The sequence below is a fragment of the Cervus canadensis genome, chromosome 9 (assembly GCF_019320065.1).
Source record: "Cervus canadensis isolate Bull #8, Minnesota chromosome 9, ASM1932006v1, whole genome shotgun sequence".
NCBI lineage: Eukaryota > Metazoa > Chordata > Mammalia > Artiodactyla > Cervidae > Cervus > Cervus canadensis.
Window position 1 is genome coordinate 54,398,612 of NC_057394.1, and position 144,179 is coordinate 54,542,790.

General features: G+C 36.4%; 1 non-coding gene and 1 pseudogene across 1 annotated transcript; both read left to right on the forward strand.

Moving 5' to 3' along the window:
* Positions 1 to 3,009: 3,009 nt before the first annotated feature.
* On the forward strand, positions 3,010 to 79,114 carry LOC122447275 (annotated as a pseudogene).
* Positions 79,115 to 90,614: 11,500 nt separating this feature from the next.
* Positions 90,615 to 90,778, forward strand: LOC122447698. The gene has a single exon (XR_006271355.1). It is a non-coding gene; the product is annotated as a U1 spliceosomal RNA (small nuclear RNA).
* The last annotated feature ends 53,401 nt before the right edge of the window (positions 90,779 to 144,179 follow it).

Sequence of the window (144,179 nt, forward strand, 5' to 3'; positions counted from 1 at the left end):
TATTGGATAATAACAATATCCTGGGAAGGCAGAGATAGGTGCTAACAGGAGATGAGGGGTAGGAAGGTTCCAAGATAAAGTTAACCTTATTTTCCTTTGCGTGAGCACTGCGCTGGTTCCACCTTCATATATTTTCTATTCCTTGCTCTATCCTGGATAGTATAGATATTGGGAGCAGGCATAACTTGGCTGAAATAGGTGTGAATAGGTGTGCCCAATGTTGTCTTATGGAGACCATAAAGTTCTTGATGCACAAGACTATCTATCTGCTATTCATTATATCATTTTCATCATCCACTGGAATGCCTTTCTCCTAATAGATGGGCAAGAGATATTTGTTGAAACAAGCGGTCTCTTAAAATTAATGGTTCACTTATAAACAAACAAGCTATGCATGAAAAACAAAAATTATGGAAAGGGTATGCTATGGCTACAGTGGTGTAACACAAAGTAGTTAGCTGCTTCATACCACATTGGCATTAAGTGGGCTTCACTGATGGCTCAGTGATTAAGGATCTGTCTGCAACAGGGGATGTGGGTTCAATTCCTGGGAATTCCAAGGAAGATCCCCTGGAGAAGGAAATGGCAACCAACTCAGTTATTCTTGTAGGGATAACTCTATGGGCAGAGGAGTCTGGCAAGCTACAGTCCATAGGGTTGCAAGGAGTCAGACATGACTGAGCAGTTGAACACAGACACACAAAGATATTTATGTGGTAGTTTCTTTGAAAAATAGAACCCTTCCTCTAAGGGATATACTTTTATCAACATTAAAGCAGGTTTTTTTGTTGTTGTTGTTTTTTTGGATCATCCATAGTTAAAAATATTTTGTTTATTTTAACATTAATTAAGTGCCCACATTTTATAACACTTATAGAGCATTAGATTTTGATGTTTTGCATTATTATTTTCTCAATTGGTTCATTGCATTTAAAGAAAATTGTTAGTTTTTGTTAAGACCCTCAATATAAATGTTTGATTTAAATTTTGTGCTCATTTTCTCTTCTAAAAAGTAATGTGACTCCTACTATTCTTTCTGGGTTTGAAGAAGGAAAACCTATTTTGGAAGGAAAACCTTTGTACTTTCAATAACAGCAATATATAATGGACCATGATGTCCTAAGATGTTATGTTGAATAATTCTTTTGAATAAGATAGGTTGAATTGTAACCCTAAATAATCATCACATTAGAAATCAGGTTGGTCTTGGTATAGAAAACATTACAGAGGAATCATCTTCCTAGGTTTATATTTACATATAAAGCATCCTTATTGGAAAGACCCATTTGAAAGGAGGAGAGAATTCAGATGCCAATAGTGTACTCTATTCAAAATCAATGGAAGAGTCAATCAAAATACTGGTAAAGAATATTTGGTCCCTCAGATTGGGCTCTTAGCTCTATTTGTATAGGCTTATATCTCAGTTTTAAACTAAGGAAAACAACAAAATAGCAAGTAGTAAACTAAATTAAATACCACCATCTTGAATGCAATTCAAGAGCCCTGACATTAGTTGGAGAGGTTCTGCAGTGTTATGAGACAGCTTTGTTAACACATCTCATAAATATCTTCATTGTCTGGGTGTCTGCTGGCTCCTGGTGTACGGCTGATATTTTGCAGAGCATATATATAGGATCATCTGCATAAGTTGTGACTTCCAGAACAAATCTGAAGACCAAAAAAAAAAAAAAAATGGAAAAACAAAAAACAAATAAAAACAGAGGAACATGAGGAAACTTTGGGAGACGGTGGCTATGCCTGTTCCCTTGATGTTATCGTGGAAGTCTGAATATAGTAAACTCATGAAATTGTGCACATTAATATGTGCAGTTCTTTGTATGTCAATTATACATATGATCATACTGTATAGTTGTATAAAAGAAGAAAAGAAAGAAGCGAGCGTGTTTTATATTGGGCTATATTAGTTTTATATTACTATGCAACAAATTAACACAAACTGAACAGCTTAAAACTTCACTCTTATTTATTATCTCACAGTTTTAGGTCAGATTTTTTTTTGATAGAAGATTAAGGGGATGCAGCTTAGGTAAGGAAAACATTAGAATACCTTCTTGTTCTAAGATATCTTTTTTCTGATTCGGAAATATTTGACTTTTTAATATTAATTGAAACTATATACTGAACAGTTTATTGTTGTATCTTAATTACCAATCAAAACAGCAGCAATTATGCATATTATAAAATGTACATAAGATTAACTTTTATTAATCTAGTAAGTTTATTTTTTCTCTTTCAGTCTCTACAGTTACTTGATTACATATAAGGGTTCTCTGCTTATGGACTACAATAAATTATGAAAAGTACAGTATTAGATTTAGGCTTGCAACCTGGCCCTCCATGTATTTTTGGCAAGTTTTGAAGTGTTTTTAATCCTTATTTGCTTTGGAAGAAAGGGAAATGATCAATGCACGTCAGGGAGTGACTGTGAACATTTATGAGGTGTTTTTAAGGTATCTGGAATGGGTAGCAATAATTATTTGTTTTTGTCCTCCTTGTGCTCTTCCTCATGAGTCCAAATAACTAGAAAAGCTATGGTTTCTTTGACTATTTAAAATTATGTATAGTGGTAAGGGGAAAAGTTAGGCATTAATCTCAAAATAATATTGAAACATAACATATTAAAAACCTGCTCTGAAAGTTTGACTGAAAAAAATTAACAAAGGAACCTATTCTATATCTCCTCAAAAGGATGTAATATGAAAGAGGATGAGATCCAGATAATAGTGTAGAAAGACATAGAACTCACCTCCCCCAGTGAAAACATCAAAAATACATCTGAGGAACATACATACATATGAGGAACAACTCTCACTGAAAACAAAATGGAATCTGATAGGAAAGTTCCTGTGGAACAAAGGCTAAAGAAAGATCAACAGAGAATCAGGTAGGGAGGGAAGTAAACTGATCAGGTCCCTTGGAAGGAGAGTCAGAAGAAGAGGGCAAATACACCAACAGACATCGTTCCTAGGAGCGAGCAATTCACACTACATGCTTCGTGCCCTGGGATTCAACATTGGGAAGGTGAGTATCCTTGGCTGCTTGGAAGGCTGACGAGACCAACAAGAGGGCTGTGAGAAACCTGGACTCCACTCTTGAAGACTGTGTAAAAGTTTGCTTACTCTCAAAACAGGGAGGACAGAGCGGATTGAAACTGATGGGGATGCTGCTGATGTCCTGCGAAAGCCACAGCATCTGCTCAAGTCTGAACTCGGGGTGCTCCCTAGCCCTGCTTGTTTCACTGTGTGTGATGTTGCTCAGTCGTGTCCAGCTCTTTGGGATCCCATGGACTGTAGCCTACCAGGCTCCTCCATCCATGGAATTTTCCAGGCAAGAGTACTGGAGTGGGGTGCCATTTCCTTACACAGCTCTAAACCGGGGTGACAGCTGTCACAGCCAAAGGGAGATCTCAGCTGGGAAAGACAATGGCATATCAGACCCGCAGCAGCATGTGAGCAGGTCCCGCTTCCCTTTGCAGTGAGAGCACTAGAGCTGAGATGGGAGGGAGTGCGTGAAGTTAAAGGCAATGGAGCTACCACAGAGCCGAAATCAGGGTTACTGCTCCAGCGTTTGAGAACCGACCCCAAACCCAATATGGTGCTGCTGGCCATTGAGTAGAGGGAAAACCCCAGTTTACACCTGGCCTTGACTCTAATCCCAACATCTCCAAACACATTTCTTAACAAGGTGATAGCTGCCAGCACATGCTGGGGAAAGACGTGACTCATGTTTGCATCAAATCCAGCTTACTCAACAAAGCAATAAAAAGAATCATACACCAGGATCAAGTTGGATTTACTGCAAGGATGCAAGGATGGTTCCTATCTACAAATATATTTCACTAACATAAAGAAATGACAAAGTGTTTGCAGCAATACACATATCAGACAAAATAGACTTTAAACCTAAGTTTGTAATACAAGTCAAACAAAGGGATTATATAATGTAAGTGGGATCAAAACAAAAAGAGGATATTTTGCTCATTTAACATATATCAGTTCAGTTTAGCCACTCAGTCATATCCAACTCTTTATGACCCTATGGACTACAGTGTACCATGCCTCCCTGTCTATCACCAACTCCCAGAGCTTGCTCAAATTCATGTCCATTGCTTTTGTGATGCCATTCTACTATCTCATCCTCTGTCATCCTGCTCTACTCCTGCGCTCAATCTTTCCCAGCATCAGGATCTTTTCAAATGAGTTGGTTCTTCGTATCAGGTGGCCAGAGTTTTAGAGCTTCAGCTTCAGCTTCAGTCCTTCCATGAATATTCACGACTGATTTCCTTTAGGATTGACTGGTTTGATCTCCATGCAGACAAGGTCTCTCAAGAGTCTTTTCCAACACCACAGTTCAAAAGCATCAATTCTTTGGTGCTCAGCTTTCTTTATGGCCCAACTCTCACATCCATACATGACTACTGGAAAAACCATAGCTTTGACTAGAGGGACCTTTGTTGGCAAAATAATGTCTCTCCTTTTTAATATGCTGTCTAGGTTGGTCATAGCTTTTCTTCCAAGGAGTAAGAATCTTTTAATTTCATGGCTGCAGCCACCATCTGTAGTGATTTTGGAGCCCAAGAAAATAAAGTCTCTCAATCTTTCCATTGTTTCCTCATCTATTTGCCACGAAGTGAGGGGACCAGATGCCATGATACTAGTTTTTTAAATGTTGAGCTTCAAGCCAGCTTTAATAAACATACACCTCAATAAAAAAGCAAATACTAATAGATATAAGGGGACAATTGACAATAATAGCTGTTGTTTAATCACTAAGTTGTGTCCAACTCTTTTGCAACTGCATGGACTGTAGTCCACCAGCTCCTCCATCCATGGGATTTCCCAAGCAAGAATACTGGAGTGAGTTGCTATTTACTTTTCCAGGGAATTTTCCTGACACAAGGATTGAACCCACATCTTCTGCATTGGCAGGTGAATTCTATACCACTGAGCCACCATGGAAGCCCACAATAGTAGTAGGGGACTCTAAACCCACTTACCTCAAGGAGAGATTGTCCAATCAGAAAATCAATGACACAAAAGTCTTCATACATGACACAACATATCATTTGGATTTAATAGATATCCACAGGACTTTCCATTCAAAGCAGGATACACATTCTTTATAAGTACACATGGAATAGTTTTCATGATAGTGCACATGATAGGTCACAAAACGAGTCTCAACACCTTGAAAAAGAAATTATATCAAGCATTTTTTTTTTTTTTTCTGACCACAAGGGTATAAAACTAGAAGTTAACTTCATGAAGAAAAAAGGGAAAGCACAAATACATAGAGAGTAAAAAACTTGCTACTAAATGCTACAGTGAATTAAAAAGAAATCAAAGGGATTATACCTCAAGTACCTGGAGGAGAGCATGGCAACCCACTCCAGTATTTTTGCCTGGAGAATCACCATGGACAGTGGAGCATGGCAGGCTACAGTTCATGGGGTCACAAAGAGTCAGACATGACTGAGTGACTCAACACAGCACAGCACCTCAAGTGAAAGAAAAATTGAAACACAACTTCTCAAAGTCTACGGGAAACAGAAAAAGCAATTCTAACAGGGAAGTTGATAACAATACAGGTCTATCTCAAGAAACAAACAAACCAAATCTCAGATAAATAACTTAACCTATCAGCTAAGGGAATTAAAAAAGGAATAGCAAACAAGCACATAGTCACCTGAAGGAAGGACACAATAAAGACCAGAGAAGAAGTAAATATAATAGAGACCAAAAACAACAGAAAAGATCAATTAAGAGTTTCTTAGAGAATAAAATATTTTATAAACATTTAGCAATGCTCATCTAGAAAAATAACTGATATCACTGAGGTACAAAAAATTGCAAGAGAATACTACAGTTTTATGCCAGCCAGCAAATGTGACAACTGAGAAGAAATGGACACAGAAGCACACAACCTTCTAAGACTGTATCAGGGAGAAATAGACACTCAGAACAGACTAATCACTAGTAGTAAAATTGAATTTGTGAATAAAAAAAAAAGAAAAGAAACTCTCAGCAAATGAAAGTCTAGGACTGGACAGCTTCAAAGGAGAATTCTACCAAACATAAAGAAAAGATAATACATATTCGTCTCAAACTAACTCCAAAAAAAAAAAAAAAAAATTAAGAAAAGGGAAAACTTCCAAATTTGTTCAAAAAACCCCAAATTGTCAAAATAATCTTAAGTAAAAAGGAGAAAGCTGGGAGTACCATACTCTCTTCAGACTATAATACAAAGCTATACCAGCCAAACCAACATGGCACCAGCAAAAACCAGAGACATAACCAATAGAGCAGAAAGAAGAGCCAATAAATTAACCCATGTACTTATGATCAATTAATCTACAACCCAGAAAGAAAGAACAATACAACATAGAAAATGCAGTCTCTTCAAAAAGTGATGCTATGAAATATGGACAGTTAGTGCAAAAGAATGAAATTAGAACATTCTCTAACACCATATACACAAATAAGCTCAATATGGGTTAAAGCCCTAAATATAAGACCTAAACCCATTAAACGCCAAGAAGAGAATACAGGCAGAACATTCTTTGACATAAATCAAAGTGACTTTCATTGTCACTTTCATGCACATTATTTTAATTGGGTAATTATTAATTAATTAAGATATAAGAGTGAAGATATGTATATTAACTTCCATCCTTCTTGTCCCACTTTTCACCTCCTTCCCACTACTGAGTGAAAAAGAAAAAAATCTCTTTAATATTAGTGACATTCCCAATTAGGTCCTAAGATGTATTTGAAAGAACAATCTTAATTTTCACTTTCTTTGTGGTAGCAAAGATATCTATTAACCATTTTGTAGCTTTTGTCTCCACAGTTATGCATGACTGATCATTTGTGATTTTAAAGTATTACACATTATTTCTATATATACAAATCTTAAAGATATTTCTATAATAGTAATTCTTGCAAACATTTTATAATTAAAAACTTTATTTAGCATATTTAAAGCATTTTTTGAATATTTTAAGAACATACAGGCAGTTTATTTCATCTCTCAGTTTGACTGAAGAAAATGATTGGATTTATAATAGATCCAGGATACAGACGAGCTTCTCTGAGGGTTCAGATAATAAAGAATCAGCCTGCAATGCAGGAGACCTGAGTTTAATCTCTGGATCCTGTGTCACGGTCTTTGTAGACCGGGACCTGGGGACTGGAGTCAACGAGAAGAAGGATGCAGGGGACCCAAGTCTCAGGTGAAACAAGGTACTTTATTTGCAGGAACGCATACTTATGTATCTTCAATAAAATGATTACTCAGCCATTAAAAAGAATGAAATTCCACCAGTTGCAACAAAACGGATAGTCCTTTAAGTAACAGGTCACTGAAGAGAGTCGCTGAAGGGGGTCACTGAAGGGAATCCGAGCAGGTGCTCTTTCCCACGGTCTCAGTCCTGAGAACTGCGTGCAGCTCTGCTCCTTCCTGTTTTCCAGGAACTGATAAGGAACAGAGAGTCCTTGAGAAACGGCACACAGAGGAAGAAAACAACACATTGGACCCCTTAAAGTTGAACGTCCCCTGACACCCCTGGAGAAGGAAATGGCCACCCACTCCAGTACTCTTGCCTGGTAAATCCACGGACAGTGGAGCCTGGAGGCTACAGTCCACGGGGTTGCAAAGTGTCGGATACAACCGAACGACTTTCACTTTTCAGTGAAAAGTAATGTTATATCAGATCGATCATAAAGGTACTAATACATGAGACAAAATTACTAGGTAATGGATGAACAAACTGAAAGGTGTGTAGGAAGGTTGTTTAATAATGTTCCTGTGGTTAACATGGCAGCACTCTAATGTCTACAAGGCAGTCTCCTTCGCTAAGAGTGTCTACTGACTTAGAATATTTCCCACTATTATATTTTTCCTATTCAGCATTTTAGATGTGTTAAAAGGAGGGAAACCTGTTGGTCTTCTAAGGATACAGCTATCCCTCTCCAAAGTGTTACTTTTCATTGTAAATTTGTACATTTTTAATATTGTGTAAAGAATCAGACTTTGTGTGCTTGGTCAGTGTGAGTCTCCTCACTGTGAGCAGTACAATAATGAATTCAAATATTTGTGCTAGGCATCAAACTCTAAAAGAATTGCAATTTGGAATTATATAGAACATTAATGATGGAAGGAAGGAATAAAAAGTTGAGACATATGGGAAAATTTTTTTTTCCATATTCTAGTGTGATTATTGTGTTGAAAAATGATAATGTATGAAGATTTTCAAAGAGGAGTAAGTTGCTTCATTATACATACTTAAAACATTTTAAAAAAATTCTTTATTGTGTTATAAAGCTTAAGTATTTAAAAGTTTTTGTGAAAGAGATTTAAAGCATCATTAATCATTAAAGTGCTAGCAAAATTATTAGAGCAATGAACTATTTGCCTGTAGGAAGTAACCATTTTTCTTCTATCAATTAGTGACATAAGAAGCACTTTAGACAAAAGCACATGGGAGATATTGGGGAAAACCAGAAAGATTATTAGAAAGGAATAATAATATAAAAAGAGTAATGAATGTTCACATTCTAACGTGGGCATGGGGAACAATATAAATGAACAGGAAGAATAGGATCAAGAATGCAGGTGGGATGAAAAAATACCAGCACACATAGTGAAGAAGCTGAAAGTTTCCTGTCTTATTTACATAGATATATTTCCATAGATAACCCATGAACTATATATTTAACAGAGTTGAAATTGAACATTGAACTTGTCAGGAGATGTGGGTGCTGAATAATATCTATAATGAACTATGCTAATTCATAGTGATACAAAATGAATAAAATATGATCACAGTATTCCAGTGGTTCATAGGGTGATAATATTTATCTGGTTATAAAAATTGCAATATATAATTACATAATTATAAGGTATAACACAATGTGATGATGATGCAAGGTTAGCATCCTAGGAGATCATGAGTTAAGTATTTAGTATCTAACTTTTGGGATAATCAAGTACATATTCACAAAAACATTAAAACCATAGCTGAAATTTTAATGTAACTTGGAGTTCGCAAAACAGATAAGTCAAGAAGGTCAGATTACCTAGGAGAGTAATCCACCTACAACATCTGTTGTGCCATCAGGAGTTGATCCTGGTCCAAATGACCTGGCTAATATTATTTCCCTGTTTGATCTGACCACACTTCATGTGTATTCATCTTGAACTTGACACCTCAGTCAAACAGTGTGACTTTTTTAAATTAAGGCATATCATTCTTTACATTTTCTTAATTTTTTTTAGACTATGTTATCCTAATTTTTGGCTTCATGCCTTAGTAGAATTGTTTAGTTCCTTCACAGTAGATGAATGGGCTTTTTAAAGAAATTATTTATTAAACCATAGAATCACCCCTCCAAGAAGAACTATAAAAAATAAAGTTTACTGTATGAAATGAAAATTGTATTAAATAATTACATAAGAGCAACAATCTCTTCTCTCCCATTCCTATTATTCTTGTTTTGCAAAACCTGCATTGATTTACATCTTATTTAGTTTTCATTACTTGACGACTGTGTAACCACTAAAATTGATATAAAGAAATTCTGCATATGTATGAATTTGAGTAAATAATACCACCTACCATCAAAGGGGAAATAATGGAGTTATGATGAATCTGAGTTATGTTAAAGATACATTATCTCAATTTGCAAAGAGATTGGCAAATTATATACATTTGGTCTACCTTTTATTACAATTTCTTATGTGCCATTTACCTTTTATTTATAACACTGAGATTATATATATTTAGCAGAAATTCTTACAGTAACCTTTCCCTTTCTCCTCCCTGGCCTTTCTTCACATGAGTGTATAGTTTTTCTAGGTAACCTCATGAATACATAGGGATTGAAGTCTCGATTAATAGTTTACAATTGTCATCTGCCATAAATTTTAGGGAGTATAGCTTCTTTTTCCAACTTTGATGGTATCTTCTAGGACAACCAGTACTCTACTGCTCATTTTAGTGGAGTATAAAAGCAAGATGATATCTGAAATGTAATTACTTAACTAAACATTAAAATATTTTTTTCTGAACCAAGAAAAATAGTTATTTTCACATACTATACTTCTTCGGAAAGAAGATAAGATTTAAAAAATGAAAGTGTTATGTGTTGAATATGAGCTGTGCTTAGTTACTCAGTCTTGTCCAACTCTCTACGGCCCCATGGACTGTAGCTCACCAGGCTACTCCTGAAATTTTTCAGGGAAGAATACTGGAGTGGGTTGCCATTTCCTTCTTCAGAAAATCTTCCCAGCTGGGGATCAAACTGCCGTCTCCTGAGTGTCCTGTATTGGCAGCAGATACTATACCACTTGAGCCACCTGGGAAGCCCAATATATGTGTAGAATATATTTCTGAGTAATACCCCCTCAGTGAAATCAAAATAACTGAAAAAGATGGAGAAGTCAGCAGTATCCTCTTGGAAACAAAGAGATTATTACAACTAAGGTTAATATTTACCCAAGGCTCATTTTATGCCAGACAATTTTCTAAGGACTTTATTGTCACACACACGCAGGTGTAAGTGAGCAGCACCAGATTCTCTATTTCATGGAAGAAACGACAGTGGTTTCGTTAATTAATTAGGTTGTTGGTATCACCCAGCTGACAATGAACAGAAGTCCTCTGATCTCATGAAGTCCAGCTCCAGACTCCAAGTTCTTAATCAAATGCTTTCTGATCTTTTAGGTATAATTAGACTTACTTTTATGGAAAAAGTACCTAAATAGTAAATGCTACTCTTTTCTACACCTTCCAGCCTTGAACCAGGATATATCTATGTTCAGAATATAAATGCAACTTTACTGTTAGCAACAGCCCTTAGCAGAAATATCGTCTTCCATCCTAGTAGTTTACCCAAAAGATTTTACCCAAAAGATCCTGAAAAATTTGCAGGATTATTCTGGACCTAAGATTTTTGATATGGAAGAAGACTGTATTATTGACACTGATGAATCTGAAGATAATGATGAACATCTTACAGGTTAGCATAGATGTTAACTTTGATTCTGATTGGTGCTAATTAATTCTGAGATAACACTTTGTAAGTTCCTCTTTCCTGAGTCCTGGGCCCTGTGAAGTCCACACTGCTATTTCCATTGGATTTGCCTGGTGAACTGTGGGTATATATTTATATTGTTTGCATTTATGGTGTTTAAAATAAATAACATTCACAAAAAACAATGATTTCTTTTATACCTTTCCATTTTAATTTTTGTACATATTGATAAATTTTATCTCTTGCTAATTTTGTCTTATTTTCAAGCCTATACTCTCCAAGCATCTGTCTGAATAATTTGCTTATGTTAAGGCAACATTTACCATCTTTGGGAAGAAGCATCATATCTTTTTCATGATAGAATAAGATATTTAATATCTGTCACACATGGGAGGGAGGCTTAAGAAGGAGGGGATATATGTACACTTATGGTTAATTCATGCTGTTGTTGTAGGCAGAAATCAACACAACATTGTAAAGTAATTATCCTCTAATTAAAATATATATTTTTTTAAAAAAATAAATGAAATCTGTCATAGTTTAACCAATCAAAACATCATATAAACATTTTATATTTCTAAGAACAATTCCTTAAACTTCCACCATTTACCAGTCAAGAGTCACAAACAAATAATTTAAGGGCCAAAGGCAAAAATAAAGCTAATATTTATTTACCCTGGCTTATTTCATCTTTACACTGGTAATTGTTAGAATATTAAGTCAAAATCTGTTCTCTGATTTTCAGCTGTGGATTTAATTTCTGATGCCTGAGGTGAAGGAAAACCAAATTGTTTCAAATGATGTCTAACTTGGCATCACTGTTAATATTTCAAATTTAAACTTTAATAACTCTGTATCTAAATTTTATTTTAATAATAATAGTGTTTTATAATATGCAAAAATAATAAAAAATATAATCATGCACTTTGCTCTATAAAAGCAGATTGCAATATTATTATTGATACTCACTGCAAGATGTGTACCATTGATACTAATTTTTAGATCAAGTACCTCATGAATACATAGGTGAGAAAACTGACTGTTGGAGAGTCCTGATGAAATTTTCCCATTTTTTTACTGCAGGATAGTGAGATTGCAGTTTGTGGAAGAAAACATGAACTTGCTAAAAAAGTCACTCTTTTCATTAAAAGGAAAAAAAGTCCTCTCATTTTCTTAGTGAAAAGGCAGAGATCTTAGTAGAAATTGAAATTCTTCTTTTTACACACACACACACACATTACTAAAAGGGAACTACTTGCTTTGTTGTTGTTGAGATCTTGGATGAGCCGGGCCTCTTTTTGTTTTAGGAGTGAAGGATTCAGTGATACAGGCTTAAGAGAATAGCTCACTGGAAAGCTCATATGAGATCAAGTTCATACGGAACCTGGTTGCTCCTGTGAAATCATCAGGGCTCAATGTCTCAGATTCTCAGCTCTTTTCCCAAGTACAGCATCACACAGGGAGAGAATGTTGCTATGGGGTAGTAATGCAGAGACCAATTAATTTAAGGCTTTCACTCTGTCCTCTTAAAATAAACTAAAATAACTAAAAGATGTGCCCTTTATTACAATTCCCAGAGAGCTGCCAAAATTGGGCTGCATGGGACCCTTGGCTGGAGCCTCTTGCCCTAGTTAAGGGTATTGCTGGCTAAGGGGATAAAAATGCTCTCATCCCTTTTGGTGACATCTTCCCAGGTGGTGCTAGTGGTAAAGAACATCCTGCCAATGCAGGAGATGTAAGAGGTGTGGGTTCAATCCCTGGATCAGGAAGATCTCCTGGAGGAGGGCATGGAAACACACTCCTAGATTTGTGCTTAGAAAATGCAATGTACAGAGAAGGCTAGTGGGCTAAAGTTCATAGCATCACAGAGTCAGGACGGGACTGAAGCAACTTAGCACGCTTGTATGCCCGTCCATCCTCAAAGTCAGAGGTGAAGTGAAGTCTGCAAAGCTAGAATGATGTCTACACAACTGGCATGAGAATGAGTTAGAAATGTTGTTTACCAGGGAAAATCACAGTACTTTCATAAGAGTGTGAAGGAATTAAACAAAGGCAAGTAAGAAAAATGTTCACTATAACTCTTTTTATTGAGTCTTTAATAAGGATGTGATGCTTGGAGAAATTATGAAGCTTGTTTAAAGCCCCACCACTTGCCATGGCTAGAATCCTTCTCACCCCACCCCACAATCCAATCTTCTGGTTCTTTAGTACAATATTATATACACAATGTTATACAACGCAGGACTGTGCTACCACTTGTCCTGAAGTTCTCATCTTTCATCAGCTTTTCTCAAATGCTATAAATGGTAGATAAAGACAACGACTAATTAGACATCATCTTAGATGCATGGTTTTGTCTCTAGCAAGACAAAACACTTTCACAGCAACAACTAAGTAAGACAGAAGATTATGTAAAAATTTGTGTTTTTCAAAACACTGTAGATTAAGAAGGCAAGATGAACAAAATAAAAAAGAAAACTTGTTAGTTCTTGTCAGAACGTTTCTGTCCCTAGGATCATTTGAATGAAAAGGGGGGAAACTTTATCTGAGAAAAGTAAGGTAGACTTACTCTAGGTAGATTAATCAGCTGTGGGAAAGAAGACATCAAATCTTGTGATGCCCATGTGGTCTGACATGCTGGGTTGGCAACTCAATTGGATTCAGTTCATTCACTCAGTGGTGTATGACTCTTTGCAACCCCAAGGGGTGCAGCATACCAGGCTTCCCTGTCCTTCACCAACTCCCAGAGTTTGCTCAATCTCATGTCCACTGAGTCGGTGATGCCATCAACCATCTTACCCTCTGTCGTCCCCTTCTCCTCCCACCTTCAATCTTCCCCAGTATCAGGGTTTTTTTTTTCCAATGAGTGAGTTCTCCACATCAGGTGGCCAACTTCTTGGAGCTTCAGCTTCAGCATCGGTCCTTCCAAAGATTATTCAGGACTGATCAAAGGTTGCTGCTGTGAGTCGTATGTTACACCAGGATTCTTGACCTCCAGAGGAGAGGATTTTGATCTGGGGTCAGAGACGAGACTTGACTACTTGGAGCTCTTTTGTGTAGCAAAGTTTTATTAAAGTATAATAAAGCTAGGGAAACTTTTGACATAGACATCAGAAGGGGGCAGAAAGAGTGCCCCCTTGATAGTTTTTAGAGAGGTGTTTTACATGTGTTAGAAAGCTGTTAATCAGATAGAGAGACACCTCAAGGCTTAGGAAGTTTCACCAGGCCCCTCTCCTACAATATGCATTTTTGAGACAGGATGCCATGAGGTGTATCATCCCCCGGCCATAAACTATTTAACAGGAATAGTGGTTTGTTGACCCATTATTGGCCCAAGGTTTGAGAAAAGGAAAAAAAAAAAAAAAAAAAAAAAAGTTAGTCTTAGACAGAACCATTTTGAACAAAGGAAACTTCCGAAGCAAATACATAGTTTCAATAACATAGCTTAAGAAAAACATTTCCATGTGAAAAATGTATTGATTAACTCAAGGCAGAACCAGGTATCATCAACATAGAATTAAAAGAAGCCTCTTTTAATTTTGTGTTAAAGAAGTAAAAAAAGCCTGCCACTTGCAGTTTCTTTCCTTCTGCCCCTTGGGGACCTCTGGCCTTCCTGCCTGTTACCCTCTCATTACCCCCTTTTCATTTAGGAGTATTATGTTGCCTAGGGAAAGGGACGATGCTTCTTTCATTCCATAACTGCTTCCAAGCTGACAAGGGGCGTTGTCCCTAAATTGGTGAGACAACACATTTTCCTAACCCTCATATTGACAGTCTGTGATCCAGAGGCCTCAAGGAGTAGTTGGAGGAAGCTGTGTCACTCGTAGGAGTTTGGACAACCATTTGTAATTTAAAAAACTTCATGTGGCTAGAAACAAATCCAGCTACACAGTTACAGATGCATGGAGCAAAAACAGAACAATCAGGGTTATTACAATTAAGATAGTTTTCCACCATGGGGAAATGTCTCCGAAGGTAAAACAAATGAGGCTTCAGGAGTATTCATAGCCTGAATCAGCATGTTCATGTGTTTAGTAAAGTGAGTAACATTAGTGCTCATATCTTTTATATATGTACAACATTGGGTATGAATAATGGCACAAATTCCTCCTTGCGTGACTGTTAGAATATCTGAGGCCAATCTGTTTTGTAAAACCACATTTATAATTCGTATTTGTTCAGCATTAAGGGCTGAAATAGTTTTTTGAGAATAGTCACAGTATCATCTCATAGCATAACTTCTGTGGTTCCCAGAGAGGGAATGACTATTGCAGTCAAATAATCATACCAGTGAAATACAGACCTCGTCCAATGAGTTCTAAGGTGTGGCAAATTAGCAGGCTTCTCCGGAATCTCTGAAAATATGAAGCCATGAGTAAAAGCTAGACCTAAGGTGAATCTCCCTATCCAGCCAGGGGGACACCACACCCATGGGTCAGAGTCCCATAGTGAGTAGGTCCTGTTTGGAGCAAGCCAGTGTGACTGAGGGATCCAGTCCCAATCAGTGTCTAGCCAGGCAAAAGGAGGGCCTGTACTGGGGTAAGGAAACACAGGAATGATTACATTGCTTATTCCTTGAGGCAAAAACCCAAATTGTTTCCAGTCATTATTATTAAGCTGTCAGCTAATTCTGGGGATGGCTCTATTTGTCACCAGCATATGGGGGCACTAGACATTAGGTGTCCCTTTTCAGGAGTTAGCCATCTGACCTCATTCCATATTTGATAAACATCATGTGAAAAACCATCATATCTAGACCTATTTGTCTTTTTATGTGCAGCACAATAGTCATTAAACCAACATAAAGTATAATCAAAGTTAAAAGTCACATTATATACATAGTTAAGGTAAAAGTGTTACACCAGTCCATTTTAGGATTGTTAGATGTCATCAGATTAAGAAGAGACATCACATATGATTGCTGTTGGTGAAGGTAGTTACAAACTTGGAGAAAGTCCTTTCCCTGAAGTGGAGATGCCCACCATGGGAAGCCTTCTGCCAATGAGGATAGGGGTGCTCCACAGACCCGGCAATTAGACCAACTGTGGAATGCAGCATATGAATGAGCTCAGGCCAGGAAGGCATCTTGAGGGTCAAACAGGCTCAGGATTTTTGGAGTCAGCAGAAGCCGGCCCATATAGATTATCTGGTCCTTCTGAAAAGTGAAAAAGTGAAAGCATAGAGAATAAAGACATAAAATGACATTGCTTACTCTGAGGGTCAGGATGCCACTTTTTAACTGGAACGTGGTACACCCATGAATCAATTCCTGGCACCTTGACAGCTGTGTGAGAAGAAAGAATAACCTGGAAAGGGCCTGCCCAGAGGGGCTCAAGAGATTGGCCCCCTCCCTGCCCCCCAGATCCCAATGTCTTTCTCAGGACCTTGGCTCCTGGCTCAATCAGTGGCTTGTTCGACTCAGAGGCTGGGTCATTGCCCAGAGTTCTCATAATGTCTGTTGAAAAGCTCAAAGTTGAGTTGTATAGCAGTGACTGATATTTAAGAAGCCAATTGTCTGTCATCCAAATATTAACTTTAGAGTTTAAGATTCCGCTCACATCGTGAGAAGTCAGTACAGTAAGATTTCACCCATTAATAAACTCAAGAGCTTCAGGTACCAGTAAAAGCAATAGCAGAAACTACCCTTAGACAATGTGGCCACCCACGTGCCACTACATCTAATATTCTACTCAGGTATTCTATAGGTTGCTGGTGAGGCCCTTGGGGTTGTGTCATAACTCCCATGGCCATACCTTTTCTTTCAGTGACAAACAAATTAAACTCTGACCCTGTGAGCAAGCTCAAAGCAGGAGCTTTCAGGAAAGCAGTTTAAAGAGCCTTAAAAGCCTTTTGAGTATCTGGAGACCAAACCAACTTGTCAGTTTGGGCTTGTTGAGTTTCACTTATAAGTTTATATAAAAGCTGGGCAAGTGCCCCATAATCTGTAATCCAAATGTGGCAGTAGCATGGGATGCCCCCAAATCCTCTCAATTGTCTTAAAGTCATAGGTAGGGGGTGGTTTAGTATAGGCTTAATTCTCTTGGGGACTGTGGCCCTCATTCCTTTGGATATGATTAGGCCCATATATTTAACAGATTGTTGACAAAACTGTGCCTTTTCCCTTGATGCCTTTTAACTGCAGCCAGTCAAAAAGTTTAGGAAGTCTTCTGAGGCTTGCAAGCAAGCTTCTTCTGTCTCAGCACAGAGCAGAATATCATCTACATAGTGTAACACTACTGTCTCAGGGCTATTAAAGTTTTGTAGATCCCCTGACAAACTCTGTTCAATTAAGTGAGAGATGTCACAAAACCCCTGGGGCAAAACTGTCCAGGTTCACTGAGAAGCTGGCTGGGTAGGGTCTTCAAAAGCAAATAAAAAGTGGCTTTCTTCTGCCAATGGTATAGAATAGAAGGCATCTTTTAAATCAATTACTGAAAAATATTTGGCTTGTTCAGGAATTTCAGACAATAGAGTATAAGGATTGGGTACCATGGGAGGGAACGAAACCACAGTCTCATTTACTATTTGTAAATCTTGAACTAGCCCCCATTTATCATTTGACTTTTTCATAACCAAAATAGGAGTGTTGCATGGACTATTACAGGGAATTAATAGCTCCTGCTCCTTCAAATTTTCAATGATAGGTTTTAACCCTTGCTTAATCTTGAGTTTTAGAGGATACTGTTTTTGATGTGGAAATATGTGTGGGTCTCTGAACTTGATAACGACAGGAATAGTATTATGTGCTCAACCCACAGTTTTCCCATCAGTCCACACTCTAGGATTTACAGTTTGTTCAATTAATGGGAAAGAAACAGAGGGCTCCATTTTCATGAACACAGAGGCATGGACCTTGCTCAGTATATTCCTCCCCAAAAGGGGTGAGGGAAATTCTGACACAATCAGAAACTCATGTGAAAACAGCACAGAGTCTCAGTTGCAGCTTAGAGGACAACAGAAATAATAACATATGGCTCGTCCAGACAGTCCCATTGCAGTAGTGGATTGGGGAGAAAGTGGGCCAAGAGCGTCAATAAGCACAGAGTTGTCCTGATGTCCCGAAGGAAATCAAATGATTAGCCCCCCACAGTTATTAATACCCAGGGTTCCTCAGGTGTAATTAAGATGGAATCTTGTGTGGGGACCCCCGGACAGCTTCAGTCCTGATTGTCCTGAGAGTCCAACCTCTGGGGCTTATGCCTCTGAGGGCAGTCTCTCCTCCAGTGTGGTCCTTTATAGACCAGACATGGACCTGGAGGCAGCTTAGAAACTGAGGACAATCCCACTTGAGGTGCCCCTCCTTCCCACAGTAATAATAAATCCATCCCTTTCCACCAGGGACCCTCTGGGCACTTTTGTCTCAGGTTGTCTCAGAATGGTCCTGACCACCATTCTTAGGGCTTCAGTCTGTTCCTTGGTCTTTCTCTTCCTTTCTTTCTCCTCATATTCCCTGATGTAATAGACTGTCCAAGCCAGTTACAGTAAATTATCTGAAGATTGATATTGTCAAGATACCTGTTTTAGTAGCTTACAGTGGATATCTAGAGCTAGCTGAATGAAAAATCTATCATTTAAGATCACTCTTCCCTCTTCACTTTCAGGACCAATCTCAGTGAGTCTGTGAATGGCTTCTTGCAGTCTATCTAAGAATTTACAAGACACATCCTTCTTTTCCTGTTCTATCTTTACCAGTTTGGCATAGTTTAAAGTCTTATCATGAGCTCACATGAGTCCTTCAAGAATACATCTGACAAAATGACTCTGATCCCATCTTCTTTTAGCTGTGTTCTAGTCCCAGTTCAGTTCTGTTCAATCACTCAGTCATGTCTAACTATTTGAGACCCCATGGGCTGCAGCAGGACAGACCTCACTGTCCATCACCAATTCACGGAGCTTACTCAAACTCATGTCCATCAACATGGGGATGCCATTCAACACTCTAATCCTCTTTCATCCCCTTCTCCTGCCTTCAGTCTTTCCAGCATCAGAGTCTTTTCAAATGATTCAGTTATTCGCATCAAGTGGCTGAAGTATTGGAGTTTTAGCATCAGCATCGGTCCTTCCAATGAATATTCAGAACTGATTTCCTTTAGAATAGACTGGTTGGATCTCCTTACAGTCCAAAGGACTTCCAAGAGTCTTCTTCAACACCACAGCTCAAAAGCATCAATTCTTTGATGCTCCGCTTTCTTTACAGTACAACTCTCACATCCATACATGACTACTGGAAAAACCATAGCTTGGACTGGACGGACATTTGTTGGCAAAGTAATGTCTCTAAATTTTAATATGCTATCTAGGTTGGTAATAACTTTTCTTCCAAGGAGCAAGTGTCTTTTAATTTCATGACTGCAGTCACCACCTGCAGTGATTTTGGAGCACCCCAAAATAAAGTCTGTCACTGTTTCCATTTTTCCCTATTTATTTGCCAAAAGTGATGGCACCAAATGCCATGATCTTAGTTTTTTGAATGTTGAGTTTTAAGCCAACTTTTTCACTCTCCTCTCTCACTTTGATCAAGAGGCTCTTTAGTTTAGTTTTTTTTTTTTTTTCCTACCTTTCTGCCATAATGGTGGTATCATCTGCATATCTGAGGTTATTTTATTTCTCCCGAAATCTTGATTCCAGTTTGTGCTTCATCCTGCCTAACATTTCTCATGATGCACTCTGCATATAAGTTAACTAAGCAGGGTGACAATATACAGCCTTGTTATTCCTTTCCTGATTTGGAACCAGTTTGTTGCTCCATGTCCAGTTCTTACTGTTGCTTCCTGACCTGCATACAGATTTCTCAGGAGGTGGGTTGGGTGCCCTGGTATTCCCGTCTCTTGAAGAATTTTCCACAGTTTGTTATGATCCACACAGTTGAAAGCTTTGGCATAGTCAATAAAGCATAAATAGATGTTTTTCTGGAACTCTTCTTGCTTTCTTGATGATTGAACCGATGTTGGCAATTTGATCTGTGGTTCCTCTGACTTTTCTAAATCCAGTTTGAACATCTGGAAATTCATATTTCATGTACTGTTGAAGCCTGGCTTAGGGAATTTTGAGCATTACTTTGCTAGCACGTGAGATGAGTGCAATTGTGTAGTAGTTTGAGCATTCTTTGGCATTGTCTTTCTTTGTGATTGGAATGAAAACTGACCTTTTTCAGTCCTGTGGTCATGGCTGAGTTTTCTAAATTTGCTGGCACATTGAGTGCACCACTTTCACAGCATCATATTTTAGGATTTGAAATAGCTCAACTGGAATTCCATCACCTCCACTAGCTTTGTTCATCGTGTTGCTTCCTAAAGCCAAATACTTCGCATTCCAGGATGTCTGGCTTTAGGTGAATGATCACACCATTGTGATTATCTGGGTAGTGAAGATTTTCTTGTATAGTTCCTCTGTGCATTTTTGCCACCTCTTCATAGTATATTCTGCTTATGTTAGGTCCATACCATTTCTGCCCATCTTTACATGAAATGTTCCCTTGGTATCTCTAATTTTCTTGAAGAGATCTCTAGTCTTTCCCCTTCTTTTGTTTTCCTCTATTTCTTTGCATTGATCACTGAAGAAGGCTTTGTTATTTCTCCTTGCTATTCTTTGAAACTCTGCATTCCGATGAATATTCTTCCTTTTCTCCCTTGCCTTTTGCTTCTTTTCTTTTCACATCTGTTTGTAAGTCCTCCTCAGACAACCATTTTGCCTTTTTGCATTTCTTTTTCTTGGGGATGGTCTTGATCCCTGCCTCCTGTACAAATGTCACAAACCTCCATCTATAGTTCTTCAGGCACTCTGTCTATCAGGTTTAATCACTTGAATCTATTTGTCACTTCCACTGCATAATCATAAGGAATTTTATTTAGGTCATGCCTGAATGGTCTAGTGTTTTTTCCTACTTTGTTCAATTTGAGTCTGGATTTGGCAATAATGTGTTCATGATCTGAGCCACAGTCAGCTCACAGTCTTGTTTTTGCTGACTGTATGGAGCTTCTCCATCTTTACCTGCAAAGAATATAATCAATCTGATTTCAGTGTTGACCATCTGGTGATGTCCATGTGTAGAGTCTTCTTTTGTGTTGTTGGAAGAGGATGTTTGCTATGACCAGTGCACTCTCTTGACAAACTCTATTTGCCTTTGCCCAGCTTCATTGGAGGAGGTCGCCATTAACCCCACTATAGAGCAACCAGAACTTCCACAGGACTGGGAAGCAGACTCTTGGAGGATACATACAGAACCTTGTGCACACCAGGACCCAGGAAAAAGAAGCAGTGACCCCACATGAGACTGACCCAGACTTGGCCATGAGTGTTTTTGAAATTCCAGCAGAAGCGTGTGTTGGCGGTGGCCTGCTGCAGGGTTGGGGGCACTGAGTTTAACAGTGCTTGCTTGGGGCCTTCTGAAGGAGGTCACCATTATCTTCATTACCTCCGCCATAGTTTGGCCCCAGGGAAATAACAGCTAGGGAACACAACCCCATCCATCAACAGAAACTTAGATTAACATTTACTGAGCATGGCCCTGCCCATCAGAACAAGACCCTGTTTCCCCCTCAGTCATTCCCTCCCATCAGGAAACTTCCATAAGCCTCTTATCCTTCTCCATTAGAGGGCAGACAGACTGAAAACAACAATCACAAAAAAACAAACCAATCTAATCACATGGGCCACAGCCTTGTCTAACTCAATGAAACTATGACCCATGCCATGTAGGGCCACCCAAGATGGATGGGTCATGGTGGAGAGTTCTAACAAAATGTGGTCCACTGGAGAAGGGAATGGCAAACCACTTCAGTATTCTTGCCTTGAGAAGCCTCTGAACAGTATGAAAAGGCAAAAAGATAGGACACTGAAATATGAACTCCCCAGGTCGATAGGTGCCCAATTTGCTACTGGAGATGAGTGGAGAAATAACTCCAGAAAGAATGAAGAGATGGAGTCAAAGAAAAAAATAACACCCAGTTGTGGATGGGACTGGTGATGGAAGCAAGGTCTAATGCTGTAAAGAACACTGCACAGGAGCCTGGAATGTTAGGTCCATGAATCAAGGCAAATTGGAAGTGGTCAAACAGGAGATGGCAAGAGTGAACATCAGCATTCTAGGAATCAGCTAACTACAATGGACTGGGATGTGTGAGTTTAACTCAGATGACCATTTTATCTACTACTGTGGGCAAGAGTCCCTTAGAAGAAATGGAGTAGACATCATAGTCAACAAAAGAGTCTGAAATGCAGTACTTGGATGCAATCTTGAAAACAGAGTGATATCTGTTCTTTTCCAAGGCAAACCATTCAATACCACAGTAATCCAAGTCTATGCCCCAACCAGCAATGCTGAAGAAGCTGAAATTGAACAGTTCTATGAAGACCTACAAGACCTTCTAGAACTAACACCCCAAAATGCAGAAGTTGTAGTCCCAGTCTGGTTCTATAGTTTTGACTGCCGGATTCCCAGAAGGGAGTGTGGCCATCTTGTCCTCCCTCTTTCCTGCTGATTCATTACCTAACCCTTCATCTCCATAGGCAATAGCTTTCTCCAAAACTCGAGTTTTTGAGCCAGGAGTTAGCATTTGCCCCAAGGTATATATCACATCCTTCCAAGTAAGATTATAAAGTTGAATAACAATCTTAAAGATTCTAATAGATTTTTCTGGGTCCTCCAAATAGCCTCCCAGATCTCCCTTGATCCTTTGTATTTCTTGATAAGAAAAGGGCTTATTAACTGTCATGAATTGATCCCCCCCACCCGACCCCCTGGTGGGTGCTTCATGGAGAAGCAACAGCTTGTGTGGCTGTTCCTCAGCCTTTCTGGCTGCCCTTCATATATGATCCCAGGGATAGGCTGGAGAAACCCGTTTTTCCTTATTTCTTTGTCTATCGTCCTCCATTTCACCCTGTGTTTCACCCTTAGTTTTAGCTCTCTGAGCTTTCCTTAGTTCGGTTGTCTGATTCTGAATTAAAACCAGAGTAGTGAGTTTCTACCAAGACCAAGAAAACCCTCTCCTGAAGGGGTGCCCTAACTTTCAGTTTGCTCATTTGGAACCCCAAGATATGGGGGCAAAGTAGGAGGACAGAAGGGAACTGGAGGTTTCACACCAAAATCTACATCCTTAGGACATAAGTCTGGCATGTCTCAGGGAGACAGAAAAAAAAAAAAAAAAAAAAGCAATACATATGCTAACTTCTATCCATTTCCATTGTCTTCTACAGAACCAGTTTAATTGTAAGACAGTATTATAATTAAGAGACTCTTCTACCAGCCATTGTTCGCCATCCTCCAATGGATACCATGGCCATACAATATCACGTAGGAAGATCAGGTGTGTCTTCTTTAAGCTCTGGGGATTAAAACTATCTGTTTTTCAGGATACAGTTCAAAGGAATGAGGCTGGAATTGTTAGCTCCTATCTGTAAGAAAGAAAAAAGCAGCAACCAGCACCTTTTCTTTCTACAGGAGACATCCCTCCCTGCTCTAGATGGGGGTGGAAACAGGTCTTCCACCCAAGCTTCCTTCCCTGGCTAGAGTTAACCTGTCTTACTGATGCAGGTATCCCTCTGCTGTTCTTCCCTGTTCTACCACCGAGGCAGAGTGGAGATGCATCAGGGGTAGACCTGATGGTACCCCAGATTGATGTCCAGTTCCTCATGGTTAAACCCTTTGCCTGATTTCTGCTCCTCTTCTGATGCCACCTGGAGTGCAACAGATTAGCCTTCTGGAATGCCTCCCTTCTAAGACTGCCAGGGGAAACATCTGTCTTTTTTGTGCCTGTGCACAATATTCCTGACCACAATAGAACTGAGAAATATAAACGTTCAAACATAAAGCTGAGATGTCCCTTCCGAGTGTCACCACACCAGTGTATGTATAACAAAAGCAGTGGTGAAGGGCTATTCAGCAAGGAAAAAGTGATTTGGTCTTCCAGCTATTATGGCCAAACCTTTCAAAACCACTGGAGGGCCGCCTCTGGTCCTCTAAGAGCTAGCGTTACCAATGGAAGAAGCTCATTGCACTTCCAAACTGACCAGATCATGGGATTCCCAATATGTGTCCTCAAAAACCTCATGGTCACCAGCCTTGCTCTAATCCACAGAGATCTGAGGCACAGCCAAGATAAAGACTCACTTTCAGGTCGCTTGGCCCTGAGGCAGGCAGTCAGGGGAGCATCTTCTAGCCTGAGAGATGTTCTTGGAGTTAGAGCTCCACCTAGCTACTGAACAATGTGCTCTTATCTGTAGTACATGATACGACAACCAATAGCATGGACTGCTATTGAAAGCCTGTGATCTGACAGTTTGGGTTATAGTTCTAATTCCTCAGGCAGTTATGAAATGGTTAAAGAGCCCAGAAAAGGGGACAGAGAAAGGAATGCTCGATCCACACGTTTCACCCATTTCTGGCCATTTCCCTTGCAGGGACATTGGGGGCCTCTTGGCATTGGCAGGTCTGTATAAACTCTCAACAAAGCTCCCCTTGGGGCTGCCTTCAGTCATTACAAGGCACCTCGAAACCCCAAAGCAGGACTCAACGCTTGCTTCGTGACCAGTTCCACAGCTCTTTCTTGCTGTTTTCACACACACACACACACACACACACACACACACACACACACACACACAGAAGCACACTGTAAAATAGAGCAGAAAACATGTTTACTAGGAGAGTAAAGAACTAGAGCTCCAAGTACCCTTACCTTGTCTTGAAAATCCCAGATGAGCCCCCAAGATGAAAGGTTGCTGCTGCAAGCCATGTTATGCTGGGATTTGTGACCTCTGGAGAAGAGGAATTCAATCCAGGGTCAGAGACAAGGCTTACTACTTGGAGATTTTTGTGTAGCAAAGTTTTGTTAAAGTATCTTAGAGCTAGGGAAACTTCTGACATAGACATCAGAAGGGGACAGAAAGAGTGCCCCCTTGATAGTTTTTAGAGCGGTGTTTTATGTCTGTTAGAAAGCTGTTAATCAGATAGAGAGACACCTCCAGCCTGAGGGAGTTTCACCAGGCCCCTCTCCCACAACAGGCACTTTTGAGATAGGATGCCATGAGGTGTGTCATCCCTCGGCCATAAAACATTCAACAAGAATACTGGTTTGCTAAGCCATTATCGGCCTAAGGTTTGAGAAAAGGAAAATAAAGTTAGTTTTAGGCAGAATCACTTTGAAGAAGGCAGATTCCGAAGTAAATGCATAGTTTCAATAACATAGCTTAAGAAAAACAATTCCATATGGAAAACGCATTGGTTAGCTCAAGGCAGAACCAGGTGTCATCAACACAGAATTAAAAGAAGCCTCTTTTAATTTTGTGTAGAGAAGGGGGAAAAAAAAAAAGCCTGCCATGTACAATTTATTTCCTCCTGCCGCGTCGGGACCTCTGGCCTTCTTGCCTGTTACCCTCTCACTGATCTGCTTTAGGATGCACTGGTTTGATCTTCTTGCTGTCCAAGGGACTCTCAAGAGTCTTCTCCAACACCACAGTTCAAAAGCATCAATTCTTCGGCACTCAACTTTCTTTATAGTCCAACTCTCACATCCATACATGACTACTGGAAAAACCATAGCCTTGACGAGACGGACCTTTGCTGACAAAGTAATGCCTCTGCTTTTTAATATGCTGTCTAGGTTGGTCATAGCTTTTCTTCCAAGGAGCAAACATATTTTAATTTCTTGGCTGCAATCACCATCTGCAGTGATTTTGAAGGCCAAGAAAATAGAGTCTCTCACTGTTTCCAATGTTTCCCCATCTATTTGCCATGAAGTCATGGTATCAACTGCTGTGATCTTAGTTTTCTGAATGTTGAGCTTTAAGCCAACTTTTTCACTCTCCTCTTTCACTTTCATCAAGAGGCTCTTCGGTTCTTCTAAAGGGCTGGCAACTAGAGGAGCTCTAAGTTCATGGCTCCTTTCCTCAAAGGACATTTCTAAACGTTGAGATGATGATATGGAAGGCTGTGAAGACAGGGTGGGCTGAACAGCCAAATTGAGACCTGTAACCTTAGTGGCATTTGTGAGGCAAAGTCTCAATAGATGGCCTGTAATAAACACACAATACCTCTTGTCCTTGAGACATTACAAAAGAGAAGTAGGCTAAATCTAACTGAAACTGCAACCCAGTCCTGATCTAGATCAATGACTGATTGAATTAAGGTGACAGCCCTTCTCTGTCTAACAGAGTAAAAGGAAAACCTTCAATTTTAGGGCTAGTCTTTATAGTTTTTTTATATACATATCCAGAATAAAATACTTTATTTTGATATATAGTATCCATGATATCTTTAATTTATATATTATAATTACACATTATATTTGATAGAGTAAACAGCTAAATTATTGCTTACATAATCAAATAATTTAAATATTACATTCCATAGCATTATGTATGATCAATGCTGCTGCTGCTTAGTCACTAAGTCGTGTCCAACTCTTTGCCAACCCTGTAAGATTCCTCAGTCAATAGGATTTTCCAGAAAATATTACTGGAGTGGGTTGCCATTTCCTCCTCCAGTGGATCTTCCCAACCCAGGGGTTAAACTTGTGTCTCCTTTGTCCCCTGCCTTAGCAGGCAGATTCTTTAACACTGAGCCACCTTGAAAGCTCATATATAATCAATAATTTGCATTATATAAATATAGCTAATTCAAAGAAGCATAAATATGTGATTTTCTTCCTTTTTTATTGAGCAACTCATCTAAGTTTTTTCCTCTGATTCTTCCTTATCTTCTCAACCACTAAATATTGGAATGTCCCTAACTCTCAGTCCTATAAACTATGCACTTACTTCCCTGCACTCATTCTTCTTGTGACCTCATCCATTCTCTTGTCATTAAATACCATGTGAACTGGTAACAGTTCACAAAGGGATTCACCTCTCATATGTCTAGACTGACATATGCAGCTGTATACTCAAATTTATCACTTAGATATCTATAGGTAAAGCAGCTTAAAACATCCCTAAGCAGACTTTTGATTTCCATTCATAACTAGTTTTCCCCATATTCTTTATTTTAGAAAATGCAATCCCCTCTTTCCAAGTGGCAAAACCCTTTCTCTGTACCAGATTTCCAATCCAACAGCAAACCCTATTTGGTTCATCTTCAACATATGTTAAAAATACAGTCACATCATTTCTCTCATCCTCAGGCTTCCCTGGTGGCTCAGTGGTAAAGGATTTATTTGCCAATTTAGGAGACGTAGGCTTGATCCCTAGATTGGGAAGGTCCCCTGGAGGAGTAAATGGTAACCCACTCCTGATTTTGCCTGGGAAATCCCATGAACAGAGGAGCCTGGTTGGCTATAATCCATAGGGTCACAAAGAGTCAGAGATGACTGAGCATACATGCTCACTCTTCAAACCATAATTATCTCTCACCTGGAGCCTCACTTTAGCTGCAACTATTTTGCCAGATTACTCATTTGTCCTCCAGCAACCTATTCTCATCATGGGACCCAACAGAGAAACTGTCCACAACACTCTTTAAACCCTTGACCCTGTGATAAATTTCCATCCCACTCAAAGAAGAGCTAAAATCCTCGCAGTGAGCTGGTAGGTCCTATCCAATCTATCTCTCTCCACCTCGCTGTGATCACTCCTTGGCACTCATGCCCTCATGCATTTGCTGCAGCTGAGCCTGTTGGTTATGCCTGAAAAGTCTTACCCCTGCCCACCTGGTGTTGCACTTGCTGCTGTTGGTGCTTGGAATACTCTCCCTACAAAAACCGATTTGGACAACTGTCTCACTTCTTTCATCAAATACCACATCAATGAAAGTTTTTCTTCTAATCATGTTTGAAAATGACACTTTCCCCAGTATATATTCTACCACTCTTTTATGCTCTAGATTTTTTCCACAAACCAATACAATACCACACACACTCACATTTCACTTATGTATTGGATTACTGTTTTTCTACTACTACTAGAATAGGACTGAGATGAGGATAGGCAATTTTTTCCTCTTCTTTGTTTATTGTTATAGTGCAATCACTCACAGACACGGATAGCTACTCTATAAATAACATTTGAATAAACAATTATGAGTAAGGTTAATGTTTCTTTCACAAAGTCTGATATTATGACCTGACATTCTCTTTTTTGGAATGATATATTTATTCAATGGCAATTCAAAGAGTATTGGAGTTATGATAAAATAAAGATATTGTTTTTCTTATACTTTTAAATCTTTTGCATAATGCACCATTGAGAAAAGAACACTCAGTGCTCCTACACACACGTATAAAATATACACAGATTAACTCAGGTAGGTAGTAACAGGAAGCCAGATATGTTTGTAGTCAAAATTACTGATCCTTTTATTGAATCTTGCAAACAGAGTTAGACTAGGAAGAAAATGGAAAGAACATCTGATACCCATTATTAGATACTCATTTAACGATTCTGGGAAATAGCAATTCTCAGTCACATTTTCTGTTAGTATCCTAAAAGTGGGCCTGTCTGACAATTCAGTCATGGGGAGACATGTTTTGATCAAGTCTGTTGCTTTTCCTTTCAAAATGAACTACATAATGCACCTGTGTAACTTCACTTCTTAATCGGATCAGCAGGATTGCATTGAAACTGAGTTTAATGCTGCTATAAATTGAGGATTGCTTGAAAAACTGCCCTAATCCTTTTTTTTTTTTTTGATGTTAAAAGAACACAGAAGATAATACTAATGTTTTACCTTTAAAATTGGGCAAAACATTAAGCAATATAATTTTCTGCCCTTTCATTGGCTTTGGTATACATTTTCACAGGTAAAATCATCTTTCCAAATATACATGCACATTTATGTATTTGTATATATATGTATATGTGTATATTATATATATGTATATATATATATATATATATATATATATATATAACTGTGTATATATGTATATACACAGTGAACTCCAATCTTCAGAATTTCACAGAAATTAATTTTTCTAAATCATATACTTAAACTTTGCTGATGATAATAGCTTGCTATTTCTTTGAAAACAACATATTGATGGAAGGCTAGTCTCTAGCTGAAATGATAAAAGGTGTAAAGTATTCCTTTCTCTTTGCCTATTTTTTTTTGTTTTTGTGCACTCTTCATCTAGGTGTTATGCTTTTGTTTTCCTCCTATTGTTATAATTGGTTGGTTCTAAATCAAGTATTTGAAGTAAATCAATAGTAAACAAATTTGTGATTTTTGCATCAATATCTTGTTCTCTGACTGCACGATATTTTTTCGTTATTGTTGCTGTTGATATTTCATGTTAACTATGGAAGCCATAGCAGAAAAACGCAGAAATACTTGGGATGATGGTAGAATTTTAAATAATTGTTCTAATGCTCCTGATGTAACTCATTTAACAACTTATAAAAAATTCAGGGGAGACAGTTTCAAGAAAAAAAAAATATTATATTCAAAACCACACTTATCTTCATGTAGAGACAAATGGCAACTCACTCCAGTACTCTTGCCTGGAAAATCCCATGGACAGAGGAAACTGGTAGGCTACAGTCCATGGGGTCGCAAAGAGTCAGACATGACTGAGCGATTTCACTTTCACTTTCAGAGACATAAAGTATGCTGCTGCTACTGCTAAGTCACTTCAGTCGTGTCTGACTCTGTGCGACCCCATCCCTGGGATTCTCCAGGCAGGAACACTGGAGTGGGTTGCCGTTTCCTTCTCCAATGCATAAAAGTGAAAAGTGAAAGTGAAGTCGCTCAGTCATGTCTGACTCTTCGCGACCGCATGGACTGCAGTCTACCAGGCTCCTCCGTCCATGGGATTTTCCAGGCAAGAGTCCTGGAATGGGGTGCCATGGCCTTCTCCAGACATTAAGTATACCTTCCTCTAAATTAGGAAGTAATTGTAATTTACAACTTTTCACTTGCCTTGAGCAGATCTTTACATCAGGAAAACCATTACGGATTTTTGAAGGCTTAAGGAAATTTGAATGGAAAAGGAAGAGAAAATACCTAAAAGAGGATCAAGATTGTTATTTTGCATTCGAGGAATGCATCATGATTTCAAATGGAAGAGAAGATTCTTACCACATATGCTAACTTTCTGAGGCTTTAAGTTCCACAGTGTTCATTACTCTCTCATCAGTTTTTCAGCCTCCTTTGAGATGAATGCAATTGACTCCATCCTTCTGCAGGTAACCAACTTAATTAACATGATCGGCTCTCAGTCTTATAAATGTCAATCTATAGCACAAAGTAATTGATGTTCTTAAGTAAAACCGTAGTATGTTTCTAGTTTGTATATCTTAAATGCTACAGATACCATGCTCCTGTATTATTGAACTCACTGAATTTACATGTTTTTCTCAACATATTAATTTTTGAAGGGAAGGGGCAAATATTTTACAATCAAATATTTAGTTTTTTTTTAAGGTGTTTTCTTGTTTTAATATCTCCTTTTTTATTAATTTATTATTACTTGGAATATAATTGCTTTACAATATTGTGTTGGTTTCTGCCATACATCAACATGAATCGGCCATAGGTATGAGAAAGCACTTTCAAAAGAACTGTTACAGAGGCTTCAAATACTATACCATATTTTCAATTACAATGGTAAGATGTCTTGGAATTCAAAGTGCTACTAAAGAAACTGTAAAGATATATTCCTGTGTTTTGTTTTATTTTTTCAAGTGAACTATCCTTCAGGACTTTCATTTCAAAGGAGAAATCATGCCCTCCATTTTAAGATTGGAAAGGAAATTCTCACCATAATGGCAGATAAAATGCTCAGAGAAACTTAAATATTCGACTATACTTTATTAAAGTTGTTGTTTTTGTTTAGTTATAGAGTTTCATAGGATTTACCAGACTGATCCTATCCCTAATTTTCCCATAAATAATATTACTTTTTAATGTGTAATTTTGAGGAATGGACATTTTTCAGGGACACACATATGGTATTTCAGAAGAAGTGCTTGACTATGCATTTCTGCTCTTCTTCCTTTTTATCAGTCAGTTCAGTCTCTCAGTCGTGTCTAACTCTTTGCAACCCCATGGACTATAGCATGCCAGGCTTCCCTGTCCATCACCAACTCCCAAGCCTGCTCAATCTCGTCCATCGAGTCTGTGATACCATCCAACAATCTCATCTTCTGTCGTCCCCTTCTCCTCCTGCCTTCAATCTTTCCCAGCATCAGTATTTTTTCCAATGAATCAGTTCTTCACATCAGGTGACCAAAGTATTGGAGTTTCAGCTTCAGCATCAGTCCTTCCAGTGAATATGCAGGATTGATTTCCTTTAGGACTGACTGGTTTGATCTTCTTGCAGTCCAAGGGACTCTCCAGAGTCTTCTCCAACACCATAGTTCAAAAGCATCAGTTCTTCAGTGCTCAGCTTTCTTTATGGTCCAGCTCTCACACCCATACATGACTACTGGAAAAACCATAACTTGGACTAGATGGGCATTAGTTGGCAAAATAATGTCTTTGTTTTTTTTAATATGCTGACTATGTTGGATATAGTTTTTCTCCCAAGAAACAGTGCCTTTTAATTTCATGGCTGCAGTTGCCATCTGCAGTGATTTGCAGTCCAAGAAAATTAAGTCTTTCAATATTTCCATTGTTTCCCCATCTATTTACCATGAAGTGATGGGACCAGATGTCTTGATCATAATTTTTTGAATGTTGATTTTTAGGCCAACATTTTCTATCTCCTCTTTCAGTTTCATCAAGAGGCTCTTTAGTTCTTCTTCACTTTCTGCCATAAGGATGGTGTCATCTGTGTATCTGAGGCTGTTGATATTTCTCCCAGCAATCTTGATTCCAACTTGTGCTTCATCCATCCTGGCACTCACATGATGTACTCTGCATAAGTTAAATAAATAGGGTGACAATATACAGCCTTCATGTATTCTTTTCCCAATTTGGAACCAGTTCATTGTTCCATGTGTGGTTTTAACTGTTGCTTCTTGACCTGTATACAGATTTCTCAGGAGGCAGGTCAGGTTTCTGGTATTCCCATCTCTTTAAGAATTTTCCACAGTTTGTTGTGATCCACACAGTCAAGGGCTTTGGCATAGTCAGTAAAGCAGAAGCAGATGTTTTTCTGAAATTCTCATGCTTTTTCAATGATCAGATGTTGGAAATTTGTTCTCTGGTTCCTCTTCCTTTTCTAAATCCAGCTTGAACATCTGGAAGTTCTTCATTCACATAGTGTTGAAGCCTGGCTTGGAGAATTTTGATCATTACTTTGCTAGCGTGTGAGATACAGTCCATGGGATCACAAAGAGTTGGGTACAACTGATTGACTTCACTTTCCATTTGTTGTTGCCACCTTGTCTTAATATTTTCTGCTTCTGTTAGGTCCATACCATTTCTGTCCTTTATTGAGCCCATCTTTCCATGAAATGTTCCCTTGGTATCTCTAATTTTCTTGAAGAGATCTCTAGTCTTTCCCTTCTATTGTTTTCCTCTATTTCTTTGCATTGATCACTTTGGATGGCTTTCTTACCTTTCTTGATGTTCTTTGGAACTCTACATTCAGATGGGTATAGCTTTCCTTTTCCCCTTTGCCTTTAGCTTGTCTTCTTTTCTCAGCTATTTGTAAGGCTTCCTCAGACAACTACTTTGCTTTTTTAGTGTTTCTTTTTATTGGCCCAATAAGATGGTAGGTGGAGTGAAATTGAGTTTAGAATCAAACCCCATACTTGCCAGAGGCAGTCGGAGGCCTCAAACAAAATCTGTGCACACAAGGACCCAGAGGTCTCACAGAGACTGAGCCAGATCTACCTTCCTTTTTATATTTGTACACCAACACACTCCAATACACCAATACACCAATACACATGTCTGCAGACACATATACACATTTATACATGCAATAACACTGTTACCCTTAAAAACACTTTTACATATGGATGGCTGAATTCTGTCTGTCTTCTCAATTCATATGTTGAAGTCCTAAGCCAAGTACCTCAAGAATGTTTTCAGAGATAGATTTTTACAGGAGTAATTATGTTAAAATGAGATAATTGAGATGGACCCTATTTCTATATGACTGGTATCTTCATAAGAAGAAGTTTGGACACAGACACATACAGAGGGAAGACAGCCTGGACACAGGAAGAAGATGTATGTCTACAAGCCAAGGAGGGAGAGCTGGAATAGATATTTCCCTCGTAACTCTCAGAATGAGCCAGTCCTGCCTGCACCTTGATCTGAACCTCTGACCTCCAGAACTTTGAAAAATAGATATCTGTTGTTTAAGCTACCCATTCTGTGATACTTTCTTACCACAGGCTTAGCAATCTACCAAATGCAACTCACATGTAGCTCACATAATGTAGGTAATTTGTAAATCAAAGAAAATTGCTTTTTCAACTGACCTTTTTCTTCAATATAGTCTGAACATTACCCCATATCCATTGTATCTCTTTTAATGACTGCATAGTGTTTTATTTGTTGGATAAATTTTTTCACATATTTTATTTTTATAAAGGATGCTACAATAATAAACTTGGCAATACATCTTTGATCTCACCTGTAGTTATTTTCTGATAAATTGTTAGAGTGATAAGTTGCTGGGTTTTATTAACTTTATATGTTAAAATGCTGATAGAAGTTGTTTAATAGCTGTCAGGAGTGTTGTGCCAATTAATATATCTACCTATTCTTGCATGAAGTGTTTAATTTTCTATTTTCTTGAGCTCTGAATAGTTTTATTTTTTAAGTTCATGTAAAGTTAAGCATTTAAAAACAGAATCTCATTGTGCTTTAATTTAAAATTATTTGGTTATTAAGGAAACTGGCCATGCTTTTCCCTTGATGTTTTTGCCATATGTTCTTTTTCTTTTTTATTGTAAATTCTCTATTGTTGTCAATTTTTTCCCCTTGTCCTAAAAAAGAAATGATACTGATACTCAAAGTCTCTCTTACCTCTCAGTTATTCAATTATTGACCATGAAACCTTGAATTGTGTGCATTTTTGGAGATTATAATGACCACACAATGTGTGACTTTACTGTAGTAGCAGGCGTGATCTCGTCTCAAATCAGAAACATTTATTCACAAAATTATCCCTAGATAATTCTCTTATCATCAGATTTTGAATTTCTGTTCCTTCCTTTTACTATGATGACCTATATCTTACAGTAAATAAATGGATTTACCAAGAAAGTAGCAGGAGGAACTGTTTTCAGTGTTTGCCTTTTCCAGCTCTGTGCTAGGACTTCTTGATATTCAAGTCTCGGTAAAGGTGTCTGTGTAGAAGTGAACTTCAATTTGTTCACAATAGCTACTGAGCTTGCTGCCCAGACTCTCAAGCTACCCTGGAGCCCCTTTTTCATTCCCAAAGCTTAACTTCTCCCACTTCTCCACAAAAATATTTGACTCTCTGCATTCTCCCAGTGAATTCTCTTTTTTGCTTAGAATAGTCATATTTGATGTCTATTGCTAACAACTAAGAATACTGACTGAAACAGCTGGCTGCTGAAGTGGAAATTTTTAGGTTGGAAAGCTGTTAAATATGGTCAATCTTAGATGATCGGTTGTGGCTTAAGACTTTAGTCAGCATATGAGTACTTGAGGAAGGGTCATGTGATTTCCAGGAAGTTGCCAGTGAGGCTAAAGGGGAAACGTGTGGGTATCAAGGACAAGCATCATCTGCTTCACAGTTTTGTCTAAGATGACCCTCAATTCATCAGCCAAGCAGAGCTCTTTGAGCAAATTGAGCACGAGGGGAAGAAAAATCTGGGCAGAATCAGAAACAGATGGTGCTTTGACATGATCCCTCAACTGAGGTTATGCACCTGAGTTCAACAGACCACTGGGCAAATATCCAAATGCCAGGCAGATTAGGCTGTCCATGATAATTAAGGCTAATTAAGTTGTTCTTTCATGTAAGTCCAATGTTGGATCATCCAATATATATTAGATAAACCTTATTTAATCTGAAAATATTTATATTATGAATACTTACCAGTCAAAAGTGGGTGAAGATTGCAATGTTCATCATTAACTATTGGTTTATTTATGCTTTTGAATTGAAAAAGAAACTTCTTGACCTCTAAATATTATTAGAGATTTTGAATTCCAACATAGGTATTGACAATAGTAAAAATACTTTCATTATAATTTTTAGTATGCAGCAGTATTTTAAAAGATTTACACAAATTTAGGACTTAGGAAATAAATTATAGAGAACTGAAAATTCTTAACTTGAATGTCACCTCATTTGCCCATAAAAAAGTAAACACTATACTTCTAAAAAAAATTACTCTTCTCTTGTGTTTATTTCTGCCTCTTCTCCATTAGGTTGTTTGAAATCACCATTGAAAGTGTGTGCTCAGAATTATGAGATTTAAGTTTGAACTTTTCCACTCATAGATGTTTGTGCTTCATATCTTTTATTCATAGAATGAATTTCTTGAAATTATTGCTTTGTATTTGAATTAAATGCAGTTAGTATTTGCAACTGGAAACTAATACTTATATACTGTCCTTCATCTTTGTGGGAAATAAAAAAATCCTTTATTAAAATGACTTTATAATCAGATATATTAGAGATGAATTTATTTTAGGAGGAACATGAGTTTCTAGCTCATATATTTACTGCATATAAAAAGTTGACTATAAGAACATATCTGGATAGGCAGCAATCTCACTGTAGGAAAGGGACGATATTCATTTCAAGTATTTATTTTTTGTTTTTTTTTGGTTGAGAAAATAAAAACTGTTTGCATAGCTTATTTAGATCAACTATATTATCCATTGAATATGAATTGATGTTTGTTGGCACATTCAGGGATTGTGCAAGTAATGTTTATATGTTTACTTTTTTTGTTTTTTTAGATGAGACAATCTGCATGAGACAGGCGCTCAGGGCTGGTGCACTGGGAAGACCCAGAGGGATCGGGTGGAGAGGGAGGGGGGATCGGGATGGGGAACACATGTAAATCCATGGCTGATTCATGTCAATGTATGGCAAAAACCACTACAATATTGTAAAGTAATTAGCCTCCAACTAATAAAAATAAATGGAAAAAAATATATATGTATATGTTTACCTTTAAACTCTCCACTTAGCTACCATTTTGCTTCTTATCTCTTCCTTCTTCTGAACTGTTTGACCCAGGAATCTATTATAAGGATTCAAATGGAAATCTTTATACAACTCACTTGTATATATTCACATGTATATAGAACACTTAGACATTCACAAGCTATACAAGCTATAGTTGAACTCACAAACACAAATATTGTTTTAATACAGCAAGTGCATATTTATGGATTTTTGATAAACTGATTTGCTTTCTAAAAGACTAAATTTTATCAATTTTAATACATTTGTTTCATTCTGTTGGTAAAAGGTTCCAGATATATGTGAACTTTCTCTTTGGTCTGTGTTCATCAACTATCACTCAGCAGCTACTTATGCAATATTACACTGAGACAGAATGTCTTCTGGAGTAATGACTAGTTATTGTACTTGGTGTTAGTTCAGCATCATTAATCAGGCAATGACTGGTACCTGTAGGACATAGTATCTGCTGTGGGATATTTTTTAGGGGGTGCTCAGGAAACACAATAAAACATCTAAACTTGTTAATGAATCTAATGTTCATGAAAAAATCCTTTGACAAATAGTTTCTTGTAGTAAAACTTTTGGCAGTAACCACTTTCTGTTAACTATTTCCCAAAGATGACAAACAACATATTTTATCAACATTATGCTTATATACTTATACCATTTTCTTAAGATTATTGGGTGAATGAACTATTTGTTAAGGATTATAATAATTTTATTTATTTTAAGAAGGAAAGTAGCCAATTCAATTATTTTAAAGGCAAGATATTTACTTTAGAAGTTAATGACCTATAATAAAATAATAGTACTAAATGGGTATTGTTAATCTGGTTTTGTTATTTATCACCACACTAATCTTCCTGAAGAGGATGAAGCAATAATAATTGATTAAGAACCTTTTTATTTGAATCTTTTGTAGTAACTAGATATACACACACATGCACAGGTACACACACACAGAATATTGCTCCTAATATTTACATAGATCTTATAGAATGATAATTTAAATCTTCATTAAAAACATCACTTTGTTCATGGGGCATTTCCATTTGAAATTAGAAGAAAGCATAGAAACACTCTGAAATACCCTGTCCATTCTCTCCAAACTGGAGAATTAATAAGAAAGTTTTTAAAAAAGTATGTGTTAGCACATCTTAAATTTGACTTAAGTATTATTGAGACATCACATAACCTTGTTTTCAAGATCTGTTAATAACATATCCAATATTTTTCAAGATCCTGGAACAAGTTGCTTATTATAACATGATTATTTAAGTATGTTCAACTGTTTATTTACAAATGTTTATATCATCTAGTCTATGCATCAAAAAATGTTAAATGCACACATAATTGTTTTTAACAAAACAAATGATTAATTGGGTAAATTGCTTTTCAACGTGATTCTCTTTATACCTGCACATTAACAAGGCTGCATAGAAATCTCCTTTTTTGTTACCTTCTGGAGAATTTTCCTTTTTCCTTGTGAATTCAGATAAAACTTTGGAAATAAATAAGAACCTTTTCTCAAAAGGCAGATTTTGCAAGCACATGTAAAAATGTATGTTTTGTAAACTAAAGGCCTGATTTTGCCTCTTTATATGGAGGAACATTTGCATGTAAGATGTATATTCTTCTTTGTCTTAATTTGTAGCTAGCTGTTACACAGGAAAAAGGATATATACAAATTTGAATAATTCCTCTCTGATTGTGACCAAGTATACAGAAGCATGGGTTTTCTAGATGGCAATGATGGTGCCAATGCAGGAGATGTAAGAGATGTGTTTTCGATCTCTGGGTCGGGAAGATCCCCTGGAGGAGGGCATTCTCCAGTATTCATGCCTAGAGAATCCCATGGACAGAAGAGTCTGGTGAACACAAGGTCCATAGGGTCATAAAGAGCTGGACCTGACTGAAGGTCCTTGGCATGCACGCACACGTGAAAGCATTCTCAAGATTAGCTGGCCATGAAGATGATTCTTTCAAGAGGTATCCCAGTTACATGAAATTTCTTGAAGACTCATTTGGAGTCTGAATTATTTGTAGGATTGCAGTTCTTGCTCTACATCAAAGTAGGCTTTCTTCCATCCCATTTTATGAATGACACTTTCACTGAAACATATTTTCACAATAAATTTTGTGGGAAAATAAGTTTATGAAAATAAGAAATTAATAGTACTCTTAGAAGCCAAGTGACTAGGCCAAATACTTGCCAGCTGTTTAGTAACACTGTGCAAATCCCAGGCTTCTCCTGAGCAGAAGCTTTCACGTTTGGATCATTACTAGAAATTTTTAATCCAGTAATATGGACAAATAGACTAAATGCAAACCATTAAATTCATTCAATTTGAGATCTGAGCCAAATTCAACCCAAACCTCTAAAGGTGAAAGTCAACTATGTTAAATATATATATATCATGAAACCTCATAGAAGATGGTTCTAAGCCATTAAAAATCTGTTAAAAATTGAAATATGAATAATTCACTAAACAAGAAAGTCCATTGCATGTTCAATTTCATATTTCTCTCATCTGTACCCTCCAATACGTTCAATTCATTTTAATCATATAAATTTAGTAAAACTTTGTAGATTGCAAGTGTTTTAGAATATAAGAGTATGCTTAAGTTTTGCCTAGACAAGTGCACTTGGACCACTTAAATAATTCCTTAGTATTGGTAAGTACTCTACTTAAAAGACAAATACCATGGGAGCAAAATTTTCACATTTTAAGAGCTTCTTTCTGACCAAAGGTTTTAAAAATGATTTCTGCCTCATTGGTCTATTTTATTTTCACATATAATACTTGTTACCTCTATTTGAATTGAGATGAATAAATGATGGAAAGCCTCAATTAAGATATGATTATTTCTATAGTTTTAAAATTTTCAAATATGCTGACATCAAGATATTCTAGGATACACAGCAATATGGATCTCAAGAATAATTCCAGTTTTGGTTTAGCTTTAAAACAGATAAGGGTAATATTCTCTCTAGAATAAATCCAAACTTCCATCAAAAAATAACTTTACAAATCAAGATGTACGAATATATATTTTAAGTATTGGCTGAATCCCAATCTAGCTGACTTTAAATCTCTAACATACTTTTGCTAACAAATAAATGCTCAGTTTTCTTTTTTCTTCAAAATGCAAGCATGGAAAATTATTATATCTCATGAATGAAAGATAACTGACAGGTAGGGTGCCCTTGTTAGATTTAAAGTACAATGAATCAGATGTCATCTGTCACATTTATCAAAACATTATGTCACTTTGATGATGTTTGATTTATTTTTCTCTGTAAGGTGAACAGCTAGACATGAATAAACTTTGAATTAATATGTAAAAGAATAAAAAGAGAGCACACCACATAATTTGTTAATGGTATTCATTTTCATTAAGTTTAAACTTGGGTTCTTATTTTCCTTCAACATTGCAATAAAAGCTAATTGGTTTAGTTTCACGATTTAAATTGTCCTGTATGAAAAAATGTTTAATAGAAAATTATGGCAAAATAAATAGTAACTCAACTGCTGTATTGCTCAAGGCTCATAAGTACCAAACTAAATCGGGATTTACTTATAAACATGAACATAATACTTAATATGCATTCTTAACTATTTTGAAGGTACATTAGGATGCATTTTTAGAGTTAAAGGTTGGTAATATTATATATTGAATAGAAACAAAGAATAACAGATTTGAAATTCAGCACCTGAAACCTTTCAAACTCACAGACAATTGCAGAGTCAATCCAATCTTCAATTTTCCAGAATTAATTGAAGTTTAGATATGGTTTTTAGGATGACAACTTTAATTTTCTTTTATTCTTTAGTTTTCACAAGCTGACAATTGCAAATTAAAATTATTATACTAAAATATTGCACATTTAAAGTTTGAAGCTTTTTCTGATTGCTAATATGAGTATAAAAATAAATGGAAAAAACCCAAGGGCACATGAAAACTCTAACTAGGTTTTTGCTGTGCATTTTAACTTTATTTCTGTCTGTATCTTGGATTACACTCATTTTGCATTTACTTTAATTGCTAAATCAAAAATTAGTGTATATATATGTGTGTATATATATATATATATGTATATATATAAACTTGTGTTGTTCCATATTAGAGCAGAAAATTTCAAACTATGTCAGTTTTAAAAGAATATTCACTTAATTTGGATAGGAATGTACTGAACACTAGTAGAATAAATACAATAATAGTTAGAATAGAAAATTCATTTAATAACTCATACTTTATATATATCAGCAGAATCAATCATAAGAATTATAATCCTTTTTGAAAGATTTTATGAAACCTCATTTTGCAGTATTTCCACACAAAAAATAGACACTTGAAACAGAGAAGATATTGGAATTCATCTATTGAATACTTTCCAATAGAAATGTGAGTCACAAAGGTGAGTCAAATATATTATTTAAAATTTTCTATACCTACATTAGAAAAGTAAAGAAAACAAGTGCAATTAATTTTAATAATAGACTTCATTGGACCCAATATACCCAAAATATTTTCATTTTAACATGCAATTAATATCAAATACTGAAAAATTTTGTATTCTTTTATTTCTAAGTCCTTGAAAATCATTACATATTATATTTATGACACATTTCAATTTGGTATAAATATTTCAGGCCTTCATTGCCCAGTGTTTCTAGCACCCACTTTATAGGATAGCCTAGATACATGACACCCTGCTACCCTCATCTTCCCTGATGGCTCAGATGGTAAAGAGTCTGCCTGCAATGCAGGACACCCAAGTTAGATCCCTAGGTCAGGAAAATCCCTGGAGAAGGGAATGGTTACCCACTGCAGTATTCTTGCCCACAGAATTCCATGGACAGAGGAGCCTGGTGGGCTACAGTCCATGAGGTCACGAAAAGTCATATATGACTGAGTGATTAACACTACTACTACCCTGATCTTCAGATTTGTGAATACTTATTTTGAGTGAGTTGATGTGGAAGGCTATAAATGTTATGAATTAGATAGGTACTGACATCCAGAGAGTCAGTAGAGCTAGTAGGTGCAAGCATTAACATTAACACCCCAGCAACTTAGTCCCAAGTCTGCTATTAACAAGTTGTGTGACCTTGGCATGTTATCTTTCCTCCTATTTGCTGTTTCCTTACCAGTAAAGTGGGAATAGGGGGCTTCCCTGGTGGCTCAGATGGCAAAGAATCTGCTTACAATGCAGGAGACCCACATTCAGTTCCTGGGTTCGTGAGATCCCCTGGAGAAGGGAACGGATACCCACTCTAGTATTCTTGCCTGGAGAATTCCATGGACAGAGGAGCCCGGCGGGCTTCAGTCCATGGGGTTGCAAAGAATCAAACATGACTGAGTGACTGACACTCACTTTTCAAGTGGGAATAATGCAAATAATCTCACATACTAGTTATTCAGTGTACATAATTAGGACCATTCCTGATATATTACGAGAATTATTCTAATTATTCCTGTTTTACTCAATTTAGTATCTTTATGCAAATCATAAACCTCTATCATTTACTTTCTATGGTTAAAAATCTGTTTGGAATAACTATTGACTGTAGAATGCATTTGAATATAATGAGTTTGTTGGATCAATAGGTTATTGTTAAAGTAAATGTGTGCATGTATTTTTGAACATATTTGTAAGGCTGAGTGACTGACCTCCTCAAAACTGGCTACAACAATCTAAAGTCACCTGGTTAAATTTTGTATATTCCTCTATTTCTTTTAATACCAGATTAACCAATTATTTTCTTCCATAATATTTAAACCAACTTTCTGGATACTTTTATGTAACTTTTTAGTTATCCCTGGACAAAGCTCTTCATCTTTTTATTTTATTTTTTCAATCTCTACTTATAATGCCATTTGATTCCCTTAGTCATTTTGAGCTTTTTCTCTGAACTCCTTCCAATCTGTCTGTATTTCTCTGTTACTGAGGCAACCAAAACTGAATGGCACTTTGATGCAGTTCATCAGAATTACATAAGGAAGGCTATCACCCATGTGTCCCAGAATGTCATGATTCTTTGCCTGCAGATCAAAGTAACAGTGAACTTTTATGCATTTTATTGAAGCATCAGCCAGATCTTTTCAGTGGATGACTAAGGTGCTCTTAGAAGAGAAGAGTCAAAATTAATAAGACTCAGACAGAAGGTGTGAAAGAAATGGAATCTATTCAACAGCTTCTTCAGATTTTTTTTTTTTTTAGGAGAATTTGAGCTTAGAATTGGACTTTTGCAAAGATCATTTGAGGTAAAACAGATAATTTTGCCACTAGTACTTGGCTTCCCTTAAATATTTTCTCTTTAAAAATGATTTTTTCCTTAATACTTTTTGCTATTTTGATTTGATGAAATAAATTCACTTCTTAAAGAGTATCCATGCAAATTTGTCAAAAGCATATTAGCAAATATATTTATTAATTGACCTTAATAAGTAACCCTACAAAGAAACAGTTTGGAAAATATTTTCTCAAAGTGATATATTCTATTGTATCGATGGCAGTTTTTTAACTACCATTTTAAACAACTACTTGCTTAGAGAACTGTATGATATTTGCAGTTTCATATCAACATCGTATGGGTCTTAGAGTTAGAAATGACAACTATGGATCCAACTCAAAATAAGTTGAATAAAATATAAATTCAACTGAAATGACATTGACAGATATTTAGTACAGATATGGCATTTTTCCCCGTTCAAGATGATTATTGAATGATTCATTTGTTGGCAATAGCCAAGACTCATATCTGAGAATCCAATTATTTGCAAAAAGGGGCTGCCTATGCAACCCCAAAAGTCTTTTCATTTGACATTTACTTGATGTTTTCTTCCACTATCTGTGTGGGATTAACTAAAAAGGCAAAATGCCCACAACCAACTCTTGACTGCATGGTGCCATTGAAACAAAAATCTATGTACTCTTTATTAATATGTTTATCAGATTATACTTGAACTTTATTTCCTGTCTGCAATTTTCCCCTCAGATGTAAGCTCACTGAAGGAAGCAATGATGTTGAATTCATCATTGTACTTTGAATACATTTATGGAGTCTTTCAAATAATATTTTCTTGATAGTTCAAGAGTAAAAAAAAGTAGGAACCCATGAAATTAAAAAATAGAAGCATTATACAAAAATTAGCATGGGTGCTTTTAAAACTGGGCTAACTATTTAAGAGATTAGTCATCGTTTTAGAACAAAGTATAATTGTTTTCTAGTGAAAACCTCTTTAGAAATAAATTGAGTTAATTTATGTAGTTTACTAAATTATATCACTGCTGTTTTATATGAATGTGACAATTTGCAAAGTTTGAAAATTGTACAAAGTCATTATTTATTTCTTCTTGGTAGATGGAAAACGACCACTAGTACTTTTTGCCCAATAGACTCTTGCTTCAGGCAGAAATGAAGTACAATTGTATCTGTCCCCAAGACTAGCTATAACAATTATTTCTTTATTATCCACATAGTTATACAAAGTATAAAAGAATATTTCAATTCAGCTATATTTAGTTTTGTTCAAATTGTGTGGTAATGAAAGAATTTTGTGATTCTCTTTGAAATAGTAACTCAAATCAAACTTCAAAAATATAGCATTTGTAAATTATTAACCAGGGTTATTAAAAGGTTTGTGTAGTCACAGACCTCCCTGCAAATGCACTGCATGACTTTGCCTTTGTAGAGATATCCATAATGTTCCTTCATGAACATACTCACATCCTTTTTCGTGTGCAAGGAAATGAACTTCATTGCTATTGAAAGATTGAATAAGTACTTCATACAAAATGCAGTTTGTGAACAGTCTAGAACTGCTGTTTTCTTTTGAAAATTCAGCATCTCATGTTCTTTGCATGAAGTTAAAATTGGGTTTCTAGCTTCTGAATATGAGGAGGAAATAGAAAAACATGCATTATCAAACAGTAAGCACTGAAACACTATTAACATATACTCTGAATTAAATGGTCTTTGTGGATTTCTCTAGTGGTCCAGTGCTCCCACTGAGGGGGGCACAGGTTCCATCCAGGCCCCTGGGTTGCAGCCAAATAAATAAATAAATGTTCATTTACACGTATATGAACTTCCCTGGTGGCTCAGATGGTAAAGAATCTGCCTGTAATGCAAGAGACTGTGAGTTCGATCCCTGGGTAGGGAAGATCCACTGGAGAAGGGAATGGTTACTCACTCCAGTATTCTTGACTGGAGAATTCCATAGACAGAGGAGCTTGGTGGGCTACAATCCATGGGGTCTTAAACAAAGAGATGGACACAACTGGATGACTCACACACACACACACACACATATAAAAGTGTATTTATACACAGCACTAATACACTTCCACTACAGTGCTGACAACAGATAGTGTTATAGGTTACTCAAACTCTAAGTAAATTATCTGCCACTACATTTAGGTTCTGACACTCTAAAACCCAAAATATAGCTAGCTACCAGTAGTTTTTGAACATATAACCAGTGCATTTACAGCGGCTACATTTAATATACCTTTCTTAGGCAGTTTATGGTTTTCAGTTTTTTACCTTAAATTAGTATAAATATTTCCTATTCATTTAAAAAATGATATGTTGGAATTTATGAGTTTTACATTTTCAGCTTTATTTAATTCTATGTTTCTTAACCATTTGATTATAATATTTACAATGATTTAGGATCTTCACATTATTGCCCTGAGAAATAAAATAGATTTTTCTTCTACATCTTCACCATGTGTCATTTGCAAGTTAATTGTGACTACGGATAAAGCACACTTACTTAAGTTTCAATCCAATCTCACCTGATTGGTGACTGGACTACAACTTCCATGTATTATGCCATTTGTCAAAATTGGGCTTTGAAATCAGAACTAAATTATAACTTCCCTTTATATATATAAATATATATTATAAAATATATGGATTACTTGACAATTATATTTTTGGTGTCCTGCAAAAATTCACTGGACTGAGGAGCCGGGTGCACTGTAATCCCTAGAGTGGCAAAGAGTCAGTCACAACTGCACAAACATACATGGCATATCAGTAAATGGCTGTTATCATTATTATTTTCCTTAGTCAAATCGTGCTTCTTCATACCAGCAAATCAGTGATAAACCTCTCTTTTATTTCAAAATATGTTACATAGATTCAAACTATCTTATTTGAATCATTAAGTGTTGATTCAAAAGTTTTTTAATGTAATCTTTGTGTTTTGTTCTTGTTTGGCTTCAAAACTTTTACTATCCATCGAAGTGAAACTTTAGTAGCAATAATAATTTATCACCAAGTCCACAGGAAACAAAAGTTTTGGATAGATCAGTTTATGTATGCCAATGCATAATTAATATTTTCAAGATAATTAGACTCTATTAAGTGAGAATGTCCTCATAGTCAAACTATATTTTTTATCCAAATTAAAATACTTTATGAATATGTCAGCAATGAATAACCCACTGAACATATGAAGTATATAAACACTAAAGGTAAAAGAATCTGATTTTTTGGCAATCGTCTGTTAATATCTCTAGTAAGTGTGACTTTCAAAGATCTCTCAATTTAATTGGACCCTTTTGGTAAGTTGAGGCATTTGGAGTTGACTTTTTAACTTCTTAATAAGAGATGCTTTTAAAGCAAAATAACATTCTATTATTTTCTTGCTATGACAGAAATCATCTTCATAAAAGAGTGAACACAATTGTGGCTTGATATTTTGTACATCATGGCAAAAGATTTCTGGAATAATTCACAATTATTTAAATTATGTCTATCACTGGACATCAAACTATTTGGTAAATGTAATGTATTCCTAGTATGGTCATTAGTGAAGTGAAGTCGCGCAGTCGTGTCCAACTCTTCGCGACCCCATGGACTCTAGCCTACCAGGCTCCTCTGTCCATGGGATTTTCCAGGTAAGAATACTGGAGTGGGTTGCCACTGCCTTCTCCAGGGGATCTTCCTGACCCAGGGATCGAACCTGGGTCTCCTGCATTACAGGTAGACGCTTTACCATCTGTGCTATCAGGGAAGCCCATATGGTCATTAAGGGATATCAATTTTGTAAGGTAATGCAATTGCATTAGAGGTCTGTTCTGCTATAACTTGTCAATATTAAGTATGCCACATTTGAGAATTTTCTTGGTTCCTAATGGATATAGTATGTATCATGCCTTATAATATTTAAAAGAATCATACTTTTAGCAATATTTGCCAAGGGGAATGTGTGGGTAGGCAGATCCAAATTAAAAATTGAATAGTAAGGCACTTAATACTGTTAAAAATCAGTGGGTAATAAAGTTGTTTTCATTTTATATAGTTTTGTAGCTGATAATGTACTTTCAAAATATTTAGTCTTTTATTCCCCAGCCAACAATTGTGAAGCAACTCTATTTGGTAACCACAGGGTTATTAAAATGAACATTTCAATAAATGTTCTTTATTATAAATTATCTTTTCTCAAGACTGTTAGGGTCTAAGGGAGAATATGGATAAACAGGTAATTTTGAGATATTTCCCAGCACAATGTCTAACACATAAGGAATAACGAATGCTTCTACATGGAAGAATGAGTGACTGATAACCATGGTATGACCAAGTGCTACTGAATAAAGTGCTTTTATTACTACTACTGCTGCTACAAATAACATTTATACTAATAAGGCTGACAGCTGGTGTCATTGAAGGATTAATGTCTATGATACACTATGCTACTTGTTTCATTTAATTTTTATAGCAACCCTGTAAAGTAAGAACAGAACCAGTTATATAATTTGCAAGTCCCAGTTCAAAATCTAAACATGAGACTCTGTCCAAAAACTGTCAGTAATTTTAAGGTTGCAAACCTGCCCAGTCACTCACTCATGTCTAACTCTTTACAGCCCTATGTACTGTAGCCTGCCAGGCTCCTCTGTCCACAGGCAAGAATACTGGAGTGAGTTGCCATTTCCTCCTCCAAGGGGATCTTCCTGACCCAGGAATTGAACCTGCTTCTCCGTCATTGCAGGCGTATGTATTCTTTACCACAGAGCCACTGGGGAAAACTGAACATTAATCTCATATCCTTCCAAGTGTTATAGGGCCCTGAGCTGTTGCTGGCAGCAAATGCACACAAAGCCACAGGAACTGTAATTATCCTTCATTCTTCAGAAAATGAAGTATACATTTAGAGAAGATGCCTGCTCATATATTTTTCTAAATTTTTGGATACTTCTGCCTTACACAAGTACTCTAGTTACAATATATAAAATCATTTAAAATGTATAATATTGAATTCAGAGACCAGTTCAGAGGTTGTTGCATTCATTTGGTTTGAGCATTCTAGTTAATTTGGTCTGTCTGGGGAGAGTTATCATAAAAAGCATTAAAAAATGTGCTCAGTAGTATAGTATTTGAATACTCCTTAAAGATTGAAATCAATCATTATCAGATTTTTGATATTGAGAATGCCTTGAGATGACCTGTGTAAGGCATAGTGAGGCAGAAAAGGAAAGACGACCTCAACAGAAGTAGGTTACCTTTATTCAGGCAAGGAGGGGCAACAGTCGGCCTAACGACCAGGCTGAGCGCCGAAAGGGATCAGGGAGGCTTCATACTTATAGGGAGGTTTGTGGAAGCGATAAGGGAAACGTCAATCAGGCGGGATATTTTGAGTATTCTTTTGTTGAGATGACACTTGTAGTTGATCAGGGGGTGATAAGTCTTCTGGGCGGGTGTAGGGGGTGGTAAGTTTCCGGACAGGGGGTGATAAGTCCCAGATAGATGCAACTGGCCTGGAGCATCAGGATGGAACTAAAGTTATGCTTTGTTTTCTCCGAAGTTAGATGATTCAGCAAGGGGCCTTTGAGACTGTTGTTCTCTTTTCTAGGCCCAAAAGACTCCTTCAACCTGTACCTGTGATACCTAGATTGCATTTCTTTCATTGTTGATGTTTTTCATAATCCTTTATATTTTTTTCCTTGAAAATTTCTTTCATTTAAAATATATAACCTGGACTTTTGGCTAAACATAGATTATCTCAGCTTCCTACTGAAAGGTCGGGGCATGCCCCGGGAAAGTGCCGCAAGGCAAATTCTGGAGGCTGGCTAAACTTCCGGGGACCGACCCCCTGCAGCCTGGTCCAATCAGGTACCGACCCGGAGCCCTCGGACACTGACCGCCGCTGTAGCCCGCGCTTTCTTCCTTATATGAAAAGACCTGGCTTGGACGCCGGCCCTGGCTATAAAACCCCTCCCCACTCCCTCATACCTCGCAGACTCCCTTTGTCTCCTCACTCACCCGCCCCCGGGAGTTCTGCCCGAGAGCGACCACTCAATAAAGGCCTTTACCACCGGTCATTAGAGGCGGCTTTTTTCCTCCCGAGGCATTTTTCTAACACCTACCAGAAAAGAAAAGAAAAAAAAAAAAGCAACATAAATGAAAACATTAAAATGATTAAATCAGATTTTAAAACAGTATAAACCCACAGGGATGAAGAAGAAACAACTGAAGATAAAATTAAAGCATAAAAATCAATAAATTATGAAAAAAAAGAAAACTCAGACATAATTTGTAATTGACATAATCAAACAAATGAAACTGAAACCCAAGCATTGGTCAAGGGAAGCCTATGAGGACCAAGACAGTTTAAACTGCACATGAGCATAGGAAGGAGGCAGTAAGAACTCCAGAGTGTACACGTGAGGGGAGGCCAAAAAGGAAGGATCTGTTGAAAACCCACCCTGCCTGAGTCCACCTTGGAGAAAGCAGATGTTTAAACTCCTGAAACGTTAAGTCTGAAAGACTGTGAACTGGGGCTTCCAGAATGCAGTGAAGCCAGCATGGGGGAGCTCATTTGAGGTGGAGAGATGAAGCCAAATTTTATACATTAAAAGCAGGCTACCACAAAGGCAGCCTGTTGTCATCTCAGCTTCCAGGGCATTAGCCTGTGTAGGCTTATATCCTCAAGGCAAAGAGGAAGCTGCATTCTTTTCTGGTGACAATGACAGATGGAGAGAAATATTTACAAGCATTGATGTTTGGAGGTCCCCATCCAGTCTTTTTACATTAAATGTCTTTCATTTACAATGCCCACCCAGGCTCACAGAGTTTCCAGAGTGCTTATTCACTCCACATAGTGTATTATGAAACACAGCAAATTGTCACACATCTGAGGAAAAGTGCACCAAATAAAAATAACTGCAAAAGGAACAGAGACAGTAAAGGGGACAGAAGGATCTCCTCTAAGTTTTAAAGCTAGAACAATGATGAAGAATCAAGCAAAACACGGGAAGGTGATTTTTTTAGGAGTTAAAATTACATGACTATAAATAGTGTAAGACATTTTGGGGAATCATTGAGAAAGTAGAATAAAATAAATGGTGATGTAAAAATAATAAGAAAGAAGCTATAAGAAAACATGAAGATCAATCCTGGAAACTTGACACTTTTACTAATAAGACTTCTAGGGAAATTGAAAGCAGGGTCAGGAGAAAATTCTGAAATAAATGATTCAAGAAATTGTCACAGAACAGAGGGACATAGAATGACCAATTAGTTTGAGTTCTTGGGCAAATAATCTGAAAATTACCCATACTAAGGTAAAATGGCCATAAAATTTTGAAACACCTGAGAAAAATTAGTGACCTTAAAAGTTTCCAGAGAGCAATAAATGGGCTTTCCTGGTAGCTCAGATGATAAAGAATCCTCCTGCAATGCGGGATATCTGGGTTTGATCCCTAGGTGGGGAAGATCCCCTGGAGGAGGGCATGGCAACTCATTCCAGTATTCTTGCCTGGAGAATCCCCAAGGACAGAGGAGCCTGGAGGGCTGCAGTCCACGGGTCCGCAAAGAGTCAGACACCACTGAATGACTAACCACAGCATAGGGAGAAAAAAAAAGAGTTAGTGTTTTTTTTAATTAAATTTATTTATTTTTAATTGAAGGATAATTGCTTTATAATATTGAGTTGGCTTCTGCCAAACATCAAGAGGGTTAGTTTTATGCTGAGAGAATATATATATATATATATGTATATATATATATGTATATTAAATATGGGTGTTAATATAGCAAACCAATCCTGAAAGTTGGAAGGTGAATAACGCTTTAAAATCTAAAGAACATTTATTTTCCAATATAATAGTTGTTAAGCTTCCCATATTATCTGACACCAACCAGAGCGCTTGGCCTTCTCCAATCAATAGAAATGAATAGAGGCCAGACAAGAGATTCAGGCAAGGCTTTATTGGGACCCTTGCTGAAGCAGGGGGAAATGAGAACAAAAAGTTCCCATTGCTTTCTCACTGGCTGAGCGGGGCACGGTCTTGCTCCTGAGACGGGGAGAGGGTCGGGGTGTGCCCAGGGGTCAGGACTGAAGGCTGGCTTAGGAGCACTGTCCACTGCTCTGGGGTTATTGAGTGCTGGGGACAGGCACAGTGCCCTGCTTTTGCTCTCAACGTTTTGTTTTTGCTCCTGCCTTTTTGGAAGTGGCAGTTGTGTTTTTTCATCTTTTTGGATATGTTGGCCAGATTTGCCCCCAATGAACATAAATGTAGTATTTTTATAGTTTCTTTGTATTTTGCAGCTGGAGCAAAGGTTTGATCGGGTACAAGCATTGCAGCACTGGAGCAAAGGGTCCCAGGTCTCACTCTCCTTCAAGTATGAGGATAGAAGAAAGTATTTCCATGAATGTAAATGCTCAAGAATGTTACTTTTGTATTATTTTTTCTCAAAAAGTTGCTGGAGTTACGTGGCACTAAAAGAAGACAAACATAAATAAACAAAAACCTAATAAAGCAAGAAAAAAGTGTATAATCTTTGTATTCTGAACATGGTAGGATATCTTCAGTCCAGTGGACCTGGACATCGATGAGTATAGATTGGAAGGCAAATGCTGTTATATCATGTGTATGCCTTATATGTCAGCCAAGAGTTTTACAATTGCTTTGAAGACTGTGAAAAAAAACAAAAACAAAAACATAGTAGTTAATATTTAGAAAGTCAAGCAAATATAAAATAAAAACATTCATTCAGAAGAAAAAGGAATAATGAAGATAATGTGAATTTGAGGTTTAGCTACCTCACTGTCTTCGTTGTTACCTTTACCTGACAGTTCCACTTTAGTCAATCCCTGTTCCCTGTCTTATAAATAGTTTCCCTGCTCTCAGTGTTTCTTTTCTCTAATCTATTCTCCAGATTGCAATTAGAAATATCTTAAAAATAAAATTTAAAAATTGGTTACATTATACAGAGGGGGCACATTCTATATAACATATGTTAATTACCCAATATGAATGTTTAAGCTAAACAAAGGGAGCAATTTGGAAAACAAGTTTAGAAATAAGGCAATGGAACACTGAATGATTCTTTCACGAGTTTTTATTTATTCTATGAAAAATGGCAGAATAAATCGGGTGCTGGAACCAGGAAAGGAGACCTTAACAAAATTATTTGCTATGTATCTTTTAGTTAAGGATATGGCTTTGGTGATGCTGAGAAGAGTTAAGAGTGGTAAACACTTTGGTTAACTTGAGACTAGTGAAAATATTAAAATATCAGAAAATGAAACATTTATGAATGAAGGAGAAACTTTTGAATATTGTGATTTAGTGGGTATGTGGTATGATGGAGAAAAGGCATCAGTTATTGTGCTGTATTATTTAAGAAAAAACTTATTACCTCCATTAAAAAAAATCTATTTTTAAAAGAAAAAAAGGCACAAAATTGGACACTTGCAAGTGCCCAATTTATATTTTGTTAGCTTCGGTGTACATGTTGCATCATTGGGTCCTATTGAGTCAACAGGAATAGAGAATGTAAAGATAACACTGGCTGAGAATCTGCCACCTGCTTATTAGTTGCTTCATAGTTAATTGGAACATTGATAAGACAATGAAATGAATAACTGAAAAACAATCAAATGCAATGAGAGTTACATGGTTATGAAAGGAAAAGTCAAACAGTAAAACTCTCAGGTAAATTCTCTTAGTAACAAGTGATAGTTCATAATAAGGGATTGAGGACTCCTTCAACCAAAAACATATAAGGAAATTACTGCTATTTTGGTCCAGATTGTATGTACATTTTGCTTTTTTTTTTTTTTCAGTTTATACTCTAATCTCGGTTCCATATTTTTTGTTACAGAATCTGTACGGGAGTTGTCAATACCTTTTGTTGGGAAACTTACCTACCTACTTCTGGTAAAGATTGATGCTATATGTACAAATTCCTATGAGAGTTTTTCACCGATGTGATATTTCAAATGTCTTTCTATATTATAAAAATTAATGAGTAGAAAACTCAATGAACTATAGTTGAAAGACAGGAAAGGGGACATCTCATGCCTTGTGACAATAGCAAAACCCAACAGGAAGAAGCAAAAGTCTTCTACCCTGGCCAAAAAAAAACCAGATTCAATGAAATGCCACACACTGTTTATTCTAGCCCTCCCACACTCCTCTTCCCCTTTAGAAAAATATCCTCATTCCCTTGCCCTTTGGGACCTGCACATGACTTCTCCTGGTTGTTGGTTTCATTCAATGCTAAATCATGTCTGATTCTTTGCAGCAGGCCAGGCTTCTTTGTCCTTCACTATCTCTTGGAGTTTGCTCAAACTTGTGTCCAATCGAGTCAGTGATGCCATCCAACCATCTCATTCTCTGTTGCTCCCTTTTCATCCTGCCCTCAATCTTTCCCAGCATTAGTCTTTTCCAGTGAGTCAGCTCTTCACATCAGGTGGCCAAAATATCGGAGCTTCAGCACTAGTCCTTCCAATAAATATTCAGGGTACATTTCCATTAGGATTGATCGGTTTGGTCTCCTTGCTGTCCAAGGGACTCTCAAGAATCTTCTATAGGAATACAGTTCAAAAGCAGCATTTCTTTGGTGTTCAGTCTTCTTTATTGTCCAGCTCTCACACCCACATATGACTACTGGAAAATAAGCAAATTAATAAAACTATTGCTTTGACTATCCAGACTTTTGTCAGCAAAGTCATGACACTGCCTTTTAATACACTAGGTTCATCATAGGTTTTCTTCCAAAGAGCAACATCTTTTAATTTCATGGCTTAAGTTACCATCCGCAGTGAGTTTAGAGCCCAAGAAAATAAAATCTGTCACTGTTTCTATTTTTTGCCATCTATTTGCCATGAAGTGGTGGGACTGGATGCATGATCTTTGCATTTGATTGGTGAGTTTTAAGCCAGCATTTTGACTCTCCTCTTTCACCTGCATCAGGAGGCTCTATTGTTCCTCTTCACTTTCTGCCATTATGATGGTGTCAACTGCATATATGAGGTTATTGATATTTCTCCTAGCAATTGATTCCAGAGTGAGATTCATCCAGCCTGGCATTTCACATGATATTTTCTGGATATGAGTCAAATCAGCCAGGTGGCAATATACAACCTTGTCATGCTCCTTTCCTAATTTTGAACCAGTCCATTGTTCTATGTCCGGTTCTAACTGTTGCTTCCTGACCTGCAAACAAGTTTCTCAGGAGGTAGGTAAAGGGGTCTGGTATTCCCATCTCTTGAAGAATTTTCCAGTTTGTTGTGATCCACAGTCAAAGGCTTTCAGTTCAGTTCAGTTCAATTGCTCAGTCGTGTCCGACTCTTTGAGACCCCATGAATTGCAGAACGACAGACCTCCCTGTCCATCACCAACTCCTGAAGTTTGCTCAAACTCATGTCCATTGAGTCAGTGATGCCATCCAGCCATCTCATCCTCTGTCGTTCCCCATCTCCTCCTGCCCCAAATCCCTCAGGCTCTTTTCCAATGAGTCAACTCTTTGCATGAGGTTGCCAAAGTATTGGAGTTTCAGCTTCAGCATCAGTCTTTCCAATGAACACCCAAGACTGATCTCCTTTAGGATGGACTGGTTGGATCTCCTTGCAGTCCAAGGGACTCTCAAGAGTCTTCTCCAACACCACAGTTCAAAAGCATCAATTTTTTGGTGCTCAGCTTTCTTCACAGTCCAACTCTCACATCCATATATGACTATTGGATAAACCACAGCCTTGACTAGACGGACCTTAGTTGGCAAAGTAATGTCTCTGCTTTTTAATATGCTATCTAGGTTGGTCATAACTTTCCTTCCTAGGAATAAGTGTCTTTTAATTTCATAGCTGCATTCACCATCTGCAGTGATTTTGGAGCCCAAAAAATAAAGTTTGACACTGTTTCCACTGTCTCCCCATCTATTTCCCATGAAGTGATGGGACCAGATGATCTTAGTTTTCTGAATGTTAAGCTTTAAGCCAACCTTTTCACTCTCCTCTTTCATTTTCATTAAGAGGCTTTTTAGTTCCTCTTCACTTTCTGCCATAAGGGTGGTGTCATCTGCATATCTGACATTATTGATATTTCTCCCGGCAATCTTGATTCCAGCTTGTGCTTCTTCCAGCCCAGCGTTTCTCATGATGTAATCTACATATAAGTTAAGCAAACAGGGTGACAATATATAACCTTGACATACTCCTTTTCCTATTTGGAACCAGTCTGTTTTTCCATGTCCAGTTCTAACTGTTGCTTCCTGACCTGCATATAGGTTTCTCAAGAGGCAGGTCAGGTGGTCTGGTATTCCCAACTCTTTCAGAATTTTCCACAGTTTATTGTGATCCACACAGTTGAAGGCTTTGGCAGTCAATAAAGCAGAAATAGATGTTCTTCTGGAACTCTCTTGCTTTTTCGATGATCCAGCAGATGTTGGCAATTTGATCTCTGGTTCCTCTGCCTTTTCTAAAACCAGTTTGACCATCTGGAAGTTCATGGTTCATGTATTGCTGAAGTCTGGCTTGGAGAATTTTGAGCATTACCTTACTAGCGTGTGAGATGTGTGCAATTGTGTGGTAATTTGAGCATTCTTTGGCATTGCCGTTCTTTGGAACTGGGATGAAAACTAACCTTTTCCAGTCTTGTGGCCACTTAAAATTCAAGGCTGCAGTCACCATCTACAATTATTTTGGAGCCCAGAAATAAAGTCAGCCACTGTTTCCCCATCTATTTCCCATGAAGTAATGGGACCAGATGCCATGATCTTAGTTTTCTGAATGTTGAGCTTTAAGCCAAATTTTTCACTTTCCTCTTTGGCTTTCATCAAGAGGCTCTTTAGTTCTTCTTTACTTTCTGCCATAAGGCTGGTGTCATCTGCATATCTGAGGTTATTGATATTTCTCCTGGCAATCTTGATTCCAGCTCATGCTACATCCAGTCCAGCATTTCTCATGATGTACTCAGCATATAAGTTAAATAAGCAGGGTGACAATATACAGCCTTGATGTACTCCTTTTCCTGTTCGGAACCTGTGTGTTGTTCCATGTCCAGTTCTAGCATGTCAAATGAGTGCAATTGTGCAGTAGTTTGAGCATTTTTTGGCATTGCCTTTCTTTGGGATTGGAATGAAAACTGACCTTTTCCAGTCCTGTGGCCACTGCTGAGTTTTCCAGATTTGTTGGCATACTGAGTGCAGCACTTTCACAGCATCATCTTTTAGGATTTGAATTAGCTCAACTGGGATTCCATCACCTCCACTAGCTTTGTTCATAGTGATGCTTCCTAAGGCCCACTTGACTTCACATTCCAGGATGTCTGGCTCTAGATGAGCGATCACACCATCGTGATTTTCTGGGTCGTGAGGATCTTTTTTGTACAGTTCTTCTGTGTATTCTTGCTATTTCTTCTTAATATCTTCTGCTTCTGTTAGGTCCATACTATTTCTGTCTTTTATTGAGCCCATTTTTGCATGACATGTTCCCTTGGTATCTCTAATTTTCTTGAAGAGATCTCTAGTCTTTCCCATTCTATTATTTCCCTCTATTTCTTTGGACTGATCACTGAGGAAGGTTTTCTTATCTCTCCTGGCTATTCTTTGGAACTCTGCATTCAAATGGGTGTATCTTTCCTTTTCTCCTTTGCTTTTTGTTTCTCTTCTTTTCACAGCTATTTGTAAGGCCTCCTCAGACAGCCATTTTGCTTTTTTTTTCATTTCTTTTTCTTGGTGATGGTCTTGCTCCCTGTCTCCTGTACAATGCCATGAACCTCCGTTGATAGTTCATCAGGCACTCTATCAAATCTAGTCCCTTGAATCTGTTTCTCACTTCCACTGTATAATCATAAGGGATTTGCTTTAAGTCATATGTGAATGGTCTAGTCGTTTTCCCCACTTTCTTCAGTTTAAGTCTGAATTTGGCCCACCAAAAAAGAAAAAAAAAAGTGCACCACATCCAAGGACAGAGGAGAAGCTATAAGAAGATGTTAGAAGGTGCACAATAATTCTTAAAATCAACCTTATACTCACCAGAGACCCTTGGAGGGCACAAGCAAAACCTTGGGTGCACCAACAAACAGTGAAAGGAGAGACGGAGCCAAACCTTCCTGTGAGTGTTTGAGGGTCTCCTGCGGAGGCGTGGGTCAGCAGGGGTCTGCCACACGGACGGGAGCATGGGCAGCAGCAATCCTGGGAGGCAAGGTGTCTGCCATAACCACTCTTGGAGGAGGTCACCATCATCTCTACCACATAATCGAAGGAGCACAGCCTCAGTTTTCAGCAGAATAGTGGATTAAAAACACTGGTTGAAATCTTCACTATTTACTAGTTATACAAACTAGGGCAATTTCCTCTCTAGTGCAGTATGTACATCAGTATTAAGCGACTTCAGTTGTGTCTGACTCTTAGCAATCATGTGAACTATAACCTATCAGGCTCCTTTGTCCAGGGGATTCTCCACGCGAGTACACTGGAGTGGGTTGTCATGCCCACCTCCAGGGCATCTTCCCTGAAGGAGTCTTTTGGGCCTAGAAAAGAGAACAACAGTCTCAAAGGCCCCTTGCTGAATCATCTAACTTTGGAGGAAACAAAGCATAACTTTAGTTCCATCCTGATGCTCCAGGCCAGCTGCATCTATCTGAAACTTATCACCCCCTGTCCAAAAACCTACCACCCCCTACACCCGCCCAAAAGACTTATCACCCCCTGCCCAACTACAAGTGTCATCTCAACAAAAGAATACTCAAAATATCCCGCCTGATTGACGCTTCCCTTATCGCTTCCACAAACCTCCCTATAAGTATGAAGCCTCCCTGATCCCTTTCGGCGCTCAGCCTGGTCGTTAGGCCGACTGTTGCCCCTCCTTGCCTGAATAAAGGTAACCTACTTCTGTTGAGGTCATCTTTCCTTTTCTGCCTTGCTGGAACTGTACCTTACATTCCCGACTCAGGGGTTGGACCTGCATCTCTTCTGTCTCCTGCATTGGCAGGCAGGTTCTTCACCACTAGTGTCACCCAGGAAGCCCCCTAGTTCAGTACATTCCTCTCTAATATGAAGTTAGATATGTAGAATTCATGGAGACTTAAGAATAAATGTAAGAGGTCTAAAAGGTTCTTTGTTAATAAAGGTCCTATCAATATGTTCATGAACACATCAATATCTTCAATATTCAAAAAAAATTTTTTTCTTTGCTTTGAGATGCATTTTTCCATTTCTTTCTTTTTAATCCCTTAAATATCTTTATCCTGTAGCAGTTGTTTATAAATGTTGTCTAATTGCAACAGTCATACTTCATTTAGAATTTGCTGCTTTCTGCTTTATACTGGCTATACAAATTACCTAAGGTACAGGTATATGTTTTTAAGAAATGGCTGAGAATGTTTTTGTTGAATTGCAATAGGGGTTTTTGCAAAACATATTGTCTTCTATATTATTACAGTAGTTAATGATATGCTATCTAGCTTTTATGTTTTATGCATATTATAAAAACCATACATACTTTCTTCTGCTATCCAATGAGTCTGTCTTTATGCTAATTTTTAGATATTTGCAGAGAAATGATAGAAATTATAGACAAAAACACACAGGAAAGAATCTATTCATGGTGGTGATATTTATGGACTTCTAAATATGTCTATAGCGTGGAATTTCTGAAAGTCAAATTGTAAGGTATCTCCTGTGAGGGGAAGGATGTTGAAATCAGCAATGGATCCAAAATGCCTGAGGCAGGTCACTGAATGTTACAGTGACTTTTGCTGCATGGTTGGCACTGATAGTCTATCTTTTTCTCCTTGTCCTAGCTGTCTTTATAGTCTCAGCTTTGCTGGTCTGTGGGTGGGGTAAAATTTGTGTGATGCTTCCAAAGTCTGGGAAAATTGTCAGACTCTTTTTGTGTGTGAGATGTATCATTTTTAGCAGGGAAGTTCCCTCTTCAAGTCAAATGATTATGCTAGCAAAACAAAACCATTCTCCCTTCTCCAGTGTGTTTATCCTCAAGTTTTTGTTCCATTGTGTTGTTGAAATTTCTTATGGATTCCAAGGTTCTCCTAGAGCTAATTTTGCTTGTGGATCTAATTGTTAACCTAATTTTATTGTTGTCTAATTTTTTGTCTTCTTGTAGGAATGGAGTCTGGTGTCTCTCACTGAGCTACCTTACTGATATCACACTGCAGATCCCAAATGTGTATATTTTTTAAACAACAACAACAAAACAGACAAATATGCTTTTGGTGATCTAAATCATATAGTTGTCATTCTGCCTAAACCTGAATGTAAACCTCCTATCCAATAAGTTCAAACTGTTTTAAAAATATGTGGCCATGTGAATAGCTCTTCTAATTCACCTTGTGAGGGATGTGCCTAAAAATGGAGGACCCCCAAGATAAAACTCTCAGAATTTAATGCACGGAATTTTAAGGCCAAATTTAAAGCCAAAATTTTAAGGCCCCTCGAAGATAATGCTATTTTATAGAAGCTAAAACTTTATCTCTTTCAGTTGTTCCAGATTAGCTACTTCCTCCCATATAGTAAAAGAAAAAAAAAAAAAAATGAGAAAAACATTGTCTGAAATCTAGGGCAACTTTCTTCTATATGCAGTCTTTTTCCACACAGCAATTGCAATATGTTGGGTAAATTAACTAATTCCAATTTGCTAGAGGTCTTGTTTAAGATATGTATTACTATTTGGTGTCTATCTATAACAAACAACTTTTCTTCAAAACTTGAAAATTGTCCTTCCCATGGTTGCAATAATTGGAACAGCTTTTTATCTAAACTAACGATGAATTCATCTATCTTCATAGCTCCTAACTAAACTGACTGACTCAGTTACTCAATAGTTAGCCCTTTGTGACCTTTTCTTTCTCTTTGCTCTATGTAGAACATCCCCCTTCCCACTCAATGAAAACATAATTTATGTATACAGCAGAATCATTTCCTAAAAGCAGTTGTGCCTTTCTTGTTTCTTACGAAGCATTAGCCTGTGTTGAGGTTTGTTTGTCCACCCTTAAATACTTATCAATTACATAACATATTTTTGAAAATTGAACAAAATGGCACATGTGAAAATATTTAGCACATTGCCAGGAATAAGTTATAGTCATGAAATTTGAATGCCTTCACTTATATCCCACTTTTTCACCTCCACGTCATCCACACTTTTTATTTACAAAAGGAGTTTTCTTACTGAAGTTTCTATTTTACATTTTTCTTCATATGTTTACTATTCTTTTTGATTATTTCAGTCAAATTAGGATATTATTGAATTCTGCCAAAAGATAATTCTTTGTGTTCATATAAGATAATTCTATAACACTATTTTTTACCGAAATGGCTATGCTAAATAATGCGTGTTTTCAACCTAGTGTGTTTACTTTCCCTAATTTGTCATTTCAGCCAATTGTTAAGGAAACAAAGGTAATGAACTGAGATACTAGGCTTGTTTGGGATTCCACTGCGAGTTGATGGAAAGATTAAAATTTCAAAGTCTCAGAAATTCAATGTGGAGTTCAGCACATTCTGTTACAATTGCACCAGAAAAGAGAATGGGGAAAATTCTTAAAATAACAAAAAAGGCCTCTGTCCATTATTTACTAAGATTTCAATCATAGCCTTGCAGACTGCAGGTTTAAACCTCCCCACTCTGTCAATCAGAATGATAGAAGCTGATCCTCTCAGAGTGTTTTTTCTGCCTCTTGACTCTTGGGAGAAGCTCTTCCTTATCTCATCAGTAAAACCTACAGATGTTAAGAAAATATATTGTCTGGAGGCATATCCTAACCCAGAGGGGAGATTTACCCTTTCCTACTTCAGCTCAAAGCCTACTCTGAAGCTCCCTTTGGGTGGATTTCTGCCCTGGAGTGTAGGGATTGAAAAAAACAAATAAAAAGGAAAATTTAGTTTCTCAGGAATTTGGCTACCACCCATCAGACTGCATGATTAAGATTAAGAAAACTAAGCAATATGCCAAAGAAAAATTGAGGGAAGGAAAAAAGAAATCAGAAAAAAGTAGCATTCATTTTTCATAGGTTAGACAGAGGCTGCATCTTCAATAATATATCAGCAGAGTAAAAATATCAATAATGTTAGTGGCAACTGCTCTTTGCTAGTCAGAAAATGGGTTGTCTCAAATTGTCATTGAAAGTTAACTATTCCTTTATGAAGTGAAAACTTTACAGTTGAAAAGATAACTCAAGAAAAAATATGAAAACTATCCACCACAACTCTTTAGGTATATTGTAGACTTTTCAAAAACATTAACATACTACAAGTCATAACAAAATAATTCAGAATACAGTTCAATTAACAAAAACAAACAAAGCCTTCTGCTATGAGGATAAACACATGCCAATATAAATATTTGAACTCTTTCCAGCCAGGATGACATTTTCACGTAGTTTCCTAGGAGACAAAAAATGAAAAGAAAGTGAAAATTTTGGTTAATTTTAAGAAAGGCTAAATTGCACAAGGGAAACACCAGAGAGCAATTTAAAAGATATTAATGTGATGAAGTGTATTAAGTGATCAACAGAATCTAATTAGAAGGTGGAAAGAGCTCTCTCAACTAGTATCTGAATAGAGTTCAAAATGACTCATAATACACAGCCTATAAGATCTCAACTAGAATGACAAAGTCCTAATGCATAGCACAGGGAACTATACTCAATATCCTATGACAAGCTATAAAGGAAAAGAATATTTAAAAAAGAATCCTTCCATGTGTATGACTGAATCATTTTGCTGCACAACAGAGGTTGACACAACATTGTAAATCAACTATACTTCAAGAAAAAAGGAAAAAAAAAAAAAAAAAAGAAAGATATTATTTAGAAAGTGATAAACAGTAAAACAAATAGTTTAATAGCATTCTTTATGAACTCCATGCATGTTGAGTAACTTTGGTCATGTCTGACTCTTTGCCACTCTATGGACTGTAGCCTGCCAAGCACCTCTGTCCATGGAATTTTCCAGGCAAGAATACTAGAGTGGGCTGTCATGCTCTGCTCCAGGGGATATCCCTGACCCAGGGATCAAACTCATGTCTCTCACGTCTCCAGCATTGGCAGGTTGGTCCTTTACTGGTAATATCACCCCCAAAGCCCATTCTTTATAAACTACAATGTCGTTATTGGCTTCTTTGTGATGCAGAAATTACTTTTAACTTGGGTCCAAAGAAAATCATTTTAAACACATACTGAAGTACATGAGCAAATAGAAAGAGAAATTAAAGTTCTCAGAGATAATGGAAATAAAAAGCCACTAAGAGAAATGAGTTTTGTAATAATGATTATTGACTTAGAAAACAGACTGCTGAATATTTTCCCAGCAAAGATGGGTTTATTTGGGATTAGCAGAGAATTGCAATTCACATTGTGCAACCATAACAGCCACATGCAAGTTCTGCCAGAGTGAGGGAAAAAGCATGCTACTAAGGAGGGGAAAAACAAAAAAAAGTTTGGGAGGGCTGTGATAAAGAGTCCAAAACCTGTCATTGGTTGAATTTTTGCCAGGAAAGAACAGAAGTCTTTTTCTTCCTACTGGACTACCATTAAAGGGCATGGGAACTCTCTCTTCTTTCCTCCCAACACTATGTAACTGAAATTCCTGTTTTGTTTTGTTTTTTAACATGACCTCCTTCTGATAGAGATATTAATTTGAAAACATGGCTGATCAGCTTTCCATGACTTTCTGTCCCTCAAGGCCAGAAAAGGCCTTCCTTGCATGTAGTGTCTCATGTTAGAGGGCAAGTGCACAGATTGGAAACACATTGGAGTCACAAGAAGAAGTAAGAGGGAAAACTCTCAGCCCTGTTTTATTTGAAGTCCATATATTATCAAAATCAGAGACATTGGAGATTATCTGAACCATTCTGTCATCATGAAAGATAGGTGACACATTTCCAATAGGGCTGGTCTGGATACCTTGGGAAAACTGTCTCATCATATGTCATGTGTTTCAATTTGGGGAAATCTTGCCCTCAGGTTTGATGCTCTCTTTAGAGATGTCACATAAATCTAAGTCTATTCCCTGGAGTTTAGCTGAGCAACAGTTGCTAGCAGTAGAGTTTAGGGCTCTTTCCATAGAGATTGGAAAGGATTTTCCTGGAGGTGTCTTTTCTAATAGCAAAATCTCCAGTTGCAGGGTGAGATGCTGAAAGTTTTAGTCTTGAGAGTGCAAAATAGAAACATTATGGACATTTTTAATGACAGTAGTTAGGCTTTTACAATATTGGAATATCTCTTCTTTTATCTTCTCAAGAAGTAGGAGGCAAACATATTGGATGCCCTGTAACTCTCTTACAGGGTAAGAATTTAGGGGCTCCAGAAGGTGTGGATCTGAGATTTAGAAGAATCAACAGCAAAAGTTTTGTTCAAACTATTTGGAAAGCCTCTATGAATTTTGCTAATACAGCTTTAATAAGGCTGTTAGTTTGACTAACCCAGAAGATCAAGGGTAGTAAGCACAGTGAAGTTGTGGTGAAACAAACCAAACAGCACAAACTTGTTGAAATATTGTTCAGTACAATGGTTTTCTCAATCACTATGAAATTCAAGAGGAGTGCCCTAGGTATGAATAAACTTTTTCAAAAGAACTTTAGCCACAGAAGAGGCAGTAGCCTATCTGCAAAGAAAGACTTCAGTCCAGTGTGAAAACATAGAACGTGACTGAAATATTTACCTCAACTAGACAGAGGAAGCTGTATTAAATCTATTGTCCTATGACCCACCTTCCAGAATATTGGAAATAAAAGCAAAACTAAACAAATGGGACCTAATGAAACTTAAAAGCTTTTGCACTACAAAGGAAACTATAAGTAAGGTGAAAAGACAGCCCTCAGATTGGGAGAAAATAATAGCAAATGAAGAAACAGACAAAGGGTTAATCTCAAAAATATACAAGCAACTCCTGAAGCTCAATTCCAGAAAAATAAATGACCCAATCAAAAAATGGGCCAAAGAACTAAACAGACATTTCTCCAAAGAAGACATACAGATGGCTAACAAACACATGAAAAGATGCTCCACATCACTCATTATCAGAGAAATGCAAATCAAAACCACAATGAGGTACCATTACACGCCAGTCAGGATGGCTGCTTTCCAAAAGTCTACAAGCAATAAATGCTGGAGAGGGTGTGGAGAAAAGGGAACCCTCTTACACTGTTGGTGGGAATGCAAACTAGTACAGCCACTATGGAAAACAGTGTGGAGATTTCTTAAAAAACTGGAAATAGAACTGCCATATGACCCAGCAATCCCACTTCTGGGCATACACACTGAGGAAACCAGATCTGAAAGAGACACGTGCACCCCAATGTTCATCGCAGCACTGTTTATAATAGCCAGGACATGGAAGCAACCTAGATGCCCATCAGCAGATGAATGGATAAGGAAGCTGTGGTACATATACACCATGGAATATTACTCAGCCGTTAAAAAGAATTCATTTGAACCAGTCCTAATGAGATGGATGAAACTGGAGCCCCTTATACAGAGTGAAGTAAGCCAGAAAGATAAAGAACATTACAGCATACTAACACATATATATGGAATTTAGAAAGATGGTAACGATAACCCTATATGCAAAACAGAAAAAGAGACACAGAAATACAGAACAGACTTTTGAACTCTGTGGGAGAATGTGAGGGTGGGATATTTCAAAAGAACAGCATGTATACTATCTATGGTGAAACAGATCACCAGCCCAGGTGGGATGCATGAGACAAGTGCTCGGGCCTGGTGCACTGGGAAGACCCAGAGGAATCGGGTGGAGAGGGGGGTGGGAGGGGGGATCGGGATGGGGAATACGTGTAAATCTATGGCTGATTCATATCAATGTATGACAAAACCCACTGAAATGTTGTGAAGTAATTAGCCTCCAACTAATAAAAAAAATAAATAAATAAAAATAAATCTATTGTCAAGCTTGAAATGGTCCATTAGGCAGTTTAAAACTGTGGGAGGAGTATGAATAAGCTTTCTTAGGTTGTACTTTGGACAAGTGATACAAGAATGGTAGGCAAATTTGAAGTTTTCTTAATGTTTCCCCACCAATATTGATTTTTGTATGTTATCATTTTCTTAGTAGATCAATGGTTTAATGCAGGCATAGTGGTGAGAAGTGGAAATTTTGAGATCTCTGATAGGACTGAGTTGTTATTTGGTACAAACTAGAGCTTTCTCTTTTCATTAAACCAACAATTGCTAAACTTCCAAACTTTTTTTTTTCCCTATTCTAAGGCCTATTGTTGGGTTTTACTGGCAAGTTTTTCTAATTATCACTTGAGGAAATAGCCTTTGTACCATGATTGTGGTTTAGTTGCTGTTGGTTTTCTTAAGTGCACTATTCTTCACAGAAATATTAGCAATATGAGTTCCCTTACCTTCCAGAGAGTCAAGTTTATAATGGCCTAAAATCTTAACAATAGCTAAAGCAGAAGGTATGGTGTTGTATCCAGTAATTCCTGAATATAGGAACTATTTTAATCTTATTTCCATTGGAAGTAAGGAAGTCATGTGTTGCTTACAGAAGATTTCAGAATCATGAGCGACTCAAAATCACGTATAAATATTGCTAGTTTTGCCCTTGGCTGAAGTACAAACCTGTGTACTTCAAACCTACCTGTTGGGCTGAAGTAGCCAAAGCTAAAAATGTAGCCTCAACAGTTTCAAAAAAAGTTGTAATAACATACCCAACATGATACTTGCTATTGCCACTTTTAATTAATAACCGTCAGTGAACTATGAGAAGTAAATTATATCCAATGGAATTTCATGTAGATCATTTAGGAGACAACAGGAGATGAGCTGTCAGCCTTAATCAGACATGAGCAATCAGTCAGTTGACAGAAAGAGTAGTCAGGTTCAAGTTATTACCATATAAGAGAGTTATGTGAGGGGCAGTTAACAAAAGGACTTATAGGAGGTGGGGCAGCTGACTAAGAAAGGTGGAGTTTGATGAGAATTCAGTAGAGCTTCTACTGCATGAAGTTAAAAAAAAAAATTGTTAAAGTGGGTCCCACAGTGATTTTCTCAATGGTCTTAAGCAACAGGGCAATAGCAGTAACAGGTAAAAGGCAGTGATGTTATCTCTACTTCACAGGGTCCAGTTATTGCCTTAATAAATTATGGGGTAATAATGACCTCCATAATTTTGGGGGAGTACCCAAAGGGCATTCCTTTCTTCTTCACAGAAGGAAAGGGAATCTGATAATTGGGCTGCCTAAGGGCAGCTGTGTTCTTAGTCACACGGTTGAGTCAGACTCTTTGTGACCCCAGGGAGTGGAGCCCGCCAGGTTCCTCTGTCCATGGAATTTTCCAGGCAAGAATACTGGAATGGGTTGTCATTCCCTTCTCCAGGAGATCTTCCTGACCCAGGGATAGAACTCAGGTCTCCTGCACTGCATGCAGATTCTTTACCATCTGAGGCTTCAGGGAAGCTCAAGAGCAGCAGGGTTCATCAGACTCTTCTTTAAGGCCTTGAAGACAGTTGTTTTTGTCCAGTTCTTCCCATAAAACTGAGTTATGGTTGTCATTATTGAATGACATTGAATAAAATGTAGAGACAGATTTGGACATAAGACAGGTATTTGGAACACAATTTTGGCAGTAATTCAGAGCCCAAGAAAACCTCACAGTTGGCACTTAGTTTGGGTTTTAGGAAATTTAGTATACTGTGATATCTATCTGAATCTAGGTATAGCCTTTTTTTCTGACATCATATGCCCTAAATATCAAACCTGGGTTTGAAAAACCTGTAATTTTTCTTTGCCAAACTTACATCCCTTTAAGGCTATAAGCATTAGTAAGTTGCTGTTTTCCTGTGAGGAGGAGCGCTAAAAAAGCAAATCATTGATACAATGCAACAGAGCATAGCCTTTAGTAAAGTTTATATCAGTCTTCAGAGTTTGGGAGAAATTAAGAAGGATTCTCAGCAAACTCAGAGGTATTACTCTCATGGTAAACTGTTTTTCCAAGTGAAGGCAGAAAATTGGTTAGCTTTATGCACTAAATATTAAAGAATGGACTGCATAACTCAATGACAGTAAAGAGTTTGCTTCCTGTGAAAGCGGATATTAATAGTGTGTGATGGTTAAGAACAACAAAGTGTCAAGGGAAAACAATGTTTTCTGACTGCTGGTCTTGGTTTAACTCTCACCCTTGGCTTGTAGGTTTTCTCACTGGTAAAATGGGAGTGTTAAATAGGTTATTGTTGTTGTTCAGTCACTAAGTCATGTCCGACTATTTGTGACCCCACGGACTGTAACCTGCCAGGATTCTCTGTCCATGGGATTTCCCAGGCAAGGATACTGGAGTGAGTGGTCATTTCTTCTCCAGGGAATCTTCCCAACTTAGGGATCGAACCTACATCTCTTGTGTCTCCTGTACTGGCAGGCAGATTCTTACCACTGGGCCACTAGGGAAGGTATGTTACATGGGCTAGTGAAAGGAATAGTGAGACTTTGATCATTATAATCTTTTATTGTATCTTTATATCATGAAGGCCTTCTTTACTTATAGAGCACAGGCTCATTTTGAGAAAATATGTTGAGAGATCTCTTTAAATCTTTATGGGATGTGCATTGTGAAGTTATCAATATCTATTGGCAACCCACTCCAGTGTTCTTGCCTGGAGAATCCCAGAGATGGGGGAGCCTGGTGGGCTGCCACCTCTGGGGTCACACAGAGTCAGACACGACTGAAGCGACTTAGCAGCAGCAGCAGCAGCATTGGAAACTTTTCATAGGAAAAGTGAGAGTGGTACTGATTCAGTTGGGAAAATTGATCAGTGTCTCAGGATCAGTTTTGGCACGTTAGGAGACAGAATGAATGAAAGATATCAGGTTATTTAATTCACCTGATGATTTTCTTTGATCACTATTCTCAGTTTCTAAATTATTTTCCTCTTGTGGTACAAAGAGATTCTGGCCTGGGACTGCTGTGTGATTTGTTGTTGTTGTTCAGTCACTAAATTGTGTCTGATTCTTTGCAACTCCAGTGTCACAGTATAATAAATGAATGGAGGTGGAGAAACTGAGGAGAAAAAAGTAGGGATGTCTTGAAGAGCCTTAACAAAATGAAATGGCTTCAGAGAAAGGAGCCTCTTGGGGTTCATTAGAGATCTCTACTATTTGAACTCTTTTAGTGTTCTGAGTCAGGGCCTGCTTAATATCAGTGGGGTTGAACAGCGAGAGTGTGATCTGGTTTCAGTTAAGGCTGGAAGAGACTTGCCCCCAATCTGGAGAAATGTTTCTTCAAGCTGATTAAAAGAAGAATTGAGAAGAGTTTCTGTAGTTTCTTGGAACCCTGCCATTGAGAGTTCAGAAAACCTTGGAAAGGCTGATCAGAAAGTTAAAGTTACCTGGAGCACTTACATGTGTAACTATTTTTTTTTTTTTACCCAATGCCTTTGCAATAATAGCATAAATTAGAAGAGTTTTAATTTTATTTGGGGCCTTCAGTTGGTGGAGTTGAAGACTACAAATTTTGGTGATCCTCCTTACAGATGACTCTTAAGTGTGCAATACTGACTCGATGGCCATGAGTTTGAGCAAGTTCTGGGAGCTGGTGATGGACAGGGGAGCCTGGCGTGCTGCAGCCCATGGGGTCACAAAGAGTTGGACACAACTGAGTGATAGAACTGAACTGTAAGTGTGCTAAGGGGTGATTTTCCAGATTATCTAAATCTAGTATGGTCATAGCTTCCAATTTCATCTTGGTTCTTTTTACTAGAAGGGAAAAGTCCTGATTTAGTCAATTAAAAAGCATAAACTTAAAAAACTATTCAATGGGATAAACATCCGAAGGAAGACCAGAATTTTCTCTAAAAATTTTCTGACATTGAGAGTTCCTTGGTTGCCTAGCGGTTAGATTCTGGGCTTTCATTGCCAGATTCAATTTTTTTGTCAGAGAACTGAGATCCCTCAAGCCTCTTGATGTGATTTAAAAAAAAAAAAAAAGATCCTGAAGTCAATTGCAATAATCATGCACAGGTGAGCCAGATTTTTATGTAAGAGTCTGACATTTGTTCTAAGCAACAGGTTTTGTTAAAGTCCTAGCAATTACTCAGTAAAGTGCCCAGCAATTTCCCAAGCCTCATCATATAATAAGTTAGCAGGCTGGCTGGCCTTCTTGTTGTGATTCTAGTCATTTTTCAAGATTTTCTCAATTAGTATTATTTATCCAACGTTGGCCCAGGCCTTCACTGACAAGCATATGAACTTGCTGACATATGTCAGAGAAACAAGGTAAAATGTTTGAATAACTATTAAATTCTTCTTCACCAAATCTGTGAGGAAACTTGGTTGCTTTGGAAAACAGCTTCACTATGGCTCACAGTTCAGCTTTAGACCAGAGAATATAAGAAATTAAATATTTATACTCTAGATCCTCAATCTTAATTTTAAAAGGACTGGCTATGACAAGTTCAGGGGAAAAGAATGTGTGCCAAGTTTGAGGGAAAACTAGAAATTTAACGAGCAAATTATGAAGGGGGACTAAGTGTAGAGTTGAGGTGCAGGTGGTTCAGAAGGGAATAAGGAAGCTGGAGCTGGAGCCGCAGTCTGGCCATGAGGAGCCAACACAGAGACATGATGGGTTCAGAGGTGGAGCCTGAGGAAGAGAAGGCAAGGAAGAAGAGCTTGAGTTTTTGTGAACAATTTTATCTTTCTACAATTGTTTATTTGGATCAGTTCATCTATTTATTTATTTTTATTTTGCAATGTGGTGATTTTATGCTCTTGATGAAGTTGGGAAGCCTCAAAATGCCAAACAAAATAAGCATTCCACCAAGTTTTGTAAAATTTTGAGCTATTGTATTGCAATTTTGTTTCAAGAAAATTAAGTTTGTGGATATCAAAAGTTCTCCATAACAGCCATTGACATTCCAAAAGATCTGGTATGTCCTTTAAGTTAGAAATCTTTAAACATAAAATCATCCAGAGTCCTTATAGTTATCTAAGAAATATTTAGGTAACTGGGATCCCATTTTTCATGAATTTTCCTCTGGAGCAAAAGAATAATTTGCATGAAGTTCAAACAGCTCAGTTCAACATCTTACGACTCAAACATCCTGCAGCTCAAATAATCTGTGAGCTACTATCAGACAGTTCTAAGGACACAGCTTGGTCCTGGGGCAGCCAGGTAAAAGACTTTTCACCTATTTTCCAGAGAACAGCCCCTGTTGCAAATGAATAGGCCAAGGCTAAACTGACATGGTTTCAATAAAGCAGCTGCTATTTCTAAAGGAATTTGTCAATGGCAGCCCAGCCAGCACTTGTGGAAACAGGTTGATCTCTAATTCAGACCAAAATGGCAAACGACTACTTCCAAACAGAACAAGACCTTAACTATAAAGAATAAAACCTTAAGGGAGATCCCAAATAAAGCCTGAAGAACTTAAAAGGCAAAGAGGTTATGAGTTTGAATCCAGAAGGGAGACATAGCTTCAAACTCTAGGATTGGCAAGAAAAGCAGTGAACACAATGGGTTCAATTGTAGTATTGCCGTTGCCTGCTCACCATTCCAGGAGCCTAATGAGATCATCTCTAGTCCCTGCATAAGCCATCAAATGTTTACATAAACAAAAAGATTGTCAGATACTTCTTTAGCAAAGATGGGTTTATCCAGGATCAGCAGGGAATAGCTATTTGCAATGTGCAATCATGGCAAAACATGAGCAACTTCCCACAGGGCAAAGGGAGAATACTTTTATAGAAAGGAAAGGGCGGTTGGCAGGGCTATAATGAACAGAATGCCATGGCTTTTCACTGGCTGAGCTTATCTCAGAAAAGAGGAGGTGTCTTTATTCCTCATGCTGGCTTTGCTATCATGGCGGTGCTTAAGAGTTCCCTATTTTGATCTATTTATTTGAGTTTTTGGTTTATTGGCTTTTTTCCAGACAAGGGCAAGATAGGCATAGAAGAATATAGATGTCTGTCTCAGAAAGCCAAGACAGAAGATGTCAGCCTTGGGGCTACGGTAATTCCAGCAATTCCACATAAAGTAGAAACTAGAAATTTACATATAAAACAAGTGACAATTATTTTATCCTATGAACACATAATTTAAGCTTTAATGACTCTAGATATAGTTGATTATATCATCCCTTATTGTGGATTTTGTTCTTCTCAACTACATATTTTGCCCTTTCATTTTAAAGAGACAATTTCTGCGATTATTGTTATTTGCAAAAGTACTTAGAATGATTTAATGTGCATTTAATGCAATCGCTATTTTTGTTTTACTTTTTGTTTCTTGCAGCAAGTTTTCTAAGCATTTTAACTGGGAAAATGATGGAATATAATGTAAAACATAGGATGCTAGTAGGTAAAGGAGACAAACAAACAAAACCCATAAATTAAACACACACTTTCCTGGTTAGAGAGAAAAAGGATTGGAAATGTAATTACCTATTGATTTTACTTTTAGCTTTTTTAATGCACAGAATTACCAATGGGTTAAATAAATACTACTTTATTTTCACTATGAACTAGATATAAGTAATTTATATTGGGAATAATGCAAATAAATCCTTGTGCCTCTCCTCCAATTAGGATTTAACCAAAATCAAACAAGATGATAGCTTTATAGAGGGATGTTATTATTCACATTATCTCCAAATAATAGTAATTTCAAGGACTGAAATATCCCTGATTTTGTGACTGTGATAAAGTTTAGATAATTAACACTTGCTGAAAACGAGTCTAATATTTTAACATCACACATTTCTTTCATTTATTCTTAATGATTAGTACTGAAATTGAGTATTAATGAAAAAAGAAAACCACTGACATATTCATATAAAATTAATTTTGAAATCAATTACAGTTATTCAAGCCAACTACATTATGTTTTTTAGTCAGCAGAAACAGACCTCCATCTCAACCCCTTGCTTTCTCTGTGTATATCTATGAGGTAGTTATACTTAGAAGCTTATGTGTAATTTTTTCATGGTAATAATGGACTTTATTGCATTTTCCTCTCTTGCTTCTGAAAAATAAATAGTTGCTATATTCCAATAATCAAATATTTTCTTGACTATCACCATATATGTTTGGAGGAGAAAAACATCCCTCCAGGACACTGAAACAAGACAAAAAAAGAGAATTATCATCTCTGAGATTTTTATGACTTGAAGGAAATATGTAGGAAAAAAAATGTATTTCTTAATGCAAATGTCATACTCAGAAGGGAAAATGATTAATCAGAAAAAAGTACATGGTATTTATGAAACCTTTATGAAATGTTATTGAGTATATTTATATGTCTTCATTTTTTTACAGAAGTGGGTAAGAAAAAGTACATTATTTTATTCCACATCATAGTTTTAAAGCTTAAATATATTTAGCAAGTAAAGTATAGAGAAAATGAATATTTCCATTTTAAAGCAAAGATAAATCACATTTGCAAGAATTTGATTCCTAACTAAACTGTAAAGATATAGATGTCTGTATTAACCTTTAGTATATATTTTTAAACTCCACATCATCTAAATAAATATCTTCATATGTCTTAAATATTTTCATAAACATCATTCTTGATATTGAATGATGGCAATAAACTTCAGAGATTACTGAATATCAATAATACTTTGGTTAATTATCTTAGTAATTTCCCCAGATTAAAGAACTTAAAATAAGCTCACAAAAGTTCATTGTATCTTCCATAAACTTTTTTGGAAAAAGTTTTGAAAGTGAGAACAAAAATATAAAATTCTTATTAAGTTCTCAAGATTAAATTAAGCACTTGAATAAAAGAGCATTAAATGTTATATACTCTATACTGTGCATTATTTGGAAATATTTAAGTCATTGATCGTAACTATCTTAACTTTACACAATCACTATTTTAAGAAATAAAATATCACTCAGTTAAAATGTGTATTTTTATATACAGGTAAATACATCTTTTATTCATTTTATACTATTAAAATATTGTTGTGGGAGAGAAAGCAAGACTAAAAGGGAATTTTTTTCTGAAAAGGAAAAGGACAGCAGAGAAAAGAGTATAAAGAAAAAGAATGAAAGCTTAAAAAAGAACAAAAAGGTTATATTAAGTTTCTGTCTTAAGCCAAGAGCTCTACTAATCACTATTGACACAATATGACAGGAAGGAGATATAAGAGAGAACACAGATATAAAGTGCTTCTCGGATGGAGCTGGTGGTAAAGAAGCCACCTGTCAGTGCGGGTAGATTTAAGAGACCCAGTTTCAATCCTTGGGTCAGGAAGATCCCCTGGAGGAGGGCATGGCAACCCACTCCAGTATTCTTGCCTGGAGAATCCCATGGACAGAGGTGTGTGGTGGGCTACATTCCTGGGGTAACAAAGAGTTGGACATGACTGAAGCAGCTTAGCACATATGCACTCACATAGATATAAACTAATATTATTAGGCTGGCAAATGAAAATACACTATTCTGTACACATGTGAAGCAAAATAAGAAAAAGAATGAATAACTTTGCTAAAAGAAGCTTCATAGTATGGGTGACATATCTTGCTTTGGAGAAAGAAAAACTTACTGGGTAAACAACTAAAGAAAACTAATTCTGGACAGCAGGGAAAGTATAGTACAGCATGTTCAGGGTTATATAGCAATAATAAATTATAGTAGAAGCATGAAGATTTAGAATTGGAAAGGTATACAGGGGCTTGTTAGGAATGACATTTATTCCAAACTGGACAGCTGGTTTAGTATCTTTCAGATTATGAAGAAATGTTTAATGACTTAAAACTGTGAAAGGAGAGATTCAATTTGTATTTTGAAATGGGTACAATTCCTTGACAGCTGATTACAGGACTGAGAATAGAAAATAAGTCCAGATCTTTTAAAATGGGTAAATTCACTTTGACAAGGGCTTGAATTAAGCTACAGCAATAGAAATAGAGGTTAGAATTGGCACGACTTGATGACTGATCAGCATGGATAGTAATGAGAAACAGAATGTATACAGAAAGATCACCAAAATAATTGGCTTGGGTGATTAGGAGAATGGGGGGCCACCAATAAAGACAGAGAATTGCAAATAATGAGTTCAGCTTTATTTGCTTGCTGTGTTTTAGAGCAAGTTCAATGTGATGGTAAATCTTCAGCAAAATTCAAGGTCAAAGATAAAATTTGTCAGAAATCACCTAGAAAATATTCATAACAAGAAATTAATATGAGAAAAGGAATGAAGTCTAGGCAATGTAACCATTTAAAGCTAATAATAAGAAAGAATAATAATAGTAGAACCAGCGAAAACACATTTGAAAGATTGGAGGAAAAAGTGATATTTCACAAGTCATATAAGTAGAATGGGATGTTTGAAAGAAATAAATAGCCAACAGTGGCAGTTATAGCCAAAAAGATTCAGGAAATAATAATAAAAAAAAGAGCACTAGATGGATATAATATACAGACACTAACTGGTGATTTCTCTCAGTCTAATTTCAGTTAAATGATCTAATTGCAATGAGCTGAGAATGGGAGCTAAAAGCTTTTGAGGAGACACTGCTCAAAATGTTCTCAAATTTGTTGAAAACATACCAGACTCAAGAAGTTTTGCAAAACTCGGCAGAATAAAAAAAGGAAAAACCATATCTAGACATACTATAGTCAAATTGCTGAAAATTAAAATGGAAAAAAAATGAGTGCAGGGGGAAGGGGAAAAACTTACATTAAACAAAAAGGAGAAATAATATGAAAGATGACTTCTTAGCAAAACAACAGGGCAAAGAAAATGTAATAAAAACTAAGATTTTTTTTACAAAAACCTGTAAGTTCACAATTCTACATGTAGCAATATATTTTAAATCAGGAAATAAAGATACTTCAACAAAGCTTAATGGATTCCTAGCAGATTTACACTACAAGAAATGCTAAAAAAGAATTTTTAGTATGTAAAGGAATGCCATAAAATAAAGCATCAGATCCATAATATGAAACTAATGTCACCTAAAATAGTATTAATCAAAATGTCAACAGGGGAGTGTTCTTTTCTGGAGGGTCCAGAGGAGCATCTGTTTCCTTGCCTTTACCAACTTCTAGTGGCCTGTTGACATTTTGATTATTCCCAGAAGCCTCTATGTTGAAACCCTACCTATAGAATAAAATGATCAATTTATTCTATTTTCAGCCATTAAGTTTGTGTTAATTTATTATAACATTAGGTAGAAAAAAGAAAAAAAAGTGGAAAGGAAAGGTTGAGTAAGGTGAGGAGGAACTAGAGCAAAAGGCAGAAAGATTTGCATATAAAAAAGCTTAATCGAGAAGATGAGATGAGCAAAAACTTGAAGATCTGAAGAGGTAAGTGACTCGTTAAGTAATTATCTGGAGAAGAGGCCAAAAAAAAGCATCCACAAAGGCTTTAAAGCAGGGCTGTTCCTGGCAGATTGGAAAACATCACAGCAGTCAATGTGACTGGAAAAGTGTGGACAAAGCAGAGAATAGTAGGAGAGGATTGGTTGGCTTGTGTTTTAAAGTCATCTCTGTTGCAAGGTATGAAATGGAAAGAAGAAATCATGTGAGTGTGTATTAATTAAAGGGTTATAAGACAAATGCATTGGATTTCTTAATGGATTGAAAGAATGTTGAATTCGGGAATAGTAGAGTGAATGGGCTTCAAAACTGGGAAAAGGTAGTCAGAATAGGGTGGCACTGGACTTATGAAAATATTGCCCTAACTAGTAATGCCATGGAGAAGGCAATGGCAACTGATTCCAGTACTCTTGCCTGGAAAATCCCATGGTCGGAGGAGCCTGGTGGGCGGCAGTCCATGGGGTCGCTAAGAGTCGGACATGACTGAGCGACGTCACTTTCACTTTTCACTTTCATGCACTGGAGAAGGAAATGGCAACCCACTCCAGTGTTCTTGCCTGGAGAATCCCAGGGACGGGGGAGCCTGGTGGGCTGCCGTCTATGGGGTCGCACAGAGTCGGACACGACTGATGCGACTTAGCAGCAGCAGCAGCAGCAGCATCAGTAATGCCAAGTTATGCTTCCAGGTATGACTAGAAGAGTGAATGTTTGAGATAGGGTTGACACCATCATAAGAGAGTTGTGGATAGAATGGAAAGGCCTATGAATTAGGGAGATTGTTTTTTAATGTGTCAGCCAGTCAATTCAATTGCTCAGTCGTGTCTGACTCTGCAATCCCACGGACTGCAACACTCCAGGCTTCCATGCCCGTTACCAACTCCCGGAGCTTGCTCAAACTCAAGTCCATTGAGTCAGTGATGCCATCCAACCATCTCATCCTCTGTTGTCCCCTTCTCCTCCTGCCTGCAACCTTTCCCAGCCTCAGGATCTTTTCCAGTGAGTCAGTTCTTCTCATCAGCTGGTCAAAGAATTGGAGCTTCAACATTAGTCCTTCTAATGAATATTCAGGACTCATTTCCTTTAGGATGAACTGGTTGGATCTCCTTGCTGTCCAAGGGATTCTCAAGAGTCTTCTCCAATACCACAGTTCAAAAGCACCAATTCTTTGGTGCTCATCTTTCTTTATAGTTAAACACTCACATCCATATATGACTACTTGAAAAGACATAACTTTTACTAGATGGACCTTTGTTGGCAAAGTAACATCTCTATTTTTAATTTGCTGTTCAGGTTGGTCATAGCTTTTCTTCCAAGTAGCAAGTGTTTTTTAATTTTATGGCTGCAGTTACTATCTGTAGTGATTTTGGAGTCCAGGAAAATAAAGTGATATTTATGTGCACGTTGGTGTAACCATGCCAGATATGGAATGGATTGGTAGATGCTGGGGAGTAAATAGGGTTTATTAAATGACGAGAGCAAGCAAGGTTATAAAACATATAAGTAAACAACTATCAAAACTGGGGATATAAAGAGCCAGTGAGACTATCTCAAAGCAACAGTGGTAAGTCCAATTATACCAAGCCCAGTGATTACAATTTGAGCTGAAAAAACAGATACCAAGGATACACTGAAGGCAGAGTGTAGCCAGTTCTATATTAAGACGAGAAAATTGATGAATTTGTGGTTGGTACTTTCTAAATGTCACACAAATTCCTTTAGTTTTGAAACTTTTCATATGTAATCTTACCTGTGATCTTATATGGAGTATGTAATTTTCAGCTAAATTTTGCCACACAGAAAAATTTCTGAGGCGGTGGGAATTATGGCAATAAATTATTTTCAACCTAATTAGGCTATTCTTTTGAGTCTTGCAAGCTTGCTGAATTTAAAGGGACTTAAGCTCTTTCCATCATCTGTTTCACATTTGTGAAATGTTATTTCTATCCTCAAACTCAATCCATAATCTAAGATAGTTGGTACAGCTATCATTGACATGTGCTCATTTTATGAAGAAGGGAAAGGGAAAAGTAGGAAATAGCCCTATTTATACTTCCTAACCAACTGAGCAGACTTCTATCAGATAATGTCTATTTTAAATATCACTGACCACAATTTAGTTAACATGACCATGTTTAGCTACAATGGGGGCTAGGGAGTATCCTCTTCTGGCTGGGATTATTGCTTTATTAAATAAAATTAGAAGTTTATTTCTAAAGTGGAAGGAATAGAAGATATTTAGAAGGCACCTACATTTCTGCTACTTCAGGGATAGCAGTCAAGCTTTAGGAGGGTTCACATGAAATCATCCTTAAGATCTACATGTTTCTAGGGAGAAATGAGATTGAATAAAGCCATAGTATTATACTTTCCCTTGAAGGGCTTAACATTAGATAATTACATAAGAATACTGGGAAAAAAATGTAACTCACATTGATCAAAAATTAAGAAACATAGATATAAACTAAAAAAAAAAATGATAAACAGATAAATGTGTTAAATATATCAATACTAATAATTCTTCCCAAGTGGTTATGTGTACTTATCTTGCATATATTAATTATTAATTCTCATATCTCCAATTTCAACATTTTCAAAAGTAAGTCATTTATTTTGTGGTTGTTCTTAGATCATTATTCTGTGGTATTAGTAGTAAATTAACCTTCATTAACAATATAATAGAAGCACCTATAATATGTGAAGTATTAGTTTATGTGGTAAAGATACAGTGTTGATCAAGATGAATAGGTCTATATGTTCAAGAAACTTACCCTCCAGTGGCAAGAAGACACCTTTGAAAGTGAGAGGGGATGTGCCCAGTGTTACATAATCTTACCATGGAGGTATCTATGGAGTGAAATATAGGGTACTTATCTATGGAGTGAAATATACAAGCTACTGCTTGTCTCTCTAAAAGATCTGATGGTTAAGTTTAGTTTTAAAGGACAAATTTGAACTAGGGAAGCAAAGATAAATCAAAACAGAATAATAGATATGCTGCTGCTGCTGCTTCTAAGTCACTCAGTCGTGTCCGACTATTCGCAACCCCATGGACTGCAGCCTACCAGGCTCCTCTGTCCATGGGATTTTCCAGGCAAGAGTACTGGAGTGGGGTGCCATTGCCTTCTCCAGTAATAGATATGGGTAGGTACAAACAAAAAGGGCTTGAGGACAAAGAAAGAAATGAAGAAAGTCAACTGCAAAAGATACATCTGCAAGGTTAATGATGTTCTGGTCACAAAGGTATTTTTAGGCCACATAAAATTCTAAACTTTATGCTAAAAGTGATAAAAAAGACATTAATGAGTTTTAAGTAGGAAGAAAAAATGTGATCAGATTTGCATTTCACAATAATTAATATTGTTATTCTAATTCTATTAGAAGAGGAAAATTAGAACCGGAGAAGTTCTGAGGCAAGACACCCTTAGAAGCCTGTTGACTGGTACTTGAATTCAATCAGGTATCCAGGTGAATAGGATGGGTAAATAATGAGCAGGAGACTTGGGGCCATTGATAAGATTTTGTTAAAATTATAGATCATAGGCAGGGAAGTGAAGAGGTGACTGAGCAATAGGAAAAAGTAGAATGGTCCATCTGGTGGAAATTGTAATGATATGAAAGGATATATTTGATGAAAGTACTGAAGTATTTAGAGTGGAAAAGCCTACATTATCTGACTCAGTGATTTCAAAAATAGATTTTCCGGTGATAGCAAGGTAGGTGGAGAAGGGTGCTGAAAAGTGTGCAGAGGGGAAAAAAAAATTGGCGATATATGGGTTATAAAGTAGGGAGGCCAGGATATCAAATGGATAATAAAACCTTTTTGATGTGCAAAGGAAGACTTGAACCAAGTGACAAGTCTTTAAGGAATTCAGTGGGGTAGCTAGTTAGTTGAAAATCAACAGAAATAAAGATAGAACAAATAAGAAGCTGGATCTCACTAAACAGTGTAAAAGGCAGAGATTTTTATACATATAATTTTATAAAAATATGGAGTGGCAAAATCACTGAGGATCAAGGAGGTCCTTTTTAACTCTTCACACTTAAATAGGATGAGTGATTGAGAAAGGCGAGAGCTAACAGTGACAGGTTTCAATTAAGTTCAAAGAAAGGAAGGTTTAATGAAATGTTTGAAAGTGTAGTGGCAGGGTCCTTTCCAGTGTGGACCTGGCAGAACAGCTCCTGCCAAGAAGGGTGGTGTGAAGGACCTTCCTGCCATCAGTGAGGTGGGGACCAGAGAACATACCATCAGAGTCCCCAGGCACATCCATGGAGTGAGCTTCAAGTGTGCCCCTTGCACACTCAAAGAGATTTGGAAATTCGCCATGAGGGAGATGGGAATGTTAGATGTGCCCAATAACACCAGGCTGGGTTAATGGAGTAAGCGATATCTCCTAGGCATCTGTATGTAATTGTCCAGAAATGAAGATGGAGATTCAGCAAACTTCCTTACCTATGTGCATGTCACCAACTTAAAAAAGCTAAAGACAGTCAATGTGGATGAGAACTAACTACTGATTGCGAATAAAATTATAGAATTGCACACACAAAAAAAGTGTAGAGGGTATTGTTGATCATATACATGAGGTCTATAATGGGAAGTCTAGCAAGGATCTTGAAAACTGGGTTTTGAGTGAATTTGCATCAATGCAATATGGCAATAACTTGAAGGAAAAACAAGTTATCAAAGGAATTTGCATATTGAATGGTTTAAAAGAAACATAAGGAAATATGTATTATATTTTGCTTTCACAAGCTTGTGAGAGAATTATTTCCAGTTGGAAGTATGTTAAATCATTTAAGTCACTTTAAAATTTAATTCTATGCAATATAATGTGCAGACTCCAATTAATATTGTTTATGATCCTGAAATTTTATTAGGACTTTTTTGGTCATATATTCAGCAAAACTCAAGAAGTTTTTATTCACATTTGCTAAACCACTATATTTAATGAAAAGCCACAAGTTATTTTAATCTGAGAAGATAGCAATACCTTCTTATAGTATCTGTTGAAGCTTAGATCTAAACTAAACCCATCACAGGGTTTTTCTTTTTTCTGGCGGGGGAGAGGGATAGCAAGATCAATCTTTCTTTTCTTATAAATCTGTGAAAAAGTTTTGTCAAGTGCTCTCAGTTTTTAAATCTTGCCCTAGCATGAAGCAGTTTGCCATTTTTTTGATAAATTATAGTGAATAAATTTTTTCAGTTCATACTTTAAATTCTTATTTTGTTAGTAAATAAGGCTTTATTGAGGCACTGCTACATATGTAACAAGTGAAGGGTTTTGGGAATAATGATAGCATATACCCTCTAGGAGAGTAAAGCTTCATTGGCTTTGCATGATCCGTATACATGCATCAGTTTAAAGACAACATGTTGCATTATGAAAAGTTAGTCATATGCTACAGATTATATGCCATTCTTGAAAAGCAGTGAAAACTGAATCACATAATCAAAGTAGATATTTTAGGAAGGAAAATTTGAGAATGATTTTTAAATGTTATTTACAGCTCTTTTTGAAAAGCAGAACTTCTTCATGAGAATATCTCTCATGTTCACATTGAGTTGCAATAACATTCTTTGGTTACTAACACAAGCTTAGTAAGAAAATTAGGTGAATAAACTTTCTATGTTGACCAGGTTGAGACCTCAGTTTATATGTCAGCTCTATTTTTGTCAGCTTGTTAGCTTTTGGCAGCTTCATTCTGTATGAAAATGGGGGTGGTAACTCACTAGTGTAAATGCAAGAATTAAATACTGTGCATTGCTATTAAATGTATGTTAACAAACACATTGCTGAGAATATGAAGATGTGATTCTCATCTCCAGAGTCCGAGGGGCAGCGACATTTTCCACTGTTGTTTGTATTCCAAGTGTGTGTGCTGTTGAATAACTATGTAAAGCAAACTGTCATAGCTGCTTGGAAAAGTAAATGGTGGGAACCATTTTACTGCAAAATCGAGGAGCTGATACCTTTTCATTTGTTTTTATTCATGAACACCTGTTATAAGTATATGTTACCTTCACTATTGCATCTAAAAATATGGAACACCATACGTGAAATACATGAGGAAGTATAAAAGATTGGAAAACAAATGGAGACACAAAAATGGCGGCATGACTTTTGCATTTCTCCTGTTTCCCAGCTTAGGTGAGAAAAAAGGTTATTCAGTTTTGAAAACACACACCAAAATATGGTGTGTCCCTAAATTGCACTCTTAAATGTAGGGCCCACAGGAATGACTACATTTCTGACTTACACTTACACCAGTAAAAATTGGTATCTAAAGTCAGACACCAGTTAAATCAATTTCTTAAATATTTGGTGTGTTCATACAACATTTAAAGATTATTGCTTTAACTGTAGTAATTTCTAATAAGTTCAAGATGGTGTTTATCAAAAATAAAATAAAGGAGTTCCTCATATTCTGAATCGAAATCCAAAAATTTAGCCACAAAATTAAAAGACTCTTGCTCCTTGGAAAAATATCCATGACTAGCCTAGACAGTGCAATAAAAAGCAGAGACATCACTTTGCTAACAAAGGTACATGTAGTCAAAGCCATGGTTTTACCAGTAGTCATGTATGGGTATGAGAGTTGGACCGTAAGAAGACTGAGCATCAAAGAATCGATGCTTTTGAACTGTGGTGCTGGAGAAGACTTTTTGAGAGTCCCTTGGACAGCAAGGAGATCAAACCAGTCCATCCTAAAAGAAATCAACCCTAAATCTTCATCAGAAGGACTGAAACTGAAGCTCCAATACTTTGGCCACCTGATGTGGAGAGCTGACTCATTGGGAAAGACCCTGATGCTGGGATAGATTGAGGGCAGGAGGAGAGGGGGGCGACAGAGGATGAGATGGTTGGATGGCATCACCGAATCAATATTCATGAGTTTGAGCAAACTCCAGGAGACGGTGAAGGACAGGGAAGCCTGACATGCTATAATCGATGGCATCACAAAGAGTCAGACACAACTTAGTGACTGAACAACAACAGATATAAATGTTCTCTGACCTCATTGTAAAGTTTAGGTGACATATACCTGATCTGCTACTAAGGGTTCAGTAAGGCTGCCAAGTAGAAGGGCTGCTTGTTAGTTGCCCAATGCCAGCCTCAAGAGTCTGCAGAAATTTGCTATGGCCCACCCACCCTGCACTAAATATCTTCCTGTGGCAATGGAGAAACCTGTATTTTTCTCTTCCAAAAATACACATCTTTCTCTGGAGTCATATTTCTTTACAAAGGCCATATAGTAGATTGGGGGGAAAAGGCCTCTTTTTTTAACTGCAGAGATTTATAGCTTGACCACTTTTGGGTGGACACTACAGTTCTTAATGTGGTGCAGTGGTAAAGAATCTACATGCCAATGCAGAAGAAGTAAGAGATGTGGGTTTGATCCCTGGGTAGGGAAGATGACTTGGAGTAGGAAATTACAACCCACTTTAGTACTTTTACCTGGAAAATTCCATGGACAGGAGAATCTGGTGGGCTACAGTCCATGGGGTTGCAAAGAGTCAGATAGGACTGAGCACGCAGGCAGGCAGGAAAGCTCTTACCTTCTCAGCAACAACCGGTTGGACTTATCACAAAAGAGCAAAACTCATGCACAATCTCTTGGAAACACAGGAACAAACTCTATGTGCTGTCTTACATCCTGTTTCCATTGTATAATCTTGTATACTTTGTGTACAACTGTATACATTGCATAATCTTATATATCTGCAGATATACTTGACTTTGCCAATTCCTTCAATTTATGTCATTACTTTCATTCAGGAAATTCTGAATTTAGGATTTTCCTTGTGGTCAGATGGCTAAGACTCTGTGTTCCCAATGCAGGGGGCCCAGTTTTGATCCCTGGTCAGAGAACTGGTTCCCGCATGCTGCAACTAAAGAGCCTGCCTGCCACAAGGAATGTCAAAATTCCTCATGCTGAAGGTCACAAGGAAGATGGAAGGTCTCACTTGCTGCAACTGACTCAGCCCAGCCAAATAGATAAATAAATATTTTAAAAAAGAGAAATTCTGAATTAAATAGCCAATCATCTTGATAGACTAACCTTTCCTGATTTTAAACATTTGAAAATGTTTTTACATTTTTAAATGAAAGTCATCTTGTATTTGTTGTACAAATTTCATTTCATGTGCCAATAGGAAAATATAAGTGCATGAATTCCTAGCCTAAAACTATTTCTCAATACTCTTCTTTGTATTACTTCTTTGTTTTTTCACTCTGCAATATCTCAATTAGAAACATCTTAGTTTCTTAAGAAAAAGTCTATGCTTTGTGTGTAACATATGATTCCTGATCCATATGATTCAAACTTATTTCACAGCATTATATTTAAGTCTTTTTTGTTGTTGTTTTCTGTTTTTAGGTCTCCAACCAAGGATCTAACTTATGCACCCCCTTCCCCATGCAAATCCTTAACCACTGGACTGCCAGGGAATTCCCTTTAATTCCTTTGTTAAAGCCACAATATGTTATATGCTTTTGTTTACATTTGTAAACTTATGTGACTATTATATGCTTTTACATATGATTAAAACATTATTTGGACACCACAAAGTGTGACTATAACTTTCACTTTCAAAACATTATTCTAGTTTTTAGATTTCAAAAATATGGAGCCATATTTTTGGAATATGGAACCAAAAATATGGAACCAGAAACAATAGAATAGATAAAAATATTTTATTTACATATAGGATTCATACTTTGTCTATATGATATTCTTTCTATATCTTGATAAAGTATGTAATAAATTTATGTTTTACTGTCATATAAAGAACTGGAAAGTAAAGTAAGCATAAAACAAACTGATAAAAATCTGGAAGCATATGATTTCTGGACCCTTGTGATGGGGTTATTTTGTCTCAACTTTCATACTCTCTGAAGTTAAAAGTGAATTATTATCAGCTAAGAAGAAAACAGTTATTCACGGTTGGGCTCAGTCCCTTTCCAGTACTTTTTAGGTTGTAATGTTCAGAAAGGGAAATGATTGCATGCCATAGGACATGGCAATCTTTCCCAGTAAGTGTTGCTTTCTTCTTCTTCTTCTTTTTTTTTTAAGTGTTGCTTTCTTATGTCAATGTTATTATAAAGTAGGAAAGACTAATTAAACTGTATGCCAATAATTTAAGCATGGTAATTCAACTTCAATATAAGAAATTAAGCTAAATATAAAAAATAAAGGAACACATTTCATCTTAATAATTAGCCATGTATTTGATAGAACTAGCTCAGGGAAAATTTGTAAATTAAGTGGAATTTGTAAAATAAGTGAATTTTTGTAAAATAAGTTTGGTTTGGAAACTTCCCATAATCTCCATTCTAATGCTTTTATTTAGACGTTCATTTACATCTTGAGGCCCTTCTGTTTAGGCTTTATTCTCCCAGGATTTACATCCATATTCTATTTACCCCAAAGATTTTTTAGTGCTATTTGCTAGACAATAGTATTGACTTTACAGAGACTCTGGAAGAGTCTAGGGGATGTTAGGAGAAAATACCAGAAAATACTTCCAGGGTGAATATCAAGTCAAAACTACTTTTACAAGATTTTTTGTATTGTTGAGTTTTCCAAAGGATCAATTATTAGAACAGTTTGAATGAAGAGTTGATATGATAATCCAGTTACCTTTTATTAACCCAGGTTTTAAAGACATTTACAAAACTGCAGGCAATGACACTCTTCCCACCAATTCTTTTTGTTTGGGAAAATACAGTTGACCCTTGTGCCACACAAGTTTTGACGCTTGAACCTCACAAGTTAGGCATGTCCACTGTCCAAGAAGTCAAAAATCTCTGTGCAACTTTGCAGTTGGTTTTCCATATCTGAAGTTTCTCATCTGAGGATTCAACCAACCACCAACTGTAATGAAGCATTTGGTTTTCAAAAGATTCTTCAAAAAGAAGACCCTCACAGTTGAAACTTGTATTGCTCAAGTGTCACCTGCATGCTTATAGTGTAAGCACCCAATCATTGGTTTGTTTGATTGCAATATAATGCCTGGCATTAAGCTTTTGATTGTCAAAGCATCCATTCCAAAGATATCCATCTGAAATGAGTATATCACCAACTACACAGCTAGACAAAGTGCCTCGTTGCCCAAGCATACATTTCCCCTTTTGGAAAGCCCTGGTTAATCTAGGTAACTGATCGCTTCAGTGACCCTTTTCTCCTCCTGTACTTTAATTCCTATGCTTATGCTTTAAATTTGGCAATAAAGGATGGGCCTGCTAAATCCTTGGCACCTCACCCTTCACATCCATAAAGGCAGAACTCCAGGGCTACTCTCTCTCATTCTCCCTATGACCTCAGTGTGTGTCCCTGGGTGTGCGTGTTTAAGACTTCTGAGTAATAAATCTTGCTTTTCAAAATTTTCTAATGATGGTTGCTAATGGGCCTCTTGGTACTCATAAGGACTACAAGAACTGGTCCAGCCACAATATTGGCTCTGGTTAGGAAACTGCCTGTTTGGGCCCTACAAGTAGTACAAACCCAGGAGAGTGTTCCAAGCATTCCTATTCCATAGCTTCACTATCAAAATGGTGAGAGCAATGCAAAACACGCTTTTTCATTACAAAATGGTATTTATGTTAATAAGGGGTTCTTTTATTATTGCTTTTTGTAAGCTAATCAGTGAATGTTTATGAGACAAAAGTTTCCTGGAGGCCTTAGTAAGTTTTAAGAATGAAAAGGGGTCCTGAGGCTAAAAGTTTGAGAATCACACATGCTAGACAGTCTGAAACACTGAGTAGTAACAAGTGAGTTAACATTTCTAATAATAAATCTGCATTTTACAGGAACCTCCTAGAATGCTGATGTTTTTACCCCAATATAATAAACAAGTATGACTTGTTGTTTGTTTGTTTATAAATTAGGGTAAGGTATTAAAATATTTTTATATTAAAACATTTATAATTGGGGCAAAGTATTAAAACATAGAACTTCCCTCTTGGCTCAGACGGTAAAGCATCTGCCTACAATGCGGGAGACCAGGGTTTGATCCCTGGGTTGGGAAGATCCACTGGAGAAGGAAATGGCAATCCACTCCAGTACTCTTGCCTAGAAAATCCCAAGGACGGAGGAGCCTGGTAAGCTATAGTCCACAGGGTTGCAAAGAGTCGGACATGACTGAGTGACTTCACTTTCATTAAAATATTTCATTGTTAAAGTGCGGGAGAAAGGTGATAAGGAAAGAAAATTCTCATTCTGTAGAGGAATATGTTTACTTTTGTGGGGATGGTAGTGACGGATTTTCAGATTATGAATGCAGCTTACTGACTCTACCATGATATGGGTTTTGCACTTTAAAAGTAGAGCAGGTAGCAGATGGAAACCCATGTGTCTCAAACCATTTTCTGAACTTGTGAATTTTTTTTTTTTTCCTGTTCCTAAAGGATCACTATAATTACATATGCTATTTTGGTTAGTTCTATGAAAAAAAAATTGCAAGTTACATCAAAAAATCTTGTTCTAATTTTGTTCAGTCAGTTATTAAAACCCTATAACATTACTGAAGATACCTGTATACTCACATTTTTAAGTAATTAATTTTTTTATGTCTGAACATTTATTTTCTTGAACTTAAATATTATATCAGTTGAACTGTAAAAACATTAATATCCAATTTAGTTATATTGGATTTTTGTTGAAAATCATGCTGATTATTCATTGAAAATGGCCTTTGAACTGCCCAGATGGAAATATTTAAATACAACATAAACAGGAGAAAAAAATAACATTAGATGAAACTAAGAGGATATTTATACAAATAGCATAAATGTTGACAATTTTAGTTGAAATATGGTTAGCTCATTTTTGCTCAATATTTTTATTTACTTTAATATAGCATGCAAATAGTTCACACAAATTGCCAATGTATTTAGTTTGGCACATTTGGCCCAAATAAATAAAATTAAAATAGCTGAAAATTAAAGCTATTTTAAATTTATTTATTTCAATATGTTATGTATATGTTATGTATGTTATATTTACATTTAACTAGTATATACATATTTTATATATATCTATGCTGAAACATAAGAAGAATTAAAATGAAGTATTCTAAGTTCTTTAAGGGAGTAAGGTAATATATTTCGTTAGTTTTACCAAATATTTGTTCAGATAAAGTGTTCACATGGAATTTCATACAGGTTCAGCTAAAGAACATTTTTATGAAGTAATTTTGGGAAAACATTGCATACTTGACCTCTCTTGGACATGTACAATGTACATTGCCTTTTTAAATACTCAGAAGTGTTCCAGTAAAGATACATGTTTGTTTTCTGTGTGTGTGTATATGTGTGTTTTTGTATAATTTGATCTTGGAGATACTTGTTTTGGAACATCAGTTTATAATGACAGATTTAAGCATCCAAGAAAGCTGAATTCGAAATGCTCTTTGAAATTATTTCAGTTGCTTTTAATTTCTGTGAAACAAATTCACCATTTCTAAATTTCTTCTTCCTGGAAATTAAAAAAAGAAAAATTGTTTACCTTGTTTAAATGAGAAAAAACTTGATCTTTCAAGTTTCAAGACAAAAAACTTTCATCTAGACAAATATAAAGTATATCAGATACTAGAAATATAAAGTTTATGCATTAAGTATTAATCTATAGCACTTAAACCTTAGCACCTTTATTGCATTTATTTGTTTTTTACCCAGATAAGTTTAGATACAGAACCCATTCACACCCATATTCTATATCTAGCTATCCTTTCAAAACCTGAAATGTTATTACTTGTTTTGATGTTCTATTTCAGTTATCTCTTAGAGATGGATTTTCAGGATCGATTTACATTTTCAAAATGGTAAATGTATATAAGTAGATAATGAGTGAAGGAAGCTGAGTTGAAAATGCTTTATAAGTACAGCGGACCCTTGAAGAACCCCAGGGTTAGGGGCGCCCATCTCCTGCAGTGTTGAAATTATATATATAACTTTTGACTCCCCTAAAACTAAACTATTAATAGCTTAGTGTTGACTGGAAGTCTTACTAATAGCATAGAGTAAATTAATAGATATTTTGTATTTTTATGTGTATTTTCTTACCATAAAGCTCGAGAAAATAAATGTTAATAAGAAAATCACAAGGAACATATATTTACAGTTCTGTACAATATGTATTGGCACCACAAGTTCCCTTCTCTGTTTGCAAGATGAATCATCTGTCTCTCAATACCTACCTCAATAATGTCTTATATGATACAGAACACTGTAGATGTTATATGTATCACTAACACTAGCCATCAAAAATGAAAAGATATTGTGAGAAAGAAATTCATCTTTACTTACAGGTAGAAATACTTGCACACTGATAATGAAGAAGATGTAATGTGATTATTTTATGGTAGCCTAATGTAATCAGTATGATTGCTTCACAGTGGCCTTGTCTATACACTAATGAATGCATCATTATACAATTTTTTTTATGGCATACAGTGTTGCAGTGATATTCATGACACAGTATTGGAAACACTGTTACATCAAAAAGAACACCTATGATGTTACCTATGATGATAAACTGATAGGCAGATTATCAATTACAAGAGAGAAACATACTGTACAGTAATGCAATTCTTTGAATGCTAAATTATAAAACAGAAAGAAAATGAACACATTATTAATTTTATAGTAAATATCACTGACCTTAGGCCTATGTAATCTTTTCACACTGTGTTTTAAATAACAGATACTGAGGCAATGATGATGCTGAGGGCACAAAAATGTCTAGTACATTTTGTGCCTTACTGTTAGATTTTCACATGAAGACATATATATGCATGACAGATTTCTGTACAACATGGTGATTGTTTATTATTCATTGAGTAGAAATGGGTCATCATTAAAGTCTTCATCCTCATCATCTCCAAATTGAGTAGGCTGAGGAGGACGAGCGAGAGGAGGGGTTGATCTTTTTGAAGGATGCAGAGGAGAAGACAGAATAGGCAAGCATACCCACTGTAATCACAGAAAATATTTCTTCACGCCTGCATGTTAAGTCGACCCAGTCATGTCTGACTCTTTGCGACCTCATGGACTGCAGTCTGCCAGGTTCCTCTGTCCATGGGATTCTCCAGACAAGAATAGTGGAGGGGGAGTGCCGCACCCTTCTCCAAGGGATCGTCCTCACCCAGGAGCTAGCCCACATCTCTTGCATCTCCTGCACTGGCAGGCGGGCTTCTACCACTGCCACCTGGGAAGCCAGAAATATTTCTATACAGTACAGATCCTTCCTCCAATTACTTTAGTTGCAACACACATATCATAGAAGAGTCCCGGTCATAAAAGAAGTTAAAAGCAATCTCAAATAATGTTAACCCTTCTGCCTTTTGTCTAATATCAATTTGCTTTCTGTTAAGTACTGCTTCTTCTATGTCTTTTTCCTCTTTCTCATTGGTTTGGAAGTGCTCAGCTCCATCAAGCAGTCTTCTGTTGATTCCTCTGAGAGGGTATCTCTTAGTTTTTTAATTTCCTCAAGATCCACATTTTGAAACTCTTCACCTCATGCCTTATTGTTTTTTGCAATATCCATAAGTCTTTCATAATTTATTAATTGACTCTGTAGTGAATTGTGTGAAGTCATGAGCAGTATCATGCACAGTTTTGTTAGCAGGCATTTAATATCTCAAGCTTGATGACTTTCACAGTTTTTTCTGTAACAATAATGGCATCTTCAATGGTGTAGTCCTTCCAAGCTTTCATAATGTTCTCCCTATGGGAGTTCTCTTCCTTAGAGTCTACAATCCTTTTCTTAGAGTATCACATGTAATGAGCCATAAAGTCCCTTGCGATGCCTGATTGTGAAGCAGAATTTTACAAAGCTGTGTTTCAGGACAAGGGGACCACTTTGATGCCTTCAGGTTTGAGCTCATAGGATTCTGGGTGGCCAGGGACATTGTCCGATATCAAAAGAATTTTAAAAGGCACTTCTAGACAGGCAAGGTACTTCCTGACATCAGGGACAAAGCAGTGATGGGACTAATGTTCTCCTTGTTCAGGCATTGGCAATTCACTCCAGTATTCTTTCCTGAAGGATCCCATAGACCGAGGAGCCTGGTGGGCTATGGTTCATAGGGTCTCAAGGAGTTGGACACAACTGAAGAGATTTAGCACGCATGCACATACTGTTGGTCCTTTAATGGGCCGGAAGCTGGTGGCCTGGAGAGTAAGAGAGAGAAAGAGGCTGACATCCCCTGGTTTCCGCGGAAAGCCAAGAGAGTCCTGTTGTTAGGGCTCGCGCTGCTGCATGTGGGCACGAGGTGCCCTCTGGAGTGGGTGAAGGACCAGTGCGCCTTCTCGAGAGGGGCTCAGAAGCCCGGGCAGGAAAGTGAACTCAGCGGGCCTCCGCGCTCCAAGGAATTAGCCAGAAATAGAGAGAGAAGGAGAGAATAGAAAGAAAGACACGGGGACCAAAACTCTGATGGAGCAAAGGTGTTTTAATCAACATGGCGTGGGCATATATACTGTCTTACAAGGTGGTTATTCTCAGCAAAGACCACGATTAAAATTCCAGAATTACAACACATCCGATGATCCCTGTCAAAGAAAGAGTTGCAAACAATCACCTTTTACTGTTTGGCTCATAAAAAGGAAGAGAGTACTTATCACTGTAATGAGAAATGCCTAGATTCCTCAGCCCCGGGAAAGGCGTGCCTCTCCTCTTAATTCCTGAATATTCAGGAATCAATGAGGGCCAGAGGGTTCCTGATAGATCCAAAACAGCACACAGGAAGCCTCTTGTTAAATGCTTCCTGACACAGACAACCAAAAGACAGGCAGTTGGTTATCATTTCCCTTCAAGGGCTGAAAGTTAGCAGCTTTACAGATAAGGGCAGTTCTTATCATATACTGGACTGCCTTGGCTCAACACTCTAGATTTACCTTCTTTCTTTAAATCATGGTGTTTGTTCACTACTCTTCTTTACTAATAAATGTCCTTCATGACATTTTTCTCTCTGGATAGGGCAATTTCCTCTACATTAAAAACCTGTTCATACTTACCTGGCAGGGGAGATACCATGATCACGAAGGTGGTTTTCCCAGGGCGAGGCTTATCCATTGCACTCCGAATGTGCTGACCCCTGCGATTTCCTCAAATGTGGGAAACTCGACTGCATAATTTGTGGTAGTGGGGGACTGCGTTCGCGCTTTCCCCTGAAAAAAAAAAAACAAACCTGTTCATGTAGATATCCTTCCTCCACAGTGATGTTTTTAATGGTGTCTGTGAACACCTCTGCTCTTCTTGGTCAGCAGAAGCTGCTCGCCTATTACCTTAACATTTTTAAAGTCAAACCTCTTTATCAAAGTATCCTTAGTTGGCATTAAATTTTCCTACATCATATTTTTCATTCTGTTTTTTGTAAGTTCTCATATAATGATTTTGATTCTTCTTAAAGCATATTAAATTCAGTAGGTATGCCTTTCTTATGACAATCCTTCATCCACATAAAGGTTGCATTTTCAACACAAGACATAAAGATATTTTCCAAAAAGCACAGGGCTTTTGTGTCTGCTGCCATAGCTGCATTGAAGGCTCCACATATTTCCTTTCCCCTCTTTGTAATGATCATTATAGTGGATTTATTTTTCTTGAAATGGCGGGCAACCACAGCTGCTACAGCCATAGACCCCAATCTATGGTACATTTCAAGCAATCAAACATTTTCTTGCAATGTTGTGACTTTTTTTCTGCTTCTTGGGAGCACTTTCAACATTCCTAGTGCAATTCACTGTTGTTATTCAAGGTTTGTGCTATTGCACTGAATACAATGAAAAATACAAGAGAACTGAGAGAGATCACTTTTTACTTCCATATGCAACTTACTGGTAAGACAAACTCCTCATCTGAGCTCACCACAGTAGCAAGAGGACGTGGCTATGTGATCATTACAGTACTGCAGTATGTACTACAGCTAATTTTATATAGTTATGGTTTGATACTGCCTCTTTATGCTTGCTTACATTTTTTAGGCTGCAAATAGCACAAAGTACAGTTTGTAAGTGTGTGAAAGTCTGATAAATTTTAACTTTAGATAACAATAGATTTGTGTGTATTTTATAGTAGTAGTTATTAAGTGGGCCTCCCTTGTGGCTCAGCTGATAAAGAATCGGCCTGCAATGCAGGAGACCTGGGTTCAATCCCTGGGTTGGCAATATCCCCTGGAGAAGGGAAAGGAATTCCATGGACTGGAAGTCCATGGGGTTGCAAAGAGTTACAGATGACTGAGCATATCATCTGCATATATATATCACTCATGTATGACATGCCTAAATTTTTCTTAAATTTTTGATATTTCTAAACCACGGGTTCATCTTCAAGATTTTTTTTAATTGTCACAGATGTATTGAATATCCAGTATATTTTTTGAAAAAAATCTATGTATAAATAGAGCCATGCAGTAAATTTGGGTTTTTCAAAAGCCCACTGCATTATTATCTCACCTAGCGTTTTTGTTCACTGATGGCTAAATTGGTAAAGAGTCTGCCCATAATGCTAGAGACCCTAGTTTGATCCCTGGGTCAGGAGCATCCGCTGAAGAAGGGAATGGCTATCTACTGCAGCATTCTTGCCTGGGAAATCCCATAGACAGAGTAGCCTGGCCATCTGTAGCCCATGGGGTCGCAAAGAGTCAGACACAACTGAGCAACTCACACTTTTACTCCACTTCAATCTTGTAACCACATTGTTTAATAGATTCAACATAAAGTCAGAGGAGCCTATAAATCTTTTATCTCATTGATCCACAATTAAAGGTATTTTTTTGAAGTATCATATGATTACTCTATTGCTCTAGAATTTTCCATTTAGATCTGTTAATACTTGCTTTATGTATTTAGATACTTCTATGTTGAGTGAATAAACATTTACAAATGTTATATCTTCTCACTGAATTGAATACCTTATCCTTATGTGGTGCTCATCTTTGTCTTTTATTACCATTTTTGTTTCAAAGTCTATTTTGTCTAATACAAGTGTAGCTACCCCAGCTTCCTTTTGCTGTCTGTTTGCAGGAAACATTCTTTAGTTTTCAGTGTATATCCTTACATCTGAAACAACTCTGTCATAGGCAGTATATAAATGAGTATTGTTTTTTATTCATGAAGCCACTCTATGTCTTTTAAATAGAGAATTTAGTGCATCTTCATGTAAAGCAATTACTGAAAGGTATGCATTTTTACCATTTTGTTGATTGCTTTCTGGTTCATTTCCAGTGTAGCTCTGTTTCTTTTCTTCCTTTGCTCCGCATCCTTGTGGTTTGATGATTTTGAGTTTATTCTTAGATTCAGTCTCATTATTTTTTATGCATCCATCAAAGATTTTTGCTTTGTGCTTAACCATGAGGGTTACTTACATCAGCCTATATGTGTATATAAGTATACAAACACTTGGGTCTATTTTAAATTGATAGCAAGATACTAAACTTTCTTCATTAAATTCTTTTTCATTATGTGATATCTTATTTCCTGCTTTCTGCTTATGATGCTTTTTAAAAAATTAATTTCACATACAAAATGATACATAATTAATGTATAAAGTTTGGTGAACTTGAAGATAAATGTATATGTATATATATATATATATACCATAAAACCATTACCACTATCTATGCATTAATCCTATTCATCACTTCTAAAATTTTCCCACTGCTTGCTTCTCTATTATTACTATTATTATTGTGGTTATTTTGTCATAAGGACACATAACATAAGATTTACCTATGTCACAAATTTTTAAGTATATGATGCAATATCATTAATTATATGAGCTGTGCTGTACAGAGGGTCATTAGAATTTATTCATCTTCTATAATTGAGAATGTGTACACTTTGACTAATACCTCTTTATTTTTCCTCATTTGGCAACCATCATTCTACTCATAGAAGAGTTTGACAAGTTTAGACTCATCACGTAAGTGGTATATTGGAGTATTTGTCTTTCTGTGTCTAGCTTAATGCCCTAGACACTTAATATAACATCTTTCAGTTTTATTTGTGTTGTCCTGAATGACAATATTCCCTTCCTTTTTAAAGGATACATACTCTCTCGCATGTATATGATACACTTTCTTCAGTCATTCACCCATCAGTGGACATTTAGATTGTTTCTTTGCCTTAACTATTCTGAATACTGCTACAGTGAACATGAGAGTGTAAGTATTTATTCCAGATTCTGATTTCAATTTCTTTAGATATATAGTGTAAGGGATTTGTTTCTCCACATCCTCGTCAACAATTGTTACCTTTTGGATTTTTGTTAGTAGCCATCCAATTATAAGATAATATCTTCTTGTGATGGTTTTGATTTGCATTCCCCTAATGATTTTAAAATCTTTCATAATCCAGTTAGCCTTTCTTAGTCCTTCTTGGAGATGGTCTATTCAGTTTCTTTGCACTTTTTGAAAATCACGTTGTTTATAGCTATGGAGCTGTATGAATCCCTTATATAATTTGAATATTTGCCCTTTATAAGACATCTAATTTGCAAACGTTTTCTTCCATCTTTCAGGTTTCCTTCTCACTGCAATGATTGCTTTCTGTGCTGTGATGAAGATTTTTGGCTTGAAATAGTCCTACTTGACTATTTTTACTTTATGCTTTTGATGTCATAACAAGCAAATCATTGCCAATACCAATACCATGAAGTTTTTTATCTATGTTTTCTTCTAGGAGTTTAAATTTACAGCTTACATTTATGACTTTAATTCATTTTGAATTGATTTGTACATAGTGCAATATAATCCAATTTCAATTTTTTGTATGTGAATATCAGTTTTCTCAGTACCAGTTTTTAAAGAGACTATCCCATGTTTATTTTATTTTGTTGGCGCTACACTCTTGTCAAAGATTATTTGACTATATACATGTGAAATTGTTTTGGGTCTCTCTACTCTTCCATTGACCTGCATACCAGTTTTAATGCCAGTGTTTTACTGTTTCAATTATTGTAGCTTAGTGATAAAATTTAAAACTGCAAATGTGATGACTCCAACTTCGTTATCTTTTCTAAAGTTTGCTTTGGCTATTAGGGATCTTTTGGGACTTCATGTGCATCTTAACGGTGTTTTCTATTGTTATAAAAAATGCCACTGAGATTTTGATAAGGATTACACTGAATCTGTAGATCACTTTGGGAAATATGTACATTTTAATATTACAAATTATTCTAGTTTATGAGCACTGACTGTCTTTGTATTTATATATTTGCTTTAATTTCTCTTGTCAATATTTTCTATTTTTCAGTATATAAATTTTAACCTCCTTGGTTAAGATTATTCCTAAGCATTTATTATTTTTGATGATGTTGTAAATTGAATTGATTCTTAATAGCTAAGCTTTTAAAGGTGGAATTGAATATTAAATATTTATATCATTTGTTACATAAGGATTCAAAGATGTAAATTTTTTTAAGTAGCATGTGAGTTGTATATAACACATTTTGATACATTGTATTATCAGTATCATTCAATCACACATTTTTGACACATCTTGAGTGATTTTTCTTTGACCTGTGTGAAATTTGCCAGTGTGCTAATTAACTGTCAGATATGTGGAACTCCTTATAGATTGTTGGTTCAATTGCTTGCTAATTTAATTTAGTTTGATTAGGCAAATAATTATATGTTTGTATTTTACTGAGATCCTTTTAATAGCTTTCGCTGTGGTCTGTTATGCTGTATATTCTTTCAAGATCTCATGCATTCAAAAAGAACATGTTCTACAATTATTTCACAATTGTAATATATGTATTTATGTCAGATGTGTTGACATAATTATTTAGATTGCTTTTTTTTGTTGGTTTTGTTGTATTATCAAGTACCGAAAGTAGGGTACTATGTAATTTTTTGTTTTGCCCTTTAATTCTGTCAGTTTTGGCTTTTGGAATTTTAAAACACTTTTATTAAGGGCCCAAATATTTGTGAATGTTACCATTTCTTGGTGAACAAATATCTTATCCAGATATTTCACTTTATCTCAACTTTTCCAGAAATCTATTTTGTTTGATCTAAAAACACACTCTAAGTTTATCATGCTTATATATTTTTCAACTCTTTTATTTTCAATTGGTCTGGATCTTTATGTTTAAAGTGAATTTCTTGCTAATGGAAGAAAGTTGAGTTTTTCTTTGTGTCCATTCCAACAGTCATTGCCATTTACTTGGAATATAAATTAATTGGAATAGAAATTCATAGCATATTTAATTCAATTATTGATATGGCTGGGATATTTATACCATTATGCAAATTATTCACTATTTGCCATGCATAGCAATTTTTCTATGTCCCTCCTTTCCTGCCAACATATTGATTAAAATATTATTTATATTTTTGCCATGTTTTTAATGGATAGTATTCCTAAATTTCCCAGTATTATTTTTATTTTATTTTAATATCTTGTTGGTTCTCTCAAATTTAAATATATGTTCTTGATTTCTTACCCAAAAAGAACTGGTGTGGCAATCTTATTATCAGAAAACAGACTTTAAAGTAAGAAAATACTACTACAGATAAAGGATATTTTAAAATTAAAAGAGGATTCATCAGGAAGATACAAAAAATATTTTTAAAAGTACTTCTAAAGACGGAGCCAAAACATGAAGCAAAAACTGTAAACATTGAAAAATATAATAGGCTCTTCAACAATAGGACTTCCCAGGTAGCTCAGTGGATAAAGAATCTGCCTGAAAAGCAGGGGACACAGGAGATACAGTTCAATCCTTGGGTCGGAAGATCCCCTGGAGGAAAACATGGCAACCCACTTCAGTATTCTTGCCTGGAACTCCTATGAACAGAGAAGCCTGGCGGGGTACAGTCCATAGGGTCACAAAGACTCAGACATGACTGAAGCAATAGCATGCAAGCATGCAATTCAACAATAATTGACTTTCTAGGTGGCTCAAATGGTAAAAAATCTGCCTGCCAATGCAGAAGATGCAGGAGATGCAAGTTTGATCCCTGGATTGGGAAGAGCCCTTGGAGTAGAAATTGGCAATCTGCTCCAGTATTCTTGCCTGGAAAGTTCTATGGACAGAGGATTTGGCAGGCTATAGTCCGTGGGGTCACAATGAGTCAGATGAAACTGAGCAATTGAGCACACATGAATTCAACAATAATAGTTGGAGTTTTAACCATCCCATTTTCATTTATGGTCAAAATACCTAGGTTGCAGATCAATACAGGAACAGAAAACTTGAACAACACTACAAATTGCCTAATTTAATGGACATCTACCGACTGTTTCACGAACAGCATATGACACATTCTTCTCAGTTACAAGTGAATATTCTGCAGGACAAACCATATGATTTGCCACAAATCAAGCCTCGATAAGTTTAAAGAACTTAAATAATACAAAGTATCTCCTCTGACAACAATATGCTTAAATTAGAAATCAATAATAGAAGAAAATTTGGATAATTCACTTGTATCAGAAAATTAAACAACATGTTTCTAAATAACCAATGGAGCAAGAAATAAATCACAAGAAAAAAAGTAGAATATATATCAAGATGAAATAAAACAAACAAACAAAAATATGATACCAAATCTTATTAGATGTAGCTGAAAGCAGTCCTAAATGGAAATTTAAAGCTGTAAATTTCCATATTATGGTAGAATATTGATGTCAAATTAATAAGCTAAACCTTTCCTTTTAAAATTATAAATAGAGGGGAAATTAAACCCAGACAATACAAGGAAGAAAATAATAAATTTAAAGTAGATATAAAGGAAAGGAAGAATAGGAAAATAGAAATACTGAATGATACCAAATGATTATTCTCAGGAGAAAAATCAATCAATATAATAAAATGTTAGTTAAGCTGTCTAAAAAAAAAGGCATATGCAGATAAAATCAGAATTGAGAGTGAAGAAATTACTAATAGCATTAAAGAAATTTAAAAGATTATAAAACTATAGTATTCACAGTGGTTCAACAAATTAGATAATTCAGATGATATGAAAAAAATTCCTAGAAACACATAAATTACAAAAACTGACCAAGAAGAAATAGAAAATTTCAACAGACCTACAAGAAGAGATTAAACACTAATTTAGAAAATTACCAATAAATAAAAGTCCAGAACCAGATGGCTTCATTCTTGAATTCTACCAAATAAGTAAAGAATAATTAGTCATACTCTAGAAATTACAAAAGGTGTAAAGGAAACACTTCTCAATGCATTTTATGAAGCCAATGTTACCTTGATAACAAAGCCAGAAACAAATCACAAAAATAAATAAAAGTACTTTTTATGAATACAGAAACAAACAAACAAACAAAAAAACAAGCAACTAGCAAACTGAAACTGATGGTTTATTAAAAGGGCTACACATGACCAAATGTGATTTATGTCAGGAACATAGGTTGCTTCATAAAAAGGAAATCAATAACCACACTAAGAGAAAAGGGTGGGGGTGGGAAAAAGCCTGATCATTACAATACATGCCAAAAATATTTTGAAAAATGTCAACACTATTTCATAATTACAGAACACAGCATATTAGGAATAGAAGGACACTTTCTTAACATGATAAAGGGTCCACATGAAAAGCCCATTGCCAGCATTATTTTTTAACGGTGAAAGACTAAACACTTTAACCTTGTGATCTGACACTGCTTTCATGACTGCTATTCATTGTTCTGAAGTTTTAGCCAGAGAGATTAAGGAAGAATTATATATAAGGCACCCAAATTGAAAAAGATGAAGTAAAACTGTCTCTACTTACAAGCGACATGATTATGTATATTGAAAATCACAGATAAACAGGAAAAAACTACCAGTGCTAATAAACAAATTGAGCGAAGCTTGAGATTATATCAGTGTACAAAAATCACTTGTGTTTCACTGCAGTGAAAAATTTGGAAAGGAAATTAAAAAGACAATTTTACTGACAAGAGTATTAAATAAGAAGATAGACATGAACAACAAAGGATGACCTAGACAAAATGGATGCAAGATCATCTCTAAACCCCACTTCAGACATGCCCAATGTGGCCCAAGAGAGCTCACGTACTTGCTACAAAAATTATCACAGAGATTTTTTCCATCTCCTGCATACATGCTTTAGGCAATCAGTGGATACAAACTAACCACAGGGGCTTCTCCAAGTTCTAGCACATACACCCTTGATGCACAGCTGTGTCCTCAAGTGACTTTAGGTAGCTAGTAATCCATTAATAATAATAGCAATAATAGTAATCCTGGTGTATATTGTCACCCTGCTTATTTAACTTATATGCAGAGTACATCATGAGAAACGCTGGGCTAGATAAACACAAGCTGGAATCAAGATTGCTGGGAGAAATATCAATAACCTCAGATATGCAGATGACACCACCCTTATGGCAGAAAGTGAAGAAGAACTAAAGGGCCTCTTGATGAAAGTGAAAGAGGAGAGTGAAAAAGTTAGCTTAAAGCTCAACATTCAGAAAACTAAATCATGGCATTCAGTCCCATCACTTCAGGCAAATAGATGGAGAAACAGTGGAAACAGTGGCTGACTTTATTTTTGGGGGGCTGCAAAATCACTGCAGATGGTGATTGCAGCCATGAAATTAAAAGATGCTTACTCCTTGGAAAGAAAGTATGACCAAACTAGATAGCATATTAAAAAGCAGAGACATTACTTTGTCAACAAAGGTCTATCTAGTCAAGGCTATGTTTTTTCCAGTAGTCATGTATGGATGTGAAAGTTGGACTATAAAGAAAGTTTAGTGCCAAAGAATTGATGCTTTTGAACTGTGGTGTTGGAGAAGACTCTAGAGAGTCCCTTGGACTGCAAAGAGATCCACCCAGTCCATCCTATAGGAGATCAGTCCTGGGTGTTCATTGGAAGGACTGATGCTGAAGCTGAAACTCCAATACTTTGGCCATCTGATGTGAAGAGTTGACTCATCTGAAAAGAGCCTGATGCTGGGAAAGATTGAAGGGGGGAGGAGAAGGGGAATGACAGAGGAGGAGATGGTTGGATGGCATCACCGACTCAATGGGCATGAGTTTGGGTGGACTCCAGTAGATAATAAAGGGCAGGGAGGCCTGGTGTGTTGCAGTCCACGGGCTTGCAATGAGTTGGACACGACTGAGCAACTGAACTGAACTGAATCCATTAAGGGTTCATAAATATTCTATACATACATACATCTGATTATAACAGACTAAATTATGGGAAGGACATGCCCAGTAGAGCCTGTTGTTGTGTACCTGTCAATTAAAACTCTCAGTCCATGATCACTTAGATTAATATGTAAAAGTCCTATTTTGCATGTGCCCAGACAATTCCCTGATTGGTCTTGAGCATATGCCTACTTGCATTTTTCAAAAGGCAGAACCAAGAAGAGAAGACAAAGATCATTAAAAGGGAAGCCAGCAGGGATTGTACCACTCCTTTGGGGTCAGCTCACTCCCACATCTTGGGAGTGTACTATCTGCTGACTGTCTAATAGAAGATCTATCTGCTTGAGCTGTAACTGAGCTGTAACCAGTCTCTTGTTTGGAATCATTTCTACAAAAGAGACAGGAGCCAAGCAATCCTATACATTGGAGCTGTAACTAATACATCATTGCAAATCTTTGTTGCAACAAGACAAGAACCAAGGGAGAGAAATAAACTGACCTGAAAATAACACCTAAAAGAATAAAATTCCTAGTAATAAATTTAAGTAAAAAGGAAAGATCTGCCATTGAATACCACAAAACATTTTTGAAAAAACAAAAAACAAAAGCTCCTAAATAAGTGCAAAGGCATCTCATGTTCATGTACAGGAGATTTAGAGTACTATGATGGCAATATTCCTGAAGCAGGCTACAGATCCAGTTTAATCACTATCACAATTTTAGATTTGTTTTTTTCCAGAAAGACAAATCATGATCCTAAAATTTACATGAAACTCCAAGGGACCTAAAATAACCAATTGTTTTTTTAATAACCAAAATTATATTTATAAATGAAAACAAAGTAGCAGCATGCACATTTCTTGTTTACAAAACTTGCTACAAGTTTAAGTAATTAATCAGTTCTGGTACTAACATAAAATACTAACTTAAGCATAGGTATATTAAGACATGGAATAGAATAAAGCATCTAAAAAATAAACCCAAATATTTGTGAACAAATGATTTTCAGCAATGGTGCCCGAACTAGTCAACAGGAAAAAGATAGTGTTTTCAACAAGTAATTTTAAAATAATTTGTAACAATAAGAAAAAAAAAAAAAAAGTTGGACACCTACTTCTCTCTATATGCAAACAAAATAAAATGAAAACAATAGCAAAATTAAAAAAAAAACCTTAAAATAGATTAATAACTTAAACATAAGTGCTAAAATTATTAAATTCAGAAGAAAATGTGGAGATAAATCCTTATAACATCAGATTTGACAATGAATTTTATTATTTGACACGAAAAGCATAAATATAAAATTGGACTCTATAAAAATTTAAAAAAAAATATATGCATCAAAGGATATTATCAAGAATGTGAAGACATACATTCTAGAATGGGAGACAATAATTCAAAATCATATATCTGGTAAGGGTTTAACACCCAGAATACACAAAGAACTGTTACAAGTTGACAGCTAAAAAGACCAAAACAAGAAGAAAGAAAAAAGAAAACAATTAAATTTGGGCAAAGAACTTAAACAAACATTTCTTCAAAGAAGACATGAAAATGGCCAACATGCATGGGAAAAGACTGACATCATTGGCCATGAAAGATTCATCATCAAATCACAACTATCATAGTCTCCATTTGTCAGAAGAAAACGAAACTTTTAAATTTATGTTTTGTGTTCAAAACCAGAGTGTAATATTTATATTTTACCACTAATATAATACATTTTTTTTTTTTAAGAATTGAAGTACCTAGCATTTTACTCTTAATAATAATATATCATTATGTAGCTGAACTTTTCAGTTGTGGTACTATTATTTGCCCCCTTCAAAAGACAGGGACAAACTTCATTAAACTGGCTATAAAACATAAGCAAAATATTAAAATAGTATTACTTATAAGTAAACCCCCTGGAGAAGAGAATGGAAACCCACTCCAGTATTTTTGCCTGGAAAATCCAATGGACAGAGGAATCTGGCAGGCTATTGTCCACAGGGTCACAAAGAGTTAGACATGACTTAGAGATTGGGCATGTACACACATAAAACACTATTTTGGTGTTGCTAAATTTCACACAGACGTTCAATATATATTGTATAATGCATATCTTACTCAGGTTTAGGAGAGTTAGTGATAAAATAAGTACAGAAATATTCATACATAGTAAAATAACCTAGACTGCAGTTGGATTTATTTACTGAATCAGCACAGTTCAGTCAGAGACCCCAAGAATCATAGCACGCCAGGCCTCCCCATCCATCACCAACCCAAACTCAAGTCCACTGAGTCCGTGTTGCCATCTAACCATCTCATCCTCGGTCGTCCCTTTCTCCTCCCGCCTTAAATCTTTCCCAACATCAGGGTCTTTTCAAATGAGTCAGCTCTTTGCATTAGGTGGCCAAAACATTGGAGTTTCAGCTTCAACATCAGTCCTTCCAATGAACACCCAGGACTGATCTCCTTTAGGATGGACTGGGTGGATCTCCTTGCAGTCCAAGGGACTCTCCAGAGTCTTCTCCAACACCACAGTTCAAAAGCATCAATTCTTCTGGGCTCAGCTTTCTTTATAGTCCAACTCTCACATTCATACATGACTACTGGGAAAACCATAGCCTTGACTAGATGGACCTTTGTTGGCAAAGTAATGTCTCTGCTTTTTAATATGCTATCTAGTTTGGTCATACTTTCTTTCCAAGGAGTAAGCATCTTTTAATTTCATGGCTGCAATCACCATCTGAAGTGATTTTGCAGCCCCCCAAAAATAAAGTCAGCCACTGTTTCCACTGTTTCCCCATCTACTTGCCATGAAGTAATGGGACCGGATGCCATGATCTTAGTTTTCTGAATGTTGAGCTTTAAGCCAACTTTCTCACTCTCCTCATTCACTTTCATTAAGAGGCTCTTTAGATTTTCACTTTCTGCCATAAGGGTGGTGTATTCTGCATATCTGAGGTTATTGATATTTCTCCCGGCAATCTTGATTCCAGCTTATGTTTCTTCTAGCTCAGCATTTCTCATGATGTACTCTGCATATAAATTAAACAAACAGGGTGACAATATACAGCCTTGATGTACTCCTTTTCCTATCTAGAACCAGTCTGTTGCTCCATGTCCAGTTCTAACTGTTGCTTCCTGACCTGCATACAGATTTCTCAAGAGACATGTCACGTGGTCTGGTATTCCCATCTCTTTCAGAATTTTCCACAGTTTATTGTGATCCACACAGTCAAAGGCAAATAGTTGAATACAAATCATAATGAACTGTAGAAAATTTTGCAATTGTTTTACTTTAGAATTAAGAAAACTAGAGGTAGCAGAAATATTCTTTATATGATTATTATATCATTTTTGCAAGATTCTTTTTCAATTCATTATTTAGAAAATTTAGGAACTAATTACATACCATATTAAAATTGCTTTTCTCTTTTCACCATAAAAGGACACAGTAGGAATTACACTGTAAGAATTACATTGTAATTTAACTATAATATCTACTTCAACTTAACTGACACAGTTTTTTTCCTGAATTCTACAGGAAGCTAGTAAGGAAATAGGTTAAGATTTAGCATGTTTTGTGTTTCAGGAACTGAATGCTATTGCCTCAGTTGTCATTTTTCTATGACATTGATATCCTTAACAGAGTCATCATGTATACTGTGAATTCACCTGTTAATTTTGTGATATATTTCTGGCAAGATGAACCTAAGAACAGAGTTATTTTTACCGTATAAGTTATCACTGTTCAATGAAAAGAAAAAAAAAGAAAGAAAGAAACCCAAATCAACCTACCTTTAAGGAATAAAATAATTTATTGTCTTGTACAACCAGGAAGTCCAGAGGTTGTTTTGGCTTCAGGAACAATTGGATCCAGGGACTGAAAGAATTTTATGAGGAATCAATCTTTCTTAATCTTATGACTCTGCTTACCTACCTTTGGCATGATTCCCAGACAGATTCTTTGCAAACACTTTTGTTATCTACTGCCATCAGCAAGATTCCACCTTTGCATTTTGGCAACTTCAGTGGAAAAGTGAACTTTTCAAATATTTCAAATAATAGTCCCTAAAGATTCTCCTTGGCTTGATTGATTTGTACCTGTACCTTATCCTAGCACTGATCACTATAGCCAACCACTTGGTACTCTGATGGACCAGGTCTGTGTCTTGTGCTCCAAGAATTTGGATGTGAGTCAACCATAAGAGTAGACATATACTGAGAGGAAGGAAGAAAGATTCACCAGAGGGATATTACAGAGACTTCACCAGAAGAAAGGTGGGAAAATGTTAGGCTAAAAACACACATATCCATATAATTTAATAACAAATGTTATAGATTTTATGCAACTGAAAAACCGTACATTCATGTGCATTAGCCACTAGACACTAATAGCATTATAAATTAATTTGTGCACATACACATTGAAAAATAAGTTTTATAAGCAACATACTTTTCTATAGAAACACATGCCAGGTTTAATAGGAGCTATATTCCCATCTTAGAAGAATTTTGTGCAACTGGAGTCAGCAGTTTGAATCTGTCAATTGTTCATATAGAATAGAGGGTGCACATTTTGAAGATTTGTTTAATGCTTTTAATTGTATGGTAAATGGTAATAAGGATCAACTAGCAGCCATTTTAGAATTACTACTGCAGAAATTAATGAGGTAGCATATTGCATATTAATATCCAGAGACATGTATTTTTAAGAAGTCAACATATTACTTATCACAAAACCAAATTATGGTTACTATTGCCTAAAAATTAAAGAAAATGGAAGGAAGGTGTTGACATTCTTTAATGTTAAGCCATGTTATAATCTAAACTATTCTCTTATTACTCAAATTTCAATATATCCTAATTTTAAAAATGTATTTTTTTATTTTTCAGATAAATATTAATACAAAATCAAAATTTTAGGATTTACCAAAAAAACTCAGTAGTTTTATCTAGCATGCTAGCTATCCTAGCATAGGTTAAGAAGTAAACCCGAGTAAAGGACAGCAAAGTTGGTTTTCAAAAGCCTCACAGTGTACTGATATGTATCAACAAAAAGTCACTGAAAACTATGATGCAATTTAAAATATATAATGATTGATGTACTACGCGCTACTGAGGGAACATATGTGAGTAGGAAATCATTCTGTAGTTGGTTGGGTAGAGGAAACAGTATGAATAAATAATGTTTGAATAATTTTTGTAACATAAATGGAAATATGCCAGGAGGAAGGGGAGCATTACAAGGTGGAGGAATATTTTGAAAGATTGCACAGATGTATGCAGGAATATGGTATTTCACCGGATTATGAAATGTCTATTGTTCTGAAGGAGTCACTCATGAAACTTCTGGAAAAGGAAGCTTGTGCTGATATTCATGTGTAATGATCTAAGTGAAAGTCGCTCAGTCTTGTCCGATTCTTTGCTACCCCCTGAACTCTAGGGTGCCAGGTTCCTCTGTCCGTGGAATTCCCCAGGCCAGAATACTGGAGTGGTTAGCTGTTCCCTTTTCCAGGGCATCTTCCAAATCCAGGGATGGAACCCAGATCTCCCACATTACAGGTCGATTCTTTACCATCTGAACTACCAGGGAAGCCAGTAACAATCTAAGGAGCTTGAATTTTATCATGTACAAAATCAGTCCTCAAACATTTTGGCTTCAAGAATTCTTCACACACACACAAAAACCTGTTGACTCCAAAGAGCTTTAGTCTATCTAGTTGGATATTTAAAGTATGTAGTCTCTGTAGTGAAAATTAAAACTGAAAAAATGTTAAAGTAATAATTTAATCTTATTTAACTGAATCATGCAGATTTTAAATGCATTGACATTTCCATTTATAGCAAAAATTAGTATCATTAACAATCATTTCTGTAAAGTTTGTAAGTATTTAGAAGCTGTGACAGATACAAGTTTTTGAAAACTCTAATTTTCATTTAAAAGCATGCTTGTTAATATTGATGTCGGATAGTGTCATTTGCCTTCCTTGGAGTGACTATTTTAGATCATTTTTGAAAAAAAAAAAAAAAGATGTCTACAAAATACCCAAGTCTGCATAGTTTCACTGTTCATATTTTTGGTAATGAAGTTCAATGAAAATGCAGGAAATTCAGCTCATACTACAATCACTGTATGTTTTCCTCAAAACAACTATTACATGATACAATTGAAGCTATTTGTGTTAACTTCCCATTTTCCATGCAGTGTAATGCAAACAGATGTACTCAGGGTTGAGATTTAATGCTATTAACGATTTCTACTAACTTACCATGGGCGTTCTTAAATGAACCTATGCAACAGTTATTAGAAAAAAAGAAAGAGTGTGTAGCAGTGAAGAATGGTTCCTAGAGAACTCTAGCTCTGTTGGCTTGATTTCATGCCAAAGTGCAGTTTTATCCAACATTACTTTGCAACAATAGTGCAAAATATCAATACAATGGAAAGGTGTGATCACTTTTAATATTACTATGAACAAGATTTTGACCCTATAAATCCTTTAAAAGTGTCTTAGGGATGTCCAGCATCTGTAGAACACTTTGAGAACTGTTGTCATAAGTAATGAGAAGTAAAGCAAATTTCAGTTTATATTTAAAATTTTCAAATATCTAGGAGATTTAGTATTTGTGTGTTTCTCAATTTTTGCTGAATATGATGACTTTGCTATGTTTGAGTTCCAGAAATGTAGTTGGTTTCATATTCTGAATGGAAAGTGTTGGTGAGAAGTAAATTACAGAGTTTTCAATACAATATTATTCAATAGTCAAGCAATAAGTGACTGAAATGAACTACAATGTCAATGAAAAAAAAAAAGAATGTGATTATTTTAGGAGTTAATAAAAATAAATGGAAATTGATTAAATGAATGGATTGAGCCAAAATAGAGTGTTCAATAATGCTTCAGATATCACATTTGATTGACCAAGTGAGTAATGATGCTATTACTCAAGATGGAGTTGGCTGGCTAAATGTGTATTTAGTTAATTTTGAGACAATAGTATCATGCATTTCACATGTTTCTTAAAATATGTCAACATTATGGTACCTATCATAATGAGAGTTAATAAACACATAATGAAATTTTAATTAATATTAAATATGCTTTGGAGAGCAAAGGATTCTATAAAAACTGACTGAAGCATCAGTTATACAGATGAATTTATGAGAAGTCGCTATGAGAACTGTTCCTCTAGCTGTGCCTGTCATAGCTCTAGTGCCTGAAGCCTTCATCTATTACCTAGTACTCAACACAGTACCTGGTATAGAGTAGGTACTTAAAAATGGATGGGAACATGAGTGAATCAATGAAAATCATCAAGTGACAAAGGCAAGAACAAAAATCCAGAGACAATAACATTTCTTGGGATAGCAGAATGATTATATAAAAATAAATGGCAATAGTGCTAAGTCAGAGATAGACTGAATAGTACAATATAATCTCTTAAAAACTTGATTCAAAGAAATATTTAATAATATAATAAATCATGGAGCAGAATTACAAATGAAAGATGAAAAGATTATATGCAACTGTTGATATAATTAGAATTTAAAATAATAAATTGTACACAGCATAAAACATATAATAATATTAACAGCAATCTAGTAGAAGAAAGTACTTGCAAATATGTACATATAGTTAAGCAAGGAGTTTCTAAGCACAGAAAAAGTAGAAGCCAATAAGAAAATGATGATAAATTTTACAAAATAAAAATGTACAAGATTTAAGATAAAATAAGACATAATATATTTAAGATATAATTTCCCTTTACCCATTCCTACTTTCATGCTCAGGACCCTGGAAAGAGTGAACAAATTAATTAGGATGTGCTACAAGAAAGAGTAAATTTCCCAGTTTCCATATTGGAAAAATAACATCTATTTTGTGTTTATTTAGTCGCATTGTTCTAAACATTTTATATTTATTTTCTTGTTAAATATTACTTTGTTGAAATAAAAAAAGAAAGGTATTTTGCTAGCAAGATTTGAAGTCAACTTTGTTAATAAACATATTTGAAAAAAAAATAAATAAACATATTTGAATGAAAGCTCAAGGAGACAATTTTTTCCTGTCTAACTGAAAAAAATGTCAAAAACAGACCCACTCAATGTGAATGTGTTGAAAAAATGCTCCAATTTTAAACTCTTATGAGGGTAATTGGTGCAATTTTTCCTTATTTGTAAATTTTTGTATGCTATAGCTACAAACAAATATTAGTACTTTGTATTTATTATGGGGTATAGATGATCAGAGGAATGAGGGGAATGGATAAAATTAGAATTTAGGGAAAAAATGTAAAATAAATGTTAGACAAGCCCATTTAGTCAATTAACATTGTCAAGTGCTAACAGAGAGAGGAGTGAGATTCAAGCACCTAGTATGTGCTTATTAGTGATATTTTCAGGGCAACTTCCGGATTACCAACGATCTCTGTTCTTTATGCAATAGAATAGTGTGTGTGTGTGTGTGTGTGTGTGTGTGTGTGTGTGTGTGTGTGTATCTGTGTGTGCACGCATATGTGTGCTCCTGTGTTTTGAAGGCTGGAGAAAGAGAGAGAGAGAGACTGGAAGGGAGATTGAATTTAGTTAGGAAGGAGGGAATTAGATCAGCCAATAAATATAAACAAGTTCCCCACATAGGTAAAGTTCCTGACGGCCTCTTGCTTAGAAAATTCAAGGACATTCTTCTGTACTATTCAAAGTAATGCCTGACCATCCCCCTGTCCATGACTTATCTGCTTCAGCAGTTAGCCATACTAATTTTCCTCCTGAATAATTTTGATACCATTATATTTGTACTTATTTTCACATCAGTGTTTATAATTGACTGCTTAATATTATTTCTGAGTATGTATTTGTTAAAATAATATACCTGATGAATATTAATTGAAGAAAAGATAAATATTTGTTTAGTGGAACAAATTTGACTGCCTTCATTGATTTTATTGTGAAATAAACTGTAATATGAACCAGAGACCTATGTCCAGTAATATTAAATTTCTACACTCTTCCTATTATTCCTCATTTTTCTTCATCTATGTTTCTTTTCCTTCCTTAGTACTTTTGCAATATAAAAGTCAAAATGTAACATATTTGTTAGCAGTAAGGATATTAACAGGGAAGCATTTCTTTACAGGAATAATAAAAAGACTACAATTCTAATAATTCATCAACTAAAATAAAAAGTTCTCTACAGGTAATTAAGAATGATCAGCTGGATTCTTCCATCTGTTCTGGGATCATAAATTCCCTACTCTCCAAGAAATTGTTATTTTGCTCTTACTCCTCATGGAGCCTGGATTTTATTCAATGAAAGACAACATTAAAAGTGTAATTTGGGAAGCTTTGATACATTTCAAATATTCCCCTTCAGTCACTCATTTTCAGTTCAGTTCAGTTCAGTCGCTCAGTCCTGTTTGACTCTTTGCGACCCCGTGAACCGCAGCACGCCAGGCCTCCCTGTCCATCACCAACTCCCAGAGCTTACTCAAACTCATGTCCATCGAGTAAGTGATGCCATCCAGCCATCTCATCCTCTGTCATCCCCTTCCCCTCCTGCCCCCAATCCCTCCCAGCATCAGGGTCTTTTCCAATGAGTCAACTCTTCGCATGAGGCGGCCAAAGTATTGGAATTTCAGCTTCAGCATCAGTCCTTCCAATTAACACCTAGGACTGATTTTCTTTAGGATGGACTGGGTGGATCTCCTTGCAGTCCAACAGACTCTCAAGAGTCTTCTCCAGCACCACAGTTCAAAGGCATCAATTCTTTGGCGCTCAGCTTTCTTCACAGTCCAACTCTCACATCCATACATGACCACTGGAAATACCATAGCCTTGACTAGATGGACCTTTTTTGGCAAAATAATGTCTCTGCTTTTTAATATGCTATCTAGGTTGGTCATAACTTTCCTTCCAAGGAGGAAGAGTCTTTTAATTTCATGGCTGCAATCACCATCTGCAGTGATTTTGGAGTCCCCAAAAATAAAGTTTGACACTGTTTCCACTGTCTCCCCATCTATTTCCCATGAAGTAATGGGACCAGATGATCTTAGTTTTCTGAATGTTGAGCTGTAAGCCAACTTTTTCACTCTCCTCTTTCACTTTCATCAAGAGACTTTTTAGTTCCTCTTCACTTTCTGCCATAAGGGTGGTGTCATCTGTATATCTGAGGTTATTGATATTTCTCCTGGCAATCTTGATTCCAGCTTGTGCTTCTTCCAGCCCAGCATTTCTCATGATGTACTCTGCATATAAGTTAAATAAGCAGGGTGACAATATTATATGTATGTAAATAATTAAGTGCCTGCTTCTATTGGCACTTAAATATCTTGAGTAATGAACAAACATACAATAACAGTTTGCCAGCAAATTAGTGCAGGCCAAATATGTCCATTTTCTCTTTTTCAATACCACAAGCCTATTTCAAACCATTATATTTCCCCTAATGGAAACATCCAATTTCACCTTGCAGTCCCAAATCTAGAAGATAATATAGGAGAAAAGCTAGGCAACCGTGGGTTTTTAAATGAGTGTTTAGATAAACACGAAAAGCACAACCCTCAGAAAAAAATGCAAATTGGACTTAATTTTGACAAATATACCATCCTAATATAACATGCTGAAAATAGGGGGAATGGGTATGAGTTATATAAGAAATTTCTATATTATATTCAAAATTTTTTGGATATATAAATCTAGTCTAAAACATTTATTTTGAAAAAATTCAGAAAAATATTTTAGAAAAAAAACTTTATCATTTTTGTTGAAATTATTACTTGTGCTATGTTTTAGATCAAAAGTCCGTTAATATGATTTGTAAGATCCTTTAATTTATCTGATAATTTATCTAGAGATATATTCCTGATCCCGCTTTACAGCTTCTTCTTGAACTGTTCACTACTTTAATGCACACCATGACTCTGCTTTCCCGTTATCCAATCTTTCATTTTCTAGAAAGTTATTTACATATTGGGGTGTAATTGGAAGCAATATGTGCCACTTCTAGATCTAGGCAATGACCTTTTCTCATGTTGCTTTATTTCACTTCTGTCTTCTGGATGAATGGAATGAAAATGACAGTAGCATTATTGCAAATTATCAGTTGAGGATAATAACGTTTTCATCAGCCCAAGTCCCTGAATAATCCTATGAAGTAAGTCCTTCATTGACTTGAAATGTTACACGCATAAACAAATTAATTTCTTCTACTCTAAGTCTTGAAATGTTAAGAGTCTCTGATTTTGTAGTTTAACCTTTCAAAATTAATACAAGGTTATAGCAAATGCTAAATGATGGGATAGATATAAAGTTTGTGGAACAAAGACTGGCACTAATAAATGTTATAAAACTCATTAAAACTGTTTTAATGGTTTATATTTTTATAGTGCTAATTTTTATTGAAATACAGTTGGTCTACAATATTATGTTAGTTTTTGGTGCACTGCATAATGATATGATATTTATCTTTCTGATTACTTGTTAATATATAAAAACACAACAGATTTAAAAGTATTGATTTTGTATCTTGAAATTTTGTCAAATATATTGATGTTTTGGTGGTGCTGTTAGCATTTTCTGTCTGTAGGATCATGTCCTCTATAAATAGTTGCAGTTTTACTTCCTTTTGATTTGGCTTCCATTTATTTATCTCTTCATTTGTTCTTGTCTGATTGCTGTGGCAAGGACTTCTAATACTTAGCTGAATAAAATGGTGATAGGGAATGAGCATCCTTGTCTTGTTCCTGATTCTAGAGAAAATGGTTTCAGCATTTCATCATTGGCTATGACATTGCCTGTAGGTTTGTCATATATTGTCTTTTTCAATTACTGATTTGATTTTATTATTGGTGACTTATCTGTCATATTTTGTTTTTCTTACTGATTCAATTTTGAGAAATTGTACTTTTCTAGAAATTTACCCATTTTTTTTCTGTGTTGTCCATTTTATTAGCACATATATATTCATGTTTCTCAGTTTCCAAATTGTGTCCAATTCTTCATGACCCCATGGACTGCAGCAAAGTCAGCCTCCCTGTCCCACACCATCTCCTGGAGTTTGCCCAAGTTCATGTCCATTGCATCAATGATGACATCCAACCATCTCATCATCTGTCTCCCTCTTCTCCTTCTACCGTCAATCTTTCCCAGCATCAGGCTCATTTCCAGTGAGTCAGCTCTTCACATTAGGTGTCCAAAGTAATGGAGATTCAGCTTCAGCATCAGTCTTTACAATGAATATTCAGGGTTGTTTTCCTTTAGAAATGACTGGTTTTATCTCCTTATTGTCCAAAGGACTATATATCATAGCAATCCCTTAACTTTAGAATTATCTTTTGTTGGTTGTAACTTCTCTCTCTTTTTTTCTTGATGAGTCTGGCTAAAAGTTTATCAATTTTGCTTATCTTTTCAAAGAACCAGTTCTTAGTTCCACTGACTTTTTTTTTTCCCCTAATATATTGATTTCCAGTCTCTACTTCATTTTTTTCTGCTCTGACATTTATTTTTTCTTTTCTTCTACAAACTTTGGCTTTGTCTCCCCTTTTTCTAGTTTACTGGCTTATAAAGTTAGATTGCATAAGATTTTTCTTATTTCTTTAGGTAAGTTTGTGTAAATATAAACTTCCTTTACAGAACTACGTTTGTAGTGTCCAATAGATTTTCAATTTTAATTTTAGTTTAATTTTAAATTGAAATTTTAAATTTCAATTTAAAATTTAATTTCAATTTTCAATTTTAATTTCCAATAGATTTCTATTTTAATCTGCTTTCTGGTACATTTTGACGTCCTTATTGATTTTTTGGTGACCCATTTGTTTTTCAGTGGAATATTGTATAGTCCCCATATTTTTGCATTTTTTGCAGTTTATTTCTTATACTTGGTCTCTAGTTTCATAATCTTGTGATCGGAAAAGATGCTTGATAACATTTCAATCTTCTTAAATTCATTCAGACTTGTTTTATGGCCTAGCATGTGATCTCTCTTGGAGAATATTTTGTGTGAGTTTACAAAGAATGTGTTTCTGCTGCTTTTGGGTGGAATATTCACTGTATGTTGATTTTTTTCTGGTTGATCTGTCTGTGATGTAAATGGGATGTTAAAATTCCCTACTATAAATGTGTCACTACAGGCTTTTCCCTTTATTTTTGTCAATATTTGCATTATATATTAAGTGCTCCCATGTTGAGTGCAAATATATTTACAATGGGTCCATTGATTACTGTGCAATGATTTTCTTTGTCTCTTGTTACAGTCTTTAATTTAAAGTCTAACTTTTTCTGACATAGGTTTTTCTCTACCAACTTTCTTTTTATTTCCCTTTGAATGGAATATATATATATATATATATATATATATTTTTTTTTTTTTTTTTCTCCTATTTCTTTACTTTCAGTCTGCATGTGTCTTTGGATGTGAATGAGTCTCTTAAAGGCAGCACATATGTGAATCTTGTTCTTCTTGCCCATTAAGTCTCTGTCTTTTTTTTTTTTTTTGTCTTTTGATTTAAGCATTTAGACTACTTACAGTTAATTATTGGTAGATACATACTTATTGACATTTTTATTTATTTATTTTTCTTATTGACATTTTGTTAAACATTTTCTTGCTTTTCTATTTGTTTATTGTTCTTTTCTTTTCTTTTGTTTGATTCCCTACTGATCTGATGACTATCTTTAGGTTTATGTTTTAATTTCTTCCATTTTTCTATGTGTGTGCCTGTCATTGGTTTTTCATTTGTGGTTACCATGACGTCCATATATAATTACCTATATACATACATATATGAGCACTTTAACTTGATGATTTCTTAAGTGTAATGGCATACCAGAAACTCTAGTGTTTTAATTCCCCATGCCTCCACTCATAATATTTTTAACATAATATTTTATGACTTTTTTTGCACTTTGTATATTTCTTAAATAGCTATTGAGTATATAGAGAATTTTATTACTTTTTTAAAATATTTCTTCTATATGTTAAGTGGTTAATCTACTACCTTTACCAATCAGACTTTTGCCTGTATGTTTGTCCTTACTTATGATATTTTTCCTTTTGTAATTTTTTAATTTCTACTTCAGGACTCTTTTGCTTAAAGAAATCCATTTAATATTTCTTGTAAAACAAGTTTAGTGATGATTATCTCTTAACTTACACACACACACACACACACACACACACACACAAACACACAAGCACAAAACTCCTTATCTTCAAATCTGGATGATAAGCTTGTTGGGTAGGGTATCCTTGATTGTAAGATTTTTTTTTTTCCTTTCATCACTTTAAATACATAATTCCACTCTCTTCTAGTCTGTGAAATTTCTGCTGAAAAATTGGCTAACCGCCATACAAAAATTCTCTTGTGTATAATTGGTTGCTTTTGCTCTTTCTTCTTTTAAAATTATCTTTATCCTTATTTTTTCTCACTTTAATTATAATGTGATTTGTGTGGATCTCTTTGAGTTTTCATGTTGTTTGCAATTCTCTCTGTTTCCTAGACCTGGATATTTATCTTCTTTCCCAGGTAAGGGACATTTTCATTATTATGTCCTCAAATAATTTCTTAACCCTTTCTCTGTTCTGGGGCCCCTATAATACAAATGTTAGTATACTTGTTTGTCTTAGAGGTCTCTTAAGGTGTCTCATCTTTTAAAATCCTTTTTTCAGCTTGAGTGGCTTCCACTACTTTCTCTTATAGTTACTGATACATTCCTCTCTAATCTACTGTTAATTCTTTCTAGGGTAATTTTTTTTATCTCAGTGATTGCATACTTCAGCTCTTCTTTATATTTTCTTATTGTTGTAATTCTCACCGTGTTCATACATTCTTGCTCTAAGTTTGATAAACATCTTTGATTGTCAGCTTTAAATCTTTATCAGGTAGTTTACTTATCTCTATTTTGTTTAGTTCTTTTTCTGAGGTTTTGTCTTTTTCCTTAATGTGTAATATATTCCTCTGTATCCTCATTTTGCCTATTTACAGTTTTTTTTTTCTGTGTTTTAGAAATGTCAGTTATGTGTCCCAAACTTGGGGTAGTCTTATATAGAAAATGTCCTATAGGGCCCAGTGTATGTTTGCTTCTGATCATCAGAGTTATGTGTTATTTGAGTACTCCTATGTGGGGTTGTTGGGAGCCTTCTGTTGTATCACAATTGAGCACTGTGGGTGCACAAGTATGCATGATTGGGCCTGGTCCAGTTTGCTGTGTGGCCTGGGAGATCTGGTGCTCTACTGGCCTACTAGTGGGTCAGGTTGGGTCTGATCCAAGGGTGGCTGGATGCAGGGGCTAGGATAGCCTGGGACTGTGCTGGCCTGTTGACAAGTAGGTAATTTCCAGTTCTAATATGTTAAAGGAAGAACTTCAAAAATATTACTTGCTAAGAGCAGTGTCTTAGTGGTAGAAAAAGCTCCCAAAATGCCTGTTGCCAGCACCTTTGTCCCCAGGAGTAATTGCAGTTGCTTCCTGCTTCTTCAGGAGGCTCTCTCAAGATAAGCAAGTAGATCAGTTCTGACTGAGGCGGTTTTCAAATTCCCTCCTCTGAGCTGGGACCTGAAGCATGTAAGATTATGTTTACACCTTTGAAAAATGGGGTCTCTCTCTCTCTTTTTTTTTTTCTTATAGTGCTCTGACTCTCCTGAATGCAAGCCCCACTGACTTTCAAAACCAGACATAAAATCTGGTGGTTCATTTTCCTGATATAGAACTTCGGCATTAAGCAACCTAATGTGGGGTTTATAGCTCTCACTCCTTGGAAATTTGGAGATTGTTTGTAAAAGGGACTCAGTTCAGTTCAGTTAAGTTCAGTCACTCAGTCGTGTCCAACTGTTTGCGACCACATGAATCGAAGCACGCCAGGCCTCCCTGTCCATCACCAACTCCCAGAGCTTACTCAAACTCATGTCCATCGAGTCAGTGATGCCATCCAGCCATCTCATCCTCTGTCATCCCCTTCTCCTCCTGCCCCCAATCCCTCCCAGCATCAGGGTCTTTTCCAATGAGTCAACTCTTCTCATGAGGTGGCCAAAGTATTGGAATTTCAGCTTCAGCATCAGTCCTTCCACTGAACACCCAGGACTGATCTCCTTTAGGATGGACTGGTTGGATCTCCTTGCAGTCCAAGGGACTCTCAAGAGTCTTCACCAACACCACAGTTCAAAAGCATCAATTCTTCTGTGCTCAGGTTTCTTTATAGTCCAACTCTCACATCCATACATAAACACTGGAAAAACCATAGCCTTGACTAGGCAGACCTTTGTTGGCAAAGTAATGTCTCTCTGCTTTTTAATATGCTATCCAGGTTGGTCATAACTTTCCTTTCAAGGAGCAAGCGTCTTTTAATTTCATGGCTGCAATCACCATCTGAAGTGATTTTGGAGCCCAGAAAAATAAAGTCTGACACTGCTACCACTGTCTCCCCATCTATTTCCCATGAAGTGATGGGACCAGATGCCATGATCTTAGTTTTCTGAATGTTGAGCTTTAAGCCAACTTTTTCATTTTCCTCTTCACTTTCTGCCATAAGGGTGGTGTCATCTGCATATCTGAGGTTATTGATATTTCTCCCGGCAATCTTGATTCCAGCTTGTGCTTCTTCCAGCCCAGCGTTGCTCATGATGTACTCTGCATATAAGTTAAATAAGCAGGGTGACAATATACAGCCTTGACGTACCCCTTTTCCTATTTGGAACCAGTCTGTTGTTCCATGTCCAGTTCTAACTGTTGCTTCCTGACCTGCATACAGGTTTCTCAAGAGGCAAGTCAGGTGGTCTGGTATTCCCATATCTTTCAGAATTTTCCACAATTTATTGTGATCCACACAGTCAAAGGCGTTGGCGTAGTCAATAAAGCAGAAATAGATGTTTTTCTGGAACACTCTTGCTTTTTTTGATGATCCAGCGGATGTTGCCAATTTGATCTCTGGTTCCTCTGTCTTTTCTAAAACCAGCTTGAACATCTGGAAGTTCATGGTTCACATATTGCTGAAGCCTGGCTTGGAGAATTTTGAGGATTACTTTACTAGCATGTGAGATGAGTGCAATTGTGCAGTAGTTTGAGCATTCTTTGGCATTGCCTTTCTTTGGGATTGGAATGAAAACTGGTCTTTTCCAGAACTGTGGCCACTGCTGGGTTTTCCAAATTTGTTGACATATTGAGTGCATCACTTTCACAGCATCATCTTTCAGGATTTGAAATAGCTCAACTGGAATTCCATCACCTCCACTAGCTTTGTTGATAGTGATGCTTTCTAAGGCCCACCTGACTTCACATTCCAGGATGTCTGGCTCTAGGTGAGTGATCACACCATCATGCTTATTTGCATCATGAAGATCTTTTTTGTACAGTTCTTCTGTGTATTCTTGCCACCTCTTCTTAATATCTTCTGCTTCTGCTAGGTCCATACCATTTCTGTCCTTTATCAAACCCATCTTTGCATGAAATGTTTCCTTGGTATCTCTAATTTTCTTGAAGAGATCTCTAGTCTTTCCCATTCTGTTGTTTTCTTCTATTTCTTTGCATTGATCGCTGAGGAAGGCTTTCTTATCTCTCCTTACTATTCTTTGGATCTCTGCATTCAAAGGGGAATATCTTTCCTTTTCTCCTTTGCTTTTCGTTTCTCTTCTTTTCACAGATTACCTTCCCATTTTTAAATGGCCTACCAAGGGTATGGGTCTTGAATGTTGTGTGCCTTTGCCCCTTACCCATCTCATTGTGATTCTTACTTTTAACCTTTAGTTTTAGAAAATATTTTCTGCTAGTCCTCAAGTTGTTCTCATAGATTGTTGTTCTATAAATAGTTTTAATTTTGGTGTGCTCATGGGAGGTGATTTAGTGTCTTTCTGTTGTGTCATCTTTCTTTATTGTTATTTTTATGTGTACTGCATTATTTTACTTATTATAGTTATCTGTACTGTACTTGTACTTACCTTATAAATCTAATAATTTAGTTCGGTTCAGTCTCTCAGTTGTGTCCATGGATTGCAGCACTCCAGGCTTCCCTGTTCTTCACAAACTCCCAGAGCTTGCTCAAAGTCATGTCCATCGAGTTGGTGATGCTATCCAACTACCCATCTCATCCTCATTCATCCCCTTCTCCACCTGCCTTCAATCTTGCCCAGGATCAGGGTCTTTTCCAATGAATTAATACTAATCAGGTGGCCAAAGTATTGGAATTTCAGCTTCAGCATAGGTCCTTCCAGTGAATATTCAGGACTAATTTCCTTTAGGATTGACTGGTTAGATCTCCCTGCTGCCCAAGGGACTCTCAATAGTCTTCTCCAACACCACAGTTCATAAGCATCAATTCTTTGGTGCTCAGCTTTCTTTATGTTTCAACTCTCATATCCATACATGACTACTGGAAAAACCATAGTTTTTACTCTATGGACATTTGCTGGCAAAGTAATGTCTCTGTTTTTTAATATGCTATCTAGGTTTGTCATAATTTTCCTTCCAAGGAGCAAGCATCTTTTAACAGTCACCATCTGCAGTGATTTTGGAGCCCAAGAAAATAATCTGTCACTGTTTCCCCATCTATTTGCCATGAAGTTATGGGACCAGATGTCATGATCTCAGTTTTCTGAATATTGGTTTTAAGCCAACTTTTTCACTCTCCTCTTTCACTTTCATCAAGAGGCACTTCAGTTCTTCTTCACTTTCTGCCATAGGGTGGTGTCATCTGCATATCTGAGGTTATTGATATCTCTCCCGGCAATCTTGATTCCTGCTTGTGCTTCATCCAGCCCAGCATTTCTCATTATGTACTCTGCATATAGGTTAAATAAGCAGGGTGACTATATACAGCCTTGATATACTCCTTTCCCAATAAAATCTAATGATTAAAACCTGATATATTGTAAGGACTTGACTTCAGAATCTATCTCTGACTTATCCTTTAATTTTCTGCATTTATTCTTAATAAAATTTAACACATAGGTACAGTTTCTACTGATGCTTTCAAAGTTGGACTATCTCTGAATATGTATTAATGCATAATTTGCAAGTTATTTTCTTGAACCCAACTTATTTATATGTGCATTTCTTTCAAACTACACTATTAATTTTTGAACTTTTTATATGATTTCATTTTTTCTTCTTTATTTGTGGACTCTCCAACATTTGTAAATCAGAATCAGACATTGTATTTTTTCAGGTATCAGATTTTCTAAATATATAACACTAATACATTTATTCCTATATATTTATACTTCATTCTTCTAACCCAATAATCACTTATGTTTTCTACTACTGTTGTTAAAAGGATAAGAATGGAGTTGAAAATGAAGCCATCATAAACTGACATCAAAATGGGGCTTAGAAAAGGTCTCAACAGAATTAGGAATATTATACAGTTACATTGTTTCTAGAGTAGAGACTTTTCTTTTTGCTGTAGGTTAATCCTCATGCCAGTATGAACTGTTTAAGTCCTTCCCTAAACATCTGTCAATTATCATGGATACAAGTCCAGAGAGAGGAGTGAGGAAAAAAATGCCTTTGTAAACTGATTGGTGTCAGAATAGGCAACAAATCACTGCATTATCAAGAATACTCTGATCAGTCTTTTCTTTAGTCTATATCCAGGTGCAAACGGGCCAATAAAACCTTATTCATTTTTGTTTGAGCAATATGGACACTTATCTCAAGTAGTCTACTTACACTATCTGTGGAGAAATGACTTGCAAAGCACTTTAATAGTATGGAAATGGGACTTTTTTTAGATAGTGGGCCTGAAGCCCCATATTGTTGCTAGTCAAATGTTATGACGAGGTGAAACACTAACAAAAGACAATGATTAATTTTTATTGTGTCAATAACTTGATGGTTATAATTTTTTAAATATAGCTCCCACTATGTGCTCAATTTTTTTCAAGTATTTGCATTTAAAAATGTATTTCTATAATAAGCTTTCTACATGAGACATTTAACTGTATTATTCTGATTCAGTGAAAATTAGGAAAATGAGGACTATATTAGCATTGTTTGATGATGAAATAGATTTTAACTAATATGATCTCTTTTATTATATTTTTTAACTTTAACTTTTTATAATATCTTGAAATTTTTCTATATGGTTTCATGTACATTTTATAATTGAACTTTCAAGAAGTCACATAGTTAATAAATGAAACATGATGTTCATTTATGTGATTATGGCAAAGTAATATGTGGGTAGTCATTAAATTATCAAATGAAGTTTGTTAGGTTACACATTGCTTCTGTATTTTAGATTGGAGACATTATATCATACAGAGTAAAATTAATAGAGGTAATTAATATTAAAATTTTAAATGAGAAATTTTGAAAATATAAGTTAGAAATCAGATTAGTGTTGTGAAGTAGAATAGGAAATAATGACCAATCTTAGCAGATTGTCAATCAAGTTAAATCACTTAAGGCATCATGATTGTATTATGACTATCAACAATAGTACCACCATCAACATCATCATCACCAATAATAATTATTACCTAAAGGTGAGAGAATGTTTCAGATGGAAATATATGAAATTACAGGAAGGTAAATTTGAAACAATTTAATGAGAGGCTCGCAGTTTGTGTAACTATTATCAAAAGTCAAATGTAACAATTAAATTTTCTCTTAACTGTGGGATCAAAAAAAAAAAAAAAAGGAATATGAACTTGGTTTGACTTGAAAGAATATGTTAACCACTAGAATCATTATTCATGAAATTGATAATATATGAAGTAATATGATTGTGCTTAGAGACAAATGAATTAAAGAGATGCTGCTGCATTCATGAAAAGTTTGGTATTTTTAGGTAGAAAAAAAAAAAGATAGTACAGAATTCTAGCTACTTTAGAATGTGACAGAGTTAAAATTTTCCTTTCTCTGACTTCACTCTTGACTATACACCTCTGCTATGTAAATAATACATATTTTTACAGTAAAGTCTAGCATGATACAGTGTAGTCACTTAAAGGTAGGCAGAAACTCCTCAGTATGGATTATTAAAGAAGTTTGAACCCATTCATAAAATGTTTCAAATATATAAAATACTAAGGGCTTTTCCTTTTGACAATATTTGTGCAGCTGGTATAGCCTGACATACTGCCTGTGGAAACTGTGAAATGCAGGAGCTATCAATGATGAGTGTGGAGGATGGGCTTCTTAGTTCATGTAACCCAGGGAGCATTATATATTTTGACTCACTAAATGTATAAGAAAAAACATCCAAATATGAATAATCTTTTCTATTCAGAGTCCTTAAATATTACTCTAATTTAATGAAATTACAAAATATCACAACACATTTTTAAGGTGAACTGTGGTTTTGGTGTTGCTATTCACTTGATTATTAGGTCTGTGTGTAAGATGAGGAACTATTATCCTTAATGAGGAAGCACTGGGTTTGAGGTGGCAAAATCAAACTGTCCTATGACAGAAGTCTTGTCAAAGCTATAGCTTTTCCAGTAATCATGTATGTGAGATGTGAGAGTTGGATCATGAAGAAAGTTGAGCATCAAAGAATTGATACTTTTGAACTGTGGTGTTGGAGAAGACTCTTGAGAGTTCCTTGGACAGCAAGGAAATCCAACCAGTCCCTCCTAAAGAAAATCAGTCCTGAATGTTCTTTGGAAGGACTGATGTTGAAGCTGAAGTTCCAATACTTTGGCCACCTGATGCAAAGAACTGACCCATTAGAAAAGACCCTGACCCTGAGCAAGACTGAAGGCAGGAGGAGAAGGGGATGACAGAGGATGAGATGGTTGGATGGCGTGAACTGATGACAGAAATGGCATGTAGACAATTTTTTTTTCTTTTCCCTGGGGAAAGTCCAATGGCTTTTTTGACTACAATCTTGAAGAATTTGGTGGATTTTTCCTTACTTTAACAATAAAAACAGAAAGAGGAAGCTTAGATTTTCTACATGATATCCATTAATTTAGCTATTTGTATTATAAAGTTCCAAGTATCCTAAACCAAAAATCTTGAACAAAATGTTTTTATCTTTAAATAATGCATGGCAAAAGAAGTATAATTTTTACCAACTTTCAGTCACCCCAAGTTTTACTTAATTCTCAACTGAAAAATAATCCAAAGTCTATGAAAACTCTAAACCTGTTTGGATTTTCTTAAGATTTCCACTGTTCTTTAGATTTACCAGAAACTTAAGAACTATGACATTTCCTAAACTTGATTTCATTAAAAAAAAAGGGGGGGCCAAACAAGTGGAGAAATAATAATATCACTTTGCCAGCTAAGTTACTTCAATCTTGTCTGAATCTTTGTGACCTTATGGACCATAGCCCACCAAGCTCCTCTGTCCATAGGATTCTCCAGGCAAGAAACCTGGGATGGGTTGCCAGGCCTTCCTGCAGGGAATCTTCCTAACCTAAGGATTGAACCAGCATCTGTCTACCTGCATTGGGAGACAGATTCTTTATTACTGGAGCTACTTGGGAAGACCTTGTCACTTTAGCTGTAATAAATTATTACCTCACCTGAAAGAGATACCTCAATTATTATACTGTTGACTTTAAAATTGGAAATTACTAATGTGGTTTTTGTAGAACTTTGATGAGATCAGATTCATAAGTTATAATATACCATCTTCATGTAAGTAGATTTAACTTATGACTATTTGAGTGCTATTGCAAGCATATGGGCAACATTGTGAAATGATAACAAATAAGTATATTTTTTTGCTTGCTTTTGTTTTGTAGAAGCAGATGTCCATAAGAAAGAAAGATCACAAGTGACTTGGCATTAAGTGATTCAAAAAAGAAGTGATCTATCTAAGAATGCAGTCCAAAAAAAAGAGAGAGAGAGATTCTCAAAACAGTGTGGTTTCTACACTTCAGTAATCTTCAATAGCCAATAAATTTTTGTTTTTCTTGATTCTAAGCATTATTTACTTTTCTTATGTTAAATTTCCCAAGTAATAGAAAAGTGCATGCATAATGTTTATTTAATTATTTAATGATAAATGTTTTATTCAGAAAAGAAAAGGTAATACATTTCTATATCTGTTTTCCAAAATGTTTACTGTATATTCAATAATAAAATGGATATTTTTTTTACACTCTTTTATTCCATATTCAGGTGATTCTGGTGGTAAAAAAAAAAAAAAAAAAATCTGTCTGTCAACGCAGAAGGAAATAACAGGTTCCCTAGGTTGGGAAGACCCCCTGGAGGACAGCACAGCAACTCACTCCAGTGTTCTTGCTGGAGAGTTATATGGCCAGAGGGGCCTGGTGGGGTGTAGTCCATGGGGTCACAAAGAAGCAGACAAGACTGAAGCTACTTATCAAGCATGTGCATCTCATTTCCAAATCTATGTCTTGTTTCTAAGACAGTATATGGTTTAGTGAACTTTTTATAATTAAAATAGCATCAAGATAAAAATATTAAAGGGTTATTTTTTCACATTTTAAGCTTATAAATAGCATTATTTTTTAACACTGAGGTAGGGCTTTCCTGATGGCTCAGTGGTTAAGAATCTGCCTGCCAATGTCAATGACGGCTCAATCCCTGCATCGGGAAGGCCTCCTGGAGAAGGAAATCGCAAACCATTCCAGTATTTTTGCCTGGGAAATCCCGTGGACAGAGGAACCCGAAATGTGTATATATATGTATGTATATATCACATCTTTTTTTTTTTTTATATCACATCTTTATCCATGCATCTGTTGATGGACACAGGTTGCTTCCATACCTTGGCAATTGTAAATATGAACATTAAGGTACATTAAATTACTGTGTTTGGTTTCTTTGTATATAAACCCAATAATGACATTTCTGAATCATTTGGTAGTTATATTTTTAGCTTTTCAAGAAACTCCATACTGTTTTCCAGTTTCTGCACTAATTTACATTCTCATAAATACTGCATGTGAGTGTACTCTTTTCTCTACATCCTCACCAACATTTACTGTATTATTTCTGTTGATAACAGTCTGAGAATTGTTAGATGATATCTCAATGTGTTTTAATTTGCATTTCTCTGATGGCTATCTTTTTATATGTCTGATATATATAATATATATTTATATATATATATATATAAATAAAACATCTTTTTATATGTCTGTTGGCCATCTGTATGTCTTCTTTGAAAAATGTTTATTCAGGTCTTCTGCCCATTTTTAATCAGGTTGTTGTTTGATGTTGAGTTGAATGGGCTCTTCATATGTGTTGAATATTAATCCCTTATCAGTCATATTATTTGGAAATATATTCCCCTTAATAGGTTGTCTTTTGCCTGTAGTTTCCTTTGCTGTGCAAAAGTTTTAAAGTTTAAATAGGTGTATGTGTCCATTTTTTCCCTTTAATTTCCCATGCTTTAGGTGACAGATTCAAAAAATAATTGCTCCAATTTATGTGAAAGAGTGTTATGCCCATGTTTCCATCTAAGAAATTTATAGTATCTGGTCTTTAATACATTTATAACTTTAATACTTTTTATTTTATTTTTGTATGTAGTGTTAGAGATTATTCTTTAATAGTAATTGAGTCTTATAGAAAGATATTATACTTCAGCATGTAAATCTTATCTCTGTACAAGTAGATGGCATATTCAAATTTTCTAAATATTATATTATAGAAAACTGATAGAAATAAGATTAAAGATAAGTGGAAGGGTATAAAATTTAAAATACACATTATTTTAATTACCTAGCTATGTGATACAGATTTCAGATAATTAGGACATTTCCTGAGATTCATAACTATAAGTTCCCATGTGAAGCAAGGGTCTAAATTCTAAGTGACTTTAAAAAGTCATGATTGACATGTGTAAATATATAAGATAATATATTGCATTGACAGAAAGAAGGACAAAACAATATGATCATCTCAAGTAATGCATAAAAAGCATTTAACAAAGTCTTCTATCCCTTCGTTACATATTAGAAAAAAAATCCAACAAACTAGAGATAGGTGAAAATTACCTTAACATTATGAAGGCCATAATGAAAAATCCCCCAACTAAAACTGTGACTTTAACAGTGAAAAACTGAAAGTTTTTCATCTCACATTGGGAACAAGACAAGGATGCCGCTCTTAGCACTTCTGTTTGGTACAGTACTGGAAGGATGTCCTAGCCAGAACAACTGGACAGCTGAAATAGAGAGCCTTCAGATGGTAAAGGGAGAAAACAGCATCTCAGTTTACAGGTGACATAATTTCATACGTAGGAAATTTTAAAAAATTCTAGAAGAAGCTTTTATAACTTATAAACAAATGCAACAAAGTTGAAAAACAGCATGTCACCGCACACAAATATCAGTTGCTTATCTATACACTTGCAATGGACAATTTGAAAGCAAATTAATAAAATAGCCCCCTTTACAATAACATGCACACAAAGAATAAAATACTTCGGAAAAAAGCTTAGCTAAGGAAGTGAATAAATTGTACACTGAAAATTACAAAACGTTACTGAAAGAAATTTTAAAAAGACACAAGTAAATGGAAAGACATCCCAGGCTGATAGACTGGAAGACAATATTATTAAAATGTTTACACTACCCAAAGTAATCTGTAGATTCACTGAACTCCCTATCAAAAGCCCAATGTCATTTTTTGAGAAATACAAAAAAACCATCCTAAAACACCTACAGAATCACAGGGACCCTGGTCAGCCAAAAAAAAAATCTGGAAGAAGAAAACAACACTAGAGGCCACACATGTTCTGATTTCCAAACATATTACAGAGCTAATATTTAAATATAATGAATTGAAATATAGCAGCACACATTTAAAACAGCTATCATTAAAATATAATGAGCTTCCAATTGATCTATTCTATTTATTTACTACAAAATAGGTCCTTAATAAATTTCAGAAGATATAAATTCTTCAAAAAAATTATTGATCATCCTATTCTATTCATCTATTTTCTTGTTTAGTTTCTTGCATATTGGGTGCCAGAGATAACACTATGAATTATTACAGCAATATTACAAGGCACTACTTTATAAAGCCTTGTTAAAGAAAGCAGAGTATGATAAAAGGTCTTAAATATTCAAAATATTGTATATTAATCTCACAAATTGTTAAACTTTACTTAAACTTACCAATTCTGAAACACTATTTTTTATCTGCAAAAATGTCTGTAGTTTTTAATTACTGAATTTCTCTAGCATCTCCAAAACTAAAATTACACTCAGAAATTGGGTTAGATACTTGGGAATTGGTTTAACTCTTTCATTATCCTAGATGACGATTTAGTATAGCAAAGGGACTTAAAAAAAGAATAATAAGCACATTGATTATGGACTCCCTGGTTATGTCCCTTTTTTTAGGGGCCAACTAGGGATTAAGAAGGCAGAGTAGGAGGAAGTGAAATTTGCCTCCCCTACAAACACAATAAAAATACATACACATGTGGAACAACACTCATGGAAAATTAACTAAAGCCTGGAAAAAAGACTCCTATACAACTAAGGCTGTGAAAAAAGTCTATACAAAATTAGGTAGGATGGGAAAAGAAGCAGTAAGGTGGGGACCTCTGACTCTAGGAAGGGACTCAGAAGAGAGGGAAGATTACATAGGTGGAGATCGTCCATGGGGAAAGAACCATTGACACCTATATTAAGTATTCCCACCCTGAGATCCTGGGTTCGGTCCCAGGGTTGGGACGATCCCCTGGAGAAGGGAAAGGTTGCCCACTCCAGTATTCTGGCCAAAAGAATTCCATGGACTGTATAGTCCGAGGGGTCACAAAGGGTCAGACACAACTGAGCGACTTTCACTTTCACTTTTCACCCTGGGATCCAACATGAGGAAGACAAATCCTCTTAATTGTTTGGAGGACTGGTGGGACTACAAGAGGGTTGTGAGAAGCCAGGATTTTACTGGGGAGGTTTGCAAATATGCTTTATTACTCCAAAACAGGGCAGAGAGGGTGGATCATAACTTCACAGAGGTGACTGGCCAGCTTCCCATGATTGCCCCGCCTAAGTTCAGCTGAATCAAGTGACCATTCCTGCAGCACTTGCTTCACAAAGCATTTCCACACTGGAGCAAAGGCTGCTACAGTCAAGAAGAACTCTAGTTTGAGACAAGTAGCTCAGGCTGAGGCAGCGTCTGCACAGAGCAAGAGCAGCCATTACTGGCTCTTACACGGGTAGTGCTTAGGACACAGTCCGTCAGTGGATGAGAGCTATTGTTCATGCCCTAACTGGGGCTTCCCTGGTTGCTCAGCTGGTCAAGAATCTGCCTGCAATGCAGGAGACCCTGGTTAGATTCCTGGGTCGGGAAGAGCCCCTGGAGAAGGGATAGGCTACCCACTCCAGTATTCCTGCACTCCCCTGGTGGATCAGACAGTAAAATAATCCGCCTGCAATGCAGGAGAACTTGGTTGGATCCCAAGGTTGGTAAGATCCCCTGAAGAATGGATAGAACTGCCTGGAGAATTCCATGGACAGAGGAGCCTGACAGGCTACGGTCCATGGGGTCAGACGGGACTGGGTGACTTTCACTTTCATGCCCTAACCCATGCTAAGTGATTGCACAAGCCTATCTTGCTGCAGTCCTACTCCCCTCTGGGATAAGAGTGCTGATGATAAGAGGGGAAGAAGCACATGTTTAAGGGAGCAGACCTGGCTTGAACCAAGCCTAAGGACTTCTGCTCCGGCCATGTGGGAACCAACTCAGACCCCAATAGGGCAATGACAGCCAGTTTAGAAGAGAATCCCAGCTCACACCTGAATCTGATCCTAGTTCCTGCATCTCCAGCCCTACCTCCTATCAAAAAGACAGCTGCTATCACACCTGGAGGAAAGGCTTGACTCCCTGATGATGTCAGATGCAGCTCATCAAAGGCAGTGGACATTTGCAGATGGTATAGGGACACTCCTACCTGAGGACTCTTTTTTAAGACCACTGTTTTACCTAACTTCAGAGATAAGGAACGTTAACCAAAATGAGAAGACAGGTATTACTTTCAATTTAAAAAGCAAGAGAAAATCCCTGAAAAATTACCTAATGAAACAAGAATAAACAATTCATCAGATAAAGAGTTCAAAGTATTTGTAATAAGAATGTTAGCTGAGTTAGGGACAAGAATAGATGTACATAGTGAGAATTTTAACAAGAAACTAAGAATTATATAAAAAAAGAACCACTCAGAACTGACAAATACAATAACTAAAATTAAAAAAAAAACACTGAAATGAATGAGCAGCATACTAGATAATACAAAATATCACAGGTGATTTGGTGATTTGAAAGATAGAATATTAAAAATTATACAATCAGATATAAACACCATGGTAACCACAAATCAAAAAACTGTAATTGATACAAAAAAAACAGAGACAAAGGAATACAGGTATACCACTAAGAAAATCATCAAACCACAAGGGAAGAAATTTAAAAAAAACTAAAACAAAGAACTTCAAAAACAGTGGGATATCAAGCAATAAAATGGCAATAGGACATACCTATCACTAATTATTTTAAATATTGATGGATTAAATGCTCCACCCTAAGACATAGGGTGGCTGATAGGATTAAAAAAAAAAAATCAAGACCCACCTATAGGCTACTTACAGGATACATACACAATCAGAGGATGGAAACAGATATTTTATGCAAATGGAAATGACAGAAAGCTAGGGTAACAATACTTATATCAGAAAACAAAGACTTTTAAAAAAGCCTATAACAAAAAAGGACATCCTATAATGATAAAGGGATTAATACAGGAGCACAAAAACATGTAATGCAAATATTAACAGACATAAAGGAAGAAAGTGACAGTAATACAAGAAGATTTTAACACCCCAATCACACCAATGAGCAGATCATCTAAATGGGAAATCAATAAGGAAACAGTGGTCCTGAATAACAAGATAAATAAAACTTTAGTTCAGCTCATCAAGAAGTAAAGAGAAGGGATCCAAATAAAGTAAGAAATGACAGAGGTGAAATAACAACCAATAATACAGAGATACAAAAAGTCATAAGAGGATACTGTAAAGTTATTTGCCAACAGCTTAGTCAGTTTAGAAAATGGACACATTTCTAGAAACATATAACCAGCAAAGCTAAATCAGGAAGAAATAGACAATCTAAACATACTAATCACTAATTGTGAAAATGTATTTTCAATAAAAACAAAAAGTAAAAAAAAAAAAATCCTCTCATTAAATGAAAGTCTAAGACTGAATGGCTTCACAGGGGAATTCTATCAAACATAAAGATCTAATAGCTATACTTCTCACACTTTTCCCAGACATTAAAGAGAAAAAGTCATTCTACAAATTCATTCTCAAATTCATTCTACAAGTCAGTCATTACCCTATTACCCAAACCAAAAAAAAGCATTCCAAAAAAAATTACATATCAATATCTCTGATGAATACAGATGCAAAAATTATTAACACAATATAAGCAAATCAAATTCAACAATAAGTAATAAGAGTCATACTCCGTATCATGCTGGATTTATGCAGAGATCCAAGAATGGTTTAATATTTTCAAGTCAATCAATGTGATATCCCCCATTGACAAAAGAAAGGACAAAATCACATAATCATCTCAATGGATGGAGGAAAAACCTTTGACAAAATCCAACATTCCTTCATGTTAAGAACTCTCATCAAAGTTGATACGTGCTCAGTCTTTTTGATTCTTTGCAACCCTATGAACTGTAGCCTTCCAGGTTCCTCTGTCCATATGTTTCAGGCAATAATACAGGTGGGGGTTGCCATTTCCTCCTCCAAATCTTCCTGACCCAAGGATCAAACCTACGTCTCCTACAGCTCCTGCATTAGCAAGCATATTCTTTACCTGCTGACCCATCAGTGAAGCCCCCAAATTGGTATAGAGGGAGCATATCTCAACATAATAAAGACCATTTATGACAAATCCACAGCTAACATCATACTGAAAGATTAAAAATTGAAACCCTTTCCTCTGAAATCAGAAACAAGACAAAGTTGTTCATTTTCACCAGTTTTATTTAGCATTTTTGGCTTTGAATGTCTAAGCTATAGCAATCAGAAGAAGAAACAAAGATATCAAAATTGGAAGTGAGAAGTAAAACTGATTCTATTTGTAGATGTCATGATGCTATATGTAGAAAATTCTAGAGTTTCTACCAAAAAGCTATTTGAACTAGTAAATGAAGAAACCTAAAACAATAATTTGTGAAAATACATGCACTCCTCTGTTCACAGCAGCAATATTTGCAGCAGCCAAGATATGGAAGCAACCTAAGTGTTCGTCAACATATGAATGGATAAAGAAGACGTGATATACACACAATAGAAGAGTAATCTGCCATGAAAAAAATGAAATTCTATCATTTGCAATGACATGGATGTACTTGGAAGGTAGTATACACAGTGAAATAAGTCTGACAAAGACAAAAACTTCACAGTGTCACATATGTAGAGTCTAAAAAATAAAACAAATCCATGTATATAAGAAAATGGAAATAGTCTCACAGAAAACAAACTGGTGGTTACCAGTGAGAAGAAAAATGGGGAGAGGGACTTGATAGGGGTAAGCAATTAAGAGATACAAGCAACTATATAAATAAATAAGCAACAAAAATATTTTGTACAGCACATGAAAATGCATCCATTATTTTGTAAAAACTTTAAGCGGAATATAGACTATAAAAATATTGAATCACTATGCTGTACACCTGAAATTAATATAGTACTGTAGACCAACTATACTTCAATTAAAAAAAGAAGGTGAATAAAAAAATGATCATGCTCTCTAGTAATTCAATTTTATATACACACTCACTCACAGACAGACACACTGGAGCACATATACACGCACACTACCCAATAGAAATGCTATAGAAAAGTATAGAACTAACAAGAGGATTGAGTTAAGCTATTAAGGAAAGTCAGGGAAATCTTCATAGGTCACATAATGATTAGTCTGGATTTTATAGGATGAATGAGTATGTGGCAGGTAGAAAAAAAAGCCTTTTTCTTAAAAAATAAAAGGGGGGGGAGGGAAATTTGTCTACAATTATGAAAGAGAACAAATTGTTCTGGGATTTGTAAGTAGTTGGTTACTATAGAGTATAAAATGTGTTGATGTAGAACTTCCTAAGAGGTAACAGCTGAAGTCAGAATATAAGTGTTTTCACATGAAAAAGTAGTATACTTTAGGAAATCTGTGTAAATTTGTATATATATATATCAACTTGGTGTAAAATAGTTAATAAAATGTCTATTATATCAAGAAGGAGTTGTTGTTCAGTCGCTAAGTCAGCTCTGACTTTTTGAGAACTCGTGGGACTGCTGCACACCAGGCTTCCTGTCCTTCACTATCTCCCTCAGTTTTCTCAAACTCATTTCCATTGAGTCAGTGATGCCATCCAACCATCTCATCCTCTGTAGTACCCTTCTCCTCTTGCCGTCAATCTTTCCTAGCATCTGGACTTTTTTTTTAAAATAATGACCTCACTGTAAGCTATACTAGGAAATGCTACTGCTTTGACACCACAAAGAAAAGATAAGTAATAAATTCAATTTGATGTTGGAGTCTTTAATCTCATATTTATAGTTGAATATTTCAAGCATTTCTAATTGAATCTTACAAATATGACACATATTTTTATTAATGTATTTATTTTAATTGGAGGGTAATTACTTTACAATATTGTGGTGGCTTTTGCCATACATTGACATGAATCAGCCATGAGTGTACATGTGTCCCTGTGTCTCGAACCCCCCACCTACCTCCCTCCCCATCCCATCCCTCTGGCTTTTCCCAGTGTACCAGCTTTGAGTGCCCTGTTTCACGCATCGAACTTGGACTGGTCATCTATTTCACATATGGTAATATACATGTTTCAATCCTATTATCTCAAATCATCCCACTCTCGCCTTTTCCCACAGAGTCCAAAAGGCTGTTTTTTGTTTGTTTGTTTGTTTGTTTTTAATCTGTGTCTCTTTTGCTATCTTGCATATAAGGTCATCATTACCATCTTTTGAAAATCCATATATGTGCTTTATATAATGTACTGGTGTTTTTCTTTCTGACCTACTTCACTCTGTATAATAGGCTCCAGTTTCATCCACCTCATTAGAACCGATTCAAATGTGTTCTTATTAATAGCTGAGTAATATTCCATTGTGTATATGTACCACAACTTTCTTATTCATTTGTCTGCCAATGGACATCTAGGTTGCTTCCCATGTCCCAGCTATTGTAAACTATGTTGTGATGAACTTTAGGATACACGTGTTTCTTTCAATTCTGATTTCTTTGGAGTATATGCCCAGCAGTGGGATTGCTGGGTCATATGCCAGTTCTATTTCCAGTTTTGTAAGGAGTCTCCACACTGTTCTCCATAGTGGCTGTACTACTTTGAATTCCCACTAACAGGATAAGAGGATTCACTTTTCACCACACCCTCTCCTATATTTTTTGTTTGTAGACATTTTGATGGCAGCCATATGGATCTGCATGAGATGGTACGTCATTGTGGTTTTTATTTACATTTCTCTGATAATGAGTGATGTTGAGCATCTTTTCTTGTGTTTGTTAGCCATCTGTGTGTCTTTGAAGAAATGTCTGTTTAGTTCTTTGGCCCATTTTTTATTGGGTCATTTATTTTTCTGGAATTTAGCTGCATGAGCTGCTTGTATATTTTGGAGATTAATCTTTTGTCAGTTGCTTCATTTGCTATTATGTTCTCCCATTCTTATGGCTGTCTTTTCTCCTTATAGTTTCCTTCGTTGTGCAAAAGTAAGTTTAATTAGGAATTTTCTTTTTTTTTCTTTTTTTTAATTTTTGCTTTTATTTCCATTACTCTGGGAAGTGGATGATAGACTGTCTTGCTGTGATTTATGTTAGAGAGTGTTCTGCTTATGTTTTCCTCTAGGAGTTTTATATTTTCTGGTCTTACATTTAGATCTTTAATCCATTTTGAGTTTATTTTTGTGTATGGTGTTAGAAAGTATTCTAGTTTCATTCTTTTATAGGAAGTTGACCAGTTTTCCCAGCACCACTTGTTAAAGAGATTGTCTTTTCTCCATTGTATATTTTTGCCTCTTTTGTCAAAGGTAAGGTCATATGTGTGCAGATTCATCTCTGGCCATTCTATTTTGTTTCACTGATCTATATTTCTGTCTTTGTGCCAATACCATACAGTCTTGGTGACTGTAGCTTTGTAATATAGTCTGAAGTCAGGAAGGGTGATTCCTCCAGTACCATTCTTCTCAAGATTGCTTTGGCTGTTTGCGGTTTTTGTGCTTCCATACAACTTGTGAAATTATTTGTTCTAGTTGTGTGAAAAATATCATTGGTAGCTTGATAGGGATTGTATTGAATCTATAGATTGTTTTGGATAGTATACTAATTTTTACTATATTGATTCTTCTGAGCCATGATAATGGTATATTTCTCCATCTATTTGTCTCATCTTTGATTTCCTTCACCAGTTTCGTATAGTTTTTTATATAGGTATTTTGTTCCATTAAGTAAATTTATTCCTATGTATATTATTCTTTTCATTGTAATGGTGAATGAGATTGATTCCTTAATTTCTCTTTCTGTTTTCTAACTGTTAGTGTGTAGGAATTCAAGGGGTTTTTGTATGTTAATTTTATATCCTGCAACTTTTACTATATTCATTGATTAGCAATAGTAATTTTCAGGTGGTGTCTTCAGGGTTTCTTATGTAGAGGATCCTGTCATCTGCAAACAGTGAAGAGTTAACTTCTTCTTTTCCAATCTTGATTGCTTTTAATTATTTTTCTTCTCTGATTGCTGTGGATAAGATTTCCAAAACTATACTGAAAAGTAGTAGTGAGAGTGGACAACCTTGTCTTGTTCCTGACTTTAGGGGAAAGGCTTTCAATTTTTCGCCATTGAGGATAATGTTTGCTGTGGGTTTATCATTTTATTATGTTGAGGTATGTTCCTTCTCTACCTGCTTTCTGGAGAGTTTAAATCATAAATGAGTGTTGTATTTTCTCAAAGGCTTTCTCTGCATCTACTGAGATAATAATATGTTTTTTATCCTTCAATTTGTTACTGTGGTGTATCACATTGATTGATTTGTGAATATGGAAGAATCCTTGCATCCCTGGGACAAAGACCACTTGGTCATGATGTACAATCTTTTCAATATGCTGTTGGATTCTGTTTGCTAGAATTTTGTTGAGGATTTTTGCATCTATGTTCATCAGTGATATTAGCCCATAGTTTTCTTTTATGTGTCATCTTTGTCTGGCATTGGTATTTAGGTGATGTTGGCCTCATAGAAAGAGTTTTGGAGTTTACCTTCCTCTGCAATTTTCTGGAAGACTTTGACTAAGATAAGTGTTAGCTCTTCTCTAAACTTTTGGTAGAACTCACCTGTGAAAACATCTGGTCCTGGACTTTTGTTTGTTGGAAGATTTTTGATTACAGTTTCAGTTTCCATGCTTGTGGTGTGTCTGCTAAGATTTTCTGTTTCTTCCTGATTCACTTTTGGAGGGTTATACTTTTCTAAGAATTTGTCCATTTCTACCAAGTTGTCCATTTTATTGGCATATAGTTGCTTATAGTAGTCCCTTATGATCCTTCGTATTTTTTTGTTGTCTGTTGTGATTTCTGTATTTTCATTTCCAATTTTGTTGATTTGATTCTTCTCCCTTTTTTTTTCTTGAGGAGTCCAGCTAATGGTTTGTCTATTTATTTATCTTCTGAAATAATCAGCTTTTAGTTTTGTTGATTTTTGCTATAGTCTCCTTTATTTTTCATTTTATCTGCTCTAATTTTTATGATTTCTTTCCTTCTACTAACCCTGGAGTTCTTCATTTCTCTTTTTTTCAAGTTGCTTTAGCCATAAAGTTAGGCTATTTATTTGATGTTTCTTTTGTTTCTTGAGATAAGCTTGTAATGCTCTGAACTTTCTCCTTAGCATTGCTCTTATCGAATACCATAGGTTTTGGGTTGTTGTGTTTTATTTTCATTTGTCTCTATCCATATTTGGATTTTCTTTTTTATTTATTCCATGATCTGTTGGTTATTCATAAGTGTGTAGTTTAGCCTCCATGCTTGTATTTTTAATGCTTTCTTTTATCCTGTCAGTTCAGTTCAGTCGCTCAGTCCTGTCTGACTCCTTGTGACCCCATGAATCGCAGCATGCCAGGGCTCCCTGTCCATCACCGACTCCTGGAGTTTACTCAAACTCATGTCCATCGAGTCGATAATGCCATCCATCCATCTCATCCTCTGTCGTCCCCTTCTCCTCCTGCCCCCAATCCCTCCCAGCATCAGGGTCTTTTCCAATGAGTCAGTTCTTCGCATCATGTGGCCAAATTATTGGAGTTTCAGCTTCAGCAGCAGTCCTTCCACTGAACACCCAGGACTGATCTCCTTTAGGATGGACTGGTTGGATCTCCTTGCAGTCCAAGGGGCTCTCAAGAGTCTTCTCCAACACCACAGTTCAAAAGCATCAATTTTTCGGCACTCAGCTTTCTTCACAGTCCAACTCTCACATCCATACATGACCACTGGAAAAACCACAGCCTTGACCAGACGGACCTTTGTTGGCAAAGTAATGTCTCTGCTTTTTAATATGCTGTCTAGGTTGGTCATAACTTTCCTTCCAAGGAGTAAGCATCTTTTAATTTCATGGCTGCCATCACAATCTCCAGTGATTTTGTAACTCAGAAAAATAAAGTCTGACCGTGTTTCCATTGTTTCCCCATCTCTTTGCCATGAACTAATGGGACCAGATGCCATGATCTTAGTTTTCTGAATGTTGAGCTGTAAGCCAACTTTTTCACTCTCCTCCTTCACTTTTATCAAGAGGCTTTTTAGTTTCTCTTCACTTTCTGCCATAAGAGTGGTGTCATCTGCATATCTGAGGTTATTGATGTTTCTCCCGGCAATCTTGATTCCAGCTTGTGCTTCTTCCAGCCCAGCGTTTCTCATGATGTACTCTGCATATAAGTTAAATAAGCAGGGTGACAATATACAGCCTTGATGTACTCCCTTTCTTATTTGGAAACAGTCTGTTGGTCCATGTCCAGTTTTAACTGTTGCTTTCTGACCTGCATACAGGTTTCTCAAGAGGCAGGTTAGGTGGTCTGCTATTCCCATCTCTTTCAGAATTTTCCACAGTTTATTGTGATCCACACAGTCAAAGGCTTTGGCATAGTCAATAAAGCAGAAATAGATGTTTTTCTGGAACTCTTTTGCTTTTTCAATGATCCAGCGGATATTGGCAATTTGATCCCTGGTTCCTCTGCCTTTTCTAAAACCAGCTTGAACATCTGGAAGTTCATGGTTCACGTATTGCTGAAGCCTGGCTTGGAGAATTTTGTGCATTACTTTATTAGTGTGTGAGATGAGTGCAATTGTGCGGTAGTTTGAGCATTCTTTGGGATTGCCTTTTTTAGGGATGGAATGAAAACTGACCTTTTCCAGTCCTGTGGCCACTGCTGAGTTTTCCAAATTTACTGGCATATTGATTGCAGCACTTTCACAGCATCATCTTTCAGGATTTGAAATAGCTCAACTGGAATTCAATCACGTCCACTAGCTTTGTTCTGTAGTTGACATCTAATCTTACAAGAATGTGATCAGAAAAGATGCTTGAAATAATATCACTTTTTTTACAATTTACTAAGGCTAGATTTGTGACTCAGGATCAGCTCTATCCTGGACAATGTTCTGTGTGCACTGGAGAAAAAGGTGAAAATCCTTGTTTTGTGATGAAATGTCCTATAGATGTCAGTTAGGCCTAACTGGTACATTGTATCATTTAAAATTTGTGTTTCCTTGCTAATTTCCTGTTTGATCTATCCTTCCATAAGTGTGAGTGGGTTATTAAAGGCTCACACTGTTATTGTGTTACTGTTAATTATCCCTTTCATACTTGTTTTCATTTGCCTTACATATTGAGCTGATCCTATGTTGGGTGCATATATATTTATAGTTGCTATATCTTCTTCTTGGATTGATCATTTGATCATTATGTAGCATCCTTCTTTGTCTCTTTTCACAGTCTTTTTTTCAAAGTCTGTTTTATCAGTTATGAGTATTGCTACTCCTGCTATCCTTTGGTCTCTATTTGCATGAAGTATCTTTTTCCTGCCCTGCACTTTCAGTCTGTATGTGTCCCTTAGTTTGAGGTGGGTCTCTTGTAGACAGCATATACAAGGGTCATATTTTTATATCCATTCAGCTAGCATTCAACCCATTTACATCTAAGGCAATATTGATATGTATGGTTCCGTTGTCATTTACTTTGCTGTTTCAGGTTCATGTTCATACAACATTTCTGTGTTTCCTGTCTAGAGAAGATCCTTTAGCATTTGTTGAAGAGCTGGTTTGGTGGTGCTGAATTCTCTCAGCTTTTGCTTGTCTGTAAAGCTTTTGATTTCTCCTTCATATCTGAATGAGATCCTTGCTGGATACAGTAATCTGGGTTGTAGGTTTTTCTCCTTCGTCACTCTAAGTATGACCTGCCATTCCTTCTGGCCTGAAGAGTTTCTATTGAAAGATCAGCTGTTATCCTTATGGGGATCCTCTTGTGTGTTATTTGTTGCTTTTCCCTTGTTGCTTTTAATATTTGTTTTTTGTGTTTGATCTTCACTAGCTTATTAATATGTTTATTGGGTGTTTCATCTTGAGTTTATCCTGTTTGGGACTCTCTGGGTTTCTTGGACTTGGGAGGCTATTTCCTTCCCCCATTTTAGGGACCTTTTCAGCTATTATCTCCTCAAGTGTTTTCTCATGGCCTTTCATTTTGCCTTGTTCTTCTGAGACTCCTATGATTCCAATGTTGGGTGTTTAAATTTGTCCCAGAGGTCTCTGAGGTTGTCCTCATTTCTTTTGATTCTTTTTTTTTTTCTTTTTTTCCTCTCTTCTTCATTTATTTTCACCAGTCTATCTAATACCTCACTTATCCTCTCTTCTGCCTTAGTTATTCTATTGTTGGTTCCCTCCAGAGTGCTTTTGATCTCAGCTATTGCATTATTCATTATTGTGTGACTCTCCTTTATTTCTTTTATGTCCTTGTTAAACATTTCTTATATCTTCTCAGTCCTTGCCTCTAATCTACTTATCTGTAACTCTGTTTTGTTTTCAAGATTTTGGATCATCTTATCATCTTCACTATCATTTTTCTGAATTCTTTTTCAGGTGGAGTCCCTATTTCCTCCTCTTTTGTTTGGTTTCACGGGTACTTACCATATTCCTTTACCTGCTGAATATTTCTCTGCCTTTCATTCTGTTTAGATTGCTGTGTTTGGGGTGCCCTTTCTGTAGGCCAGATGTTCATGGTTCTTCTTTATTGTGGAGTCTGCTCCCTGTGGGTGGGGTTAGACTAGTGGCTTGTCAACGTTTCCTGGTTCGGGGAGCTTGTGTCTGTGTTCTGGTGGGTGGAGCTGGATCTCTTCTCTCTGGAGTGAAATGAAGTGTCCAGTAGTGAGTTTTGGTGTTTATTGGTTTGGCATGGCTTAAGGCAACTTGTCATTTAATGCTCAAGGTTGTGTTCCTGCTTTGCTGGAGAATTAGCATGGTAGGCCTTTCACTGGACCCTGTTGGCTCTTTGGTGGAGCTTGGTTTTAGTGTTGGTATACAGATTTTTGGATGAACTCTTGTCTACTAATTGTCTACTCTTGTCTACTAATTCCAGGGAATTAGGAGTTCTCTGATGGTCTCAAGTTTTGGATTTAAACCTCCTGTCCCTGGCTTTTAGTCCTTTTCTTACAGTAGCCTCAAGACTTCTCCATCCAAACAGCACAGATGGTGAAACATATAGGTTAATGATAAAACAGTTCTCCACAGCAAGGGACACCCAGAGAGGTTCACAAAATTACATATAGAAGAGAAGAGGGAGGAAGGAGATAGAGGTGCCTAGGAGGAAAAGAGGGGAAATCAAAAGCAGAGAGAGCAACTTAGGCAGTAATCAATTTCCTAAGTGCTCTCCACAGCTTAGAGCACCCAGAGAGATTCACAGAATTACATAGAGAAGAGAAAGGGAGGAGATAGAGTTGACCAGGAGGAGAAAAGGGGGAGTCAAAGAGGGAGAGACCAATCTCGCTAGTAATGAGTATCCTGTGTTCTCCACATCCTGGAACACCCAGAGCGATTCGCAGAGTTAAGTAGAGAATAGCAGGGGGAGGAAAGAGACAGAGGTGACCTGGACGAGAAAAGGGAGAGCCAAAAGTGTAGAGAGCAATCAAGCCAGTTTAATCACATCCCTAAGTGAAAATGGATGCTGAAGATTAGATTCTTAAATGTACAAAATTGATAACAAAATACCAAAAAGCAAAGATTGAGCATCTAGAATACAGGTTAGACTCTCAAAAATACAATATAAAAATACAAAACAATATCAATCACAAAAATCAATATACAAATATATGAAATTTACTTTGAAAATATGATCATTTTGCAAGTTAATAGTAGGTTATAAAAGTGAAAATTAAAGGAGTAATAAAGAAGTTAACTTTTTAAGAAAGAAATGTTAGTAGGAAAAATAAACCTAGGAATTCTCTGGAGCTGTTGTGGGTAGTGTGGGGTCAGTTCAGTTACAGACAGTTCCTTGTTCCAGCTTGTACTTGTTTTCAAGGTCTATGCTGCTGCTGCTGCTGCTGGTAAGTCGCCTCGGTCGTGTCCTACTCTGTGCGACTCCATAGAAGGCAGCCCTCCAGGCTCCGCCATCCCTGGGATTCTCCAGGCAAGAACACTGGAGTGGGTTGCCATTTCCTTCTCCAATGAATGAAAGTGAAAAGTGAAAGGGAAGTCGTCCAGTCGTGTCCGACTCTTCGCAACCCCATTGACTGCAGCCCACCAGGCTCCTCCGTCCATGGGATTTTCCAGGCAAGAGTACTGGAGTGGGTTGCCATTGCCTTCTCCACTCGAGGTCTATAGGCCCCCTCTAATGCACAGTCAATATTAACTGCAGGCTTTTAATCTGTTATACCTGTCACTTTCAGAGTGGTTCCCTCTTCTTTGTTCATTTGGCTTCCTCTGTTTGCAAATGTCTTCAGTGTCTAATTTCCACCCTGACACAAGCAGGTGAAGGTGGTCACTTATTTAGGTTCACTTATTCAAGTTGTGTTGTGGGGAGGGAGGGACACTGCAAATGAATATTGCTGGTGTGTGTCAGGGGTGCTCACACTTTATGGGCCAAAGTGGGTTTGCCACAGGCCAAGACTGTGTGTGCTTCCTGGGTCTACACTGCTCAGGCTCCAGGGTGTTCTGCACGGGCACTGTCCCAAGTGGGCCCTGAGTTTCGTGCACTTCCCAGGTCCAAGCTGCTCAGGTTTTGGGTACTCCACAAGGGCACAGACTGGTTGGGCATGTGTTTTGGGCCCTTCCTAGGTCTGAACAGCTCAGACAACCGGGTGCTTGGCGGGCACAGTGTCCTAGGTGGGCCGTGTGTCTTACTCACCTCCTGGGTCTCAGCCACTCGGTTTCCTGGGTGTGCTGTGAAAGCACTGTCTCAGGTGTGCCCTGTGTCTCCTCTGGGGAGATGATCTCAGGTTGCAACACTCCTGGCAGATGTCAACCATCCAGGATCCCAGGAAGACATGGCTAGCAACTGGGAGTCTGCTCACAGTTTGGTGGAAGACACCGTCTCTGGGTCCGAGATTGCAGCAGTCCCTTACCTACCCACTCTGGCTGTCACACACCTGCCTCTCTGCCTCCCCCGGGAGAGGGGCCTATATTGCAGCCTGCTAGCTCTTCTTTGGTATTCACTCAGTCCTTTGTTCTGTGAGTGTGTCAGGCTTCAGCATCAGAGCCTTGTGCGGGAAAGTTCTTTGTGTGTGTGTGTGTTTGTGTCTGGCAATCCCAAGGCTTGGGTTGTTATCTCATGTTAGTTCCCTCAGACTGTCCTCAGAGCATTCAGGCCCCGTCCTTACCTTAAGGACGGATGATGCAGCCCACACCTCCCCGCCCAGCCCCCACTCACTGGTGGCAGACATGAGCATCTGAGCTCATGACATGATCATACTTCTCTGCTGGCAGTTAGGGCATATTCTGTGTGGTTTTCTTATTTTTTGTTTTTTCTCCTGGTTATGTTGCCCTCTGAGATTCCAAAACTCCCCACAGACACTCCTGTGAGACAGTTTCCTACTGTGTGGAAACTTCTCCTTCATAACTCCCTCCCCAGGAGAGGTCTCTGTCCCTAAATCTTTTATCTCTCTTTCTGTCTTTTGTATTTCTGTATTTTGCCCTACCTCCTTTCAAAGAGAATGGGCTTCCTTTCTGGGTGCCTGGTGTCCTCCACCAGTGTTCAGAAATTGTTTTGTGGAAGTTGCTCAACATTCATATGATATTTTGATGAATATATGGGGGAGAAATTGTTCAAGGAAATCTCAAGATTCTTCTCCAACACCACAATTCATAAGCACCAATTCTTTGGTGCTCAGCCTTCTATATGGTTCAAGTCTCACATCTGTATTTGACAACTGGGAATGTTATAGATCTGACTACACAAAACTTGTTGGCAAAGTGATGTCTTTGCTCTTTAATATACTGTCTAGGATTGTCATAGCTTTTATTCCAAGGAGCAAGTGTCTTTTAATTTCATGGCTACAGTCACTGCAATAACTTTGGAGCTCAACTAAAACTTTAATATTGAAAGAATCTGGATCTTTTACTGGAAGACATCAATCATTAGTTAAGGGCATCTAGATATGTATGTCCTCAGTTTCTTACAAACTATTTTCCATATAATTAAGCTTCTTTTTTTTTTTTTTTTTAAGAAATATATAATTAACATACAACATTGTGTATGTTTAAAGTGTACTATGTCTTGGTATGATACATCTGTAACCCCTTTTTCATTTCACATAATTATCATCTCTTTTTGTGTTGAGGATAAATGACATCTGATCTTTTAGCAACTTGGCAATTTTGAAGTATATAATATAGTATTGTTGACTATAATAAATATGTTTACATTAGATCTTTAGAAGTTCTTTATATACCAGGTGTAAATTTATACCCTTAAAGAACATCTCTTCATTTCTCCCTCTCCTCCATGTTTTGGTAACCACTTCTCTACTGTTAACAAGTTCATATTTTTCGTATTCACATATAAGTGATATCATGCAGTTTTGTCACTGTCTGCTTGGCTTATCTTATTTAGCATTATGCTCTCAGACTCAACTTGTGTTTTTACAAATGACAGGATTTCCTTCTTTCTCATGACTAATATTTCATTGTACATATATACCATATCTTTTTTATTTCAACCATTTCTGGACACTCAGGCTATTTTCATATCTTGGCTACTGTGAATGATGCTGCAATAAAAAAGGATGTGCAGTTATCTGTTTGAGATACTGATTTTGATTCCTTTGAATATGTACCCAGTAGTAGTATTGCTTGATCATATTGTAGCTCAATTTATAGGTTTTTTTTTTCTTTTTTTAGGAACCATCATACTTTTTTTCCCCCCCATAATGGCAGTACTAATTTGTATACCCAGCAACAGTGGATAAAAGGGATCTGTTTTCTTCACATCCTTAGCTCTTGTCATTTTGATAAAAGCCATCCTAATAGGTACAAGGTGATATCTCATTGGGGTCTTAATTTGCATTTCCCTAATGAATAATGATGTTCAACCTTATATATAGGCCATTTGTATGTCTTCTTTTGGAAAAAAATGTTCAGATCATTTGCCTCCTTTTAATTTGGAGTATTTGCTTTTTATTTTGAGTTGTATGGATTCTTTATACATGTTGGAGTTAATTCCTTAACAAATGTGTGTTTTGTACATACATTTTTCTCATTATGTAGGTGCCTTTTCAATTTATTGACTACTTCGTTTACTGTGTATAATCTTCTTATGTAAGATAGTTCTGTTTATTTAGTTCTAGTTGCCTGTACTTTTGGTAGCTTATTCAAGAAATTATTTAGTTGGACTAGCTTAGTGTTTCTTAGAGGAAAAACTTAAGGAACAAATTCAGATCTTGAGGAGAAATGAAAGACACCAGAATATAATCATGTTATCACATTCTATTCTTCACCAGCCATAACTCCTTTCTCACCTCTTAGTCATGTTGTTTCTAAGCAGAGATATTAATATTGCTTATTTAAAATTTTTAAGAATGACAGCATTTATAAAGAGTTATGCATATGTATTTAATGAAATCTTTGATACCAAGTGGACAAATAAAGGTCCTTAAAATATATCAGTCAAAAATTACAAAATATGCTGTGTGTTGTATAAATTTTGAGTTTGCAGAAAAACAACAGAATGTAGTAAAATGTATTGACAAGTAGAAAAGCATTTAACTCTCTCGGTATTTAATTTAGAAATCTCTGCATCATTATGAAACTTAAGTGAGATTTAAAATAATATACTACTAGTTTGAATTTCAGCTACTCCTTTCTAGCTGTATATGCCTTTTCCTCTCTTAAACTAATAACAATAATTCCTACAGTTTATTATAAGATTTAACTGAGATTAGTTTATAAGACATTTTGATATTTAAATTTATAAAGAGCATCTTGCTTTTATTTTCCCTCATTCCTAGTAAATTCTGGCACATGGCAGAAATTTAGTACAAATTTTTGAATGGATGAATGAGGGTATGTTATTATCCTGATGCTATTGTGTCATTATTAGTATACATTATGAATCTCAAAAAAAAGTAAAGAAGAAAAAGGAAACTGATAGATCACAAAAGTCCTCAGGTTTCATAGAAATATTGAGAAAACTAAATCTCAAGAAATTTAACATTGGGGACGGTCCCAAGATGGCAGAGGAATAGGATGGGGAGCCCAATTTCACCCCCACAAATTCATCAAAAGGTCATTTGGATGCTGAGCAACTTCCACAAAACAGCTTCTGAACCCTGGCAGAGGACACCAGGCATACACAAAGGCAGCCCATTCTCTTTGAAAGGAGGTAGGATAAAACATAAAAAAAAACAAAAAGATAGCCAAAAGAGGCAGGTGGAAGACCCATCCTGGGGAGGGAGTCGTGAAGGAGGAGAAATTTCCAAACTGTAGGGAACCCTTTCACAGGTGTGTCTGTGGGGAGTTTTGGAATCTCAGCGAGCAACATAGCCCAGAGAAAAGCAAACAAACAAACAAACAAAAAACCCCACAGAATAGGCGCCTAACCACCTCTGCCAGACGAGAAGTAGCCCAGAAGCTCACATATGCCACCAGCGAGTGGAGGATGGGCAGGAAGGTGAGGATGGCATCATCAGTCCTTAAGGTAAGGACCGGGCCTGAATGCCCTGAATGACCAATCTGAGGGAGCTAACGTGAGATAGCAATCCAAACTGTGGGATTGCTGAGAGGATAAAAACAAAACAAAACAAAACAAAAAAACAGACAGAGAACTTTCCTGCAAAGGCTCTAATGCCACAGTCTGGCCGACTCACAGAACAAAGCATTGAGTGAATACCAAAGGAGAGCTAGCCAGATGCATACAGGACCCTCCCCACCCCTGGAGGCAGAGAGGCAAGCTCTGAAGGCAAAGGTCTGCTCCAATCTCGGCCTCAGAGACAGCATTTTCCACCAAACTGTGAGCAGGCTCCCAGTTG